The 140,195-nt window shown below is 40.8% G+C and overlaps 1 protein-coding gene across 1 annotated transcript; it reads left to right on the plus strand.

Annotated features, from left to right (window-relative positions):
- Window positions 1–882: 882 nt before the first annotated feature.
- CUL3 (cullin 3) lies at window positions 883–108,397 on the plus strand. The gene is made up of 16 exons (XM_038416330.2): window positions 883–1,349; window positions 22,966–23,163; window positions 36,757–36,870; window positions 51,890–52,050; window positions 53,433–53,547; window positions 56,000–56,228; window positions 59,045–59,190; window positions 63,668–63,844; window positions 65,684–65,854; window positions 67,016–67,123; window positions 74,567–74,691; window positions 74,992–75,088; window positions 86,743–86,877; window positions 95,775–95,961; window positions 106,891–107,036; window positions 107,985–108,397. Exons 1-16 carry the CDS (start codon window positions 1,284–1,286, stop codon window positions 108,114–108,116), a joined length of 2,307 nt encoding a protein of 768 aa, XP_038272258.1. The 5' UTR covers window positions 883–1,283; the 3' UTR covers window positions 108,117–108,397.
- Window positions 108,398–140,195: the final 31,798 nt, after the last annotated feature.

Genomic DNA, 140,195 nt, shown 5'->3' on the forward strand with positions numbered 1-140,195 from the left:
AGCTTATGCTCAAATAAATTTGTTAGTCTCTAAGGTGCCACAAGTACTCCTTTTCTTTTTGCGAATACAGACTAACACGGCTGCTACTATGAAAGGTAGAAGTAGTCATGGCACATGAACTGAACCCCTATTACTGAAAGTTATTTCCCAAAAACTAGTTACTACTTTCTTTATTGTAGGAATATTTGAAGATGTATACATAATATAGCTAGCATTGACCAAGATGGCCATTAGGGCTACTAGCAGTCCATAAGTCAATCTTGCTATTCTTCACCCACCCCATCTCCCCTCTGATTGACACCACTGGTACTTAAGAGCAATTCCAGTGGTCTCTTTTAAAAAGAAAAGGAGTACTTGTGGCACCTTAGAGACTAATTTGTTAGTCTCTAAAGGTGCCACAAGTACTCCGTTTCTTTTTGCGAATACAGACTAACACGGCTGCTACTCTGAAAAGTGGTCTCTTGTGTGAGCACAAGACCTTACATTTAGCAAAACTGCTTTATTTCTACTCCAGATGGGAGCAGAAATGAGAAGCGTTGCACAGGGGGATTCTGCACACCTGTTTGTCGCAGAGAGGAGTAAGCAGTGAGTTTCATCGAAGACCCTCTGCGCCGCAAACCTGCATGTGGAGAACCTCAGCCTGTGGTGTCTATGGGCCCGGAGAGACTCCTGACAGGCTCTTTACAGCAGCTGGGGCTGCTCAGGAACCCGTCCCCCGAATCCCTCCACTGCTTCCTCCCCACCCTCTCTAGGCCAGCCCGGAGACCCTCTCTGCGTTCGACCCCCCCCCGCCCCCACGCGCCGCTCTCGCCCAATCAGCGGTCACCTTTGCCCCAGCGCGCTTTCTCTTCCTGCCTTTCCCTCTCCCCCCCCCCCGCCCCTTTGCAGCCAGTGACAGCTCGGAGCGAAGTCTCGCGAGAGCTAGGCAGCAGAGCCCCCACCCCCTCGCCCGCCCTCCCCGCCGTGCTCCTCCCTACGCCCCTCCTGCCGCCGCGGCCGGATCTGTCTCAGGGGTGGGGGGGCGCTTGGCCCTGCGCACTGAGCGATGTTTGTCCGCCATCGCGGCGGGCGAGGGTGAAGGAAACGCCGCCGCCGCCGCCGCCTCTGAAGACAGGGGCCTGCGCCGCCGCCTCCCAGAACCCCCCGTAGCCGCCTCCCTCCTCCCCGCCCCGCAGCCCCCGGGGGCCGCCGCCCGGAGTGAAGGTCGCCAGGGGCTCCTGCCCGGGGTCTCTCCGCAGCCCCCCCCCGCCGCGCAGGAGGCTCCGCTCGAGCCGGGTCCGAAGATGTCGAACCTGAGCAAGGGGACGGGCAGCCGGAAGGACACCAAGATGCGGATCCGAGCTTTCCCCGTGAGTACCCGGCCACCGGTTCCGCGCCAGGCCCCGGCCTCCGCTCGGCCGCAGGCCCCGCAGCCGCCCGGTGTGTCACCCTGCTCCCCGCGGGGAGCGGGCTGGGGGCGAGGGGCGAAACTCCGGGGACCGGGGGGAGGGCAGGGGAAAGGAGTTGGAGGGCTGGGGAGCCGGGGGGAGGAGGATGACACGCTCTGTGCCCCCATCTGTTATCAGCACAATGAAACCTGTCACCGCGGCCAGGCGGGGGAGGAAGGACCCGGACTGGGGGGGCGGCGGCACTGGGGGGGGGGCGGCGGCGGCTCGGGCATTCTTTGGGGACTGGGACCGGCGCGGGGCGCTGGGGTGGGGGCAGTGGTGGCATTGGTACGGCGACCGGCACTGGGGGGGGGGGCACAGGCACTCACTGGGGACTGGGACCGGGACTGAGGAGTGGGCGGCGAGGTGGCAGCATGGGCATTTACTGGGGGGGGGGGGAGAGGGGAGGCGGCATGAGCACTTATTGAGGAGTGTGGAGGGCCAGCACAGGCACTGAGGACTGGGACTTGGACTGGTGGAAGGAGGGTGGTATGGGCACTTACTGGGGACTGGCACCAGGACGGGGGTAGCTGCATGGGCATTGACTGGGGTTGTGGGTGGTGGTACTGGTGCTCAGTGGGCTGGTGGTAGCACAGGCACTTACTGGGGGAGGGGGGGCAGCGCAGGCACCCACTGGAGCTTGGGGGGGGGCACGCATGTTACAGAAACTGGGGATTGAGAATTGGGGGACAGCCGCACAGGCATTAACAGGGGATTGGGATTGGAGAAGTGGATATTATAGACGGTTGGGGGGGACCCATCCCATCCCATCACAGCAAGAAGCATGCAGAGGAACTGGCACCTGTGGCGGTTTTTCCCTTTCATAACCTATGCAAATATGTTATGAAAATATATTTAATGCAGTTTCCAATGAAAGACTCTCAGACAAGGAATTGGAAGTTATAGATGTACTTAAAAAAATAAGGAGTTTTATAAATCCATCTCTGGGCTAGTTTTCCTGCATACGGGCTAGTTTTCCTGCAACTTCATGTTGCAGGGATTTAGGTCAGATGGTAAAATGTCAGGTGACATGAAGAGTTGGTAGCAACATAGCCTCTGTGTAACTTACATAGGATTGTTTCGTATATCCAGCTGTGAGATTGCCAGCCACATTAGTTACTCAGTGAATGGGCCTAGATATTACCTTGTACTGCCATAAATCTGTGCTGGTGCTTCCACAGTTTTTTCAGTTGAAGGTTAGAGAAAATGAATGTGAAGACTGCTGTTAATGGTTTCTAGCATTAAGAAATATGAAAACTTCAGTCATCCTTCATGATTTCCTGCAAGTGTGTGTGTGTGTGTGTGTGTACACACACACGTTAAAAAGGAGACGCTCTGTTGAGTCACTGGCTTTTAGTGTTTATCGTAACTTTTTAATGTTACACCTGATGCAGGTAGCCAGTTTATATGTTGCCTTCACATATAAACGGCACATAGCTGTTCACATCAGTTTACTAGCATGTAATATGGCAGAGGACTTGCTTAGCCAAAATTCTTGCCAATGAAGTTGAGGATTTTAGGACTTCTTTAAATTGCTGGAAGTTATCTTTAGGACTCTGATTCAACTGGACAGCTTCCCCCTTAAACTCTACTTCTAATCAGCAATAATTATTTATGTTGAACAGTGCATGTCAAAGAAAGAAGCACTGTATACTGTGTATTAAAAAACTAGAATGTTTTAAGTGATTTATGGCTAGTGATCTTCAAAGAAATTATTTATTTTTAATACATTCTTATTCAATGCGTAAACCTCATGTTAGAACTTTTGGAGTAATAGAAAAATAATAATTGATTGGCTGAAACAGCCTTGGACAACTTCTATATCATAGAGGGACTATCATAAAAATTAAGAATGACAAAAATTGTGCATCTATTTTACAGCAAACTACTCTTGTACAATAAAAGTTTTCTGGCAATCTTTTAAATTTGGCTAATAGGATCCATGCATAAAATCTCTTTATGTATGTAGATGAGGGTATACTAACCAGGGTAAATTCAATTATTAGAATAAACACTATTTTGCATTTTATTTTTTGACAGTTCTTATAACCAAGCATATGAAATGCTGTTTGTGGGTGAAAAATGTTCACCCGGAGCCCTGCTCTCATAAATGCTGAGAATGCTTGATATTTTTTTACCCATCACACTGCTTCTTGTTAGCATTGTTTTAATTTTTCCTTTTGAGTTGTTTAAAGAATGGATTACAATTATTTCAGAAAAGTTACCTAATTATCTTCCTTAAAAATTAACACATTTTTTAAGTATATATTGACATCAAGGCCTTCAAACTCCGAAGTAGAAGCTCATATCTGGATAGTATTTTTCGAGTTTTGCTATTTAAAATACATTTCCTTTTTTGCAACCAAACCCAGTCAAAAGTTCACAAAGGATTTCCAACTGAAAAAAGAACATGGAAGTGAATGACAGCTTTTAAGAATTTTCTATCATGTGAGTAATTTATAAGAGAGAAGTTATCTCACATTCCAAAAACTATGACACCAGTTCTCTAAAGATGTAGGCACGTGTGTAATTTGCTCAGTTGACTTCAGTGGACTCGTCATGTAAATGAAGTTACATGTGTTTGCAAGACTGGGACCTGTGTTTAGTATTTACATTCATATCTGGTTACTGTTCGTTCTTTTCACCTCCGATTCCGATGCATCATTCTTAGTTTTGAATTGTTAATGTTGCCAGTGTTACGCCATTTCTGTGTTCTCTGGTTGTTTGTCGTATATCTTCAGCAGTATTACATCTCCATTTCCTTCTTTTTGTTTCAGTTTTTCATGTGGGAATAAATATTTACTATTGCATTATCTGGAAAAGGTAACCTTGTTGGACAAGTAAGGTTCCTGAAATCTAGCAACGTCATGGTTATTCCCTAATGATGGCAATGGCCCTTCATATTCTGTACTTACCTATAACATTTTTAGCATTTCTTTCCTATAATAAACATGGGTGAATAATAATGGAAAGGTGTACAATAATTTTCTTTTCAAATTTTTATGCTTTTGCTCTTTGTTCATGTATGAATTAAAAATAGCATAAGTTTAAACTCAGTGTTAAAAACTGTTGCTCAATCCGAAATGCTCTATCTAAGAATCGTTATTTTATTGCAAAATTATTTTCTTCCCAGTTTTTTTAGTTTCTGGTAATTAAGGAGTTTAAAAACCACACCTTGGTGGCAAATGCCCCTCCATAGAAATTCCTTCAGTATTAACCTGCTGCTGGTATACAGAATGTCACTGACTCTGCTCTTCCTTCCCTCAAGGGCAGTGACAGAGGGCATGTTTTTGCAATTAAAAACTTGCAACCAGCCTATGCCAGCTCACTAGTGCTCATGGGACTTGGGCTAAGGGGCTGTTTAATTGTGAGTAAACTGTCGGGCTTGGCCGGAGCTGGGCTTTAGAACCCTGTGAAGCAGGAGGGTCCCAGAGCCCAGCCTGCAACGTCTACACCACAGTTAAACAATCCCTATGTTTGCACTGCAGTTAGACACTCATAGATTCATAGATACTAAGGTCAGAAGGGACCATTCTGATCATCTAGTCCAACCTCCTGCACGGCGCAACTGACCTGTGCCAGCTGACAGCTCCCAAGGCTTGGCTAAAGGGCTGTTTAATTGTGGTGTAGATAGGCTCAGGCTGCAGCCTGAGCTCTGGGACCCTCCCACCTCACAGGATCCTAGCTCTCCAGCCCAAGACCAAAGTCTACACCCCAGTTAAAAAGCCCCTGAACCCCGCGATCCTGAGTCAGCTGGCACAGGCCAGCCGGGGTGTCTAATTGCAGGATAGATAGAGGCTTAGAGTACTTAGGAATCTAGATACTGAAGTGGGCTGTTCAGTAGTCAGAAGCAGTCAATGACTAGAATTCACTGAGCAGTAAACCACTCCTCCTATTTGCAATAGAAAGAAATAAGTTTGTGTGACCAGTTTATCTCTAACATATTAAAACAGGTGTTTATGCAACATTGTCATGTTAAATGCACATTAAAGCATATGGGTATTTGAGTGTGGCTAGATTGTGGGATTAGGCTATCAAACAAACACAAAAAACAGATGGTATAGGGTTTTTTTTTTAATTTTACCTCTTGAAATTATTTAAATTTTAGAAAGAGTAATGGAAATAACTTTTTAACCTCTTGTTACTAAAGTTCTGTGTATTTGCATTAAGCATACAATGGTTATTTTAAGGCTGTGCAATAAAATAATCTTGTGTATGAACTTTCAGGAGTACAGAGCCTGTACAATAATGCCATTTTCAAAAATATAACAGGATAGTCTTAACACTTAAAATATGTACTCATACACACACCTTTGTCAGCGTCAATAATTCAGCTATAAAAACCTGTAGATGAAACTTGGCATAGGGTTGAAACTGCAAGTTTTTTCAACAAATCTCTCTTTAATTGGTTGGCTATCTGTTACACAGAAGCCAGAAAAACTTAGTGTGCAATGGATGCTCAAGTCAATTTGATTTGACATGTTAAATGTGGCAAGTGATTAATTCATAATTATTATATTGTATATTGATAATAAAGAATGTCTGTACATTAGCTATATTTTGTAAACATTGTTCACGTTTGAGGGACTAAAACAGTGCCTTTGCAGAGTACTAAGTCTGCTGCACAAAACATATACTGAAGTTCTAGTTATTTTCCCAAAATATGGGGAAGGAGTTACAATTTTTTGCTCTCTTTTATCCTCTTGTTAAAGTACTCTAGCATTCTTATGTTCCTTTTCTCTGCTGAAGTCACAATGGGCCTGTAGTTGCTGGTTAAAGGACTACTTAAAAAGCTCTCAAACAACATTATAACAAATATAATTTTTAACATGATTTAGTTGACCTGTGTGGATGGAGCAAAAGCATGATAGTTCTGTCTTTAAAACTTTGTTAGAGATGAGTCAGTGCAGGCCTGACTTTACTGCAGCTGCATTTGAACTGTTTTATTATGACTTTTGACCAGTGAAGATAAAGGCCATGAGTGCATACTGAAGTGTCAGAGTATAGTGGAAGACTATAAGACAAAATAGCCTTAATATATATAATTCTACACGTTTCTTGTGAAAATACATCCTACGTGAGAATTGGGCTAACAACAAGAAGTGTTTTATAAATTTACACAAATAGCATTACTTTAAGAGCTCTTAGATGGACTCTCACCAAGGATTCTTATTACTTTTATCACAAGAAATTAACTGTTGTCTACAAGAAATTGGTTGGTTAGATCAGACTGACTTGAAGTGAGTTATTGATTTGTTTATGCATCATACTTTAATGCTTTTGACCATCTTAATTTCCTGTAGAGCTCTCTTTCGTATTTTTGGATAATCCTACAAAATATTTTTCTGCCAGCCTCTGGAACATAACCAACTATTCCTGTCTGCTGCTGTTGCAACAATAGATACTTAATTGGGCTTAACAATAGGGCTACTTAAAGATTTTTAGAGAGGGTTAGAGAGATCCCATACATGTGTGTTACGTAAAATGAGTCTGTTTAAATATACCCCAAACCGTAAACTGATCCATTTTATATGGAATGGATAGGATAGTTATGCTCCACTTTGCCCAGCCTTCTTTTGCATAAGTGTAGCTTGGATGCTTGTTTCTTTCAACCCCAGTGATCAGCTTACATTAGTTTTAAGTTTTTTCCAAGCTATTGATTCAGAGCAAAGAGATAGTGGCTTAATTTTTGTATTTAAAAAATAAAGAAGGCTGATAGTCTCATTGACACGCCTACATTCTCCAGATCAGAGTGGCTGGTACCTGTGGCCTTTGCATGGCTGAAAGAAAACTCTGCTTCTGGGAACATTAGCTTCTTTTATGGCTTGTTTTGACCGGGGGGAGGTGGGATGGGGGGGGGACATGGTGTACCTTGAAGTGAAATTAAAATTTACATTAGATATCCGTAATGCATGGATCTGTCCAAGCATTAAAGAAGTTGCTTTAACATCTGTAGATTCACATGGATGAGTATGAGCTGAGATTTCAGAAAGAACCTGGATAATTTGTTGATGTAGACTAAAACTGTGAGTATTCAGGTGGCAGAAGTTGTTACATTTAGGGCATTCTACACATGCACTGCTGCAGCGCATCTCCCATCGGCATAATAAAACCACCTCCACGAGCAGCAGTAGCTATGTCAGTGGGAGAAGCTCTCCCGCTGACATAGTACTGTCCACGCTGGTGCTTATGTTGGTGTAATTTACATAGCTCAGAGGGGTGGTTTATTCATATCCCAGAGCGACATAAATTATGTCGACATAAGCTGTAGTGTAGACGTAGCCTTAGGCCTGGTTTACGCTTGGGGGCCGGGGGGGAATGGATATGCTACTTCAGCTATGAGAATAGCATAGCTGAAGTTGACGTGTCTTAGATCGACTTAGAATCACTTACTTCACGTCCTCGCAGCACGAGGCCGCTGCTCCCCCGTCGACTCCGCCTCTCGCCGTGGTGGAGTTCCAGAATCGACAGCAGAGCGATCGGGGATCGATTTATCGTGTCTACACTAGATGCGATAAATCGATCCCTGATGGATCGATCACTACCCGCCGATCCAGCGGGTAGTGTAGTCATGGCCTTAGACTCCTAGTACGTGTTCTCTGTGGTTGCGTTTTGGGATGGGGTGTGGGGCAAAAGGGAAGATGGTTTGTCACACGTTTGTTCAGCTCCAAATGAATTAATATAAACATAATGACTGATACTATTCACTTCAGACCATATAGTTAAATAAACATATCACATCAATCCCTTTGTGAGCGTATGCTATATTTCACATGCACAAGCCATATTTTTATAAAAGCAAATTAGCTTCTAGCCCGTAATAAAATATGTAATAATAAGTTGGATATTCATTAGTTAAGTTTCACTATAACCCATTTAGGGCTTTGAAATAAAAAAGACAAAGCTGCAAAATTATTTACCTTGTTGAAAGGAAATGGGCATTGTTTTGGAAAATTCCCATTTAACAGTGGTATACATTCTTTAATGTGAAAATGCTCTTAAATTTTACCTAATCGTGAACACTGAAAGAGCATCACTGGATTTAGTTAACATTTCAGATTAAATGGTGGCATGAGTTGAAGAGGTTGGACTCAGAAAGCTAGCCATCTGTTCATTTTCACCGTTTTTTAGGTGTTTGAGTTGATAAAGGTATGCTAATACTAATTTTAGGAGAAGTTTTACAAGAAATTTGTATTTTTTTTTTCCTAATTCTATGACGATACTATGTCTAGCTATGCTGTCATCAGATGTTTCAAGATAGGCAGGGACAAGTCTATTCAGCCCTTACATGGAAGAGTTTCAAGGCAATTCCCAAGTCGTCTTGGTGTTGGTGATTTAGCAGCACTTCTCTCTGTGGTCCTGGTCTTGATAGGTATTGGGTACCCCTGATTCCAGCTAAGTTGGTACTGAAGTAAGTACCTCAGCATGGTGTTGGTAGTAATCTCCAGGAGCAAGGTGCTTTCCATCTTTTAAATGAGATGGAAAAACAAAAGATCTTGGCCATTTGTGATTGGTAAAAATTCTTTGGAAGCCTTTGCAAGAGAAGGAGACAACAGTAGTAGTCAGGCCAAATTCTAATTTAGGTGATTAAATTCTTCCTGCTTTTTCCAGTGGATTTGGTGGTATGTTTTCTGCTAAACTGTTGTGTAGTTTAACTGCTGTTAAGCATTGACCCCCTTTTGTCCTAGGTGTATCTGCATCAATGGTGGGGTGAATGAGTTAAATGAGAATTGCTTTACAACTTAGGCAGGATGGAAGATGCTTTTTATTGTAAGGTCTTTTAGATGAAGGTTGCATAAATTATTGGGTTCTCTGGAAAAAATACTATTTCATTTTTGTGTTGTTTCATTTGTTAATTGCTTCCTTCATATGATGCAGCCTGGAACATTTGTAATAATGTTCTATAGGAGTGTGAGTGCAGGTTCCTAATTTAAATGTAAAATAAAATTTTTGCAGTTTTCTAATTAGTGGACTTGTCCATCTATTCTCCCTCAAAAGAAAGCAGGTGGTTTTTAGTAGTTTAAGGTTCTGTTTTGATTGTGAGACGTACATTTTTAAATTAAGCTACAAGTAGTAGAGTTAGGACTGTCTTTACTTTTTTTGAGTTTTCAGGATACAGAAAATGAAGAGCTCCTTAAAATTGTAGTTTGGGCCTCACTTCCATGTGTTAGCAGATTGTTAGTGACAGTCTTGTCTTCCCGATCTTTGTTTTTGGAAAAACGTGAAAAGGATCTACAAATAGATGCAACTTTTGCAGCAATTTGAAAATGTCTGGAGGAGGACCAAAACCTGAGCTCTATATATAACTACTAAGGACAACTATTGCAAAACTATATCAATAGTACCTCACTGTATATAAGTTAAAAAGGAGTCATAAATGCTGGAGGGAATTTGGAGAAATAGAGACCTTCTGCACATGTGGCAGGGATGCTCTAAGATAATAGATTTTTGGAGGAAAACAACAAATAGAATTTTCAAAATAACTGAAGTTAGCCAATCCACCTAACCCATAATGGTTCTGTTTTAGGTTACAGACCAAAGAGGGTTATTGATTTGGGGATTGCTCTCATGGTTATGGGATATTGACTCACTGACTGCTGTCAGTGAAGTGTGTTAGCTTCTTTTTGGAAATGGACTGATCCTCCCAGAATTAGTGGAATGTGAAGAAACAAGGTATGGGAAAGCATTGCAATAGAAAAAAATGACAGCTTTATGTGAGGATGAAGTAGATTTTATAATTTATAATTATTCTTTTTGGAGTTTAATCAAAATAAGTATTCAGGTAAAGATATGAAGATGTACATTCTGGAGAATAAGCAGAAGTGGATTGGGGCAGATTTTTGTATATGGTAGTTAGTTATGACTTATAAGATTTATGAGGTGAGGAGAAATAAAGAAGCAAAAAAATTCCAGGGGACTGTGTGATGCCATAAGATGGAATCACTTTTTTTTATTAGGACAATGTGTGCTGCAAAATTGATTAGACTCTTTAAATTGGTATTCATGTTGTTGCTGATTACAGGCCTGAAGCCTTTTTGATACTTTGAGGGTAAAATAAGATGGAATTAGGAGAGGTGAGAGATTTATTATACTTGTGTGGAAATATGGATTTATTAGGTTAATTTTAATAACAATAAACGTCTGCATAATTTAAATATATTAGCAATTCATGTGTTTGTTTATATACTTTAATTACGTGAACTTCAGCTCTCTCTAAAAAAGACCCCCAACAACTATGGAATGAATCTTTACTATTTGTACTCTTAGTTTAAGATATGTGCAATACAAAACTGACAGCCTGTCTTACGTTTCACATTAGTGTGAACCTAAAAGGGGTTTTGTTTAAGTAGTCCATTGCAGCTCTTCACATTCACTCTTCCAATCTAGAGTATTGAAGTGTTAGTGTTCTCCCCTCCACCCCCACCCTCTCTTTTTGGCTGATTTTTTTTTTTTTTTTTACTTGTGGTGGGGAGGTATGGGAGAAACTTCGATGCTTGTGAATTTGGAAGAAAATTGGAACTAAGATTAGTGAGCAAGATGCCCTTCAAACTTTCTCTTACAACTCTTAATTTGTTGCTTTCTTCCTATGTTGTACCAGTGCTAGGGTTTTCCAGGCAATGCTTTCTTGTGTGCCAAAAATTATGGTAAATATGTTAAATATATGAGAGAAAAAAGAAAAAATGTTACCATAATGCACCAATATAGATTACCCACAAAATTCTAAATATATTACAACTCTCTTCAAACAAAGTGGAAAAGTAGGGCTTTTTTGTCCCTTTTAGGCCGCTCTCATAAAACTCCTTGCAGTGTTGTGGGGTTATCACAAGAAAAAAAGTTGTCTTCAAGCCCAGAAGGAGACTAAAGCATTTCTTTTCCCTTTATGTTTCTTCTTTTGGAATGCATTCTGGAAATGGTGTTATAATCTTTGTAAGTTTCCTGCACACATTGTTGTGTGGTTGGAACACTTCCTTTTGATCTTGATATGTTCTGTTTAACATCTATATAACAATTTCAAAATATTAAACATTTAACCTATTTGTAGATTCACTTTTTTTTAATCATATGGGTTTGTTTCTAGTGGGGTTTAGATCAAAATTAGTATTGTGGCTCAAGGAAACTTTGAATAAGAGCTGAAAGGCTAATGAACTAACCAATTAAGTTGGTAAGATGGTACCTCTGAGTAGACTTGGTGCCTTCCCATGCCCCAGTTTCTCTGGAAGTAATATTTTCCCTTCTCCTACTAGTTCCCAACTAAGACCTGGCAATATAGTATCTGCATCATGCTCTGAAGTGAGTATCTTTTTTTAATGTTGGAGTTTTTGTAGTAATCAATAGACATGAGCTGGCAAAAAGGAGAAATTAATTATCTCTGCTTACTGTGTGTAAAATCATTTAAATCTTTTTTTTTTCTTAGTGGGTATTACCTTAAAAACATCTATTTAAAGAAAATTTGTCAGAACAGATCTTGAAATATACATAATCATTTTATTCTAAGTCAAGATTCTTCGGATAGATTTGGGAAGCCCTACACCAGTGGCTCTCAACCTTTCCAGACTACTGTACCCCTTTCAGGACTCAGATTTATCTTCCATACCCCCTTAAAAAGTACTTGCTTACAAAATTGGACATAAAAATACAAAAGTGTCACAGCACACTATTACTGAAAAATTGCTTACTTTCTCTTTTTTACCATATAATTGTAAAATAAATCAATTGGAATGTAAATATAATGTATAGAACAGTATAAACAAGTTGTCTGTATGAAAGTTTAGTTTGTACTGACTTCGCTAGTGCTGTTGCAAAACTAGGCAAATATCTAGATGAGTTGCTGTACCCCCTGGAAAACCTCTGTGTGCCCTCAGGGGTATGTGTACCCCTGGTTGAGAACCACTGCCCTGCATAACCCTTTTGTATCTGCTAATCTCCCATGATTTCATTACAAGTATTTATTATAAACATTGATTCTAGAGCAGTTCTCCAGCAATGGCTCTCAGACTGACTTAGTATACCATATCTACAACTCAGAAGTACTTTGTGTACCACCGACATAACTTTAATCCGTGTAATTATAAGAGATTCCTATACTAATATTATATTCAAGCTGTGATATGTGAGGAGAGAGAGAACTGCTGCTCTATATATTTCTCATTAAATGATACTAGAAATATTTATCAAAGCTAAGATGGGGAGACACAAGTTCAGGTCCCTGCCCTGCCTGATTCAGAGCATTCTCCCCCTTGCTTCCATCCCCCAACTCCCATTGCTCTGAAGGCTGAAATATAGTGCCACTTATTTGAACAGGCACACTTTATCTGTTATAGTAATTACAGGGCAAACTGTTGTATGGAATATCATCTGAAACACTTTGAATCCTACACAAGGATTTTCAGAGGAGCCTAGGGGAGTTAGGTACTCAGATCCCATTAAGATTGGTGGATAAGTAGTTCCAATAAGTAGTTATTTTAGGTAAATGATTCTTTACGGTTAGATTCTGATACTTATACAGTAACTTACTCCATGAGTAGTTCCAGTGACTTCAGCACTGCATAAGGTAGTATTGAGTGTGAATAAGGGTATCAGAATCTGATCCTTACTAGATATAATGAGTAAAAGGAATTAATCAATATAAGTAGAAAAAGGAATCTTCAAAGCAGTTGATAAAATACTGCACCTGTCACTGTTTCATAATCTCTTCAGTGCATGTGGTTGATGCTGTTATAATAGTGGTGCTGATGTAATAACTGCACAATAAAGTTTAATTTGGAGTTAGGGTTGCTGAAGTGACGTTTCCATCAGACAGAAGCCTCAATCAGATTAAAAAACAGCGAAGCACTTACAAACCATATTGCAAGGACATACTCTTATGGGCTTAACTAATCCTGTTCCTATTGACTTCAGTGGCGCAGGATGCATGTAAATGTATTTCAACATGCAGATGAACATATACAGGAAGCCCAATTTGTGATTGCAAATAAGATGAAATTAATCCTCTTTCCTATTAGAACATATTGGAGATGAGTTCAATATTGTAAGGTGTATATATTAAAAACATTTAATGGTTGTTTAGAAATTTAAGATCAATGTAATAGATTTTTAAATTTAAACAACTTAAGGTCCAGCAACTTTGAAATTCACGTTTCTTATGCTTTCTAGTAGGAAAACTTTTTTTTTTTTCAAGTTCTTGGTATCTCTGAATGATCAATGTGGTGGTTTCCTAACCACCTAGTGTTTTATTACATTTAAGACAGTATTTTAATGACTTACTTTTCTTTGTAATTAGAAACAATGTTTATCTTCTAGTTCTCTTTTAAAGAAACTCTTTTTGGAACTGTTGATGTTTGTGGCATGTGACAAAAAGACTTCCTTGCCTGCTTTGTGGCAAGTCTGAACTAGATTCCTCTTTCATAGATCAGTATACTGCAGTTTTTATTGTTTCATGATACCATTTTGTTCTATTTTGGGTGGAGGATGAGTAAAAGGAGTTAGATATCACAGTTTGCATTTGTTCTCAGAGTTCATTCAGGATGTATTAATTTTTCTTTTACTATGTAATTCTGAGCTCCTGGTAAACTATTTCCTGTAATTTTTAACAGATCACAAGCAAGGCAATTTACTTGAATTGAAGAGGCCAAGACAGTGAGATGTGGCCTCCTATGTTAGCTATATCACATTTGTATTGGAGATTGTGAGTTGGACCAGACAAAACATACAGTGCGCCTTCCTAGATACAAAACACTTAATTCATCTAATACAACTCTTGCTAAGTAAGAATCCAAGGATAGTTTCTGATTGTTCACTCTTCCCAAACCAAATTGCCATGCATACTGATGCACTAGGCTGACTGGATCTGTCTGCATTGGAGAAGTTTTCTAACCTGTTTTCGAACCAGTTTTATAAAATTGCTCAGGCTATTTTAAACTCCTGAATCTAGGTCTCTACTTTGGCTTTAACCAAGTTTTACAATTAGGTTAGGTTGAGCTAGCCTTAAAATCAATTAGAAAAATTCCACAGTATAGCCAGCTCTCTCTCTCCCCCCCCAAACTGTTAGGTTCAGATATTTTTGAAAATGAGCACTTTCATTATGGCCATTCTATAATACATGCTAAACTTTTTCTGACTTGAGACACTATGGAAATGACCACCATGGAAATGTCTCTAAATATTTGCTGTAATCCTTGGTTAATATTATAGGCAATGTCTCTATTTTAGGGTGTGTAAGCATTTCCATTTCAAAGGGCCATTTGCAGTTTGATATAACTTTCTCCAATTTATGACTTTTGAGCTGAAACCTTCCCTGTTTGATTTCTGATCGAGATTCACTTAATTTGAAAGTTTGAGCAAACCAGTTAAGCCCATTAAAAACAAGTTACCAAAATATTGCAACTCTTTTGAACAGCTCTAGCACCTCAGTGTGAGATGAGAGGAGCTTGAAACTTAGCAGGGAGATGGTGCCTAGTTTACAGATATATCTTTTGGTGGTCTGTTGAAGAGCCATTTATATTTGCCAGAGTTATGACTTTATGTAGCACATGCACTGACTTTGTGCAGAAATGAGAGATCGGTTGAAAAACATTTCTGTTGGGATTGCAGCAAGGGAAGATAAGTGTAGTTTCTCATTTTAATTAATATGATACTTCAGGATTTATGTGGAATCTTTGTTTTTTAAAGCGTGCTGGTCTCAGTTTTTCTGTACTAAGCTAGAGATTTTTCAGCTTATGGTGGTATTTCTGTTGGTCACAAATATTTGGAACCCAGGCCCCTGAGGAGCACCGCCTCATTCAATGCAATTTGTAAAAGTGGAAACGAAACAGGGCTGCGTCATTCAGAGTACACTGTCCAACTTCATCAGTTCGAGTATGGTGTCCTTCAGAACATTGCCTAATTCACCAACTGACCTGTACGTGTTCTGGGGAAAATAAATAGTAAGATCCAGATTAGAACAAAGCCTACACACAAGGGGCAGAATTAAGGTTGTTTTAAGGAAACTACGATATTCGCTGACTTCAAGTGCTTCATGTTGCAACCTTGTGTGGTGGGTTTTTTTAGAATCATAGTTCATAGGCATGAATATTAGAACTGAAATTGGTGACTTGGTTTTGATTTATGCATTGAATTTCTAATTGGTGGTAGGCAGTATTTTATGTTTTTATCTGTAACAAAAGGAGTAAATTGTCTACAATAGATTTTGTAACTTTGCACCACAAATAATTTCATAGCAAAATTGTTACATTATCACAACAGAAGTATTAGTGATGTACGTACCTTTTTAAAATTAACCGTTTAAATGATTAAAAAATATTTTGTTTAAATGATTAATTGATTAAAGGGCCAGCCTGCCAGAGCGGCTGGGGCTGATCCGGCTGGCATGGCTGGGGCTGAGGCCACTCTGGCCGGGCTGAGTGGCTGGCTCGAGGTTAACAGTTAAGGCAACAGAATTCTGATTCCAAATAGGAATAATACAGTAACTCCCCACTTAACGTCCTCTCTCTTAATGTTGTTTCGATCTTGCATCCCTGCTCCACTACAGAACATGCTCATTCAAAGTTGTGGAATGCTCCGCTATAACATCATTTGGCTGCCTGCTTTGTCCATGGCTGACAGCCCCCTCTATACCCTCCCCGCCCGCTGGTGGGACCGCGCAGATCAGCATCTTCCCCCTGTTTCCCCACCAGTCAGCTGGTTTGCTGCATTCAGGAGGGACGGGGGAGAGAAGCAAGGACGCAGCGCGTAGGCTTCCTGAATGCCGCAAATCAGCTGATTGCCGCGGGCAGGAGGCAGGGGAGGGAGAGGTGAGGAGTGAGGACTTGGCGTGCAGAGTAAAGGGGAAGGAGATGGGGGGGGAAGAAGAGGTGGGTTAAGGGTGGAGGTTTGGGGGAAGGGGTGGAGTGACCAGGCCAAAGGTTGAGCCCCCAGCAAAGTTGGTGCCTGTGCTTGCACAGTAGGGGAAGCGGCCGCTTCTCCTAGCCTATGGCACCTTCAGCCTCCTTGCTGCCTCATTGTCTGCAGTGCCAGTGGGCTTTACCTGTGTGGGGTAAGGCGGGGGCACCTCCCAACTATAGTACTGTACTGTATGTAAAACTGTTTAAAACTTATACCTGTATTAAATTGCTTGTTTAAAATGTATATAATGCCTTTTGTCTGGCAAAAAAAAATTTCTCTGGAACCTAACCCCCCCTATTTAAGTGAATCCAATTTCCCCATAAGAATTCATGTAGCTTAAAGTCGCATTTTTCAGAAACATAACTACAGCGTTAAGTGAGGAGTTACTGTACTGTCATACGTAACCCTTAAGTGATTTAATTTCTGACCCTGTGATGTGTGTAATCCACCACATTTTAGAGACATTGAAAAACTTATCCTTTCACAGTTGATATCCTGTGAAATGCAATCTTTGTTTTTTAAAGCGTGGTGGTCTCAGTTTTTCTGTACTTGGCTAGAGATTTTTTAGTTTACGGTGGTATTTCTGTTGGTCACAAATATTTTATTTTAAATGTAATTTTAGTGATGAAAAAAGGTGCTAGATTAACAGATGTGGAGGGAAGTCTTCTTTATTCACAGAATCAGGACAGCATGGACAATAGCATTCCATGACTAGCTATTATTTTTTCAGTGTCTAAAGGCCAGCCAAGCATGGGATCCCACAATGCTACAGTATAGAGTAGAAGACAGTCCCTGCCCTGAAGACTTTACAATTTAAATAGACAAGACAGGTGCAGGGTGGGGGGAAGGGGTAGAACACACAAGCAGTGAACAACAGTGTGATGGCAGCAGTGACTAGGAATTCTGGATATCAGTTTAAATATCAAGTTGTAAATTTTCTAGAATAAGTTTTCAACTATAAAGAGCTTTTGAGTATATTAACTCTATTTCTTTGATTGCTTCAGAACTGGTGGCTGCTGTAATTTACAGTCAGAATTCAAACAACCTATAAAAACAATTACTTTCCTAGGAATTTACAAGATATTACAATTGTGGGGAAAAAATACAGAATGTCATAAAAATAGAACCTGAAATCCAAACTCATTAGTCAAGCAATGAAGGAAATTAATGTGTGTCAATCTCATTCTGTTGGGGCCATTTCTAGAAGAGGAAGGATAGTTAAATTTCTGTTCATTAGTTTAAATTCTCAGTCTCCTAAATTTGTCAAAAACGCTGCCAGATCCGGATAAGGATATAGTTTAAAGTCTATTTTATATGGGGCACTGAATACTGTTAGTCTCTAAGGTGCCACAAGTACTCCTTTTCTTTTTGTTAGATGATGAAACTCCAACCAGGTCTGCATGTTAGCAGATTTCTTTCTGACTCTGTCTATATCTTGTTTCTGTGGCCCTTAATTTAATCTTTTAAATTGGAAAGAACTGTCCCCTCTCCATTAAGTCTTTGGAAAATGCTGTTGCAACTCACCATACTGTTTAATTTAAAAGAACCCACCTCCTTTCTCTCTTCCATCCTCAAATTGTCTGAGAAATGGGCTCTGAAAAGCCCTCACAAGCAGCAATGATTTAATTTTTAGTTTTCATTTGAAAGCTAATATAGTGCATGAATTGAACTCTACAACTGAACAGCAATTCATTATTTTAAAACATTTATGTCAACAGTTCAAGTAACTCTATCGATGCAAGGCAGGGAATGAGCAAGGAAGAACATTAGGGGGCTGATTCTTCATTCAGAATTGCTAGTGTGGATCTGTGAGCACCCTTTTGTTGTGAGGGGTCTGCTCTAGTGGATCAAATTGCGGAATTTCTATTAATACATATATGCCTGCTCTTATCCCAGGATCTCAATCTAGATCTCAGAAGTACATAAATGTTCTTATGACATCACAAACTAATTTTATGTCTCTTAACTACCATATTGGAACTTTCAGTATGTTTGTTTTTTATGGAGACAGTTTTTGTTACAGCTGTCTTTAGAAAAATATTTTCATTTTATTTAAAAATTTTCATTTGTGACAGCCTCACAAGCTAAACAGCCCAGAGGTAATGGTTCATTGACTTTCTTATTTAGTTTTGAAGAAGCAAATATTGGCCAGTGTAAGGTCCTACATACTTTGTGCAAAAGTTTAAACAGAGCTTTTTAACAGAGGGGAAAACCGTAAGACTCTTCTTGCTAAAACTTACATACATAACTTATTCACTGCTGCAATACATAGTCATTTAAATTCTTAGAAAGCTTTGATTTGCCAGAAAACCATTGTTGCAAAGCAAGTCAATTATTTTTGATGTCTAAGTAGGGGATAATATTCTCTTAATTTGTCATGATAAAACTTAAGCAAACCCATTTCCTAAAATTTGTTCAAGTGCTGCTGCTACTTGAAGGAGAGAGATAATTAATTGAAGGAGAATATGAAGCTACACCAAAAGATGGAATATTTAATATCAAATATTAAAAGGTAATATATTTCAAATATTCTTTCTGATAGCTTTGTAAAGTTGTCTTCTATAGCTTGAAATTTCCTGGAATTTCCCTTCTGCAGTTCTCTGAAGTGGCCCTAGTATGTGATTAGAACAGTAGGTTATGATTAGAGCAGCAGGTTGTTTACATTTATATTTGGGGCAGATAAGGATAAAATAGCAAATTCTAATTTTAATCCCAGTCCCACAAAAGAACAGAAAATTAAAGTTTACAGAATTTATTATTCCTATTACAGGGAAGGGCTTTTACTCAAGGTAATTCCTCAGTCCCAAAAAGAATGGAAAGGGGGTGAAGACCTGTTCAAGACCTCAGATATTGAATATCTTTATACAGCATTGAACGTTCAGAATGAGCACCTTGGCCCCTGTCTACCCTCCCTCAGCTCGGGTGACTGGTTTACAGGCTTCAGTTTGAAGGATGCTTCTTTTCGTTTGGAAATTCATCCTGCTCACAAAAGGTTCCTGCAGGTCACAGTGGGCCAGGAGCACTTTGAATACAGAGTGGTCCCTTTCAGTCTCTCCATGGCCTCAGGTTATTTATGAAAGGTGTTGTGGTGATGGTTGCATACCTCTGTAGATAGGGGAGACGGATATAGCCTTACCTGGACAATTGGCTGCTCACTGGTTGGTCATACCAGGAGGTACAAGAAACAGTCACTACCACAATTCAACTCTTTGATTCCCTAAGACTTCAGACATTTTGGACAAGTCCATATTAACACCTGCACAAATCATACAATTAATCGGATGGACCTGAACTTAGACACAGCAGGGTCCTGCTTATCTCTGGACCAATTCCTTGCCATGAAGAATCTCCTCAGCCAGCTTCGTCTCAGCCCTCAGACTACAGTCCAATCCTGCCTGGTTCTGGCCACCTGGGGGCATGCTCTTATGTCACCCCATTGACATGATTGCATCTACAATGTCTCCAGATCTGCATGTTCCAGGGCCTACTGTCCCAAAATGAGGGCAGTGTAAAGCACCCCAGTCCAGCATCCCTACATCTGGCAGCATAGCTTTAGGATAGACAAAAAGTGTAGAACAAACCTGCTTTCAAGACATTTGAGTCATCCTCCAGAACAGTAGGAGACCCACTATGGGAAAACGCTACTGCTCTCTTTCTTGCCAGCAGCATCACTTCCTATTGAGGTGTCAGGTATCACTCCAGTAGGGGAGGATCTTCTTTTGCTAAAGACACCTGGTTTGTCGATCAGCTGCCTGTGAGTACATTTGGCAGCTGTTAGCTCTTTCCAGTCCCTGGTGGAGGCTGCCCTGTTTTTACTCATTCCTCTATCACAAAGTTCCTGAATGGCGTCATAAGGACATTTTCTCTAGCTTTGCAACCAGTTCCTGCCTGGGATCTGAACTTCATTCTTTGTGCTGTCCTTTTGAACCTTTAGCCCCTTTTCCCCTTCCGCACCTTTCTTTGAAGATCACCCTCTGATAGCTGTTATCTCTGCTAGAAGGGTAGGGAAACTTGGAGCTCTTATGGTAGACCCACATTACACAGTTTTTCACAAGGGCAAAGTTTCTTTAGGTCTACATCCTAAGTTCATACCTAAGGTGCTTTTTGAGTTTCATCTTAAGCAGGCTATACACCTACCAGTGTTTTATGCTAAACCTCCCTGAAGCATGGAGAAGGCAAGACTCCATTCCCTAGACATACAGGGCTCTTGCCTTCTCTCTGCAAAGAACAACTCCTTTTCAGAAATCACCAGGGTTGTTCATTGCTGTCACTGCGAAAATGGAAAGGAAAGCTATTTCTTCCCAAAGACTGTCTAAGTGGATAGCCTCTTGCATTTCTCTCTGCTATGATGATATGAAAGCCCCTCCTCCTCAAACTGTCAGGGCCCATTCTGTGATTGCTCAAGTGGTACCAGTAGCTTCCTTACAGGGAATTCCCCTCTCTGAGATTTGCAGAGCAGCCACCTGGGGCTCCTTACACGTTTTCACCAGGTATTCCAAGCTTTGGCTACAGATACCTCCTTTGGCTCAGCAATCCTCCACTCTGTGTTACAGCAGTACTTCCTCACACCTCCTTTTCAGTGACCACTGCTTGGGAGTCACTCATAGTAAATATTCCTAGGGACCACCACTCTTAAGAAAAAAGGAATGTTACTTACTTTATGGTAACTGGAGTTCTTGAAGATGTGTGGTCCCTATGGGTATTCCATGACCTCTCTCCTTACCTTCTGCTTGAGTCAACCTGATTCACAGTAGAGTCCAAACTGGGGGCTGGTCCATTTGATCCATCCTTTATGCCCTTGGATGGAAGCATGAGGTGGCACATTTATGAACTAATGGACCCTGCTGACGAAGAATTTCTGGTTCAAATCATATGCGCACCACAGTGAATCCCCATAGGGACCACATATCTCTACTCCTTTCTCTACTGTATGTTAACATAGTACTGTTTGAAACGGGACTACGTTAATGTACATTTGGTAATTTTTAGTGCACATCAGCAGGGTCTGCACAGGCCAGTTAGTGCGCAGCACACAAGTGTACACTAGATTTACACCCCTCTGGTGCAGACTAATGTGCTGTGTATACAAGCCTTTAGTTCCAAACTAAGTGCATGCCTACACTGACCTGCAGTTTATACTAAGAGGGTGTGAATTGCAGCATGCACCAAAGTGCTGTACTGTAATTCCCTGTATGGACACTGTGGGCACAAACTGGAAAGTCCTTAGTTTGCACTAATGAAGTCCTCTAAAACAGGACTTCATTAGCGCCAACTAAGCTTCAGAAGAGAGTCAGTATCAGACATGTAAATTTTAAAGATAAACAAGACAATATTAAAAATAGGATTACTTAGTAATACATATTAACATTTTGAAGATGGGAGGGGAAATTCTTTGCAATTAATCTTTTAAGAGGCCAGAGTGGTATACAGTAACTCCTCACTTAACATTGTAGTTATGTTCCTGAAAAACGCAACTTTAAGTGAAATGATGTTAAGCGAATCTGGTTTCCCCATAAGAATTAATGTAAATAGTGGGGGTTGGGTTCCAGGGAAAAATTTTTTTTTGCCAGACAAGACACACACAGAGACACACACACAGTATAAGTTTTAAACGAACAATTTAATACTGTACACAGCGATGATGATTGTGAAGTTTGGTTGAGGTGGTGAAGTCAGAGGGTAGGATATTTTCCAGGGAATGCCGTAATGCTAAATGATGAACTAGGAATTGGCTGAGCCCTCCTGGGTTAACTCGTTGTTGTTAATGTAGCCTGACACTCTACAAGACAGCATGAATGGAGGGAGGGGAGACAGAATGGCAGACAGAGACACAAACTTTGTGTGTGAGTGAAAGAGATGCACATTTCCCCTTTAAGTATGCTGACTCCACTTTTAAGTACACTGCCTTGTTAAGTTAATCAGCAAGCTGAGACCACAGCTTCTGCAAGGAAGCTCCCTCCATCCTAAGCCCTTTGGTGTGTGTCCCCTACTCTATGGAAGATGGGGTAAATTGGGTGCAGGAGTGAGGGGAGGGGGACACCCTGACATTAGCCCCCCTGTGGCCCCCTCCCCTGCCCAGCAAGCAGGATGCTTGGGGAGCAGCTTCAAGGCAGAGGACAGGAGCAGCACATGGCAGTGGGGGGAAGGACAGCTGAACTGCCCAATAGATAGCCTGCTGGGTGGCTGCCGCACAGGGAACTTAGGGGAGCGGGGAGCTGAAAGGGGGGCTGCCGGTCCATCCTTGTTCCGAACCCCTACCAGCTAGCTGCAACGGGCTCTTCCTGCAAGCGGTGGACAAAGCTGGCGGCTGCCAAACGACGTTATAAGGGAGCATTGCACAACTTTAAACGAGCATGTTCCTTAATTGATCAGTAATGTAACAACGAAACAACGTTAACCGGGACGACTTTAAGTGAGGAGTTACTGTTCTTGGAAAAATCATAGCAAAGGCTGTCTTTGACTCAATGGAGTTAATCCCTACCAATCTTGTCAGCTCTCGTTGATCTAAAGTTCTGATAAATGTCATAAATTTTGAATCAGAGAAACTTGACAGAAGCCATTACTGCTGCTTTCAAATTACAGTGGTTTCCAGCTAATTTTCTGGTAGCCACAGTTCTTAATTCTGGAAAATACTAATTTCTTTTCTTCAATATTGCAGATGACCATGGATGAGAAATATGTAAACAGCATTTGGGATCTCCTGAAAAATGCGATCCAAGAAATCCAGCGTAAGAACAACAGTGGTCTCAGCTTTGAGGAACTGTATAGGAATGCATATACTATGGTGTTACATAAACATGGAGAAAAATTGTACACTGGACTACGAGAAGTCGTCACTGAGCATCTCATAAACAAGGTATCTAACTAAGCTAAATTTTAAATCAGTGGTTTTCTTGCTGATATGTAAGATGAACACTATATAATTGTGGTTTGTGACAAAAATCCAAATTTTGATACTTTATTTTTAAAACAATGTTTTTACTCATATATAATACCAGTTTAGGACTAATGTCAAGCATAAGATGATCTCATGTTAGAGGTACCATTTATGTTTACACTACTAATATACGTGCAAATGAATAATGAAATGTGCAAATTTAAATGTTTATGAACATGTGAATCAAGAAATCACTTTTAGTTGAATCATTATTGCATGATTGCATAGGTATGTCTGCTAACCTGTTCATTTTTTATTTTTTTTTTTTTAAAGTTGTGGCTTTTTGATAGAATTGAGTGGCTTTCTTGGGTGAGCTCTGTTTCACTTGCTAGTAATAATAACCCCATTTTTCAGTCTGAGAACTAACTACATCCCAGAATAAGAACTTGCTTATAATGGGCTTTGTTCATGATCTAATGCAATAGTTGTGCTGGGATTACATTATATAGAGAAAGTAGAGAGGCATCATTCCATGAATAAAATCAACTTGACAAAAAACATCCTGAACAGTCTTGAGTCCTTAAATTTCAGTCTTTTCAAAACATACATTTAATTTAGCCTAAATTTTTAAATAAACAATCCTTTTGATTCTGAATATATAAGATATGAAGATCTTCCATCTCGCCTCAAGCCACAGATTGGACCTCTGTGGCTTTGTGTTGGTGAAGAAAAGCAGTCCTGTTTAGATCTGGCGTAGCTAGCTCATGTTAGCTAGACCCAGCCTTGACTTGACCTTTTTCCGAGTTGAAACAAGGCTGAAAACTTATTGCTGTAAAGAGGTCCAGCACTTGTGGCAGAATCAAAGATGCAGCCTGGAGAACAGCCGCTTTTCCACTGTGCCCACTGTATGTACTGACCAAGGCGCACTGGTAGAATCACAGCCTATCATGCCCTTACTGCAGAGTTTAGTGAGTTGAAGTAATCAGTGGACTGCTTCCCATTTTTGGTGGTTCTTTCAGGTGAAGATGTGTTAAACACTTCGCTACAGACCACTTCAATCTAAAATATGCTTTAAATATATATATTTTGTATACTGTGTGAATGCAAGGACAGGTTGAGTATAAAGTGACTAAAGGATTTTGCAGGTAGATGTCCTTTTATTGTAATATATTAGTGCCTCAGAGATATTAATGAATTTGTCTAGACTAGTCATGTAACATGGTAAATGTCTGAGACTTTTTAGAAATCTATGCCTGTAAACATCTCTGCATTATCGTGGGCTTAGTGGTGTTTACAACCTACCCTAGGTAACACACATTGGCACAGTAATTTTTCACTTGGTTAGACATGAGGTCAAAATTAGTTTCTTGTGGTGCTCTAATCTCTTCTGCTCCTCATTTATTTATTATTTATTTGTGTGTTTTTAAAAAAGAAACAAAAAGCCTACACATGTAGAAAGACCAGTTGTGACAACTGCCAGTGGCTCTAAATAAACAAAAGTTGAGTAGGACAGAAGTATGGTAGTGCAGCTGTGAATGGGACTTTTATTCAGCTTTTAACTGGAAATGTTTTTTTTCATGCAATTAGAGGTTTTTTTTAATCTGATACTTATGAGAGCTTAACTAATACAAATTCACCAATGTCTGGTAAACTCATATTTCAAATGAGTAATGAAAGGGCCTCTATGCACATGCTTGTGCTCCCAGAAGAGTACGAGTGTGTTTCAGACATCAAAAATTTGAGTCAGTATTTACAATTGAAATAACTTCTTCATGAAAAGAAAGCTAATTGCTGAATTTTACTCTTTAAATTAGTTGGTTTTAAAATGACTAAACACAGAAAATGTCCATATTATATACAAACTAGTTTCCCCAAACATGTAACCATTCACATGGAAAGGTGACTTCCCGGTAAAAGTGCAGAAAAATAAAACTTGAATGCAGAGGGTTTTTGGTTTTTTTTTTTTTTTTTTTTTTTTTTTTTTTTAAAGTCTTCAATTTCAAAACCAATTCCTGTCATCTTTTATCTCTGAGTTCCAGCTTCAGGATGTGACATTAAAGTATGGTTATGTCCAGAAAATTGGTTGCATAAAATGGTGCCATTTTAATAACAGAAATAAAAAATAGCATTTCAGGAGCATATACACAGTTGGTAGAAGTTGGTTCGGTTCTGAAATTAGACGTCTCTTCAGTTTTCTTGTAGTACTTATTGCAAGGCAGATGAAACAACTAATTACAGTTCAATCTATTTAATTTAGCATTTTACTTAACTGAAAGTTTAGTGGAAAAATTGTTACATCTTTGATAGCTCTTTCCAACACTACTTCTTACGTCAGTATTTGAAACATTAAGTATCTAATTAAATTACTGGAATGCATTCTAGTCACAGGTGTTCACTTATCTATACCTTCAAAGAACAAATGGTGGATACTAGGGCTGGTTGGGAAAACTCTGACAAAACATTTTTCGCTAATTTGTCAAAACAAAACATTTAGTGGGGACAGCTTGATTTGATGAAGTTCCAATAGAATACAGGCATGTTTAGAAAACTGCCTGGTTTCCTGTCAGCTCACCTGGCAGACTGCATTGGACAGGGGGACTGCAGGGTCTGTGGTTCCAAGGCAGCTCACTGGGTAGACAGCACTGGAGCTGGGGCTTCATTCTTTGTGCATACCCTTGTGAGAACAGGTTACGTTCTCGTAATTAAGTATACCAGATATGGTGCTTGCGCTGTGCATGTAATACAGAGGTTTATCTGTGGTTAATAGATACCAGAGATTAGCGAGCTGCTACTCATCGATTTGAAAGCATTTTTCATGGTCAGTGGTGTTCAGGTTTGGAACACAAATGTGTATTTTTCTTGTGTGGGTAGGAACTCTTACTCTGCTATCTTTAATTGCTTGTTGAAAGTTGTGTTCAGCCAGACTTTGCTTAGGAAGAGACCAGACCAGAGGTAGGCAAACTTTTTAGCTTGAGGGTCACATCTGGGTATAGAAATTGTATGGTGGGCCATGAATGCTCACAAAAAATGGGGGTTGGGGTGCAGGAGGTGGTGACGACTCCAGTTGGGAGTGCGGACTCTGGGATGGGAGGTTGAGGGCTCCAGCTGGGGATGCAGGCTCTGGGGTGAGGCTGGGGTGCAGGACAGTGCTCCGCACTGGGACCAAGGGGTTCGGAGGGTGGGAGAGTATCAAGGCTGGCACAGATGGTTGGGGTGCGGGAGAGTTGAGAGCTCTGGTTGGGGGTGCAGGCTCTGGGGTGGGGCTGGGGATGAGGGGGCTGGGGGTGCAGGTGGGTGCTCTGGGCTGGGACTGAGGGGGTTGGAGGGAAGGAGGGGGATTGGGGCATGGGAGGGCTCAGGAGTGCAGGTGCCAGGTGGTGCTTACTGGAAGCAGTGGCATGTCCCCCCTCCGGCTCCTAAGCAGAGGTGCGGTGCTGGGTGGCACGCAGGCACCACCCCGACAGCTCCCATTGGCCACAGTTCCCGGCGGAGTGCGAAGTTGCATAGTTGCTGGAGGGGGGACATGCTGCTACTTCCGGGAGCTGCACAGAAAGCTCCCCACCCCGCTCCCCAGCTGGAGTGCGAAGCGGGGCAAGCCCCTGACCCCACTCCCTGGCGGTAGCTCGAGGGCCAGGTTTAAAGGTCCAACAGGCTGGATGTGGCCCATGGGCTGTAGTTTGCTCACCCCTGGACCAGACCTTTTGAGGAAAAAAGTTATGTAACTTTAAAAAACAAAAAGCCACTAGCTGATATGTTTTTTGCAATATATTTAGTTGTAATTAAAATCATTAATGTTTTTCCCTGCCAAGTCCTTGTGAGCACTGGCACTAAAATTAAAATGTGACAAGTATAAAATTTAAGAAGGAAAAAATTAAAAAAAACTCTGTATATTAACTTTAGCTATATAACAGTATTAAACGACCTTCACAGTGGTTCAAGTATGAAATAGGTCTGAATTGTTGTAGGTAGTGGGACACCTAACTTTTACATTTGCAGTTTCTTCTGTGTACTGTGTAGTTAATGAGCTTAAAAATAGCTTTTTTTAGTTACTTGAATTATAGTTACACCTTCAGGTGCTAACCAAGATTGTGGCTTCTTTGAGCTAGGTTTTTGCATAAACACAAAGCAAGAAATCATTTTTGCCCCCAACAGTTTACATTCTAAATAGATAAGACAGGTAAAGAATGGAAAAGGAAATGGAACAAGTGATGTTCTGTGTCCAAGATGACATGGCAGTTCAGTGGTAGAGATTAGAATAGAAACCAGGTGTCCTAACACCTAGTCCAGTGCCATATCTACTGAACCATGGTAAATTTAAGTAGTGGGAGATCATACTGTCTATCAAATCTAAATTGATTGATAGATAACTTTAGTCAAGTGATTGCACATATGTATTCGCTCCACTTACCGTTGCTGGATTTTTTTCCTCAGTGGTAACTATCTGGGTGGCTTGAGTGCCTTCTCCTGCTGCATACCACTGTATCTAATATTATAAATGGCCAGCTGACTATGAGCCCACTCAGTTCCTTCTTATTGCCCATGATGGTTGCTGGAACTGTTTTTCTTGCTCTTCATAGACCTCGAGAAGTCATCTAGTCCAGTCCCCCTGCACTCATGGCAGGACTAAGTATTATCTAGACCATGTACTCTCAGTGGACTCTGTTCTCTTGCATTTTATTGTAAATAGTTTAGTGTTTGCTTTGTTAGGTTTTTACTCCATCTGATGATTTTGGTTGATTCCTGGTGCTGAGGGACATCTCAGTCACCAGGCTTCAAGGCCTGCATTTCCTGCCATAGGGCTATGCCCTTGAGCGACCCACACTCAAGTTGCTTGAAGTGCCTTGGGGAAGATCACATTGGGGAGCATTACCAAATTTGCAGGGACTTTAAGCGTTGCATGAATAAAGATGATGAAGCCAGGCTAAACTTTTTACTCCTGGAGACCTCCATCTGAGCCAGGTTGGTAAAACTTGGCACCGAGTGCCTCAACATCGGTAAGGAGTGCGCCTTTTACTGTGCCTGAGTGCCAACAACCGCTTTGCCATCCCCAGTGCCTAAGAGATATTAGAAGCAGTCTGCTGAAAGGGGGAGCACTGAAGTCTGCTTGGCATGGGGATAAGTGGAGTGCAGTCTGAGTATAAGTACTCTTCTGCTTCAGAACCACAGAAGATGGCACTGTTGATTACAGCAGCTTAGGTAGGTTTTTTTAAGCCCAGAGCTAGAGAAAGCACCTTCCAGATCTGTAGCACTGCATTGTATAAAGTTTATCTTTGAATCGATCATACTCGACGCATTTGCGGCTGCCAGAGACCTCCTGACTCTCCGTGCCAGTATTGCTGGCAGTACAAGAGTTGATGCTATCAGTTCTGGCGAACACAGGAGAACCAGCAGGACTGCTACAGCAGTTGGTATCATGCCAACCTCATGTACCCCTGATGGCTTGTCCTTCTGTACCATCAAAGGGAAAACCCACAATGTTTGCTTTACTGCAGGCTTCTCAATGTTGGCACCGATTGCCGGCACCGATTGTCTGGAATGGCGCCTGCATGGTCGGTGGAAGGAGAGTTGTTGTCTTCTGAATTGGAGGTCATATGCAATGTTTCCCAGCCTCGGAGCCTCCAGATGTTTCCATCCTTTCATGTATCCTGTCACAGGAATACCATAGAGTGGGTGGCCAGGAGATCACTGGGGGCCCTATGCCTGTCCAATGTCTTTTTTTTTTTTTTTTTTTTTTGAATCTGTGGGTCTTTCCCTTGTTTCCAGATCGAATTCCGGGCACTTCTATTTGGTGGCATTGGAAAGGCCCACGGCACCTCCTCACTGGGAAGCACCCATTCTTGACTCTGGTACAGAGTCCAGTGCCAGACAGCAAGAACCAGCTCCAGGGCAGATTGGCAGAGATTTCCACTTCATCGGATGTGAGCTGTAGCTCACGAAAGCTTATGCTCAAATAAATTTGTTAGTCTCTAAGGTGCCACAAGTACTCCTTTTCTTTTTGCGAATACAGACTAACACGGCTGCTACTCTGAAACCAGTCTCGCTTCAGTTGCACCCAGATTTGATCTCTCAGGACCACAATCAGCTGCTCCACCTGAACTGGCCTGGAAGCTCCAGGGTTAAATCCCAAAGAGGAAGCTGGCTTGGAACAAGTTTGTCAGGTCTTACTAAGTAGCAGAAAGCTCTCCGCCAAGGCCACCGACCTGTCAAAATGGAAGCAGTTCTCTATCTGGGACTGTCAAACCAGAGTCTCACCAATACATATGTCCATCCAACATATACTCAACTTTTTGCTGTACTTGAAACAGCAAGGTTTAGCAATTTTCCTCTATCAAGGTTCACCTGGCAGCAGTATCAGCTTTCCACTCTTGCATGGATAAGTTATGTTTTTTCTAATGACATGACAATTTGATTCTTTAAAAACCCGGAAAGATTGTGCCCTCAATTAAGGGAGCCTGTTCTCCTCTTCGGACTTTAACTTGGTTTTGTCTAAACTTAGGAGACCATCGTTTGAGCCTTTGGCAAAATGCTGTTTACTGTACCTTTCGTGGAAGATGGTTTTCCTAATTCCTATCAGTTCTGCCAGAAGAGCCTCTGAACTGTGTACCCTTGCATCCGATCCACTTTACAGCCATCTTTAAAGATAAGGCGCAGTTATGTCCTCATCTGAGTTTTCTCTCTAAGGTAGTTGCAGATTTTCACATCAATCCATGTAATTACCTGTATTTTACCCCAAACCGCATGCAAATAGGGATGAGCAACGGCTTACACATTGGATGTTAGATGAGCACTGGCATTCTACATAGACAGGACCAACCGTTTTGTGGCTATAGGGACAGAAAGAAAAGTCTTTCAGGGTCCTAACAGAGAATTTCATCTTGTATCTGTGCTTGTTATGATCTAGTAAGCATTTGACCACCATGAAGCTGGTTGTTCACTCTACAAGATCTGAGGCATTCCTAGCACAGATTCCCTATCCTGGACATGTGTAAAGCAGCAACTTGGTCACCAGTGCATACTTTCTCTTCCCATTATGCCATCATCTAGTACTCTAGAGACAATACCAAATTTGGTCGAGCTGTACTATAGCCTGTGTGTATGTGAACTCCGATCCCTGTGCTTGGGAGTCACCAAGAGTCAAATGCGCATGTGCAATCATTTGAAGAAGAAAAAACAGTTACTAAACTTTTGTAACTGTTCTTTGAGATGTGTTGCATGTGTCCATTCCATGACCCACTCTCCTACCTCTCTACATCGGAGCTTCCAGAAAGAAGGACCTGAGGGGGCTCAGGGTCGACTGGGCCATTTAACCTTGTGCCAGTGGTGTGCAGCGGCAGAGGGTGATCAAGCTGCCCCCAAGAGGTCCTCCTGAGGGAAAAATTTCCAGCATCTATGTGTAGGGTGCGCACATACCAAGAGTGGAATGGACATGTGCAACATTTGTCAAGGATCAACAGTTACGAAAGGCAAGTAACCATTTTTTGGTGACGTCACTGCTGGTCCTATGCCATCTGTATCTGGCACCTTGCACTTCATTTGTATCTGTTTTCTTGCCCTGGGCTTATCTCCTAGCTTCACCTTCATCTCCTAGCTTCACCTTCCATGGTTTGGTCCCACACATTCTGGATAGTGTTGTCCCTTTGCTCCCTTTATGACACAGCTATGCCTGGACAAAAATCTCACCCTAAATATAACAAAAGCCAGCAGGCCTAGAGCCCCAGAACCTTTTGCTGATGGCTAGAAAAAAGGAAAAACTACAGTTAAAAATAATAAAAAGTTAAAATGTTAGAGGAGAGAGTTGTGTGGTGGGTTATTGGGGGTTTTTTTTGTTTTTTTTTTTTTTTTAAACCTGGTAGATAATCCAAACTGACACTAAAATACCATACCACAGAGTATTTTCCTTCATGGGTAATTGGCATATTGTGTGTGTGTGTTTAAGATATTTACATTTTACAGTAATCTGTTGTGTATATTTAAAAAAATGTAAACTTTTTTACAAGAAAGAAAATGTGATTCAGTATCATGTTTTTATTCTTTCCTCTAGAAAAGGGGCAAAGGGTGGGGAGCAAATACTCCTCGTGGAAAATATAAAATTACACTGTAATACCTTATTTTAAAGCTACATGTGAATACAGAGTATCTTATGTCACAAATGTATAAACTCTTTTACTTCAATAATATCATATTATAATGAATGGAAAACTTCTGCAATAAAAGCTTTTAACTTGAATTTTAGCTAAAAAGCAGATTTAGGCCCCAGTTCAGGAGGTACTTAAACATACTTAAGTACCTTCCTGAAATGGGAGTCATATTTTTATCATTTTTTTTCCCCTCCCTACAGAAGATGGATATGGCTAGCTGGGCCCAGTGGTGTAGTTTAGGGAATTACATGGCTGAACTGTTTGTGCTCTGCCAGATCTCAAAATTGCAAAAGGAAAAATGTTATACCATAAATCTACTGCACAGCCTATTTAACACTAAGTTAGTTAAAAGTAAAGCTATGCTAGGAGAAAATTTTAAGAAGAAAAACAGTTTAAAAAAAAAAAGAAAAAGCTAAATTTCTTTAAAAGCCAAGATCTCCCTAAATTAGGGCTGTCAAGCGATTTAAAAAAAGTTAATCGTGATTAATCGAGCTGTTAATAATAGAATACCATTTATTTAAATATTTTGATGTATTCTATATATTCAAATATATTTATTTCACTTACAACAGAATACAAAGTATAGAGTGCTCACTTGATATTTATTTTTATTACAAATATTTGTACTGTGAAAAACAAAAGAAATAGTATTTTTCAGTTCAGTACAAGTACTGTAGTGCAATCTCTTTATCATGAAAGTTGAACTTACAAATGTAGAATTATGTACAAAAAAAAACTGCACTCGAAAACAAAACAATGTAAAACTTTAGAGCCTACAAGTCCACTCAGTCCTACTTGTTCAGCCAATCGCTCAAACAAACAAGTTTGGTTACAATTTGCAGGAAATAATGGTGTCCGCTTCTTGTTTACAATATCACCTGAAAGTGAGAACAGGCATTTGCCTGGCACTGTTGTAGCCATCATTGTAAGATACTTACATGCCAGATGCACTAAAGATTCATATGTCCTTTCATGCTTCAGCCAACATTCCAGAGGACATTCATCCATGCTGTCGACGGGTTCTGCTCGATAACGATCCAAAGCAGAGTGGACCGATGTATGTTCATTTTCATCATCTGAGTCAGATGCTACCAGTAGAAGGTTGATTTTCATTTTTGGTGGTTCGGGTTTTGTAGTTTCCTCATCTGAGTGTGGCTCTTTTGAGACTTCTGAAAGCATGCTCCATACCTTGTCCTTTTCAGATTTTGGCTGGCACTTCAGATTCTTAAACCTTGAATCGAGTGCTGTAGCTGTTTTTAGAAATCTCAGATTGATCCCTTCTTTGCATTTTGTCAAATCTGCTGTGAAAATGTTCTTAAAACGAACATGTGCTAGGTCATCATCCAAAACTGCTATAACATGAAATATATGGCAGAATGCAGGTAAAACACAAAGCAGGAGATATACAATTCTCCCCCAAGGTGTTCAGTCACAAATTTAATTAATGCATTGTTTTTTAACGAGCATCATCAGCATGAAATCATGTCCTCTGGAATGGTGGTACCAAAGCATATCTGGCACTTAATACCTTGCAATGCCGCTACAAAAGTGCCATGTGAACTCCTGTTTTCGCTTTCAGGTGACATTGTAAATAAGAAGGCGGCAGCAGTATCTGCCATAAATGTAAACAAACTTGTTTGTTTGTCTTAGCGATTGGCTGAAAAAGAAGTAGGACTGAGTGGACCTGTAGGCTTTAAAGTTTTACATCATTTTGTTTTTGAGTGCAGTTATGTAACCAAAAAAATCTACATTTGAAAGTTACACTTTCACGATAGAGATTGGCCTGTAGTACTTGTATGAGGTGAATAGAAAAATACTATTTCTCTTGTTTCATTTTTACAGGGCAAATATTTGTAATCAAAAATAATAATATAAAGTGAGCACTGTACACTTTGTATTCTGTGTTGCATCCGATGAAGTGAGCTGTAGCTCACAAAAGCTTATGCTCAGATAAATTTGTTAGTCTCTAAGGTGCCACAAGTACTCCTTTTCTTTTTGCGAATACAGACTAACACGACTGCTACTCTGAAACCTGTGTTGTAATAGAAATCAATATATTTGAAAATGTAGAAAAACATCCAAAAATATTTAATAAATTTCAATTGGTATTCTATTGTTTAACAGTGCGATTAATCGCAATTAATTTTTTTTGAGTTAATCGTGTGAGTTAACTGCGATTAATCAACAGCCCTAGTCTAAATGAAATCTTGTGCAAGCTTTCTTTCACCTTTGTGAATATAGGAGGCTATCTAACTTATTTTTAAATACATACACTGAATCAATTAAACACGTGTGTATTTTCTGTATAGTTCTAGAGATAACTCGCATAGAAAACCTTCAGATAGTTCTTTGCTAGTTTGTTCAGTTTGTCTCAAAGTCTGAAGACAAGTTCAGTGACAGAGCTGTGTCACTGATTGCAAGGCTTCAGTTACCCTTTAACACAGTTACTACTTATAAACTAATTTGCATAAAATATAACTCCAAAGAGTTAATTATGCTGTGAAATGTGAGCAAGGCTAGGTAGGGTATGTTGTATTATCAGAGTTAGCCCAGGCTAGTCTTGCATGAGCCAGCCACACTGCAAAGCCTTAACCAAGTCAGAGCTATGTGACTGTGTGTACAATGGTACTATACTAGCCCCTATACTGGGTTGGATTTCTAGCAAGATATCCCTGGTTCTTAATGATGCATTAAAGTGGGCCACTCTTTGAATTCATCCTTACTGTACGGGTCTTACTGATGTCACACCACGGATTTACCAAATGGCTGGTGTCAGCTTCTGGCCAACTAGCAGCCTGTGAGCAGGATTTCTTGGGCAGCATCTCCTTTCAAATACTGTGGAATGCAGCTCAGGTGGAGCTGGGGAATGTGGGGGTTAAACACTGAGCCAGTGGCTTCCAGTGCAGAAGAATGGAGGAATTAAGTTGACAAAGTAGAGCCCAGGTGGAATTATGGGATATGTTTTTGAAGGGCTAACAGCACCCAAGCTTGATTAGCTGACATTCTCACCACAAAGTAGATGGGCTGCTAACCTGGGCTGAAGCGAAACCGTGATTTTGAGCCTGTACTCAGTTGTGCCTGCAAGCTTAGGCTTGAAGCACCCTCATCGCTCTGGTTAGAGGTTTTTCTTGGAAGATGGAATGGGGTAAGGGGCAATGATTGGGCTGTAGCCCTCAGTAACTGCAGTGAAGACACCCATAGTGACCACAGATCCTTCTTTTTATACAGACTGTGGTAAACTTATTATGTGTCTTAGATGAGGAAATGACATTGAAATATTTGTGGGAAAGTGAGTGCAAAGAAGCAGGCATCCGAAGTGTTTCTATGTGTTTTAAAAACACTCAGCATAACATCTCAGCATCTTTGAAAACATTCCAAACACAGGTTAAAGTAAATTCTGGTATCTGAGAAATATAGAGGGCTGCATATGTCTGTTTCTTATATCTGCTAACTTACTGTCACCTGCAAACAGCTAACTTTTGGGTGATATTGGTTAATTACAATTTATTCTGTAAGAAACAACATATAATGTGTAACTATTCCATATTGTTATGGTGCCAAGTGCGAATGGTTTGCATGTTGAGGGTCACTGATGTATGTACATCCAAGATGAAACTCAACTTAGCCACGCAGTAACTCCTGTCTCAGTTGTAAAAGATATTTTATGGATTAAAGCACTCTACTTTGTCTACTCAGCTAGACGAGGAGCTGACAGGTACCTTGGGGCTTCTAGATGACAGAGAATGTTAAAACAGTCCCATATGGAGATAAATGTAATGGGACTGTAAAAGTGAGAAAAAACAAAGCCATCTAATGCTGTTTTGTTCCAGTAACTTCACTTACAGGATAAGGGATGATAAATTCAGGGGAATCCTGCTGTACAGTGACTGGCAGCACATTCTGTATCTATCTAATGACTGCTAAAAGCAAGAGATTGATAATTTGGAAAAAGCTTTAAATGAGACTATGCCAAAACTAGAGTACCAGAGCCTTCAAACTGTCCCTTTAATAAGGTACCAAGCTCAAAATAACCTCTGTTAGAAACAATATGAAATTTTCAACAAGTGAATCATTCACACTGCCCTTGCAAATACAGAGACCGGAAACCAAACAGAATTCATCCCCCCTAGATGGTGGGGGGGAGAATTCTGACTGACCATAAGCATGAGGTAAAGGGCAAAAAGTATACGGCAAGACCTGGAAGAGGAGAAAGGAGGGTTATGGCACAACATACTGTCCCCTCCTTCCCCCAAATGTTTTACAAAATTTTATAAATAAACTCAGTTATTAGAACATTCAAATAATTAATTATGATTTAAACACCCAAACATTGCAACACGGTGGTAGCTTATGAGAATTGGAACTAGTTCGGTTTCATTGGGTAAACTAGTGCAACAGTAGACAAACAGCATTAATGGTTAAAAATAAATGAATATCATAGGTTTGGAATTTGTTCATAAAATGTCATTTTTAACCTCCTTACTATCAATTACTGCTTGCCAGCTCCCTCGTCCTTTCTCTCTGCTGGAGTTCTGTTGTTAGTGACTGCACTGCTACACTCTGGAGGAGTCTCTTACTAGATGAATACTCCTTTTAAAAACTCTTCTTTGCTGCCAATTCTTCATACCATCCCTTACTTTTTAAACTTTGCCATGTCCAATGGCCCACCTAAACTCACTTCTGATTGTAACACTTTACAGTGATATTCATTGTTTTGAGTTGCTGTGCAGTGGGAGTCATAATATTCAGTTCTGTCATAAAATCTTATTTTTATTTTGATTTGCCCCTTACTTACAAAGGGACTGTACCAGCTATATGCAGCTAATACTCTTGGAGAACAAATATAGAATGTTGTATACTAGCTAGTAACAATCCTTGTCTTTGTATCTGTGGTAAGTAAACCTTCCTTTTCCAAGCTGTTTGTTTAATATTTGTATGATTGGTCCAAAATGTAAGTATGTGTATGCTTTTTGTTTGTCTTAAAGATGAATCTTTTTCATAAATGAAACCATGGTTTAACTTTAAAGTACATGCAGTGGATGTCATCAGGACAAAATGACTTTAAATGTCTAAGCATATTCACTTAGTTTTGACACTGCCTATTAGGCAAGCTAAATAGCAATACTAATATGTGTAAAGGTTATATGCGTTATTCATATTTTGATAATTCAGGCATCACATTCAAAGCAGATAATGGTGAGTAAGCTTTGGCCTTTTCTTCCCCACCCCCGAGATGTTGAGCACCTGCAATTTCCATTGAATTTGAATAGGAGCTGTTGGTGGGCAGCACTTAGGACATTACCCTAGTAGCTGGCATTCTTGAGATAGTAGCACAGCAAATACATATGGAGTAGCAGTCTGCAGATTTGAAGCAGAACTTTCAAGTGTCAAGACTAATTTGGTAATGTGTCATTATCTTCCTGTTTCGCTACAGGTGCGAGAAGATGTGTTAAATTCATTGAATAACAACTTTCTTCAAACACTAAACCAAGCGTGGAATGATCATCAGACAGCAATGGTGATGATTAGAGACATTCTCATGTACATGGTGGGTAATAGTGGTATTCCACTTTTCATCATTTACAGTCTGGTCCACAGAAATGTAAGCTGCTTTCCTTTTAGACCACTGTGGCAGGAGGAGGAGCAGTAAGGTATGCACAGTAATCTGCTTTCCAAGAGAAGTAATTTATCTCAAAGATAAACTACTAAAAAGCCTATATGAACAAGAAAATGGTAAACTGATCGTTTTATTTCATCATCACGTTATTTGGTAGACAGAGCAGAGCTTATTGAAAGTGTTGTTCAATTCTTTGTTTCTTTCTGTCACTCGTGCTTCGGGGATGGAAAAGGCTTTCAAAAGCCAAGCAAAAAGGTAAGGGTAATTGATTCAGAATGCATGGTTTACTTTGTTTTTATTTGGGTAGTGGTTCTGAATTGTTCCTCTCTTCCAATTAAAGGAGCTTTCACTTTTCTCAGACTGGTGCCAGTCTAATATAGTAGTCTTAAACTGCCTCATGATATTTACGTTTACATGTTCAACGTAGTCTGCTATTTATCCCTTAATGAGTGAGAACTCAATTTACAGATTGCCAGGTTTCTGAGAGGTGTAAAATTGCAATGAGGTTCCACTCTACAGTCCTAGATTAGGACACCTCTATTATCGCCTCTAAATACGGCTTGGAGACTTCCAAACATACTCAGTATAAATGCTCAGCAAATCTTGAAGATAGTATAATCAGGGTGCTGTAGAATTACAGGAAGACAAAAAATTACTCTGATTTGAATTTCTCTTTTTGTCTAATTTTTTTTTGTTATCCTGAAACTGAAAACCAGATGGTGACTCTTCCATCAAACTTGCAGTGTAGTGGAATCTCCTTGAAACTTTGTGCTAGCTGTGTTTGAGGAAAATAGACATTAAGCAAAATTTATTTACGCGTCTTGTTCTTGATTTAAGTGGCTCCAAATTATTATTTTTGCTATTGACTTAGTGAGAGCAGAATCATTCATGATGCATGTGTGAACATGTTGCCCTCAATTGGATGGTTGTAATTCAAAAAGAACAGAAAGATCCTTCAGTGCCTGATAGCTAATAGAGGTCTTCTTTCAACTTGGACGATGGAGTCCTTAGTTTTTGGATCTGTAGCGCTAGGGTTCTATTGTAGTTTAAGTTAGCCGCTATGGAGTTTGAGGTCGGAAGGGAATTTAGTCTCTGGTGAGGAGGTGGTAGAATGGACTCTTGTATGCTCTTAAACCACAATTCATATTCCAGAACCAAAAAACTTGTTTGCAAAAACCAGTTAAGATTGCAAAATGACAGTATTATATCTAACTACCACATTACTTAGGAAAATAAAAGGATGTGGTAGTGTTCACTGTCAGGAGACAGTACTGGACTAGATGGACCTCTGATTGGTATGGCAATTGTTTTGTTCCATAGTAGGTACTACTTTTTAATTTAGATGACTAAAAATAGGACTTAAGTTAAAGGAGGGGAACAATCAAGTTTTTAAAATAAATCTTTCATTGAATTCTCTCACTTCACCTTCTTCCCCTGTAGGTAGTTTTTTATTAATCTTTAAGCTTGTCAGTGCAGGAAATCTGACCTTCTATAAGTCTCAAGTGCCAACATTAATATTTCCTTTCTAAATACCTGTTTTCAGCCTTTTTACAGCTTCTGTAAAAAAAAAAATTATCTGTGCAAAAGCTTGGTGCACACAAGATTTTTTTTTTTGAGGTATTTTTGAACTTGAATTGAGAAAAATATACAAGATATGGCTATGGGTACTTCCTGTGGACCACATCTTGCAGTCTTTACAGTTAATTCATTAAGTTCTCTCTGTGTTTATTGGGCATTTTCCTTGAGGTAGATTTTTTTTATTCTAAGAGTTTCTAATTAATACTCGTATGATTTGGTGATCTTTTGGCAACTAAGTCTGTGTAACAATGCATACATCCAAAATGGCAGAAAGGCTTGCATTTTGTGTTACCTACATTCAGATATTTCAAGGCAAAACAGGAAACATAGTTAAGAGTAGTATTTTTTCTGAAGTTTGCTTTTAAACATTTTAACAACATGCTTTTTACAACAAACATAACTGCTAAAGGATAATTAGGAAAAAAGTTATCTTTTTTTAAAATTTGTGGTAACACTGCACATTAATGTTTCAATGGAGAGTGCCAGCAGGCTAGATCAAGATCTGGTATCTAGAATTAGTGAGTGATACTGAGGATGATTACAGATACTTCTGCAAGTGAACACAAGTTGTTAGTAGGTGTGTACACCAATCAGTCGCTGTAAGTCAGTCAGATCATATTCAACATATGAAGCCTTAGGCCTTTCCTATATTACAAAGGGTTTGCTGGCATAGCTATACTGGCAAAAGTGTCCTGGTGTAGACACTATTTATAGCAGCAAGAGTTCTTTTGCTGACAAAGCTTATACCTGTTCCCCAAATGAAATAAGGTATACAACAAAATTACTTTTTTGTTGGTGTAACTGCATTTGCAATAAGGCATTTGCTGGCATAGCCATATTAGTTATGGGTGTGATTTTTTTCACACTACTAACTGAGATAGCTGTGACGACAAAACTTTTAAGTGTAGCCCAGTCCTTTAATTCTATAGTTAAAACTTCAAACAGTCTATGGGTGAAAAACACAAGCGTTAAAAGACTAAATCAACCCCTTGTTTCTCCAGAGAATGTAATTTAAATACTTAGCATTTTGGAAATAAAGTACTATATAAACATTAACTGATCCCCAAGACATCTTCAAATTAGTTAAGAAAGAATGATACTCTTACACACTAGGCAGTGAGACAGAAGTTGTGATTTACGGACTCTCGAGTTTGAGGCTCAGATCCAGCACATTCTGCTAGACCATGCTGTAATCTAACAGGGAAAGAACCATGTACCACATCCTCTAAGCCAGAGCCCAAGTATGCAGATAAAGAAATAAACATTTCATTTTAACTATAAAGTAACATGAATTTTAGACATATTTATTAATGTAAATCTATGGGTCTAAACACAATAAGTAGATGGATATACAGATAAATTGGAACAGAAGTGACCAAAAAGATTCTGTTTTGAGATACTCTAATTCGTCAAGGCTAGTAACTAGACAGGAAAGCAAAAAGGATTGGTCTACATCTATTAAGTGTAACTTATAATAAACAATAAGACCAATATCTTGAGAAAATATAGAGATGTATTGAGTTGTGTGCCATCTGTATATAAGAATCAATTAATGCAGCTTTTGTTATAAAGGAATGTAGAACTTAAATAAATCCTGTGAAACACTTAGTAGTAAGGCATAAGAAGTTGGATTAATACCCCAGTTTACCAAAAGTCAGGTGCTCAGAAAGGTGATTAAGCAAGAAAGTGCTCTGCGGCTTGGTTACCAAATTTAGACTGAGATGATATCTTGTGCTGCAGCATGTCAAGAGTGCCAATGGATCCAGTAAAATAAAGATGGAGGATCATAGTTTGTTTGAATTAGCTAGAACAAAGTCTTAATTGGTCAATACGCTACTAAAAGTTGAACAACTTTGTGCTATGGGACTCTGTTCAGAAGTGCTACACTCCACGAGTCTCCAAGTTATGGTGAGCTGAAATATTAAGATTGTATAGAAACTCTGCTCCCTTTTTGGTTTTATATTATAAAATTTGAGTGAAATTTGGTGTTTGTAAAGGTGCAGTACTAACTGTCCTGGAGACTGAAGTCCTTTACCTACAGAACTTGTGTAGTCCCAGGAAGATCCAGTTTCCTGATACAGACTTGTCAGTATACTTTAATTGCTGTGTGAAGGAACCACCAGGGAAAAATATAGTGGTTCAGTCTTCATGCAGAGTAAGTATTCCTCTGTGTGCGCCAATCAGGATACCAGTGAGTGCCATTTATGATTGAGTTTGAGTGTGCACTTATCCTCTAACCCAGTGGTTCTCCCAACTTTGAAATTGTATGGTGTTTCTTAAAGTAGGATTCCCTTGTAGGATCTTTTTGTGGCAACTAGAGTATTTGGTTAAGTGAAAAGCAATAGATAAGAGGCAAGATGAATGAGTCTGGTTTAATATGATGGATGTGGCTTTATTTCCTCCTAACACCTAATATGTATATGTACTTTTTTAATATGGACACTTTCTGGTTGAGCCCACTATGTCAAACCTTCAGGGTCACTTGTCTGTCTGTCTGTCTGTGTGTGCGCACACCTCTTATTTTGGTGTTATCAACAAAGTGTGGTATTGGTTTAATTTGCATGTGACAGGCATGAATTATTCTGCAGTTACAAGTCCTAGCCATGCAGGGATCTCTGCCTTAAGATTGATGAATACACAATTGAAATTTTCTGGGTTGTTGGGAGGCAGTCTTTTGTATCAATGTCACATGTTTTAGTGTGGTGCTGGAAGCCATTGCATGGATCATGTTGTATTAATCCATAATATTTGGTTGTAATCACTAACATAAATTTGGACATAATCACCTCCATTTAAAAATTGCTCCTATATGTTCCTACTCTCAGGATTAACCCACCTGATGCATGAACTTGTAGTCTTCTCTAGTGTATGTCTACACAGCAGTCGGGAGGTACAATTACAATTTGTGCAGGCATACCCAAGCTAGCTTTGATTTATGTACTTGGGGTTCCAGGTGGGATTGTATCTGGGTGGCTAGCTGAGCCTGTGCTGCTGCAGGTTTCAGAGTAGCAGCCGTATTAGTCTGTATTCGCAAATAGAAAAGGAGTACTTATGGCACCTTAGAGACTAACAAATTTATTTGAGCATAAGCTTTTGTGAGCTACAGCTCACTTCATCGGATGCATTCAGAGCTGTAGCTCATGAAAGCTTATGCTCTAATAAATTTGTTAGTCTCTAAGGTGCCACAAGTACTCCTTTTCTTTGTGCTGCTGCAGCTACAGTTATTTTTAGCAAGCTAGCTCAATCAAAGCTAGAGCAGGTATGCTCATACACACTGTCCCAACAACAGTGTAGCTATTTCCCTAGAAAAAAAGCAGTGTCTGCTGAGGCCATTCACTCCTCTTCCTTCTCCCAGGGCTTAATGGATAAAAATGGTAGTGGGCCCACCAGCCTTTCAGTGTTTTTACTATTGAAAGTACAGTGAAGGGAGAAGCTAGGGGTCAGCCAGGGTCTGCATAAGGGAGGCTCTCCAGCTCCCTAACTATTCTTCCCTCCGCCCTTCCAAAAACCCCAGTTCCATGCTTCTCCCATCCACACCCAACAAACCTCCAGGTTCATTCCCAGGCTCCTTCCCTTTTCCTTAGCTCCTCCATTACCCCTGACTCCCCCAACTGCACTAGTTCAAAGGAGTCATAAAGTACATTTCTTTCTTGTAGTTTAAATGAATTACTCAGTGTTCTGTATTAATATGCCTACTAAAGAAGCTGTCAAAAAACAAATTCTTGAATCTTTTGTTTTTGTCTGGTTTTCTTACAGACACACTTGCAGACAAGTATTTTGAAATAAATTGCCACAGTAATTCAAACTGGTGTGATTATACTGTATTATTTTGACAAATAAAATATGCAGAATTTTGCAGAATTAAAAAATATTGTGAGCAGATTTTTTTTATTATAATTTTTGGGGGGGGTGCAAAATTCCCCCAGGAGAAAATACAAATGATAACTAGGTACATGTTCAGTCTTCTTTTTCTTCTCCATCTGAACTTGGTAGGGCTGCCTCAGATTCCTATATATGATTGAGGCTGGGCTGGGCTATTTATTTAGTGTGTATATATATTATTATTACTTGGGGCATTCTGCACTAAAAAATTTGCACCAAAAAATTAAAAATTCTGTGCACAATATTTTTAAATTCTGCAAATTTGATTTGTCAAAATAACACTACATAGTCATGCCAGTTTCAATTACTTTGGTCATTTATTTCAAAATACCTGTCAGCAAGTATGTCTGTAACAGTTCAGACCTGCACAAAAATTCCCCGAGGAGTAGAGAGTTAAAGAAAACCCTATGACAACACAGTTCCTGTTTTCTCTGCCTCCTTTAGCCCTCCCTCCCCCAAGACCAGCCAGGGTGCCGGGCCCCCTTGCCAAGATATCTTCACCCCCCCAACCCAGGCATCCATCTACCTCCTCCTCCAGAGCCCAGGGATCCATAGGGAGAAACAGTCTGATGCTCAGTCCCAGGATTGCATGGATTTTCCTGTGTGCAGCTCTCTTCTTCCTTCAGGGCATTCTGGGAACTGAAGCTGGCTGCTTCTTCCCCCCAGCAGTGTCGTCTTTGTGCAAGCTGGGCTCTGCTGGGTCCAGTAGCCCCTAGTGATGGCTAGTAGCACTGCAGCCCATTTCTGTGGGGGAAAGGAAATTCTGCCTGCACAACATTAAGTTCTGAAAAATTCTGCATTGCGCAGTGGTGCAGAATTCCCCCAGAAGTAATATATGAGACATTGTGTAGAGCCAAAGAAGTAAAATTGACCATCTGTGTTTAAATCCACTTACTAACCTTCCTTAGAAGTAACCAGTACTAGGTTACTTTATGGAAACCTTCAGTACAGTATTTACAGTGCAGCTCTTAATACATCAGAGTAGTCGACTGTTCTCTTGAGGCTTCCATTTGATTAATTAGCTGCCTCTCTCAGCAGGCTTTTTTTTTCCTTACACCAAAGTGAGAACCTAATAGAGAAAAATGAATTACATAAAAAGAAATGTTATCAGAAGAAAATAGCTCTGCCTACAGCAACAGAAATACTGAAACTTGAACTACATATTTGTCATTTTTATTTCACTGAATTATAAACTTTTACAATGATAGACTTTAAGAAACTATTGAACAAAAACAATGTTTCTTATCTATTAACATGTTGTAAAAAGAATTGGTCTAATAAAACTTTCAAAAGTCATAGAGCTTTATTTAAAGCCTGTTTCTAAGTAGACTTACCATTTCAGATAGTCTTCTGTTATTAAAAGGCCAGTCTATATCTTTCATTTTAAAATTTAATTTTACCTCCTCTATCTTTTTTTTTCCAGATAGCCCTATCTGGTAGGAAACTAGCGTGTTGGGCAGGGTGCTTTTCTTTCCTATGGATTTGGAGGGCTTGCTATAGATTGAAGGGCTCTGCCGTTGGAAATGAGTGTTATGATCCAACAGAATGCTTAAGTGTTGGCTTAAAAATTTAGCACTCCCGTATCTTTGCAGTTTTACACTTCTTCTGTTTGTTTCATTTGAATGGACCCTTGATACAACGTATGCTATTGGTTTAAAATAGGACTGGGAGGAAGGTATGTCTGAGTTTTAATCACAATTGTACGACTTGATCAAGTAACCAGTAGCATCTCCCAGTAATGTTGAGACTTAATTGCTTAGCTCTTTGAAGATACGTAAAGTACTGCGTAATGCTAGGTATTATTATTTGCTCTTATTTTATCCTCTAAAATGAGTCAGAACCAAAAGCAGTAAATATGACTGGCATCTGTCATTACACTGCGATGCTCATTATGTCAAAACTTATTATATGTCCCCACATATAAGCACAAGTAAAGTCATAAACAATATCTAAATGGAGCTAAATTTTTGTACCTTTGTTTATCTGCAGGTACTGTCAGCGGAGATGCTTTTGTTCAGTAAGGAAAAGGAGAATATTTTGTACATACTAAATGAGGGACATCCCCTATACCATGTCCTCAGGCTTACTCTACTTATTTACCCACTTGTTGGATAATTAGTAAACATTCCAGGATGGCCAAAGTACCAATTGTTGGCATTCTTATTGTTGATGCTTCAGTGAATGCATTGCACTTATTAATATCCATTTTATGTGTGTGAGTTTTCATCCATCACACATGTATAGTTCACCAGTACCTAACAATGTGGGTCCCAAGTTCAGCTGCTTCCATTTGGCGTTTCTGATGTTCATGAACTCTCGGTTTTGAAGAATAGGTTCATTATTTGCTGAATTCAGATTCCCATGGTTGATCAGCAGAAAGGCATTTGAACTGCTAGTGAATTAATATCAAGGCGCAAACTTAACATATGATAAATTCCTTTGGTTTAAAATGTCCCTTTGAATGGTCAGATGGACAGGGCTACAAACTGAGAATCCTTTCTATCTCAAAAAAACAGGTATGCTCAATACCATGCCACCAGTCTGCTTTCAAGCCTCAGGTCTACCCACATTTTTCAAACCATATTAGCACCTTAAAAACAATTTTTTTAAAAAAGGGTGTTTTTATTCGAGTGTGCGTTGGTGTAGATCCCATTGTAGGTGCTCTTGGGCTCCATGAGTGCAAGATCAGTGCCAGGTATTTGCCCTGTGCCTCAAAGGACATAATAGTTGTGATTCTCCCTCATTTTCCCACTTAGCACCCATAGCAGTGAAATGGAATCTGATAAGTGTCCAACTTGTTAATTAATAGCTATTAAAATTAATGTATAGCTAAAGCTCTGAAAACTCTTCAAAAATCTTCAGAACTCCTGTAATCTACAGATATGCAACTAATATGCATGCAACCTGGCTGAACTGAATGCCAATAAACAGTCCTTCTTTTATAGCCTCCTCCCCAGTACAGGGCTCCTCAGCATGGTGGATTTACTCACAAAGAACAGTTCATTCTTGCTTGGATGGTGCTAAAAATGTTTGAAAACCATATATACGTAGCTTTGTTACAGAATGACTTACAAAAAATCTATCTAGTTTACTGCATTGCTTAATTGTTTTTTAATGGGTTGAATCTTTTAGAATCTTTCTACCAAGTAAGTTTAACGTCTTCCTAGAGTTGTTTTAATGTGAGCTGAAAGCTAAATATATAGGGCTGAAAGTAGTTGGGTCGATCAGTCTCATCTGTTAGTCACCTAAGTGAAGAAAATAAACAAGGATGCCAACTATATGATGGTTTCAGAGTAGCAGCTGTGTTAGTCTGTATTCGCAAAAAGAAAGGGAGTACTTGTGGCACCTTAGAGACTAACAAATTTATTTATCTGTAGCTCACGAAAGCTTATGCTCAAATAAATGTTAGTCTCTAAACTATATGATGGTGGTTTTTATCAAACGTACACAGTTCCACTAAAAACTGGAGTGAAGATACCAATTTATTTCATAAAAGCCATTGAAATAGCACTGGCTGTTGGTAATTGTTTTACTACCAATTTTTTTTTAAATATGCCTATGGAAATTATAGATCATTTATTATATTGTAGATATTAGAGATCATATTATTATATTATATTGTAACTACTTGAGCTGCCCTTGGAGAATGGCTAGTGTTTATAAATACTTATACTTAACTGCATAGGTCACATCTTTCTGAAACACTGCATCCAAAGCAATGATGATCAGGAAAAGGTGGAATTAACTAATGTGCAGGTTTGTTTTTTGCAAACTGCAAAAATAATTTGTAATACAAAAACCTAAAATAAAATATGAAAGTTTCAAACTTACACACAAGTTGAGAAGAGGAAGTTATATGTGTGTAATGTTGGTAAGCTAATATTGCACCTTTCTTTCCTCTTTTTTGTTTAATTTTACCTTTTTAATGTTAAAGTACCATTTTCAGTTAGGTTAGTAATGTGTATATACATACAGTTGTATGCATTTTTATACTAATAATCATACCTGGGCCAAGATGTTTGTTGTAGTGAGTCACAGTTGCCTGTTATTATTTTTCTGATATTAAAAACCTTCTGTAAATTATAGGACTTTGCTAGTTTTGAGTTACAGCTTATTTAAAGCAGAAGTGTATTACGTTACTGTTTTTTCTTTAGTTCTGTCTTCCTTGAATGTTTCCTGGCATCAATCTGAGTTTCATGTAGGTCCATTTATGTAATAGTGCATGGTTCTGTGACCTGTAATTGTGTTTTAAAGGCAGTATTAGCTCACTTGACATATTTCAGTTTCATAATTGAATTTCAGTTGTTTAGCTATACCATATGTTGCAACGTATGTAGACAAGCTCTACTTCTTTTGATTTACACTTAGTCTACCACAGCCAGTGCCAAATTGCATATAAGCAAAGATTCTTTGTAAATCTGAATGGACAGGCAGATTTAAACAATTAAGGATAGCTTGTGACATGAAGCTACAGCTGAGCCCTACATTGGGTGGTGTGGAATGTACTGCCTTAGTGGAGCTCTAGCAAGTAGATCATAATGCCATCCAGGACTTTCTAGGAATGCATATTCTGTGCTACCTTTAAAGAACATTCTGTGTGTATTACTTCCATGCTGACTGGGGCACAGAACAAGAGCCTGTGGCCCTCCACATTTCCTTGGTTTAGGTCAGCACTGATGGATAGGCCTGAGAGTTCTGCCCTCTAAATACAAGGGGACTCCCATTGTGCATGGCTCATGTGTGGGGGCAGGGAGAAGAGGCTCGTTACTATTTATTTTTTATTATGGTAGCACGGAGGAAGCTCAGTCTAGGATGGGTGTGTGCGCCTACTCTGCATTTAAAAACCCCTTGGCAGCAAGTCTCAAGGGCTTATCTTCACTACAGACTAAATCAGTGCTGCTGCGATCAATGCAGCGGGCATCAATTTTAGCGGGTCTGATAAGGATGCGATAAGTTGATGGGAGAGTGTCTCCCGTCGACCGAGCGCAATGTAGATGCTGCTGTAAGTTACGTTCACTTAAGTTAACTTAAATCGACTTGCATGGTTAGTATGGACACAGCCTCAGAGCCGCAGTCTACAGACACAAGCTTGCATTGCTCATGCTACGAAAACAGCTATGTAGATGTTCGGGCTTAGGCTGGAGCTTGGGATTTGAAACCTGGTGAGGGAGGTGGGTTTTGAGCCCATTTTGCAGCCCAAGCCCAAACATTTTTACAACTGTTTCTAGCGTCATAGCAGAGTCAAAGTCTGTAGAGCCATGCTCTGGTACTCACTGCCTTGAGTTTTAAAATGCTGCGTAGACATGCTCATTGTGCTAGGCACTATACAAAAAAAGTGACCGAAGACAGTTCCTGCCCCAGAGAATTCATCTTTACTTTCCTTCTTTGTATACCCATGGAGAGATTGAGAAAGTAGTTGATTTTAGAGTAGGTAACTTGTTTTAGGTTGCGTCCATAATCACTTCAGCAACATTCTAGCTTGTGAATCATTGCCAACCCCTGGCTCCTGGGAGTTCATCCTTTCAAGCACTTGCTGCTGCTGCTTTTCCTGGGAAGTAAATGCTGCTCCTTGGTCTACCACCTTTGTGTACTAAACCTAGGCCACATGGGCTTTGTCCCACAGTTTTTGAAAGCATCAAATAAAAAAAAAAAAGTAACTTGACCCCAGTGGGAAGCAGATCTGCAGCTTCAGGAGCAACAGTAGTGCTGTTCTAACTCTATAGCATCACAGGTTTCAGAGTAGCAACCGCGTTAGTCTGTATTCGCAAAAAGAAAAGAAGTACTTGTGGCACCTTAGAGACTAACCAATTTATTTGAACATAAGCTTTCGTGAGCTACAGCTCACTTCATCGAAAGCTTATGCTCAAATAAATTGGTTAGTCACTAAGGTGCCACAAGTACTCCTTTTCTTATAGCATCACAGATTCACTGGAGCTTGAGGTGCTACTGTTGTAATAGCATCATTAATACTGATGCCGTGGATACTATACAGATCAGTCACTTTCCTGGTTTTAATCTCATCAGTTGATACCCTAGTATTTAAACTCTGTTCATAAATTTTCTTTGGAGCTAGTATGCCCTTTTTTTCCTCAAAGTTGCCTAGAATATTAAGTTATTTTTTAATTGCCTCAACTTTGATCTTTTTACAAAAGTACACTTTGTCTTGGTTTTATTCGAGAATCACAAGACAAAGACTATAATGTTCCTGCGTGCAAGTCTGTAAATAAGGCAGTGAAATGAATAGCAATGTCTCAAGTTATCAGGAAAATCTGGTTAATGGTGATATCCTCTCACGACCATCTTCGTTATGTGACATGAGGAGGGTGAATTTGTTAGGCCAGTTAGTAAAAGTCATTGCTTTGAGGCAAAATTGTTAAATGATTCATATAAGTGCCGTAGAGTGTGTGTTTCTCACCTGTTCACGTTTTACTGTTTCATTTCTCTTTGTATAGTATCTGTTATAGCAGCGGTTCCCAAACTTGTTCCGCTGCTTGTGCAGGGAAAGCCCCTGGCAGGCCATGCTGGTTTGTTTACTTGCCGCATCTGCAGGTTTGGTTGATCGAGGCTCCCGGGGCCGTGGTTCGCTGCTCCAGGCCAATGGGAGCTGCTGGAAGTGGCGGCCAGTACGTCCCTTGGCCCACACCGCAGCAGCTCCCATTGGCCTGGAGCAGCGAACCACGGCCACTGGGAGCCGCGATCAGCCGAACCTGCAGACACAGCAGGTAAACAAACTGGCGTGGCCCACCAGGGGCTTTCCCGGCACAAGCGGCGGAACAAGTTTGGGAACCGCTGTGTTAGAGCTTCCTCCATGTTGAATGTGAATTTCCTGAAAAACATTTTATTCTCTCTGAATTGTGGAGTGTAAAATGCTTTTATTGTTCAGCTGTCATGTAGAGGAAAGTTGGAGTAAAGTGACTTACTTTGAGTAATGTTCAAAATGTCTACTAAGAATGTCAAAATTATTCTTCTGAGAGTATGGAACTCTTTCCTCCTCAATTTTTTCTAGTCACCTTTTACTTGTGGGGGGAAAAGTGTGTAATGAAATCACAATTTTAATCAGTTGTTTCCATAGAATGAAGCATACATTTATCAATGATCTGATTTCCGAGGTATTCATGATACAAGAATTCTGCACTTTAACTCTATGTAAAGTGTTTACAATGATTTTAACAGAATGTCTAATATGAACACAATTAAGTGTTTATATCTCCAGTGATATATTGGAGTGGATAATCTCCAGTGTAGATATTTTCTACAGTGAATTTGTATGCACTCTGACATGTGTAGCTATAAAAACTCCATATTTTTTTTTATATTGTACAAGCTGGTAGGAATGAACTAGCACATTTTGAAACTAATGTGTATTAAAATTAATGAATATCCTGAGACCTTAAAAATGTTGTTGTAAGAATGTTTTCAGTGAGTAACTGATTTACTATTTTGGTGTCATGGAGCATGCACTTAAAAATAAAAGCAAACATTTTATCATCTCACAACAATACTAGTACAAACCACAAGAACTTCCTCCTCTTGATGGTCTCTTAGTGATGTCAATGCATGGTTTCATTCAGCACTATACTATTAAATGCCAGATAACAATTGTAGTCCCTACCTGATTTATTCACCTCATCCTGTTTACTTTTGGAGAGATGAATAGAGATAAAAGAGAGACATACAAATGAATGGGGAAGGAAAGTTTATCAGGCACTCTCTTATTTACCATTTCTCTTAATACAAATGTTAGAACATTCAACAAAAAGTGGGATCGCTGATTTTCTTTTGGTCTGTGTGTCTAGAGAGTAGGAGCCACTATCCAGTAATGGGCAGGTGGGTTCTAGAGGAATGGTCTTTAGGCCATATGTAATAGGTGGAATACTGTTCTATGAGGATTTGTGGCCCATATTTGAAATGTATATTAAATAGTGTTGTATATATGAGTTTCTTGGCCAATGCTTCAGGTTGAGGCTAAGCAGAGAGATGGAGGTGGAATAGTTTTTGTGATGACGTTAAAGAAAAATGTCCGTCTGTCTTAACAATTGTGTGCACTGTTGTTGTAGCCATGTTGGGCTCTGGATATGAGAGAAACAAGGTAGGGGATGTGATATCTTTTATTAGACCATCTTCTGTTGGTGGAAGGGACAAGCTTTTGAGCTTCCAGAGCTCTCTTGTAGGTTGCTCACTAGCAGCCCTTGTCCTCAAAGGAAATCTTCACAACATCTTCAACAGTTGATTTATTCGTGGGCATGCGACGGAGGACTTCTGAGAACTCGGCCAGAGTGAGAGGCAGCTCTAGCTGGTCCTGGTTGCCCACACTGACCGTCGGGAGTCCGTCCCAGAGCACTCTGCAAGCGTTGGGATCGCTCAGATCCAGGAAGAAAAGGCTCCTGTAGAAGGCCCTGGCCCTCCCACACATCTTCTCTGGATCCCTGAGGGAGGGTGCCGTCCTCTTCCAGAAGGCAGGTGATGTGCTTCTTAGCCCCCTTCTTTTTCTCCAGGGCATAGAAAAAGCAGGAGCCCCGAGAAGGATGTGGATGTGGAATCGAACAAAGGCACTCCAGGCCCGATGGGAACTTAAATGCATAATTCTATGGGGTACTAAAAATTGTGGTCTCAACAGAGACGCTGATTTTATGACTCATTACAGCAATTTGTAACTACCAACCTTCCCTTGTCCTCTGCCTGTAGAGGTGTTAATTGCCCACTTCATCTTACCTGGTTTGTTGTAACATGTATTAAGTTAACTCCTCATGCTTAACAAACTGTCTGACCTTGTATTTAGATGTGACACTCTGGTTATGTTTTCCAGATCTGAAGATGAACTCTGTGAAGCTCCAAAGTTTGTCTCTTCCACCAGCAGCAGTTGGTCCAATAAAAGATATTACCTCACCTACCTTGTCTCTTTCTTAAAAAGCAATTTGAAAATTTCATTTCCAGCAGTGTCGTGAATCAATAGATATTTGTTATGGAATTAAAGTTTAAAATAAGGGGTTTTTTTATTGGAAACTAAGGTTCAGATTTGGAATGTGCAAATTTGTGCAGTACTAAGCTTTTTTTTCACTTAGGGGAAACGTAACTAAATTGGTTTGTTCCCTTTAAAAATAAAAAAGGTGGGGGGAGTTACTTCAGATTATACATGGGCATTTCCACATAGTATGGCGATTTTCTCCTATAAACAGCTGAACAGCATAAAGGATACAGATTTGTCTTTGACATGTTTTTCTTCATATAATGTCTCCACTAACAATGTCAGCATTGTTTTAATTGGTCTAGCTTTTTTTTTAACCTGTGTAAATAAAGACTTCAAAAGCTAAATACTGAGTTTATAAAGGATAGCAGTCTGGGTGTGGGAGTGTGAGGGGGGGAATGTAATTCAATTATTCAGCTGTTTCCATGCAGTTTAAACCGTGAACGATCTCTTGAACACATTTTGAATTATACAGGTGTATGGGATATAAACTTATATTTACATTTATGTATTTTTTCCTTATAGGACCGTGTATATGTACAACAAAATAATGTGGAGAATGTCTACAACTTGGGGTTAATAATTTTTCGAGATCAAGTTGTACGTTATGGCTGTATAAGAGATCACCTACGACAGACTCTGTTGGATATGATCGCAAGAGAGCGGAAAGGAGAAGTTGTAGATAGGTATGATGGCTCTGACTGATTACTGTTCTATTTAATCTTTAATCATAGAGTGGTAAGTAGTATTTACAGCATAAAATATGTATAGCTTGCTTGCTTTGCAAACCACCAGTTAGTCTGTAATTCTGATCACAGGTATGTTGGAGAGTTGTTCTTTAAAAGGCTGGGGGGAAAAAAAAGATTTTTGAGCGCTTGTCTCCTGTAAACGTTGAATGCATATGTCTGGATAACTTAAAAAGCGTACTGCTAAGAAAACTGTTAAATAAATTATTTAGTTTAACTACAAAAGTTCAGTGATCTGTCTATTAATATTCTTTCATATTTACTCCCTGCTTTTATGTTTTGTTTTTGTTTCAAGTCTTTCCCATTACTTTGCTTTCCAGGTTGCTCTAAAGTTTGCAGTTGGGGCAATTCCTTGTTCATTCCTTCTCCTTGTTTCCTCTTTTGCTTGGGCACTCCTTGTTTGACTTTTTTGGGGTGGGGGAAGGTTTGTGTTTTTCTCTCCATTTTACTTTTCTAGAGTTTTAACCTGCCTTTCTCTGTTAATTTGTTCCTTTCTAAATACATTTCTTATTCTGTTTTACAATTTCATCAGATGCCGATTGCCATTCCACTTGCCTCAAGCTACACCTGAAGTAACTTGCAATTTGCAAGTTTTTTGTGCCTCTCCAATTTCAGAGAAGCTGTTGGGTGTGGAGGCATGTAAACTGCATGCTGCTTTAGTTGCAGTAGTGTCATTGGGATTGCCCAACAGGCATTTTATGAAGAGAATAATATTGTCTGTCAGCAGCTATATATTGTCCCCAAGTGCCACACAGTGGGATTTTTCCCAGGCTGACTAATCCTTTGCACTCTTACATTATCTTTATTGACATGTACTTAACCATGTTTTGACTTGCTGACTATCTCTTTTGTCAGTAATAAAAAATACTGTATACTTTCTAGACTAGACCAGTGCTACAACTTTAATTGTGGGATTGTTCTGGGTGAAATAAATTGCTCAGTTCACTCCACGTTGGCAGCTTTCAACTTAGCTTCATTTAAAGCAAAAATCCTTTTGGTTGTCCATTGTAGGTGGAATTTACTGTCAATATAAACTGAAATGGATTTCAAAACTGTTTACTGCTCTTGTCAGACTAGTTCCTTTGAAAGATTTTTTTTTTTAATAATTTAATTAAATAGAAAGTGTAAGACTGCTTTTTTTTTTTTTAAATTGCTTATAGTGGACTTGATTCCCCCCCTCTCCCACCAAATTAGCAGTTTGGGATATTAATGAGAGAAACCATCTTAGCAGTGTTCTGTACCATTTTATTAACTTTTATTCTTCTTTTTGCTCTATCTTAAAAGCATGTATGAATTTCTAAATTGTTAACATCTTTTGGCAGAGGCGCAATAAGAAATGCTTGCCAGATGTTAATGATTCTAGGTCTTGAAGGAAGATCAGTCTATGAAGAAGACTTTGAGGCTCCATTTTTGGAGATGTCTGCAGAATTCTTTCAGGTACAGCAATGTTGCCACTTAAATTTGTATTTTAATTATATATGGAGTAGAGCTAGTACATTTATAATTATGGATATGATTTTGTCATGGTAAAGTTAAACAAAATTCACGCAACAGTTATGGGGGAAAATGTATAAAAATCAAGATATGGTCACAGCGAAGCCGAAGCCAGAATTCGGCCGCCTGGGGATGACAGCTGCAGCCCCGCTGCCTGGTACTGAAGCTGAAGCCAAAGAATTCACGGAGATCTGCTAAAGTTATAGCATCCGTGACCAAATCATATCCTTATTTATAATTTCCTGAATAGTGTGACAATTGATAAGAATCAAAGCACAGCGTTTAATAATTTTAACTTGATAAATAGGGAGGGTGTCTGTGTTTTTGTGTGTGACTGTATAACAAAAATTTCCAATTAATCTTAAATTAGGGTCCTTTATAATGTCAGTAGAAAAGTGAAATTATTTGGGAAACTGCCTTATGAGAGTGATTAAGCGTATTGGAGAATTTTTAATTTCACAGGCTGTAATTGCATAAAATAAAGGAAGAATAATGAAATCTTCCTAAATAGCCTTTTGAGGGTGGACCTGAATAATGGATTAAGAAAGTTTAACAAATTTCATAGCTAAAAATTGAGTTGGGGAAAAAATGCCACTTGTTAAAAATGGTTGCGATTCAGTCCTGCCCTCATATTCATGGGAATGAGTTCCTGTATCCTGCAAAATTACTTGAAATCAGCAAGCATTTGGAGCATGATTTTTAAAGTTACACAGCAGTACGTACCTGTGTGTGATTAGTATTTAGGTGTCCAAAACAGTCCAGAAAAATTCCCATACCTGAGTTTCCCTAATCTAAGGGAACTAGATGAGTTGCTAACAAATGTCAGAATCAAAAATGTTACTTCATTTGTGAACTGCAGCATTTTTAAAAAGTCAGATTACCAAAAATAATTCTGGAAAGGAGACTGGAGAGCCTTAGTTCAATATTAGGTAATTTCTTAAAGAAAAATGATCAATGCAGAATTTCTGATTTATCTATCTTAACTCTTTATTGGAGGAAAAAAGAGAGAGAGAGAGAGAGAGAGAGAGAGACAGGAAGGAAGAAAAAGTTGGAGATGGACAATTTTCAAAACAGAGAAACTGTTCATCTCTAACTTGTAAGAATTATTTATTTGAAAAATTTGACAAGCAATAGATTTAAAAAGTGAAGAATTTTCTTTTAAAAGGGTTTGGGTAAAATTTTTTACTAGAGGCTATTAAAGAAATTTCTCAGCTGTGAAAGAGAAAGTTGTATCTTAATTTTAAAATCTTGTTGATACAGAAAGTGGGGGAGGAATAAATATCTAATTCTCAATGTGTCTTGAGTTGAATAAGGCGTGCTTAAGTCAGTGGTTCTCAGCCTATTTACTATTGTGGTAAATATGCAGCTCTCTGTGTGTTATGTGGGCTGCATCCACACGATATATATACTACCTATATGGCCCTGAGGATGTCCTCTGAGCCACAGCTGTGCACTGATTGGGCCATGAATTAAGAACCTCTGGCTAGGGCTAGCGTTGTTCACTGTATTAACTATCTGGGAGTGTGAAAACCAGATAGCAAACTTTGCTGACAGCAATTTAGGTTAGTCAATTCCAAATAATTGAACTCCAAAAAAGACCTATATTAATAAAACTAAGCAATTTCAGCATCATGGCAGACAAAATTTACCATAGGTTCAAGGTAAAGTACACTGGAAGACTAAATTGAAATAATCCAGTGGAACAATTTGATTCCAATTCTTGTTTTCCGTATGGGTTCTAAATACCTGAGAGTAACTGTGAACACTGATTGAAGATGTTTTTTCATGTGCATTTGTGGTTATAGTGATTTAAAGATGTTGGGCTGCATAATAAGAGAAACAAAAGTATAATATTGATCAATAGGGATTAAAAACAATTTGATATGAAATAGTATACTCTTCAATTAAATTAGCTGGAATAATAAAGGCTGTGAATCCTCACATCTCAAATTTATTTTTGAGATAATAATAAACGGGCACTAAAGAGAAACTTCCATCTTTCCTTTCTTTCCTCTTTTCCCCCATAGTATAGTACTATACAGCTCGGTACACTGTACAGGGGTTTTATGCCTTTCTCTGGATCATATGACCATGGCTACTATTGGAAATTGGACACGGGATTTGCCATGCCAAGAGAAACCGCTGTTCTTATTGTGCTCACAGAGGCATGAGCTTAATCCTGGGTATGTGAGTAGGCCCTTTGAGCTCACATACTTTGAGTTAAGTACATTCATAAATCTTTGTAGGATCATAGGTATAGTGATTTCACATTTTTGTCATTTTTGTATTTGGTATGGGCCTATTTATAAATGATGTGATTAATACAGAATAAATTTCATAGTACTTTCCCACTTTAAAAGTATTTCAGGTATTAATTTGGTTTTTTTAATCACAGATGGAAAGTCAGAAATTTTTAGCTGAAAATAGTGCTTCAGTATATATAAAGAAAGTAGAAGCTAGAATTAATGAAGAAATAGAACGAGTTATGCACTGCCTTGATAAATCAACAGAAGAGCCAATTGTGAAAGTTGTTGAAAGGGAGCTTATATCCAAACACATGAAGACTATCGTGGAAATGGAGAACTCTGGGCTTGTTCATATGCTGAAAAATGGAAAGACAGAAGGTAAGACTAGATTGTACTGGAAGCAAAAGTGCCTGGAATGCTGCTGTGATTCTTGTGACACTTGTAACCTTGCTTTTAAGTCTCAATATGGGTTCTCTTTACACCTTAATATTGATGTTCATATGGAAGCTTAAAACCCCCACTAGTTCTAAGTTAAACATATCTTGGAAAGTTGCTACAACTTTGAATGCATCTTAAGTAAATTAGGTCACAGTCACCTCAGGGCAGGGACTGTACCATCCATGTCACATATTTTTGCTTAATGCCAAACGTTCTGCTTCTCAGTGAAATATAAAAGAGTCATTGGCAAAGAATGAATGTATTATTCTGTCATATGTCTCCTACCTTCTGTGAACCACTGTAATGCCAACCTGCCACTCTTCCAATGCATTGTTCTCAAAATGCATCTTTCTATAGAGTATCAGAAAGGTTCCATGGATTAATTTTGGCCAACAAGCCATAGTTTGAGAACTGCTAGAATAAGCCATTCACTTAACAGTAGACTTGCATGATGAATGCATTGAGGGAAGAGACTAAAAACTGCATTGCAGAGAATTGTCTCAATTCTGTTAATAATTTAAAAAAAAAAAAGCACACAATTTTTCCTCTCCTCAAGATAGCAATTTGAGGTGAACATGAGACATGGAATGATTGGTTATAATTTCCTGCAGCAAGAGGCCTTGAGCCTTCAGGACAGCAAAAAGGTGAGTGTAGTGTGAGTGGCTCTAGTAGTATTCAGTACATATTCACGCATCCTCAATCTTCAAAGTAGTAGTACATCCAGAAATACATTTCAAAAGAGTGTGAGGTAACTAAAACTCTTATGACTTCAGAATTGTAACTTAAAAGGAGAGACAGTAAAAGAAACATACAATGGAAACAGAACTTCAGTCATGTGGCTAAAGCACCATTTTAAGGTAGAGAAACTTGTAAGAATAAGGGGAGTGAAGAAAAAATGAAAAGAGTGTCAAGAAAGTCAAATGCAGAGGCTCATATTAAGGAAGAATATTAGTCAACAAGCTCTGTATCAATTTCCTCATCTGTTTAAAAATATCTCCTTTTATAACTCAATGGGGTTTTGAGTTTACATTATTATAGGGCTTTTCAGAGGAGAAATGGCACAGAAGTGCTAAGTAATGTATCAGTATTTCTGTGCAATAAATTGTACAACAGTGTTCATATCACAACAGCAGGAACAGGAAGGTAACTGAGCTGTCTCTTATGCAAATAGTCCCTTGTTCCCAAAGCAACTTTAGAAACACGAAGTCAGATAGAAGGTAACACTAGTCAGTGACAGAGAACCAACGTGTGAGTGGACAAAGGTATTAGCTGTGTGGAAAGAGAGAATTTTTATCTTCTTTAAAGAGGAGGTGACAGGACTATGTTTAACTGGGTATTGGTGTATAAAGTAAAGTGACTCTGAGGTTTCCAGCTGGTGAGACGAGTGGTTGAATGGTCAATGTATGGAAAGTTATCTTCAGCTTTGGAAGCATATCTAGTCTGAGTTAACTAGGGATTCAAAACTGTCTGAGAGAGAGCTCAAAGTAAGACTGGATAGAAGGGAAATATTTGTGGATGAAGTATTATGTTAGAAAATCTACATAACAATAGTGACTGAACTTAGGGGAACATGATGTCAAGAGTGTATGGAGGGAGGAATCAGATACCAAAAACATGACACCAACAGAGAGGAGGAGAAAGGAATGTAAGGAGATACTGAAGGAGCAGTTGGTTGGTAAGGGGAGAGCCAAAAGAAAGCTAAAGATGGAAGATTAATCAGCAGCATCAAAGGCAGGAGGCAAAGAAGAAAGGGATAGAGAATCCCCATTAATTTAATAGGAGGAGTTCCAGGGCTAGAGAATAGGAAGTCAAAAGAAGTTTAAGTAAATGGCAAATACTAAGATTTTTGAGGCTAAGATGAGGAGGAAAAGGAGTTGGTAGTGAGTGTAGTAGGAAGAGAGTGAGAAAGGCAACTGGAATAAGTAAAGATTTTTTTCAAGATAAGAGCATGCTTGAATGCAGAAGATGCTAAAAGTGGGAGAGCCTTTAAAGATAAGTGGGGTGGATAGGAACAAAATAGGGAGCTGGTGGTGGCAGAACAGGCACAAATTCAATGGGGTAGGCATGGGTTAGAGGCAAGTAGTAGAAAAGACCTCTGACACAGTTACAAAGGATGATGATGGTTCTAGAGGACAGTGTGTGTGTGGGGGGGGAGGTGAAGTATTATATAAATTAACTCCCCCTTTCCCCCCACACACAAACCCCTGGACCAAAGAAGGGCAGGGTTAAAGGGGCTCAACACAGGAATGGACGCAAGAGCTGAAAATTGTTACTGCAAATAAGATTAAGATTTTTACGTTATTGACAAACAGATATAAAATGATGAATTTGGGTCTGTTTTAGCTAAAAACTCATTTTTGTTTTGGGAATTTAACAAATTTTAGCAATTTTAAGTGAAAACTAGAAACTGTCATTTAACTAGCCCCTTTCTATTTTAATTTTTTTAAATATTCTCTCATATCCTCCAATAAGGTGTTTGATCTTTGGGATGGTGAATTTGAAGACTACATTGCTGAACAAAATTTACAGCACATCCTCACTAATAAATGTCTCAATATCTAGAGAATTGTGATGCTGTCTTGTTTTGTTCTGTTAGCAGATGTTGGCTTTTTTTATTGGAGAGGCTGTTCTGTGTGAATTTTCTGAGACAGAACTTGTCCTATTCATACCTATTTTGCTTGTCTAATGAATGAGATGCATGCAGATATGGTACATGTTGGCTGTAGTGCACAATATTTCACTGTTTTTGTTTTCAGACCTTGCTTGCATGTACAAGTTATTTAGCCGTGTGCCGAATGGCCTGAAGACAATGTGTGAGTGTATGAGTTCGTACCTGAGGGAGCAAGGTAAAGCTCTAGTATCTGAAGAGGGAGAAGGAAAGAACCCAGTTGACTATATTCAGGTAGATAAAACTTCATTGTTGTCTTCTCAATTTTTCTATTTGTCTCACAGGGTAGCAAAGATGTTTGAGCAATGCCTTATTTGGGAGTTAAACCTCCAAACTGGTGCACAAATGGTAATAAAACTATACCTTACAGTTTTAGGTTGTTACAAACCTGTCTGTGGTGAACTTTGGGAAATATTTTCAATTATTTTCATACGCATGGTGCTTGGAGAATAATAGTTCGTATATTTGTTTTTATTTGCTTATTTTATTAAATTAAATATATTCAGGCTAATTAAAGAAATTCCTAGGAAATCTCTGCTTTTCTCCCAATAAGTGACAGGCTCTAAAAGTTTCTAGGAGAATACTTCCTCTTGACCAGAAATCTGTACTTAGCAATTCCAGGTGTAATGATTAGAAGTTGTAGGCAAATGAACAACACACCACATGAATGAATGTACACTTTTTTAGGCCACAACTTTATTAATTTTAACACTGGGGAGAGGGATAGTATGCACCCATGCCCTGCTCCCACATACTAGGAGTGTAAAGTTCCCACCATAAAACCAGTACCTCGGGGTAGACCCCTTGTAGGCCTACTCCTAGGACTTGTGCCTGAATCCTCTTTGCCTCCCCCCACATTAATGGGGAAGAGATGGCCAACGGGGTGACCTTAGTACACAGACTTCAGATCTCCTTTTCTTGTATAGATGCAGAGTCCATCAGCTAAATCTCAGGTCTCCTTTATCTCAGGAGCTAGTAGGCTTCCCCTTATCCTTGCTGGACACCGGCCATAAATTGCAACAACCTAAACAGTCTTACCTTTCCTAATATTAAACATTCATGTTCTATTTCGTACAGTTCAACTGTGTCACTGTTGGTATGATTATGTTGCAATTGGGAAGTGTGATTGCAACATGTGTAGGCTTACCTAAACTAGATCAAAGCTAAGTTGAGTAACAATAGCAGTGAAACTATGGCAGCAGGGGCAACTGAACAGGCCGGCCCCACCCACCCAGGATGCTGGCTATATGCTAGGGCAGCTGCTGCATGAGTATTAAAGCTCAGAGTTACGAACACCTCAGGAGTGGAAGTGGTCCATAACTCTGAAATGTTCATAACTCTGAACAAAACATTATGGTTGTGTTCTTTCAAAAAGTTTACAACTGAACATTGACTTAATACAGCTATGAAACTTTATTGTGCAGAAGAAAAATGCTGCTTTTAACTATGTTAATTTAAAGAAAACAAGTGTTTCCTTACCTTGTCAAATCTTTTTTTAAATTTTCCCTTTATATTTTTTTTTAGTAGTTTACACTGAACACAGTACTATAATTGCCTTTTCTTTTTTTTTGGTTGGTCTCTGCGACTGCCCAATTGCGTACTTCTGGTTCCAAATGAGGTGTGTGGTTGATCTGTCAGTTCATAATGCTGCCATGGCTTAATTGCTATTGTTACTCCAGTTTTGATCTAGTTAGATGGAATCTAGCTCAACTATGTCTACACGTGTTGCACTCACGCCTCCCGATTGCAGAATAGACATGCCCTATGATGATGTGAGGTAGGTGGAAAAACCTACCAGACCTCTGCCAGTTTGGTCCTGTGGGGAAAAATTCCTTCCTGGTCTCAAAACACATGATTGGTCTGATTGCAGCATCCTAAAAACACAACTCCTAAAGCAACATCCTAGAAATTCAGCTGAGACTAGGGGAAGGGTGGGAGGACAGGCAGGCGGGAAGAAGAGGTTTTGGGAAGTAATTATAAATATCTCCTAGCCAGTGGGAAGGTGGCAGATCTGAATGGGGACGTGGACAGTCCCTCACTCTTGCCATGCATGCTCTCTCACTTCCACCCAAAATACCTCTTCCAAGCAGTGTTGCATGCCCTGTTGAGTGTGGAGGCAGAGGGAGGCAATTGCAGAGGCTCTGAAATGCAGCTTTGTAACTTGTTTTACTTTAATACTCTACAGTTGTATGGGATGTTTGAAAGAGGGACCTGAATATTAGTAATAGTAATTTTTATCTTGTTTAGAGTTTTTGGTGGTAGTTTTCAAGTGTGTATTACGGGTGAAGCTACTGTTGAATGCAACAACCTGCCAATGGGTGTCTTCTCAAAAAGCAGGAGGTATCCTCTTTAAGGAATGAGATACTTCCCCCCCCCCCCCCCCCAGCTCTCGAGGAAAGTGATGTGTAGCACCTGGTTTATCAAGGTCACACAAGCTGAGCCAGGAGCCTACTGTCATCCTTTCCTTTCTCTGTCCTCTCTCTTCATAGAGGAAAAAAACCTTAGTTTTAAACCCACGCAAAGATGTCTGGAAATGTTCATATTAAAATTGATTTCTTTTCTTTAAGTACTCATTTATCTTTTTAAGGAAAACCTGTAGTTGTGGCAATATTGATTTACTTCTTACCCACGTTTTCTCTTAATGTGAAAACTGTTGTTTCTTCCTTTAAACTCTTAAATTTGTGGGTGTATGGGGGAGGATGGTCATTTGCAAATATCTTGTACTGTATCTAAATGCAAACATTTAGTGTAATTTCCGAATTATCACTATATTAAGAGTATGGTGTTTTATCTATCAACATGGAATCAAATTACCTTATTACTTGTTACTAGTAAAAGAAGCCATTTGAGTATAAAAATATTGATATTAATTGTGGAATTAATTAGTTATGTGGCAATGCTTAAGCAACTTCTTTATCAGACTCAGACAAGAACCACTGCTCAAAGGATTAAGAAAAAAAGCCTTCTTTGATGACTAGATGAGTTTTAAAACTCTAAGAATAATTTTAAGTTAAAAAGCATAACAAAACATCTATTTTAAAAAGGTGAAAGACTTTAATATAGAAAATAGGAGTTTTCAGACTGTTTTGAAACAGAATTTCAACTGTTAAAACCTGATGGAACTGTAAAGGGATAGTTCAGAAAATGAACTGAATAAAAAGAGTTAAGACTGATTTTAATGATATGCTGAGAATTTCTTGCGACAAAGACAAAAGCAATATAACCATAAAGTTGTAGATTTGCAACCCAGTTACATATGCATTAGCAGATAGCATCTTCAGCTCATGAACATGAAACCAAAACCATCCCACAAAGATGTTGAGCCAATAAAAGTGTTACAACATTTCATATTTGCTTTCTACCATGCCCCTGAAAGTGGTGCTGCTTCCGCCTTAAGTGACATTATGGAAGGTGAAGAGTATCTAAATTAAGATACCAATTCAACACTCACCTCAACACTCTAATCTTGCTTTAGTCTAGTCACCTCGTATCTTTCAAGCAAGCAAGCAGCAACAAGACAAAGAATCCACAATACCACATCAAGAAGCAGCAACCTTCCAGTCCAGCATTGCTTCTGCAACATGACACATTGCTAAGACTTCAGCATCATTGGTGAGATGATGATTGCAAAAGCAATGCCAAATGATAAGACTTAAACTGTTCTTGTAGTAATGGTAATGGGATACTGAAATGCTGTTGTAATTTAAGGTACTGACAACTTCTCCTCTTAATACCAGTTGTGTATTCCTGGAAAGGAGACATAAGTGAACCTGTGTAGAAAGAGAAATTGTATGATTTACTTTGAATTCAAGACTATTCATAGTCATTAACTTGCCTGTCTCAAGACCATTCTTTAAATTAAATTGATGGATTTATAAGAAACATGCTATTTCATTTAACTCTTGAATGGCTTCTTTTAAGTAACTTAGTTAAATACTTTCTTCAGTTTCATAGGAATTAATTTATGATGGGCAGAGGTAAGTTACAGAAGAGATTGTAGCTGAAATTGCTTTTTGTTTTTGTTTTCCTGTCTTTTGCTTTATTAATACGTATTCTTAATTAATAGTGAGTAGCTTGTTTGTCTTTGATTGTAGTGTCTCCTATGGCATGGGAACAACATCGTGTAACTAAAATAGTGGGTGTCACATCCCTTGTTGGCATTAAGAGAAACAATTAAGATTTGTCTTACCATTTCTTTCTGTAGATTATATACTTTCTTGGTAATTTTGAGGATAAAATTACTTAGTGCTTCATACTTTTTAACACCCTTTCCTGCGAACATTACTGTTCTAAAGTGCTCCACTTCAAAGAATGAACCACAAGCAGTAGTATTGAAAAGGCATATTCCCCAAAAATAATAAAATAAAAAAGCAGTTCAATTTTAAAGAAAGATAGATTAAAACATGTAGTAATATTTCTTTCATAAATAGCCTATTATGATGATCACACCACCATTGATGCAGCTGTTTTAGTCCATTTATTTGCCAGGGTTTCAGTTTAGTCTGACCATAAATTTGAATTACAGCAACTAGAAACATAACTTTAAATCGAAGTAAAGATTCTGAATAATACTGCAAAATATGTAGATAAATGCTAAATTAGCAGAATCTCGTTTAACTATGATCTCCTGAAATGCAATATTGGAATGTAATTTTCTTACTAGCCGTATTATATCTGTAAAAATACAATGTTATGCTCTATTTTTCTTAAGGGTTTACTGGATTTGAAGAGTAGGTTTGATCGGTTTCTTCAAGAATCTTTCAATAATGACCGGCTCTTCAAACAGACTATTGCGGGTGACTTTGAGTATTTCCTCAACCTCAACTCTAGGTCTCCAGAGTACCTCTCATTATTTATTGATGATAAGCTGAAAAAAGGAGTCAAGGGAGTAAGTACAAGTTCAGTTACGAGACTATACTGTATCTATGGAAAACAGTAGCAGGTTAAACTAAGCTAGTTGTCTTTTTATACTTTTATAAAGCATTATGTGAATGTGTGTGTAATACTTTTAAAAAATGCACTATTATATAGTGCATTTGTGTGCGTAATGCTTTAGGCATGTAAAAAAAAGTTGCCGATCACAAAAGCCTTATAAGCTAAACAGTTAACATACAGACAAAGGATGAGGAGGATAAAATAAGACTCAAGCATGGTAAACAATTGCTCAGTTTTTATTTTTTTTGTCTTAAATTGCACTTAAGCATGCAAAAAGAAAAGGAGTACTTGTGGCACCTTAGAGACTAACAAATTTATTTGAGCATAAGCTTTCGTGAGCTACAGCTCACTTCATCGGATGCATTTGGTGGAAAATAGAGACTGGGAATGGAAAGTTACAGTTACACTTAGGCATGAAAGTGGGGGGCCAGAGATGGTTAGTGGAGAAAGTCTAGTCAAAAGAATTAACTTTTAAGAGTAAGGGTTTTTTTTTTTTTTTTTGCTGGATTGTGATCAGTATTATTTGAATATAAAATATTACACAATAAAAATGTATAATAAGCCAAGAGATTTTCCTTTAGAAAAGATGTTACAGCTGACTCAAAAAGGCACTGACTAGTTTTTCTGTTTTATTGGCTCTTTCTAATTTGCAAGAAAATAAAGCGGGATAGTTTGAAAGATCAGTCAAAATGAAAGAAGCACAGACCATTTTTAATTAGAGCTGCATATGCTGAGTGTTGCTGATGGCCTTGGTCAGAATTGCTTGCTTTTTATTTTGTAATTTGTTTCCTTTAACATGTTCATATTGCAAGAAAATCTCTGAGATCCTTATAGCTTATATTTGTTCTAATGCTTCAGAAATTAAATTATTTTATCCTATGAAATCTGAAAATTCAGGTTTCAGTCTGAAACTGTCTTTTAATCCACTTTCTGTATAACAGTCAAACTCAGTAAAATGAGTTGTGAACGGGCTTTCAGTCTTAATTTAAAATGACATGTCATTTTAGCAGCACGTCTGTTCTCTTTGTTTGCAGCCTTCGAATAAAATGCTGTTTTTTCCTATTGTATATCACAGTTTTTCCCCTTCTCATTGTCTCTTTTCCATTTTCATATTACTGAGTTTTCTTCTTTGCATGATATGACTGCTCTGCCCTTTGGCCATTTTGCTACCACAATGGTTCCACTCCTGCCAATCTGCAATCATACTTCCCACAGGCAGAATGGGATTCTAATTAAGGGAAGCAAATTGCGTTAATGGTATGAAGCATTAAAAGAGAGTCTTTAATTTGCCATAGTGGTGGTGAGGAAATGTTTAAGGATGCAGGAGTTAAATCCAATTAAATCAGACATTTTAGCATTAGAACTTCCATGCTTTGTCATGGGTACAAACTGTTCTAATGGCTTGTCTATACTTAAAACCTTAGTGTGGACCCTTCGTATGTCAGTGGGTGGGGTTGTCCCTTTGGTATAGGTAATCCACCTCCCTGAGAGGTGGAATAATTCTTCCATTAATCTAGCGCTGTCTACACAGGGTCTTGGGTCAGCTTGATTACACCGCTTGGGTGTGCATTTTTTATATCACTGACTGATGTAGTTAAACCGACCTCATTTTGTAGTGTAGAGCAGGCCTAACTTTGTCCTGGGTATGTAACTGGATTGTTTCACAGTGAAATGTACTCTAGTATTGATTAGTTTTGTGTGCTGGCTGTAGATTACTTTTCCATTACTTTTGGTTGTATAAGAAACTTATACTCGGAGAGTAAAAATAACAAATTGTTTCTTTATTTTATAGCTAACGGAGCAAGAAGTAGAGACTATATTGGATAAGGCAATGGTTCTATTTAGGTTTATGCAAGAGAAAGATGTTTTTGAACGTTACTATAAACAGCACTTGGCAAGAAGGCTTCTTACAAACAAGAGCGTTTCAGATGACTCTGAGAAAAATATGATATCTAAATTAAAGGTAAGATGGCTACCTGCACACAACTTATTTCCTTCAAACTGTTCTTAAATTGAGTTTTATTCCTTTATTTCTTTTCCTTTTAATAAATATTTAGTTGGCATAAAACTGATTACAATATACTCATTTAAATATCAAATTAAAGTTTTTAATAAATACAGAAAACACTAATCAGCTTTATTTCCATATATTAAAGGTTATCTGTCAGAAAAAAGAAATACTACTACAAAATTAGGGTTGAATGTCCCACGTTGGGTAGGAGGGCATTTTAGAATATTGAACTCTTTGGGGGAGGAGGATGGCTCTAAGAACAATCTTTCAGCAGGAAAGTGACTCCAATGAGGCAGTGTGATCTAGTGGTTTCAGACCAGGAGTTTCATCTTGATCTTATTTCTAATTTTTCCCCTGACATACTGTGCAGCTTTGCAAAAGATGCTTACCATTTCTGTATCAAAATATCCTCATCTTTTAAATGCCAATAATACTTAACCATCTAAACACTTTGAGGTCCTTTGGTGAAAGGTTCTCTGATAAGTACCAAGTATTATTTCTTCTGTATGAATCCTCCTTTCACCCATATGCATTGTAATAGTGATACCATACAATCTCTGAAAACAAACTTACCTTATAGTTTCCTTCACTTCTCTTGTACTCAGTACCATGCGGTTTCTAAAATTTTCAGTAATCTCACTTCATAACCTATAGCATCCTTAAAAAAAATCTACTTGTCTAGACCAAATGAACTTTTTGGATGGATGAATAAACTATTATGATTTTGTTTATCAGTGTCATGGTAAATGACAGGTGAATGTTTATGCCTATCCTGGTGAATTTTCATGACAGTTTTGCATAATTGTCCTGTATGATAAGAGATAAGGATGTTCAAAAGAAGTATTTAGAAAAAATGCAGTAGTGTAAGGAGAGATGAGAGAAAACAGATTTTACCATATTTATTTGGGTAGGCTTTAGTCCTCACATGCAAAAGAGAACTGCTCTTCCAAGACCTGAAACTGGGCTAGGGGTAGAATTAAGTTAAAGAAAAGTATAGAGAATGTCCTCTCCATGTTTGTCTGAGACATTCAGTGACTAACTCCAACATTTCAGGATTTAAGTGTTTGTAGATCCATTTTATAATTACAATACAGCAAATAATTTTTTTTGTAGACTGAATGTGGATGTCAGTTCACATCTAAACTGGAAGGAATGTTCAGGGATATGAGCATCTCAAACACAACAATGGATGAATTCAGGCAACATCTACAGGCTACAGGGGTAAGAATCATTCAGATCTTTTCTTGTGCTTCTATTTTTACATATAAACACAAATCTGCACTGGACAGATTCTGCATTACTCTTCATTCCCTCACTTCTCTCAACAAAATAAGAACTTTTTTTAACTTAAATTTTTAACCTTGCAACTTTTTTCTTACTCGCTCTGAAAATATTTGGATCTTGAGATTTGTTTGAAGCCTGACTTATTACTTTGAGTGACACTAGTATTCTTTAAGTCCTGTTGAGTCTTTTACTGTGTCAGTGTTCTTCTTCTAAATCAGTGGTGGGCAACCTGTGGCCCGCGGGCCGCATGTGACCAGTCACGGTAATCCACTGGCGAGCTGTGAGACAGTTTTTTTACACTGACTGTCCGTAGGCACAGCCGCCCGCAGCTCCCAGTGGCCGCGGTTTGTTGTTCCCAACCACTGGGAGCTGTGGGAAATGGTGCGGGTTGCAGGGATATGCTGCCCGCCACTTCCAGCAGCTCCTGTTGGCTGGGAACGGTGAACCGCGGCCACTGGGAGCTGCGGGTGGACGTGCCTGCGGATAGTCAATGTAAACAAACTGTCTCGCAGCACGCCAGCAGATTACCCTGACAGGCCGCAGTTTGCCCACTGCTGTTCTAAATAGTTGTATGGACTGTCTTCTATAAATGAGTCACACAATTGCAAAACTCTAATTTATGCCAAAACATAATGTAATAAGTTAAATAAAAGTTAATTCATGAAGTAAAAGTTATACAGTGTATTTGAATGGACTTAGTGCTCAGTAAAAGTAGGAATAATTACAGTGGACATAGTCTTGTCAATACACCAGTACATGACAAGATTTGAAAAGCTTCGTAGCTAAACTTATGAACTGTTAAACTGCTTTACCAGCAGGTGGCGTACACTTACTTGTTGTTGAGGCAAATAGATGGTAAATGTTTAATCATCAGTTAGTATTTGAACTCATGAGCTCCACTTTAAAGTTGCAGTTTTGTATGTCACTTTTTAAAGAAATGTTTGTGCAACTCTTTGTATTGTCCGTCAGTTCTGTTTTTATTTTTTATCAAGGATTTTTTTCCCATGTTTTTTTATCAAGGGGCCTTTCTTTTTATCTCATTTTAGTCAAGTTTTTTTTTTTTTAGACATCCTAGTTTTTCTTTGTGTTTGGATCTTAATAGGTATGAAATACCTTGAAGTGTTTAAAGGCTACAGAATTGAGTGTCTGCCCTTTTGGGAGTCAAAGTTTTGTATGAGATCCATCTACTTTGGTACACATTCAACAGAATTAGTTCTATGGCAGCACTTTGACAAACATGTTTCCAATTCTTATGGGGAAATTTTGATAGTACTAACTCTGTTGGAAGTCACAGCACTATTACAGGTGGTCTTGCTAGTTCTGTTGATCTGAATGTATACGAGTTAGATCTTGGATAGTTATTGTCACCTATGATGCACTTTTTAGACATTGGCCATACGACCAGCAAAATTTGTTTCCTTCCTGATTCTTTAAAAATAATTAGAGGTGCAGTTTCTGCCTGTATGTTACATCAGTGCAAGTAAACAAAGCATTTTATGGTGTTTGAAACATTAGAACAGTGCATCAGTTTATGTCCGTATTCTCTGTGACTGCAGTGACTTGAAGGTTAGTTTAATCCTTCCACAAAACACACAGCAAGACTTTACTACTTCATTCACTTTTGCTCATTATTAGTACATGGGTCAGTTTCTGGAGACTGTTATTCCTGATACTGGGCGGAACGAGGATGTGCCTTGTGGTGAACTACCTATAGAATGTGTTCATTTTTGTTTCATAGGTTTCATTTGTTTTATGGTATTACAAGCTCCATGTTTTTATTTCTGTTTATAGCAGTCCAAAGTGCTTTGTGCTCAATGTTTTTTTTTTTTAAAAATAACTTAAAATTCACGGTCATTGAAATACAGAAGAGAATAATGCTAACAGGCTTCCAAATACTACCAGCTCACAAATACGCAAAGACTCCTGTTCACCAAGCAAACCTGGAAATTCTCTGTGCCAAGCCATTTTAGAAATCTGAATACTGTGAATGAATTTTTTGCCTTATGGGAGCACCTCGGTTGCGCAATGCACTCTGAAATTTTCACCACCTTGAAGCAGGCAACTTAAAATCCTTATGCTGATTACTAGGAGGTGAGGCTGTCCCACAGGTGATTTGAAAATGGATTACACAGACATGTTTTATTTAGAGAAGTCAAAGAAGTCCACCTAAATCTTTTTACAGTTTCTCAGGTATCCGAGAACCACAACAGAAAACTCCTCCCAGAGACTTAGCTATATTGATTTCATGAGTAGGATTGCTACAACCTTTCCATTTTTTGTAAGCAGCACTTGAAACTCTGTGCAGACAGGATTCTTTGAGCTTAAAGGCTCTTGTTTATTGTGCAAGTGTGTATCCACAAGGTTTTGTGCTGTGTGAGTTAATGTCATATGGCTGCATCCTCATTTCTATATTACTGTAGCTGAACAGGTGAACTTGAATATCTTGTGCCAAAGAATGACAACAGCAGTTAATTTCAACTTTCACCTCCCCAAGAAGCATAAATTTCCCATGACTACTACACAAGATGTTGGTGTAGTGTGAGATAAGTTTACTGTATCTTGCCTCAATAGGTCTTGGGGGTCCTTGCGTTCCAAATAGCCTTTTACTTATCTCAAGCACATGTGTCATACACAGCCCTTGTAGCGCTCCCCCTGACTGAACACTCACCAGACTGCTGTGTTGAGCCCCAGCACACGGGACCTAAGCTTCCTTGGGTCCAAGTATGCTGGACCCTCTTTTCTCTTGACCCCTCTCGCATGTTTCCCAGAAACAGACTTTGTCTGTTATCCCTTCTTGGAAATGGGGCCTCGCAGCCCAACTTCCCTAGACCCCCAGGGTCAGTAATGACTCCTCAGATTCCCCAGTAGCCTAAGCACATCCTTTCTCAGAGTTCCATCTTATGGATACTCTGGGTTTATAGGTTTCAGAGTAGCAGCCGTGTTAGTCTGTATTCACAAAAAGAAAAGGAGTACTTGTGGCACCTTAGAGACTAACAAATTTATTAGAGCATAAGCTTTCGTGAGCTACAGCTCACTTCATCGGATGCATTCATCCGATGAAGTGAGCTGTAGCTCACGAAAGCTTATGCTCTAATAAATTTGTTAGTCTCTAAGGTGCCACAAGTACTCCTTTTCTTTCTGGGTTTATAGTTCACCTCTTCAGGGATACGAAGAGTGAAAAGCAAACAGACACAAGACTTTGTAAGGATTTCTTAAATACTCTTCACTTAGGCCATGTCTACCCCAGCATGTACGTTGGCAAACTTTTATCACTCAGAGTATGAAAAAAACGGACCCCAAGCGACATAAGTTTTGCCAGCATAAGCGCTCGTGTTCACAATGCTATGTCAGGAAGAGAACTCTCCCACTGACATAGTTACTGCCGTTTGTTGAACTGGTTTTATTATGTTGTCAGAAGAGCTCTCTCCTGTCAGCATAACGCAAGCGTTCTTATAGCAGCACAACTGTACTGATACAGCTCTGCCGCTGTAAGCTTGTGAGTGTAGACATGGCCTTTGATAGCAAAGAAATATACAGACCCAGGCAAAACAATAAAACATCTGTGCACCATTCCGCTCGTTCTAGCTCATCCTTCTTTTGGCAGTGTGTCTTTATTCAGCAATTCCTTCCTCTCCCCCTCCCCCCCCCCTCCGCCGCCTCATGCTCCTGTACAGGCTTGCACTGTGCTTCAAATTGAGTGTCTTTCCTGTCACTTTGTGTCCTTCTTTCTTGGCTGGTCCCAGTTAAACAGGACCCTCTGCTATGGGAGCAGGCTCCTCTCTTCCTCTAGATCTGAGAGTTCCTTAAGTTTATAAGTCCTATCAACTCCCGGTTCACTTGCTGCAGTGTCTAAGATTTTTCCATTTTCTTAACCCAAGCCCCCTGCAGAGAACTGGGGAAAACTGGTGTTACCCTAGAATGCTCTCTTGTTCTCTTCAAGAGATCTATTCAGGTGCTGAAAGTCTTTAATGATTGGGTTATTCAGAGATAAAGATGGTAGTGCCAACCCCTGTCTCCTTATCACAAGGAACCCAAGGCAGTAAAAAGTAAGATAATCATAAGACAAGGGATCAGAGAGTTGAAAAAATCAAATTGGAATTCATAAGTTATATATAGACAGGTTCCTCAAATTCTCACATCATGGTTTATAAGTTTCAGGGCAATGAAAATACAGTAACTTAAATTCCTTACATGATGTCAAGTATCAGGGGGTAGCCGTGTTAGTCTGTATCCACAAAAACAGAGTCCAGTGGCACCTTAGAGACTTACAGATTTATTTGAGCATAAGCTTTCGTGGGTGAAAAGCCCACTTCTTCAGAAGCATGGAGTGAAAGTTACAGATGCAGACATAAATATACTGACACATAAAGAGAAGGGAAGCGGCGCAGGCTGAGGGATGTGCTGGCGGCCCTTCCTGCAGCCCCCACATTGGCCTGGAGTGGCAAACCATGGCCAGTGGGAGCTGCGATAAGCCGAACCTGCGGACGCGGCAGGTAAACAAACTGGCCTGGCCCACCAGAGGCTTTCCCTGAACAAGCGGCGGCCCTAGTTTGAGAACCACTGGCTTAGAGTACATACAGAGAATGGGAATGCATGTGTTTCTCTAGCACAATGGTTCTTGGCCTGTGGGCCGCATGCCACCCAATTAGCACAAAGCTGGGCTGTGCGGCGAGGGTACGGGGATGCTGGCTGGCCGGCCCTGCAAGGTTGGCAGGGGGGCTGCATCCCTGCCCTATGCAGCCAGGTCCAGGGTCGAGGCTGCCACTTGGCCCCACACAGTGGGGTCCGGGGGTCTCTGCAACTCAGCCCCCCGCCCAGGGCTCTGCTCCTGGCCCCACTCTCCTGGAGGAGTCTTTGGGCAGGAGGCATTGGGCATAGGGGTCTGTAGGGGAGATCCAGGTGGGGCACGCTGTGGTTCTCAACCTGTGGCCCAGGTAACACATTGTGGGCCGCATATGCAGCCCAGAATGATAAATAGGTTGAGAACAATTCTGTAATAAAAGATGGCGCTGGGAAAGGAATCACAAGTCTTTCTTCGTATTACCATTCTGGTGCAAGAGGTTCTAGAGTTTCTATTAAACAAATAGTCCCAGCGTGTTCTTTTTTGAAACAACTGTGGTGCAATGCATGCATATGATCCTTCCTAGACAAGAATCACAAGCCAGCTTCCCCATTCAGAAGCCAGAAACCTCATAGATATAAAACTGAGTTAGCAGGTATTGGGAAGGATGATGCAGCTGATGATCGACTTTGTACATGCAGCAGTACTTTCTTTCACTGAGAAGCTGAAGTAGGAGAAGTCAAAAGATTATAGGACTTTAGGCATTTTCCGGATTGATGAACCTGAAACCTTGGGTTTTGGTGCTCTTGCAGCACAATTCTACACTTGAAAGACTCTCTCCCTCTATTGGGCCATGCTACACACATGCTGGTGATAAAAGGAGTCGTATGAGACTTGGCGTTCCTAAAACTTATTCCAAATCAAATATCTGACCCATTATATTTAGCACTGCATCTGTGAGAATCTGAACGAGCTCAGGCTCTTGTCTATGACTAACATGTTTCAAAGATTCAGTGGGTAAGAAAGCATACTCTTCTTTCCAGATATGATGTTGCAGTTCCACTATATTCAGTAAACGTATTTTCCATACCGTCGTGCCCATGCTGATACCACAGTTCACGAGCTAGGCATTATCTGGAACAAACAAAAATACTTTGATTCAGTGCACCTTTTTGTTGATTGTATGCATTGGCTTAATGTTCAAGGGTATGTCTGCACTGTGATAATAGACCTCTGGCACAGCTGTGGCTGGCCCAGGTCAAGTGACTTGTGCTCATGAGGTGCAAGCTATGGGGATATAAAATTGCAGTGTAGACATTTGGGCTCCAGCTCGAGCCTGAACATCCATGCTGTGATTTCACAGCCCCTCAAGCCTGTCAAATGACCTGGCTCTGAGATTTGGTGCTGTGGTTTTTTTAATCTCAGTGTAGATGTACCCCAACTCTAGATGGATGATTGACTGCATTTCTCTGAACATCAGTGTCATGTTAAGGCTCATGAAATCAGAAGCATGTCAGTGACATTGGATGGCCTTTGGTTTACTCTGGAGAAACCTCAATTCAGTTCTTTATGTATATTTGTAAAATATTGTTTTAGACTGTTTATCTTGAATCCAGTCTCCATTAAAATCTGTTTCTGAATTATGTGCCCAGCTGACTTTTTTTTTTTTTTTCCCCCCTAAAAGGTCTTTAGATGTTAGTTCTAATGTATTTATTAGGTGCATTTTATTCTTCTAATATAAAAATAGCATTCTTAATACTTCTCAGGGATGCCGTGTCGCTATTTAACTTGGGAGGCCTCTACTTTTTTTCCCAATGATATTTCTGACTTTTTTGTCTTTAATCTGATCTACTCTATTGCTGTATATTAGTTTTTGTAGTCTGTAAGAACCTGTATCTGTTTATAATTATACTTTTTCTTTTTAAGATAAGAAAATTACTTACCTATAAACGTGTGAGGTATTAATCATAAGCTGTCATTAACCCACCTCATTTCCCTGTGGAAGCTGGAGATACACTCAGTTATAAGTTTGGCATTATGGAATTTAGTTGAGACACTTTTTGACAATTGTACTTTGATTTCAAATAGATGTGTGCCACCTGCTGATGAGACTATTGAATAGCTTAGAACATCAGCTGTAGAGTGTTCCAAGTTTGTGTGACCACCTACGTTAATAACTACTTTCAGAGAACAAGTATTAAAGCCACATAATTTTTTCAGGTTGAGCAAGACACCAGTCCTTTACATAAAACAATGGGAAAATATATGCAGAGGATTTCTGCTTTAAAACTCGAGAGGGGGAATGGCAGGAAAAACTCCCTATTGCTTAGTGTTGAATGTCAAACTGTTGCTTATACTTTTTTGCCAAAGGGCAAGTACAAAAACTGTTACTTTGCAATTCGTATTGTTAGCAACACAGCACATACTTTTTTTTTTTCTATCCAGTCAGTCGTATTGGAAACAGAATAAAAGCAGAAGGCAAAATATGTCACGTATTACCCTGTAATGCATCTGGCCATGTAAAGCTCTGAATTTCAGAATTACTGTTTATTATCATGAATACTGAACAGTTGCATAGTATTTTTTACATTGTCATATTCTGTATAGTCTTAAATTGCCATATGGGAACAATGTGAGCTTTTTGGCTCCTGTTCCAGCAAGGCTGAATTTTAATTTGTGCAGCTCGGAAAGAATGGCAACTACAGTTTCTCCTTAGCCTGTGGAAAGTACAAAAATGAAAGTCTAATTATAACATAGGAGAAGTAGCGAACACTGTCCTGTTTTAAAACAGTGGATGTCTTCTTCCATTGTTGCTGTAGGTCTCATTAGGGGGTGTTGATCTCACGGTGCGGGTTCTCACAACAGGCTACTGGCCTACTCAGTCAGCCACACCGAAGTGCAACATTCCTCCAGCCCCCAGACATGCTTTTGAAGTATTTAGAAGGTATGTATGAAATCAGGTTTTGTACTTTTAAATCAGTGGGTACAGTAAATATACTTTTGTGAGTATTAAAGGCATATTAGAGAGCTGCTTTGTTCTTTTTTGGGAAAACTAGAAAACCAACTACTTACTACTTGGTTTTTTGTTTCAGATGAGACCTTCACCTCAATTTAAGAGTAATAGTTATATATTACACTTAGTACATTCCATCCTGAAGAATTCAAAATTATCTACTTATGTAAAGTGATTTTGGATCATCTGCATATGTGCCATATAAATATGTAAATTTTCATTGTCTCATAGATTTTATTTAGCCAAACACAGTGGTCGACAGCTGACACTCCAGCATCACATGGGTTCAGCAGATCTCAATGCCACTTTCTATGGACCTGTTAAAAAGGTAAATGTCTGTATTTGAAAGTGTTATGATTTAGTCTCAAAAATTTTGTAAATGTAAAGATAAATTTGTAATCAGTTTTGGATTTTTTTTAGCTATAAATTAAACTGCCAGTATAGGACATAAGTACAAGTTTAAAAAAGTACATCTTTTTTTTAATTCAACTCTTACCTCGGCAGCAGTTTGGAATATACTTACAAGCATATAGTCTGTAAACCTAAATCAAATTTGAAACTCTCCAGCCTGTTGGTTTAATTAAATCATAGGATGATAATGGACTTTAAGGTCAGAAGGGATCATCATGATCATCTAGTCTGACCTCCTTCACATTGCAGGTCATGGAACGTCACCCACCAACTCCTGTAATAGATCCGTAACCTCTGGCTGAGTTAATGAAGTCCTCAAATCATGAATTAGAGTTCAAGTTACAGAAAATCAACCATTTATACTAGTTTAAACCTGCAAACGACCCATGCCCTGTAGTGCAGAAGAAGGTGAAAACCCCCCCATCTCTGCCAATCTGACCTATTTTAAAATTCCTTCCTGACCTCAAATATGGCCATCAGTTAGACCCTGAGCATGTGGGCAAGACCTGTGGGCAAGACACCTGGGAAAGAATTTGCTGTAGTAACTCAGAGCCCTCCCCATCTAATGTCTCATTATCAGCCATTGGAGATATTTGCTGCTAGCAGTCGCAGATCAGCTACATGTTGTTGTGGGTAGTTTCGTCGTACCATCCTCTCCATAAACTTATCAAGCTTAGTCTTTAAGTCAGTTAGGTTTTTTGCTCCCACTACTCCCCTTGGAAATCTGTTCCAGAACTTTACTCCTCTGGTGGTTAGAAACCTTCGTCTAATTTCAAGCCTAAACTTGTTGATGGACACTTTATATCCATTTATTCTTGTGTCCACATTGGTGCTTAACATAAATAACTTCTCACCCTCCCTGGTATTTATCCCTCTGATGTATTTATAGAGAGCAATCGTATCTCCCCCCGAGCCTTTGTTTGGTTAGGCTAAATAAGCCAAGCTCTTTGAGTCTCCTCTCATAAGGTAGGTTTTCCATTCCTCAAATCATCCTAATAGCGCTTCTCTGCACCTATTCGTGTTTGAATTCATCTTTCCCTAAACATGGGAGACCAAAATTTCACACACTATTCCAGATGAGTCTCACCAGTGCCTTGTATAATGGTACTAACAGTTCCCTGTCTCTATTGGAAATACCTAGCCTATTGCACCCTAGGACTTTGTTAGCCTTTTTCACAACTGCATCACATTGGCAGCTCATAGTCATCTTGTGATCAACCAATATATGCTCTGGTCTTTGTCCTCCTCTATCACTTCTAACTGATACACTCCCAGCTTATAGCAGAAATTTTTGTTAGTCCCTAAATGTATGACCTTGCAATTTGTGCTACTAATTTCATCCCATTTCTATTACTCCAGTTTACAAGGTCATCCAGATCATTTTGTGTGATAGTTCAGTCCTCCTCTGTATTGGAAATACCTTCCAACTTTGTTTCATCTGCAATTTTATTAGCACGCACACACTTTTTCTGCCCAGGTCAGTAATAAAAATGTTAAATAAGATAGTCCCAAGGAGGATCCCTGAGGAGTTCCTTTGTAACCTCCCTCTAGTCTGGCATTCACTTTCACTATGACCGTTGTAGTATCTCCTTTAACCAGTTCCTTATCCACCTGTTGATTCTCATATTAATCCCCATCCTCTCCAATATAATTATTTCCCATTTGGAACCGTATCAAATGCCTTACTGAAATCCAGGTAGATTAAATCTACTGCATTTCCTTTGTCTAAAAAATCAGCTATCTTCTCAAAGGAGGAGATCAGTTTGGTCTGGCATGATCTATCTGTTGTAAAATCATGTTGTATTGTATCCCAATTACCGGTCACCTCTGTCCTTAACCACTTTCTCTTTCAAAATTTGTTCCAAGACCTTGCATACAATTGAGATCAAACAAAGAGGCCTGTCATTTCCCGGATCACCTTTTTCCCATTCTTAAAAATAGGAACTGTATTAGCAATTCTCCAGTCATAGGGTATGACCCCTGAATTTAAAGATTCATTAAAAATACTTGCTATTGGGCTTGCAATTTCATATGCTAGTTCCTTTAATATTTTTGGATGGAGATTATCTGGGCCCCCCAAATTAGTCCCATTAAACTGTTGTACCTCAGATGTGGTAATTTCTACCTCCATATTCTCGTCTCCCATTCGCCACTCTGCCATTATTTCTAAGCTCTTCATTATCCTTATAAAAACTGAGCAAATATTTGTTTGTGTTGGGCTATGCCTAGATTACCTTTAATCTCCATCCCAGCCTCAGTGTTTAGCAGTCCCACTTCTTTCCTTGTTTTCTTTTTTATTTATATGGCTATAGACCCTTTTCCTATTGTTTTTAATTCCCTTTGCAAGGTCCACCTCTGCTTGGCTTTTGGCAGTTCTCACTTTATCCATACACTTTCTGACCTCCAAGAGGTAGCTTTACTTACTAATCCATCCCATCTTCATTACTTGTAGGCTTTCTGCTTTCTCTTAATTACTGGTTTGAGATGCTTGGTCTGTGATCCTTCCCTATGAATTCCCCCCTGCCCCCCCCTTCTTGGGATGCAGGCTTCAGATAAATTTGCAGAAACTGACTTAAAGTAAATCCAAGCCTTCTCCACATTCAGATCCTTGAGTTCTTCAGTCCAGTCCACTTCCCTAATTAATTCCCCCCCCCTTTTTTTAAGTTAGTTCTTTTGAAATAAAGGATCCTAGCTGCAGATCTATTTTTGTTTATCCTTCCATTTAGTTTCAACTGAATTAGCTCATGATTAAGCAAGGTTTTTCCCCCACAACCAGTTCTTCTATGAAGTCCTCACTTCTCACTAGTACCAAATCTAAAATGGCATCACCACTTGTTGGTTCAGCATCTGTTCAGTGAAGAAATCTTACCTCTATCACATCCAGGAAAATCTGGGCCCTACTATTATTGGTAGCACTTGTCCTCCAATCTATATCTGGGAAGTTAGTCTCCCATAATCATACAATTCCCCGTAGTATTTATTTCCTTAAAAAATTAAAGAGGTCTCTATCCATATCCATATTGGATCTTGGGGGTCTGTAGCATATCCCAAGCATTAGCCCAGTGTTTCTCAAACTGGGGGTCCTGACCCAAAAGTGGATTGCAAGCCTGTTGTAGGAGGGGTCGTGGTATTGCTGCCCTTTACTTCTTTGCTGCCTTCAGGGCTGGTATTGCCAGCCACCCAGCTCTGAAGGCAGTGCTGTTGCCAGCAGCGGCACAGAAGTAAGGGTGGTATGGTATTGCCACCCTTAGTTCTGTGCTTGTGTCATCAGCACTGTCTTCAGAGCTGGGTGCCTGGCCAGAAGATGCTGCTTTCCAACTGCCCAGCTCTGAAAGCAGAGCAGAGACTGGTGGCTGCTGGACATGTCCCCACATCTGAAGGCAGCACTTCTGACAGCAGCAGTGCAGAAATAAGTATGGTATGGGAGGGGTGTTGTCATGGGGGGGGAGGGGTATCACAACCTGAAATATTTTCAGAGGGGGTCCCAGTTGTTTTGTTTGTTTATTTATTTATTTATTTTAAGTTGAGAACCCTTGCACTAGCCCAAGGGAACCTCTAGTAGTTTTCTTCCCCAAAGTGATTTTGGCCCAAACAGACTGTCTTATCCGTTGCATCATTTCTAATTTCTTTACAGTCTATTTCATCATTAATATACAGTGCTACTCCACCATCTTTGCCTTTATTTCTGTCTTTTCTGAACAGCACATAGCCTTCAATACCTGTACTCCAGTCATGACTGCTATTCCACCAGGTTCTTGTTATCTCTATAATATCTGATTCCACTTCCTGCACCAGTAGTTCTAGTTCCTCCATTTTGTTACCCAAGCTCCTTGCATTGGTGTACAAACATCCTAATTGTTGCTGCTTGGCTTCACCCACATTTCTCGCCCAATTAGGTACAGTCATTCTACTCTCAGTATCGCCTATCTGACTGTTAGCTTCATTGGTATTGGCACTATATTTCCTCTTAATGTCCATTCTTCTACCCACTGCTTTCCTTTCTCCATTGCTGTATCCTTTCTTACTTGATTTTCCTCCCTCTCAATATTATTCAGGTGTGGAGATTACATAAGAATCACCCAACCATCTCTCCCAAGTTAATCAGTTGTGCCAATCTCTATCCCAGAAGTCTACTTCTCTCCCTATTCAGGTGGAGTCCATCCCTTGAGAACAGTACTCTGTCCATGAATGCCTCCCAGTGGTCAAACAGAGAATCATAGGACTGGAAGGGACCTTGAATGGCAAGCTAGTCCATTCCCCTGTGTTCATGGCAGGGCTAAGGTTCTGCCGATTACGGCTCCAGGCCAATGTGGGCTGCGGGAAGCAGCGCGGGCCAAGGGATGTGCTGGCTGCCCTTCCTGCAGCTCCCGTTGGCCTGGAGCAGCAAACCACAGCCAGTGGGAGCCGCAATCAGCTGAACCTGCGGACGCGGCAGGTAAACAAACTGGCCCGGCCCACCAGGAGCTTTTCCTGAACAAGCGGTGGCCCTAGTTTGAGAACCACTGATCTAGACCATTCCTGACGGGTGTTTGTCTAACGTGCTCTTAAAAATCACCAATGGTGGAGATTCTACAACCTCCCTCGGCAATTTATTTCAGTGCTTAACCACCTTGACAGTTAGGAAGTTTTCTTAATGTCCAACCTAAACCTCCTTTGCTGAAATTTAAGCCTATTGCTTCTTGTCCTATCCTCAGAGGTTAAGAAGAACAGTTTTGCTCCCTCCTCCTTGTAACAACCTCTTGTATAGATTCATAGATACTAAGGTCAGAAGGGACCATTCTGATCATCTAGTCTGACCTCCTGCACAGCGCAGGCCACAGAATCTCACCCACCCGCTCCTATGAAAAACCTCACCCATGTCTGAGCTATTGAAGTCCTTAAATCATGGTTTAAAGACTTCAAGGAGCAGAGAAGCCTCCCTCAAGTCAACCATGCCCCATGCTACAGAGGAAGGCCTCTCCAATCTGCCCTGGAGGAAAATTCCTTCCCGACCCCAAATATGGCAGTCAGCTAAACCCTGAGCATATGGGCAAGATTCACCAGCCAGATACTACAGAAAATTCTTTCCTGGGTAACTCAGATCCCATCCATCTAATATCCCATCTCAGGGGAGTAGGCCTATTTACCCTGAATATTTAAAGATTACTTACCAAAATCCCATTATCCCATCATACCATGCCTCCATAAACTTATCAAGTAGAATCTTAAAACCAGATAGATCTTTTGCCCCCACTGCTTCCCTTGGAAGGCTATTCCAAAACTTCACTCCTCTGATGGTTAGAAACCTTCGTCTAATTTCAAGTCTAAACTTCCTGGTGGCCAGTTTATACCCATTTGTTCTTGTGTCCACATTGGTGCTGAGCTGAAATAATTCCTCTCCCTCTCATGTATTTATCCCTCTGATATATTTATAGAGAGCAATCATATCTCCCCTCAACCTTCTTTTAGTTAGGCTAAACAAGCCAAGCTCCTTAAGTCTCCTTTCATAAGACAAGTTTTCCATTCCTCAGATCATCCTAGTAGCCCTTCTCTGAACCTGCTCCAGCTTGAATTCATCCTTTTTAAACATGGGAGACCAGAACTGCACACAGTATTCTAGGTGAGGTCTCACCAGTACCTTGTATAATGGTACTAAAACCTCCTTATCCCTACTGGAAATGCCTCTCCTGATGCATCCCAAAACCGCATTAGCTTTTTTCACAGCCATATCACATTGGCAGCTCATAGTCATCCTATGATCAACCAATACTCCAAGGTCCTTCTCCTCTTCTGTTACTTCTAATTGATGCGTCCCCAATTTATAACTAAAATTCTTGTTATTAATCCCTAAATGCATAACCTTACACTTCTCACTATTAAATTTCATCCTATTACTATTACTCCAGTTTACAAGGTCATCCAGATCCTCCTGTATAATATCCCGATCCTTCTCCGAATTGGCAATACCTCCCAGCTTTGTATCATCTGCAAATTTTATTAGCACACTCCCACTTTTTGTGCCAAGGTCAGTAATAAAAAGATTAAATAAGATTGGTCCCAAAACCGATCCCTGAGGAACTCCACTGGTAACCTTCCTCCAACCTGACAGTTCGCCTTTCAGTAGGACCCGTTGCAGTCTCCCCTTTAACCAATTCCTTATCCACATTTTGATGTTCATATTGATCCCCATCTTCTCCAATTTAACTAATTCCCCATGTGGCACGGTATCAAATGCCTTACTGAAATCTAGGTAAATTAGATCCACTGCATTTCCTTTATCTAAAAAATCTGTTACTTTTTCAAAAAAGGAGATTAGGTTGGTTTGGCACGATCTACCTTTTGTAAAACCATGTTGTATTTTGTCCCATTTACCATTGACTTCAATGTCCTTAACTAATTTCTCCTTCAAAATTTTTTCCAGGACCTTGCATGCTACAGATGTCTAACTAACTGGCCTGTAGTTACCCGGATCACTTTTTTTTCTTTCTTAAAAATAGGAACTATATTAGCAATTCTCCAATCATTCGGTACAACTCCTGAGTTTACAGATTCATTAAAAATTCTTGCTAATGGGCTTGCAATTTCAGGCGCCAATTCCTTTAATATTCTTGGATGAAGATTATCTGGGCCCCCCGATTTAGTCCCATTAAGCTGTTTCAGTTTTGCTTCTACCTCAGATATGGTAATATCTACCTCTATATCCTCCTTCCCATTTGTCATGCTACCATTATCCCTAAGATCCTCTTTAGCCTTATTAAAGACTGAGGCAAAGTATTTTAGATATTGGGCCATGCCTAGATTATCTTTAACCTCCACTCCATCCTTAGTGTTAAGCGGCCCTACTTCTTCTTTCTTAGTTTTCTTCTTATTTATATGGCTATAGAACCTTTTACTATTGGTTTTAATTCCCTTTGCAAGGTCCAACTCTACTTGACTTTTAGCCCGTCTCACTTTATCCCTACATGTTCTGACCTCAATTAGGTAGCTTTCCTTGCTGATCCCTCCCATCTTCCACTCCCTGTATGCTTTCTGCTTCTTCTTAATCACCTCTCTAAGATGCTTGCTCATCCAGCTTGGTCTACAACTCCTTCCTATGAATTTTTTCCCCTTTCTTGGGATACAGGCTTCCGATAGCTTCTGCAGCTTTGATTTAAAGTAATCCCAGGCCTCCTCTACCTTTAGATCCATAAATTCTTCAGTCCAATCCACTTCCCTAACTAATTTCCTTAATTTTTGAAAGTCAGCCCTTTTGAAATCAAAAACCTTAGTTGCAGATTTATTTTTGTTCATCCTTCCATTTAGTTTGAACTGAATTAGCTCATGATCACTTGAGCCAAGATTGTCACCTACAACCATTTCTTCTATGAGGTCCTTGCTACTCACCAAAATTAAATCTAAAATGGCATCCCCTCTAGTCGGTTCAGCAACTACTTGATGAAGAAATCCATCAGCTATCGCATCTAGAAAAATCTGAGCCCTATTATTATTACTAGCACTGGTCCTCCAGTCTATATCTGGGAAGTTAAAGTCTCCCATGATCACGCAGTTTCCATTAGTATTTACTTTATTAAAGACATTAAAAAGGGCTCTATCCATATCCAAATTAGATCCCGGAGGTCTATAGCACACCCCAAGCACTATCGTAAGAGAGGCTTTACTAGTTTTCTTCCCCAATGTAATTTTTGCCCACACGGACTCTGTCTTATCCATTGCATCGCTTCTTATTTCTTTACATTCTACCTCATCATTGATATACAATGCTACTCCACCAACTTTACCTTTGTTTCTGTCTTTCCTAAACAGCACATACCCTTCAATACCTGTAGTCCACTCATGACTACTATTCCACCATGTTTCTGTTATCCCTATAATATCTGGTTTCGCTTCCTGCACCAGTAGCTCTAGTTCCTCCATTTTGTTACCTAGGCTCCTCGCATTGGTGTATAAACAGCTTAATTTTTGCTGTTTGGCCTCGCTCACATTTTGTACCCTATTAGGCACAGTCAGTCTACAGCCAGTATAACCTATTAGACTAGTATCCACACCGCCCTCGCTCCTTATATACATTCTCCTACCCACAGCTGTATCCTTTCTTACTTCGTCTTCTTCCTTCTCAATGCTAAAACCTGGCATGGAGATTTCCTGGACGTCTCCCATCCATCTCCCCCTAATTCCTAGTTTAAAGCTCTCTTTATCAGTTGTGCCAGCCTCGATCCTAGAAGTCTATTTCCTTCCCTACTCAGATGAAGTCCATCCCGAGAGAACTGTCCTCTGTCCATGAATGCCTCCCAGTGGCCATACATCCCAAAGCCCTCCTTATAGCACCACTGCCTAAGCCATCTGTTGACAGTCATAATCTTCTCACACCTTTGTTGCCCTTCTCTAGGAACAGGCAGGATCCTGCTAAAGATCACCTGAGCCTCTATTTCCTTAAGCGTCTTCCCCAGCCTAGCATAGTCTCCCTTAATACTTTCCAGCGAGAATCTAGCTGTATCATTTGTTCCCACATGAAGGATAATTAGGGGATTCTTTCCCGCTCCCTTTAGGATCCTTTTCAACCTCAGGTCTACATCCCGTATCTTAGCACCCGGAAGACAGCACACCCTTCTGTTCTCTGGATCAGCTCTAGTTACAGGCCTGTCTATTCTTCTCAATAAAGAGTCCCCGATCACATAGACCTGCCTTTTCCTGGTGACTGTGCTATTCTCCAGTCTCTCCCCTGTTCCCTCTGGCTGCAAGTTCTTTCCATTCCTATTTTCCCTTATAATCTTCTTCAACCCATCCTGTATCCTCCTGGGGCTCATATTTTGTGTAGTCTCCCTTGACTCTTCCACTTTTCTTATAGGACTAGCCTCTCTTCTCTTCTTCCTTACCCTTCCACCTTCAGCAACTACCTGCTGAGCCCCTTCTTCATTTTCCAACTCTGCAAACCTGTTCCTAAGCTCTGTTTCTCCTTCACTAGCCCGTCTTTTCCTCTGCCTGGTTCTTTGAGTCACATGTTTCCACTGACCACTTTCCTCACCCAGTCTCCCCTCAAAATTCCCCAGCCCTGCTTTCATCCGTGAGTCTGAGCTTTTCCTTTCAGATACCTCATATCTTTGCTCCATCATCTGCTCAAACCCCTTCCTAAACTCAACCAGACTTTCCACCTGCATCTCCAAACCTCAGATCTTTTCCTCCATCAGCTCTATCAGATGACATTTCATGCAGAAAAAACTCTTACCGGTTCCCCCCTCCAGGATCATGTACATACCACAGCTTCCACATCCAGTCATCCTCAGTGTGTCTTCCACTACAGGAGTCACTCCCACAGCTGCCTCCATATCTGTCATCACCTTCCCACCTAAATCCTGTTAATCTGGGAAACACAAGGCACACCAAAAAGACCACTTTTATGTACTTGAAAGCTGTTATGTCCCCTTTCAATCTTCTCCTCTCCAGACCAAGCAACCCAATTGTTTTCAATCTTCCCTTATAGGTCATGTTTTCTAGACCTTTAATTATTTTTGTTGCTCTTCTCTGTACTTTCTCCAATTTGTCCACATCTTTCCTGAAACGTGGTGCCCAGAACTGACCTAATCAGCATGGAGTAGAGCGGAAGAATTACTTCTTGTGTCTTGCTTACAACACTGCTGCTAATACATCCCAGAATGATGTTTTCTTTTTTTGCAATAGTGTTACGCTGTTGACTCATATTTAGCTTATGGCCCACTATGATCCCCTCATCCCTTTCCCCAGTACTCTTTCCTAGGCAGTCATTTCCCATTTTGTATGTGTGCAACTGATTGTTCCTTCCTAAATGGCGTACTGTGCATTTGTCCGTATTGAATTTCATCTTATTTACTTCATATCATTTCTCCAGTTCGTCCAGATCATTTTGAATTTTAATCCTGTCCTCTAAAGCACTTGCAACCCCTCACAGCTTGGTATCATCTGCAAACTTTATAAGTGTACTCTCTTATACCCCTATCTAAATCATTGATGAAGGTATTAAACAGAGCCAGACCCAGAACTGATACCTGCGGGACCCACTCATGCCCTTCCAGCATGACTGTGAACCACTGATAACTACTCTCTGGGAATGGTTTTCCAACCAGCTTTGCACCCACCTTATAGTAGCTTCACCTAGGTTGCATTTCTGTAGTTTGTTTATGAGAAGGTCATGTGAGATAGTATCAAAAGCTTTACTAAAGTCTAGATATACCACGTCTACCGCTTCCCCCCCATCCACAAGGCTTGTTACCCTGTCAAAGAAAGCTAGCAGGTTGGTTTGATAGGATTTGTTCTTGACAAATCCATGCTGACTGTTACTTATCTTCTAGATATTTGCAAATTGATTGCTTAATTATTTGCTCCATTATCTTTCATGCCATTATCTTCCATTATCTAACATGCCAAAGCCTATAACATGCTATAGCACTACTTCCTAAGCCATCTGTTGACAGTCATAATCTTATCTCACCTTCATTCTCCTCCTCTAGGGACAGGTAGAATCCCTGAGCCTCCATTTCCTTAAGCATTTTCCCCAGCCTACCATTGTCTCCCTTGATATATTCCAGCGAGAATCTTGCTGTATCATTTGTTCCCACATGAAGGACAATCACTGGATTCTTTCCTGCTCCCTTTAGGATCCATTTCAGCCTCAGAGCCATATCCTGTATCTTAGCTCCTGGCAGGCAGCACACCCTTCTATTCTCCAGATCAGCTCTGGTGACATGCCTGTTTGTTCTTCTTCTTAGTAGGGATTCCTCAATCAGATAGACCTGTCTTTTCCTGGGGATGGTGTGATTCTCCGGCCTTTCTCCTGTTCTTTCTGGCTGCAAGTCCTCTTGTCTTTTATTCTCCCTTACAATCTTCTCTGAGTCAACCAGTATCCTCCTGCAGCTCTGAACTCTGGGTATCTCCATCGATTCTTCCCCTCTTCTTATAGGACTAGCTGTTCTTCCTTGCCCTCCCACCTTATTTTGGGCTGTGACTCAGACCAAAGTGAAATTTCTCCGCAGTTGTTACATTGGAATTAAGGTTTAAAAAAAAATTTCAAGGCAAACCTATTGTAGTTTCATAATGCCACTATTGTCGATTACACTTTTCAAAGATATAGAAAGCTTAAAGTTCAAATTAGACAAACAAAACAAGTACATTTCATTTGTGAGAAATGGGGAGAAGTAAGCGCTGGAGAGATCAGCATTGGAAAGCTAAGCAAAGGTTAGAAGGAAGGGAGAGATTGTATAGTGCATGGGGACAGAGAAGGTAATCGAAGCGTAACTGCAACATAAACATAAAAGTAAGATTAGGACACACCCACAATATGGATTATAAAAAGTTTTGGAACTAGTCTGATTGGAGCAAAGGGACAAAGATTTTCGCTGCAACTATTTTGATAAATTGGGAAGCTGGAAGACCTGAAGAGTATATTACAGTAGTTAAGCAAAATTAGAACGGAGCATATACTACTCTGGAATTTATGGATTTAAAATCTCAAACTTAATATTGCTTAAGCATAGTTCTCTATTGGTTACATAAAAAGCTTAATTGGGAGATGGAAAAAATGTTCCTAAAAATGATTTCATGACTTCTTTTAAATTCAAACAGGAAGATGGCTCAGAGGTTGGTGTGGGAGGTGCCCAAGTAACTGGCTCTAATACAAGGAAGCACATATTGCAAGTCTCCACTTTCCAGATGACTATACTAATGCTCTTTAACAACAGAGAAAAATACACATTTGAGGTATGATTTGTGGCTTTCTAAGCTGACTTTAAAAAACTGTTAAAATCTATTCTGCAGATAGATGCAGAGCATATGTAGATCTACGGTATTATATATCCACCTTTACTCTTTCAGAAGTTTGTGTAGGAAATCTTGACTTATGTACTCAGACCTTTTGATGCCAAGGGAATATACCTCATTCGTCCTTAACCCCCCCCCGCCTTTTTTTTTACTTGATAATGAGAGTTCAGAGTCCATAATAATTTACTTTTATGGTTAAAGAGATTGTTTTTAGTTCCATAATCTTGTTTGACATATTGTTAATCCCTTAACATATGGAATGTGCATTTCTTAGAGAAGTTTCCAGTGGGATTGTATGCTGTGAAACCCATATTAAAGGTACGGGCTGTGTGTAGCTGCAAGCCCCTCTTCCTTGGAACACTTATACAAAGGGGCCAGAGCCCTTAACCGTTTGTTTCCTTTAAAGGTGTTGAAAATTGGCTGATAGCCTTAGTCATTCTCTGTTCCAGAAACTCAGGTTTAGGCGTATATACCTTTAGACCCCAGCTGCGTTTAGGGAAATGATATTCTTCACAGCAGTATAAAATACTATTTTAAGACTGCTTCAAGTTAAAAGGTTTTAATTCAGTATAGCCAGCCAGTGAAGATGGGGCCCAGATTGTTTTAGGTCCCTTTATTTAAATATTCTTTCATGAATATGAGGATCCACTTGTACCTAAAGCATTAAAAAGACTGATTTCATTTTGTTTAGTCTTTTTTTCCTTGAAGAAATCTTTATTCTTGATACATTTCATATTCTGAGTTATCAAACGTTGGAATAGGAAGAATCTGCCTTTATTTGATTGCTGAATAGTAGTTAAAGTATTCAGTACCAGTAAAATAGTGATGCTTTGTTCTGTTGACCTCATGATGTCCTATGATAGCATGACTTCGCAGATAGTCAGTGCATGCATTCACAAAAGCATAAGTTTGCCAGAACATAGAAGTATCACTGATGTGTAAGTGCTTGTGCAAAACATAGAGGATGATAGACTGACTTTATTTTTCAGTTGCCTTTGCAACTGCACAAGGTTTGCTGTTCTTTTTCTATTTCACACAAGTATACTCCTGAGGGCATTCCGTGCCAAAAAATTTAGAAATTCTGCACCAAAAAATTAGAAATTCTGCAAGTTTTATTTGTCAATAAATAAATGCAGAGACTCCAGCATTGCAGTGGGGAGCACAAGCCACTGGCTGCATGAAGGTGGGAGATCACTCTGCAGCCCTCCAGTTTCTACCCCCGGGATACGGACTCAGTGGTGAGGCTGCATCCGACCTTTACACAGCACAAGGCCTGGGGCCCTGTCCCTCTGTGCCAGGTGCACCAGGTGTGGGACAGGCAGGCCCAACCAGGAAGGATCCAAGTGTGGAGGGGCTCAGTGCGGGGGAACCAGGTGTGGGGTGAGAAGATTGTGTATGGGACAGTCTGGGTGCAAGCAACTCAGTGGGGGGTCTGGATGCACAGAGGCTCATAGCTCCTGCTTTGAGCAGGGGGTTGGACTAGATGATCTCCTGAGGTCCCTTCCAACCCTGATATTCTATGGTTCTATGATTCATGCTGGGTGGGGGTTCCAGGTGCAGGGGCAATGGGACTCTCCAGGGGCTTCCAGGTGAAGGTGGTTGGGGCTCAGCAGAGGGGTCTGGCTGTGGGGGTCTCAGCAGCAGGTCTGGGTGCTGGGGGAGTGAGGCTTGGTGGGATGGGGGTCTGGGTGCAGCTAGTTGGGAGTCAGTGGTATGGGGATCTGGATGTGGGGGGTCGGGCATCGGTGGGGGTTTGAGTGCATGGAGCTCTGAAGGGTAGTCTAGGTACATGGGTGGGGGTCCAGAGGCAGGGGGTCTGTGTGCAGGGGGACTCCAGATGCAGGGGTTGAGGTTCAGTGGGGTGGGGTTTGGGTATGGAGGGCTTAGGGGAGTTCTGGATGTACCGCGTGGGGCTTGGCACAGCTGTCTGGGTATGGGAGGTCCAGATGCACAGGGATTGGGTGGATGGGGGAGCAGCTCCCCATACAGTGACTCTCCCCCGCCCCCACACAGCTGAGGACCGATGGAGGCAGGAAACAGGGGAGAATACTGAGCTTTCTACATCTGCGGGAGGTTTCTGGGGGTGGGTCTGACACAGTCACAGCCCCAGCAACTCCTCTTCTGCCTGGAGCCCAGCTGGGACTAGCAGCTGATTCCAGCTCATGGTAGGAGCCACTTGCTGGGGTGTCCCCAGCCCAGCAGTGATTTACCTTTCTGCCAGCTGCTCTGGGTACCTGAAACAATGTACCTGCGCTGCTAGGGAGCAGTACGTGACAGCTCTTGAAGCTTCCCTTGCTTTCCCTGTTGGAAAGTAATTTTTCTGCAGGGGACACACATTCTGCGCACATGCAGTGGCACAGAATTCCCTCAGGAGTAACAAGTACTGATTGGAGGTTGGGCAGGTAGAGATCATCACAGCAGCCAAAATGGACAGTGAGTTCTAGTTTTTAGATTTTCTTCTATAGTCAAACCCAGGCATCAACTAAATCCAGGGGACAACAAATTAAAAAATAGGACCAGGAGTGCAGGTCACAGGGATCCAGGGGGAGACACCGAGCAGAGAATCCCAGACAGCGCCTCTTGCCCTTCAAGGCATTCAGGGAGGCAGTAGACATCATCCAGAGGAACTCTGCTCAGAGACATGACTTAAAGAGCGATCAGAAGTAGGCCCCACAGTCACAGAGCACCCTGCTGTCCAGCTTCCTTTTCTGATGTGATGGATGGCCATTTTGGCCAGTGTCAGGAAAAGGTGGACGAGGAGGTCTCGTCACTTTGTGAGGTCACGGTCTATTGCTAGCCAGAGCCCTAGAGGGATAGAGGCCACTGAAGTCTCCCACTTAGATTGACTTGAAGTGATTTCTTCTATCCTTTTGATGGGGGTCAGGAGATTTTTGCCCTGTTCCAAAATAGCCATGACATTGCGTGGCATGTGTGAAAATCTCATTGTGGTAGGCCAGGGCTTCTCCCCAGCTTCCAATCGAATGCTGCCACGCTGTCTCCTTTAAGAAGGCTTATTGTCCAAACATAAGTGAATAAAGGAAACAGAAATAGTCCCTTAGCTCAGCCTTGTCCTAGGGTTTCATGGTATCCCCTCCTACAGTCTCTGGTGATCCTGCTTCTTGCAGCTTCCCAGTTCCAGCCAGCTCTGCTCCCTTTCCGGAACACCAGCACCAGGGATAACTTCCTGGGTACCTGGCCCTTTGCTCCAGGGACTCTCCAATGGAATTGGCTTCACTTCTCAGACCCAGCCTGTCCCAGTAACTTATCCCCTTCCTGCCCTCTGATAGGTCTATATAGACCCAAGTTTCAGAGTAGCAGCCGTGTTAGTCTGTATTCGCAAAAAGAAAAGGAGTACCCGTGGCACCTTAGAGACTAACAAATTTATTAGAGCATAAGCTTTCGTGAGCTACAGCTCACTTCATCGGATGCATTTGGTGGAAAAAGCAGAGGAGAGATTTATACACACACACACACACACACACACACACACAGAGAACATGAAACAATGGGTTTATCATACACACTGTAAGGAGAGTGATCACTTAAGATAAGCCATCACCAGCAGCAGGGGGGGAAAGGAGGAAAACCTTTCATGGTGACAAGCAAGGTAGGCTAATTCCAGCAGTTAACAAGAATATCAGAGGAACAGTGGGGGGTGGAGTGGGGGGGGAGAAATAACATGGGGAAATAGTTTTACTTTGTGTAATGACTCATCCATTCCCAGTCTCTATTCAAGCCTAAATTAATTGTATCCAGTTTGCAAATTAATTCCAATTCAGCAGTCTCTCGTTGGAGTCTGTTTTTGAAGCTTTTTTGTTGAAGTATAGCCACTCTTAGGTCTGTGATCGAGTGACCAGAGAGATTGAAGTGTTCTCCAACTGGTTTTTGAATGTTATAATTCTTGACGTCTGATTTGTGTCCATTCATTCTTTTACGTAGAGACTGTCCAGTTTGGCCAATGTACATGGCAGAGGGGCATTGCTGGCACATGATGGCATATATCACATTGGTAGATGCGCAGGTGAACGAGCCTCTGATAGTGTGGCTGATGTGATTAGGCCCTATGATGGTATCCCCTGAATAGATATGTGGACAGAGTTGGCAACGGGCTTTGTTGCAAGGATAGGTTCCTGGGTTCGTGGTTCTGTTGTGTGGTGTGTGGTTGCTGGTGAGTATTTGCTTCAGATTGGGGGGCTGTCTGTAAGCAAGGACTGGTCTGTCTCCCAAGATCTGTGAGAGTGATGGGTCGTCCTTCAGGATAGGTTGTAGATCCTTGATGATGCGTTGGAGAGGTTTTAGTTGGGGGCTGAAGGTGATGGCTAGTGGCGTTCTGTTATTTTCTTTGTTGGGCCTGTCCTGTAGTAGGTGACTTCTGGGTACTCTTCTGGCTCTGTCAATCTGTTTCTTCACTTCAGCAAGTGGGTATTGTAGTTGTAGGAATGCATGATAGAGATCTTGTAGGTGTTTGTCTCTGACTGAGGGGTTGGAGCAAGTGCGGTTATATCGTAGCGCTTGGCTGTAGACAATGGATCGAGTGGTATGATCTGGATGAAAGCTAGAGGCATGTAGGTAGGAATAGCGGTCAGTAGGTTTCCGATATAGGGTGGTGTTTATGTGACCATCGCTTATTAGCACCGTAGTGTCCAGGAAGTGGATCTCTTGTGTGGACTGGTCCAGGCTGAGGTTGATGGTGGGATGGAAATTGTTGAAATCATGGTGGAATTCCTCAAGAGCTTCTTTTCCATGGGTCCAGATGATGAAGATGTCATCAATGTAGCGCAAGTAGAGTAGGGGCATTAGGGGACGAGAGCTGAGGGAGTGTTGTTCTAAGTCAGCCATAAAAATGTTGGCATACTGTGGGGCCATGCGGGTACCCATCGCAGTGCCGCTGATTTGAAGGTATACATTGTCACCAAATGTGAAATAGTTATGGGTCAGGACAAAGTCACAAAGTTCAGCCAGCAGGTTAGCCGTGACAGTATCGGGGATACTGTTCCTGACGGCTTGTAGTCCATCTTTGTGTGGAATGTTGGTGTAGAGGGCTTCTACATCCATAGTGGCTAGGATGGTGTTTTTAGGAAGATCACCAATGGACTGTAGTTTCCTCAGGAAGTCAGTGGTGTCTCGAAGATAGCTGGGAGTGCTGGTAACGAAGGGCCTGAGGAGGGAGTCTACATAGCCAGACAATCCTGCTGTCAGGGTGCCAATGCCTGAGATGATGGGGTGTCCAGGATTTCCAGGTTTATGGATCTTGGGTAGCAGATAGAATACCCCGGTCGGGGCTCCAGGGGTGTGTCTGTGCGGATTTGTTCTTGTGCTTTTTCAGGGAGTTTCTTGAGCAAATGCTGTAGTTTCTTTTGGTAACTCTCAGTGGGATCAGAGGGTAATGGCTTGTAGAAAGTGGTGTTGGAGAGCTGCCTAGTAGCCTCTTGTTCATACTCCGACCTATTCATGATGACGACAGCACCTCCTTTGTCAGCCTTTTTGATTATGATGTCAGAGTTGTTTCTGAGGCTGTGGATGGCACTGTGTTCTGCATGGCTGAGGTTATGGGGTAAGCGATGCTGCTTTTCCACAATTTCAGCTCGTGCACGTCGGTGGAAGTAGTAATAGACCCAAGTAATAGACCCAAGTGTAATCCTGCTTCCTTTAATTGGCTCATTTGGGTTCACCTGCTCTGATATATGCAAGCTGGTTCTGGTCTACTCACAGGGACCAGCTACGATGTGACACTCTATAGACCTTTGAGTGACCTAGCTCCCATTTTCAGCATTCTGCTTTCAGCACTCTATAAAGTCAGTACTGTAAAGGACACAATAGTACAGCATAATGCCGAAGAAGTTCAAGTACCCTCTATGACGATAAGCAGAGGCACCAATAAAAAATTATGCCTTTGCAAAAGAGGAAGGAGTTTTGCCTAATCAGGCTTCTGTTCCCAGCTCTGCCACTGGTACACCAACTCTTAAATTTCCCTAAGTTCTTAGCCCCATTTTGGATAAGTGGTAACTAAGGCAAATACTTTGCTGACACTTAATAGTTGATGAAGCACAGAGTATTACTAAGACTTTGAGGAAAGAGTTTTGCTTTTTAATTGTTGGAGGTTCATAGGTTAGAGCTTTATGTAACTAGTTGGATCTTTTTGTGGAGAAAAAATGGGCTTATTTTAATGGTGCTTCCACATGAGGGAGGTTTTTCTGAATAGCTTAAGCTTTTGCATTCGTTTGCATTTTGCATTAACTTATCCCATTCTTTCCAAGTGGGCTACTCCTTATGTTCAAAACTTATGTTGTTGCTCATTTCAGTGTCTGGTGAAGAATGCATAAATATTTTGAAGTATATAGCATCAAAAGCTTGATTTGTTCACAAATTGAATATAAACTGAAGATTTGTCCCTAACCATGTCCAGTGTGAATTTCAAAATTTGATATGTATGAAATTGTTACATCATTCAGCAAAACTAGTTCATTAAAAGTTTAGACTGACTTCTTAATTCATGCTGTTCCTTTTTTCCCCTTTTCCATATTGGGAGAGCTTTAAAGGTTGGTGAAGCCTAAGAATTTAACACTCTTTGGCTCTGTGGATTTTTCAACCATGTTAATGTTGAAACAATTATTTAATTCCTTGCTCTAAGAAAAAAACTTAAGATGTCTGGAATTTAACTCTTTTTGTTAGTTATTGCAGTCTATTGTGTAGTTTTCCAGACGCAGCTCCTTTAGATCTGTTTTAGATATGTTCAGCTGCATAATATGTTGTAATTATAGCTTTCCTCCCCAAAATGAAATGTGTATAACATACCAGATAACTGAGAGTAGAGGGAAAAACACTTTAAAAATATCTATTTTTAATCTTAAAAAGATATTAAGTGTCTTTATAAAAAGATGTGCATTTCTAAAAATAACATGCTGATGACTTAAACTTTGTTAGGACGCAGTAACTCCTGTTGTTCATGTTAATAGAAAAATTGTAATTCTTCTACCCTTCTTCTAGAAATCTTTCTGTGCTACAAATTGCTTAGTACTCTCCACCCCCACCGAAGTCAATTAGTGAATGGTGCTCGTCGTATCACAGCATCAGACTGTTTCTGTGATGCTTATTTAAAGGCAATTTGTGCATTTCTGAAAGACCAGTCTTAATGCAAGTGTCAGTTTAAGGATGAACTGTAATGTTGATAATTAAAATACGCACAGTGTGTAGTGAATGCCCCACGCTGCCTGGTTAATAAGGGTGTACAGCATAAAAACTGGTTCTTAATTTTTATTTTAGTTCTGTATTTCACTTTCAATGGCAGTAGTCAGAATACTTTATTAAGGTGAAAAGTACAGCAGTGATTACCGATGGATTGATTTTAGTCCTTTGGTATTCGAAATCAGGGTGTTAGACTGAAATCTCATTGCAGCGGTAGGTTGTGCTGGAATTGCTGGCCTTGAGGCATTACATTTAAATAAATAATTAAAAAGCTTACTTACTCATCGTTGTAAACAGTTAATTTATATGGTCAAGATCCACTTCCTTCTGGGTTTACTGAAGTGATCCTGATTATGCCATTGCAATAAGGGTCATTTTTCAACACAAAAATGACTGTAATTTAGTCTTTAAAAATGCACTTTAGCTGAAACTTGATAAACAAATATAGGATAGAACCAAATTGGTGGTTTTATTTAAATGAAACTAGAAATGAGCAAATATCAGCTCTTTATGTCACCCTAGAGGTGGGCTTTTTGGGTATTGGCAGGTGTAATGTGAACGTGTTCCGCTAACACATTCCGAAAGCACATTGCAGTAGGTCAAAACTTCAGCATCTATGAGAAAGTGGAAAATGAGGATTGATGCCTCATCTTCTAAATGGCTCTCAGTAGAGCTCTCAGGAACACATTTTTATGAGGAAGACAGCAAAACATGCCATAGTTTATATTTCTCCCAACAAGTGACTGAGAGGCACTAAAACTACAGAAGCACTTGGTGGAAGTTTCAGAGAGACTTGACAGATAAGCTGATAACTCTGCTTTAGAAGACTGTATGCAAAGCACTGCTGGGGTATATTTCTGTAGGAATTTTGTGCTTTGTATGGTTCTAACAGTGTTTTAGTAGTCATCTTCCAAATGTCATCTCTTGATCTTTGAGCTGAGGTGAACCAGACACTCAGTTTTGTTCTCTGCTGAGCGTAAGGTGGAAACAAAACTAATCTTAAGCAGTTCTATACTTTATTAGGCGTGTACTGTGCAGAAGGGTGAGAAAACATGTTTTTGTGAAAAAGCTGGTGCCAGGATGAGACTCTTATTTGATATTTCTTGTAAGGCTGTCGGCTTTTCATGTTAACGAACTGCCTTACCTGGCTTGATAAGGTACTTTTGATAGCTTTCTGTCAGAAATGTCCTTGATCGCTATGTATACTTTTTTCAATGAACTGATGATGAAAGTAACATTGGAACTCAGGTTTCATTCCATAAAGCAACATTGGAGAGAATGGAAATAAACCCTTTTGGCTTTTTCAGGAGATAAATGGATTAATAGTTAATTATTAATTTTGTTCCTTTCATCACACTGGCAGCTGTTCACTTTAAATAATAATTGAAGAAATCCACTTTCTCTAAATCAACCCATGTTCATCATAAACCTTTTTGCATAGTGCTTATTAGATTATCAATAAATGAATTCTAACTTTTCAAGCATCTAAAGAATCTAAATATCAGAAATTAGTTTTGAGACAAGGATTATCTTTTTGAGCAGTCGTGGTTCTCTCTCCCCCAACTCCCCCCCCCATAATTAAATAAATAAAGCAACCTAACATGTTCTGACATTAATTATAAGCTATTGATGATGTTGTGATTTTCCTTCAGGAAATTCAACAAGAAACTGATATCCCTGAAAGAGAGCTTGTTAGAGCCCTACAGTCCCTTGCATGTGGCAAACCAACACAACGAGTTCTCACAAAAGAGCCTAAATCAAAAGAAATAGAAAATGGTCATATATTTACAGTGAATGACCAGTTCACGTCCAAATTGCACAGAGTCAAGATTCAAACTGGTAAGTTTGTTTTTATATTCAGCTCTCTGGTACTCCAAAAATATCTTAAGTTGTAAAATGTTGGCATCTACCTTGAAGGTAAATGCATCATACTAGCAAAAGGAAAATATTAATCTGTAAAACTTGTTGTCATTGACTAGTAGCCTGAAAGCGAAAATTTCAATGCCGAGGAAATCCAAAGCACTTACAGAAAGTAATAGTTGAGTTAAGTGGGGATGTTTTTTAAAGAAGTATGTAGTCCTCTCCAACTAGGAGAAGAAGGTGGAAGGACTGTAGCTTTTAAATTAAATTACTATGTTTTAAAATTTACCAGGATGTGTTCTGATTTACTTGGCGAGAGAGACCTCTATCAGCGGTTCTCGAACTGTGGATTGGGACCCCAAAGTGGATCACGACCCTGTTTTAATGGGATTGCCAGGGCTGGCTTTAGACTTGCTGGGGGCCAGGGCCAAAGCTGAAGCCCGAGCCCCATTGCCTGGGGCCAAAGCCGAAGCCCAAGGGCTTCAGCTCTGGGCAGTGGGGCTCAAGTTACAGGCTCCCTGCTTGGGGCTGAAACCCTTGGGATTTGGCTTCCCACCCCCCACTTGGGGCAGTAGGGCTCAGGCGAGCTCAGGTTTTGATTCCCCCCTCCTGGGGTCGTGTAGTAATTTTTGTTGTCAGAAGGGGGTTGTGGTGCAATGAAGTTCGAGAACCGCTGGTCTATCTCATAGATGTATAATTTGCTCTACTGCTATGAAATTACTGATTTGATGTTTTCTTCAGTGAACACTGGGTGCTGTTCCTGGCAGTGCTAGATGTTCATTGTGTCCTTGTTCAGTCATTATGATTTAATCTGAGATTCGTTTTCCTCACTTGTGGAGTCAGGATGATACTGCTACTAGTTGGAGTGGCTGCAAACATGTATTCCACTCAGGTGTACATGTGCCCAGCATACTGAAGCCAGATTTATGCAGCAGTGCCCATCAGGTTGATGCATGCACCCTGCACATCCTTGTGGCCCCTCCTGAGGCTACAAAAGAGCACTGACACCTCTGCCCCCTCAGTTCTCTTCCACGGATTGAGTTGGAGCTTGCTGTGCAGTTTTCTTCACATTTTTTTCTTATGCATAGATAGCTAGTTTAGTTTTCTGATCTCCAAGTAGTTTAGCAGTTAACATTTGTTAATTTATTTTTATTTTAAAGTTTTCTTTTTAGCCATTGTTAGTTTCAATGCCAGGCACCATTGAAATGCAGGGTTTGTTGGGCTTTATGCACTGCCTGTCATGTAGGTGTATATCCTGAATAGTTACCCTGCTTAAGTGCTGCCTTTTCTTCTCTGCAAGAGGCACATTAAGGAGAGATGCAGTATTTGTTGCTCTTTCAAGAAAAGGATGCAGATTTTGAGAGACCTTGACCTCATGGAGCAGGTTTTCAGGCTTGTCTTGACGCCGTTTCCTGAACTCAGACAGATCCCTGGACCTGAACTCTTCTCCACAGTGAAAGAGTGGGCAGTCGTCTTTTCCAGTGCCTCCCCATGAAATGACACACAAAACAGACTGAAGTCACTCAAAGTGTAAGAACTTTGTCTTCTCTGAAAAAGGATTCAGAGCATCCTTGGGGCTCATCAGGTATCCAGGATAGAGCTGAGCCATTTACCTATTACTTCCCCAGTATTGCATGGGAAGAACTTGGCACTGTGCCATCACCTCCATAACTGACTGCAGGACAGCTGTTGAGTCTGGTACCAGTGGGACCTGCAAGCTTACAAGGCAGCAAAGTATTTGTATTTCCTCTCTGTTCCAGACTCTCCTGTAGTTTAGGAGTCCATTGCTTTGAGGGCAACTCTTGGGGTACTGGGTCTTTCTCCTCAGTTCTGGTACAGAGACTGTAGTGGTACCAACATGAGTACCAGTTAAGGAGCATGGCCAGAGTTCAGCTTCTTCTCTGGTACCATCTTTGGTGCGCGGTGCACACTATGTCAGCATCAGTACGGTCTCCATCCTCTCTTTTTGTCTGTCTCTGTCCTGGCACAGTCAGCCTTGGTATTGAGTGAGAATTAGCTTGGATACTTTACTACAGTTTGTACCACAGCACCAACTATGAGATATTTCCTGGCACCCTCTCGTGATGCTGTACCATTGATGTCTCATGAAGCCTTTAGGGTACAGACCGCCATATCTATTTCATTATGGCCAATATCGTCGTCTTTGTGATGTGCTGGAGATCATAGAATCATAGAATCATAGAATATCAGGGTTGGAAGGGACCCCAGAAGGTCATCTAGTCCAACCCCCTGCTCAAAGCAGGACCAAGTCCCAGTCAAATCATCCCAGCCAGGGCTTTGTCAAGCCTGACCTTAAAAACCTCTAAGGAAGGAGATTCTACCACCTCCCCAGGTAACGCATTCCAGTGTTTCACCACCCTCTTAGTGAAAAAGATCAACCAAGTCACCTCCTGGCCCCATCTGATTTTGTACCCCAAATGCCTAATGACTATTCAAATGGTTCCCTGCAGTGTGGTTTGGAGTCCTTCAGTAGTTTGCTGTTCCCTCCTCAGTGCAAAAGATCTAGCAAATCTTTCAGACTGCCTCCAGAAGGAGAGCATTGGTCCCAAGCCAGGTCATCAGCAGGGGATAGTTGACTGGCCTAGTTCTTACTGGTCTCCCATGCCTTATACTTTACCTCAGTGGCCATTTTGGATTCCCTGGGGTGTTTCCCATTCCCCTAGGTCTCCAACATCTGCACAATTTAGGAGAAGGTCACCAGAGCGTACGATGACGGCGTTTCCAGAGCTGCCTTGCAAGTATGATCAAACACTGGTACCCCAGATCAGCTAATGCTGCAGGAGAAACCATTGCACAAGGAACTGATTTTTATCACAGGAGGATCCATTCGCTCCTGTTAACCTTTTTTCCTCCTCACATGTTGACTCCATGATTCTGGATACTTCTTCTCCAATTCCAGATTATTTGAAGTTTCATCAAGAGCTTCTGAGAAGAATGGCTGTGGCTTTGGGCATACAAGTTCAGTTTGAACAAGAAGACACAATCTTTTTGACATTCTCCAGGCTTGTGCTCCAGGCAAGGTAGCCCTCCCTATTAATGAGGCTTTTCTAGGGCCGTCAAAAACCTTAAGGCATTCACCAGCTGCTTTAGCTCTAACAGCCAACTGCATGGACAAACACTATCATGTCCCTTTGCAAATTGGGATGCAATGTGTAAATTTACTGAGAAACTGGTTACCAGAGGACACACAGGAAGAATTTAAGGTTTTCCTCGCAGAAGGTTGTAAGGTAGCCAAGACATCAGTCCAGTCTATGCTTGATGCAGCTGCTCGGGTGATGGCCTGTGCAATAACAATGAGGAGAGCTTCCTGGTTATGGAACTTGGGAATAGCTACAGACATGCAAAACTTGGTATGCAGGGCTTGTTGGGCTTTCATTTTATGGTCGGTAGTGCTTTTTGGATAAAACCGATGAGACCTTACATTCTTTTGACTCTCAAGCTACGCTTCACTCATTAGAGATCTGTTCCAGTCCCTAACAGGTAACAATACAGACCTCAACAACCCCAATACCAACAGCAATATTACAGGCAGTCTTTCAATAAATCAAGGCAACCAAATTCTTCAAAAAGAAACATGAATCACTGACTCCCAGCACCTCACAAGCAGCTCATGCTCAATCAGTTGTAGGGAAAAGCCCGAAGCCTGAGCAGCTACTGGTGGGCCGCGGTGCAGCCACTGGTCTCCCTATGGGCAGCACTCAAGCTCCCAGTGGGGAGCTGGTAGCTTTGTGGGCGCAGCCCGGTTTGGAGTGGGGAGCCCAGGGGATAGCCGGCTCAATACAGTTATTAGCATTCTTCCTTCCATTTTCTCAGTGCTTAGGAATCTGTAATGACAAACACGAAAGCTTATGCCCAGATAAATTTGTTCGTCTCTAAGTTGCCAAAAGGACTCCTCGTTGTTTTTGCTGATGCAAACTAACACAGCTATCGCTCAGTAATCAGTTCTAAGCACTGTAAGAACGAATATCCTTTTCAGTTTCTGCCCATCTCTTTTCAGGGACCCATCTCACAAATCAATACTCCTTATGAAGTTCAGATTCTGCTTACACTAGGGGCCACAGAATAAGTTCCCCTTCAACCTCAGAGAAAGGGATTTTGTACACAATTCTTTCTGATTTCCAAGTCCAAGAGGGTTTGAGACTCATTCTAGATCTTTGAAATCTCAGTAAATATGTGAGATTTTGCAAGATCTCCCTAGTATCAGTTATTCCTTCCCTAGATTGCAATGACTGGTTTGCTTTCCTCATTGTGCAGGATGCTTACTTCCATGTGGTGGTCACGCCAAATCACAGGAAGTTTCTAAGACTTGTGAGAGTGGGACAGCATTATCGGTACACAGTACTTCCCTTCAGCCTATCATTAGCCCTGCCACTATTCACAAGTGCATGGCCATTTTGGCAGCCTGTCTGGAGGAAAGGGATTCATGTTTTCCCTTATCTGGACAAATGGTTCATTCAGGGCAGATCTGAACATCAGGTTCTCCACCACATCAGGTTTATCCTTTGTCTTTTCAACTGTCTAGAAATGTACATTTTTCCCAACACACAATCAAGTTCTTTAGAAGTCCTATGATTCTGACTGCTTTTCTCCCTCAGAAGAGATTTCAGACAATTCACTAGTTTGCGTGTCTCTCAAGTCACTCTACCACCACAGTCTGAGCCTGACTGAGGTTACTAGGCCAAATGGCCTCACGCACTTGTGACCCAACTTGTCAGGCTGTGCGTGCACATCTTCCACAGATGACTAAAGTCAGTCTACTGAACAAACAGACATCCCTTAGACAAGTTCTTCCTTCTGTCTGATATGTACTTCCTTCTGTCCTAGTGTCTTTAGAATGCTGGATGGATTTAAAAAAATGTATGCGGGGGGAGGTACTATTTTCTTGTCCTCTTCCATCCAAGTCTCTCGTTATCAATATGTCTGATAGGATGGGGTGCTTACATAGGTTTGCTAGCCAAGTATTATGGACAGAAGACAAATCGACCCCTCATATGTAATATCCTCAAATTTTGGCCAGTTCTCAAGGCTTGCTGTGCTGTTCTCTCTCATGTCAAGATATTGTAGGTCCAGATTATGATGGGTTGCCCCCCTTTGGATGCCACCTGATGTGCTGAGATACCACTGAGCCTGCCCGTTATGCCAACCTGGGCACCCTTTTTACCTGTCTTGACGAGCCAAGCTATTAAGCTTCCTCCAGCACACACACAGGCAAGGCCACACCAAACTGCAGAACAAAACAGACATTGAAATTAGTTCTAGGAAGGCTCATTTTAAGGGATTTGCCACAGTACTCGGGTGTCCACCTCCCTTGGAGTGCAGACCCAAAGATATATTTTGAAATCTGCCTCCTCCCTCAATGGGGAGGAAGGTATGCACAATTATGAATTGTACACACGGGGTTATGTTATAAACAAGAAATAAGTTTATTAACTACAAAAGTGAATTTTAAGTGAATATAAGAGACAACAGATCAGAAAAAAGCAGATTACCGAGCAAATAAACCTAAGTACGCAGGCTAAGCTCAATATACTTAAGAAACAGGTTACAAAATGTAATTTCTTACCCTAAATGGTGTTTTAGGCAGGTTGAAAATTTCTGTGGTTCAGCATTCCAGTTGTATTTCTTTTCAGACTGTACCCCCGTCTCAGTCTGGACTCTCTCTCTCTCTCTCTCTCTCCTCCCCTCCCCCTCCCCCCCCCCGGCCTTCCCTTCAGGTGGCTTTAACAGTCTTTCTTCTTGGGCAGACAGGCCATGGAGCAGAGTCGTCCCATTTGCCTTCCTCCCCACTCTTAAAGAGGATTTACATAAGGTGGGAATCCTTTGTTTCCCAAACTTGATCGCCCTTCCTTTACCTGGGATGTCTTGTAACTTTACACTATAATGTTTAGTATCAGGTGGCAAGACCACCTGACCTAGTAGTGTCACAGTTACATCCCCAGACACCTCCAAGGAGGGGGAGAGATTAGTATCTTCATGGTTTTGTTGTTCCTTCCTGATGGCTAATCAAATTTGATGGCCTGTCTGGTGGGTGTCTTCCCAATACACACCCAGTTGTAATGGTTACATAGTCCATATTCCTAAGTTTAGATACAGAAATAATAAATGCATACAAATTGGATAATCACTTTCAGAAAATTGTAACCTTTTCAACGATATCTTACAAGATCCATCTTGCATAAAATACATCTCAAATGTCATATCCATATCATAAGCATATTTCCTTAAGGAATATGGAGTGCAATGTCCCACAGATACTGATTGATAATACAACCATTATGTACTACCCAAACAGATGAGGAGGTGCATGGTCGAATAAATTTGGTCAAGAAGTAGTGAAACTCCGGGAGCTAGCATCAAGAAGGGTATTACTACTTTTACTTCCAGTTTACTGCCAAGCTCTCAATACCTTTTGGCCAGTCATCTCAGGATTTTCTCAAAATCTCAACTGGTCTCTGAAAATCTTTCAATTTTGGAGTATTCCATCAGTCAGCCAATTTCAACAAAAGAAATGCCATCAATTCTGTTCTTCGTGGGGGCAGAGTCTTGTGTGCATTTCTCTCCTTTCATCACACATGTGAGGCTCAAATTGCAGCAAGACCATGGCAAGATAATTCTTCTAGCCCCAGCATGGTCGAGACAATGTTAATTCTTGGATCTTCAAGCCAGGGCTCTTAACTCCATATGCAGCTCCCTGCTGAGAGCCTGGCTTCCCCCACCTAGCTGGGCTGCCCACCCAAAGTCCGGGCAGCTCCTGGTTGGGCTGCGGTGCAGCTGCCGGGCTCCCTGTGGGCAGTACCCAGGCTCCCAGTGTGGAGCTGGTAGCTAGGTGGGCGCAGCCCGGCTCGGAGCGGAGAGCCCAAGGGTAGCGGGGCTGTAGGGCTACCTGTAGCGGGGCTGTCATCCTCCCCAGGATGACAGCCAACAACCGATATAAGTAATGCAAGGACGCTGCATCGCCCTAACTACACCGACATAAGCCCTACACCTGTCATGGAGATGAAGTTATGATGTCTGTGCAGTAGGGCACTTGCATCAGCGGGAGCAAGGTTGCAGTGTGTACACTGACATAATTAGGTTGACATACACTGCTATATGTCAGCCTAACTCTGTAGTGTAGACCATGCCTAAGTAATACTTAACTAGGTCTTTCCCTATTTTAGCCTCAGATTTTCCCGATTTACATTGGTGGTCACTGCAAGAGTTGTGCAATCACTGTTAACCTATTCTGATGAAAACTGAAACAAAAAGGCATGTAACACTTCGGTCATTGCTGCATTTTCTGTTACTCTTTCCCTCCTCATTGAGCAATGGGCCAACCCTGTCATTGGTCTTGATCTTCTTGTTTCTGATGTATTTTTAAAATGTTTTCTTGTTAGCCTCTATATTGCAAGGTAGTTTAATCTTTTTTTGTGCTTTGACCTTTCTAAGTTTGTCCCTACATGCTTGTGGTGGTGGTTGGTTTTTTTATATTCATTCTTCATAATTTGACCTAGTTTCCACTTTTTGTATGACTCGTTTTTGAGTTTCAGGTCGTTGAAAATCTCAGGGTAAGCCAGGGTGGTCTCTTACCATGCTTCCTATCTTTTCTATACACTGGGATAGTTTGCTCTGGTGCCCTTAATCATGTCTCTTTAATAAAACTGCCAACTCTCCTGAACTTTTTTTTTTGCCTTAGACTTGCTTCTCATAGCATCTTACCTACCAATTCTCTAAGTTTGCTAAAGTCTGCCTGCTTGAAGTCCATTGTCTTTATTGTGCTGTTTTCCCTTCTGCCATTCCTTAGAATCATGAGCTCATCATTTCATGATGACTTACACCCAAACTGCCTCCCACCATCAAATTCTCAACCACTTCCTCCCTATTTGTCCGAATCAGTCTAGAACAGCCTCTCCCCTAGTTGCTTTGTTCACCTTCTGAAATAAAAAGTTGTTTCCAGTGGATTCCAAGAACTTGTTCAGTTTGTCCTCCAGTTCAGGGAAGATCTGTTTTGGGTTTTGTTTTGTTTTTTTTTTGTTTTTTTTAACCTGATGGTTTCTAGACTTTTAAAAGAGATTGTGTAATTCTTTTCCTGGGTAAAGGATGCATTGCCACCTTGGAATCTTAATATTGTATTGGCCGCTTTAATGGACCTTTCATTTGAACCTATAGGCTACCTGGTCTATGTGTCGCCTGTGTCAAAAGACATCTTTTCTTATAGTCATTGTTATCCAGAAGAGTGGGTGAATTTCAGGCTGTCATGGCAGGACTCCCTTATATACTATGTTTTCAAAGATAGTGTAGCTTTGTGGCCACAGCTGAAGTTCCTGACTGAACTGGTATCTGCCTTTCATCTGAGCCAGACAATATACTGACTGATTTTTTTTCCTTCAAAACCACACTTACACAAAGATGATGAACATATACGTACTTTGGAAGTAAGGTGAGCATTAATCTTTTAACTGGACAGGACTAAATCTTTCAGGTTGTCTCCTTGACTGTATTTCTTATGTTGATAGAATGAAAGGTCACATCACAGACAATTTCTAGATGGACTATTTCCTGTATTGTAGTTTATGGGTAGCGAACACACCACCTCCACAGAAACCGTCTGCTCATTCAATCAAAACATAAGCTACTTCAGTGGCTTTTCTGAAGGACAAGATGTTGGATGTTTGTAGAGCTGCCAGTTGGCCCTCAGTGCATACCTTCACTCATCATTACACCATCGTGACTGCTTTGAGATCTGATGCAAATTTTTGGAACGCTGTGTTGTGGTCACTATGAGCCCTACCTCCTAACAGTACTGCTTTATGAGTTACCTCTGTGTAATACACATGTGCAGCCACTTGAAGAAAAAAAAACTATTACTTACCTGTTTTGTAACTTTTTCAAGATGATGATGCATGTGTGTATTCCACTAAACCGTTCCTTCCCTGTGCATTGGAGTCCTGTTTCATCATATTTCTGGCGTGAAGTAACTAAGGGGGATGGGGGCAGCACTGCCCTTTTATAGACTCAGGAGAAGCCATGAGTATGTGCAGGGGGCATGCAATGCCGTGACGGGTACTTCTGCAAAAAAAAAAAAAAAACACCTCTTTGGCTCCAGCATGCTGGATGTGCTGGGAGTGCAATACCTGTGTGCAACAACATCTTGAAGAATAACAGTACAGATAAGTAACCATTTTTGCCTAGCTCACTAAAGTTTTGAAGTTAAATTGTTTGTGAAATATGTTGACACTTGTATATGTATATGCATATGTGAGTGCAGTGTGTTAGTACTTATTATTTATATACTTCATGTATGAACTAAGATCTATCTAACAATACTTAGTGGTAGCATTTAAAAAGCATCTTAAAATATTCTGTAATTTTGAGAGAGTGTAATAGAACATATCACTGGAACTGGTAGTCTCTCAGGTACATTTTAACTACAATCACTGTACTTCTCTCATGCCAGACATTGTAAATATTAGACATTCTAACCCTTTCCTAACAGTGGATGTGGACAAGGCTGCAAACATCTTAAACACAGCAGTATGCTCTTATGATTACACTATATATGTTGTTGCATAAACTACAGTGGACTTGGGTGTCTGCAGATGCAAGCAAAATGTCAAGGTATCCATGATTTAACATGTCTACCTTGGATGGAGTATTCTTAAGGTGGCAGAGACACAATAGCAGGTTACAGATATTTTAGAGTACCTTAACTAGGGCCTCACATACTCCGTGGCACAAGGGGACCAAGTTCTGTGGCAACACCTAAATTCCAATGGGATACTAAATTATTCTCTTACTGTGCAGTCCTCTTATTCCCATCACCCTTTGCACTACATAAACAAGTACAATATGGCTCTTAATTGAAAATACTCATTGATGCAAAGTTCATACAGTTATTTTCATCAGAGGTTATATTTGAGTTTTGGCTTCTTGTTTTCTCTGCTAGCAGCACAGCAGAACCAATTCTTGACTCCATGAGAGGATGTATCTTTAAGCATTCTCTAGTGAACAACTGAAAAAGAAAGTTCTTTCTATCCTTAGCCAGAGGGAAGGCTGCCATGATGTTCGGGTTTTTGAGTGGAGAGAGTAAAATGAGAAAAGAGGATACCTAGAAACTAGAAGAATCGTATTCAAAAGCAAGAAACATCGAATTTGTGTATGAGAGAAGAGGTGCCCAGAAATAATAGCTGTAGGGGGAGAAAGACTGGAAGCAAGGACAGAAATAAGAAATTGGCGATGGTGGAAAATGCACAAAATCCAAAAGGGGCAGAGAACAAAGTGAATAGGTTGATTAGTATTTTTCTTTTGCCTAATTATCTTCAGCAGTTTAACTGGTTTGGAAAGTAAACTTGTAAATAAAATTCTGTCCCTTTCCTTACTATGTTGCATTTCCCACTGTAATTGAAACATTGCCTTAATTGAAACAGTCTCCTGACAAGCAAAGGAAATAAAACCCAGCTACACTGTCAGAATTTTTTTCTTTGACACAAACTCTAAATTATGTGCAATTTAATAAGAAAACACCATATATAACCATAGCTCCAAAGTTAATTTGGCAAAATCGGAGTAATTTTAAAGAGAAGAATCTTCAATCTGACAGTAGCCAAAAAAAGTTTTCCAAACAAAGTTCAGTACTGTTTGAAAAGCAGAGAAGTTTACTACATTAAATTTTAAACAGTAAATAGCAACTGACAACATAGTAACACGTACATAGCAGTCAATGCATGAGTAAGTACTTTCTTACATGTCTGTCTTCTTGAGACCACGTTTCATTAAAAACCACACTTGAAAATGTCACAAACCAAGAAACTTAATTCCACTGTGGGTGAAATTAAATTTTGTGCATGTTAATGTTATTGAAATTAATAATTTTGACTTTTGCTTAAGGTATTTCATCTTCTCTTTTAGTTGCTGCCAAACAAGGGGAATCAGACCCAGAAAGAAAAGAAACAAGGCAGAAAGTAGATGACGACAGAAAACATGAGATAGAAGCTGCTATAGTGCGGATAATGAAATCTAGAAAGAAGATGCAGCACAATGTGCTAGTAGCAGAGGTAACATCACATATAGTATTGAGGTGGTTGAGGTTAGGAAGAGGGCACATCTTACATTTCTCTGTCAGTTGTTACTCTTCTGTTGTTGTAGCAAAGTTACAAGGACTTGTCAGCTGTTAAATTTTTAAAATGATTCTAGAGAGACTTTATATTTTTTTCTCATACCTCTGGAAGCATAGATGTATTTAATTCCTTTAGTTTTTATTATGTCAACCAGTTACTTATAGTACAGTGGTTTATAACAAAAAACAGTAAGTTGACTGCAAAAGATTGATATCTTGTATTGAACCTGTAAATTGCTAAACACAGGGTCTTATGAGCTGCCAAGGGGAGTGAGTTTCAAAGAGTGAACCTTTTGTAGGGAGAGTCCTGACATTCATAGTTACTAAATTTGAAGGCTGTACAGACAACAAATGTCTTCCAGCCAGTTCTATCTGCCATGATGGGTGTAGGTTGAGAGGGTTCACAATGAACACTCAGTTGCACCAAGAAGTGAGAAAGCTGACAATGAGGAAACTTCAGCACAGAGTTCATGCCAACCATTCTTCTTGACATAAATTGATTGGCTGCTGGTGTGAGGAAGGATGTTTTTCCCCATGTGTATAACTGCTTAATTGCCTGCCCTGGTGCATTATTAGGTTTTTGTCTTTCTCTGAAATATCAGCTATTGACAAGAAAGGCGGTCCAATGTTGGATGTGATGGACCACTGGTACAGAAATAAAAAACAAATTAATTTTTATATGGATTAATCTAATTTCTATTACAAACTCAACATTTTTCACTTGATTAGTATCTGAAGTGTGGAGCTGGCCATGTAAACTTTAAAGGTTACACACAACCTGTTTTAACATGTTTATGATTTATTTTTAGTGTGCATTTGTATTGTGCAGCCTAACGCATTATCATCTGCAATTTAGCATTAATTGTTCTTGGTTTTTATGTCCTAGGTAACTCAGCAGCTGAAAGCCCGATTCTTACCAAGTCCAGTTGTTATTAAAAAACGTATTGAAGGACTTATTGAGAGAGAATATTTGGCACGAACACCTGAGGATCGCAAAGTATACACTTACGTAGCATAAAATGCGTTCAGCAAATTTGATTTATTCTTGGACTATACTCTTCGCATGAACTGGGAAGTTCTTTTAAATCATTAATATTAAAGACGACCATCTCTTCTATTAAATTACGATACATGTTCTAGACCATGCAGATCAAGCCTTTACTCCTTTTGAGAGTTTTCAACATCAATTGATTGAGCTTCAGGCTTTTCAACGTTATCCCTGTAGAGATCATTCTTATAATTCCTCGGGAAAATGTGAACGTGCTGCGTTTGTTTTCAAAACTGTATGAAAACAGAAAATAAAAACAAATTTAGAAAATACAGCTCATTAAAAATAAAATTGTTGGAATTTCATTTCCCCAAATCTTCAGTGTTGATGTAAATGTGTTTCTGTAGTGTTGCTTAGCACTTTGCGCATTGTATAAGTTGGGTTTAAAAACAACACAACTGGTAAGACAGAATTCCCGGTTATATTGCTCTGCTTCAGACATTTCTTTAACTAGCCATGTTTAATTTAAATATTTGGTAAATTTATAAAGACCCAAGAATACAATTTTAGCATGCTTCACTCTTCCAGCTGCACTCATTATTGTTCTGGCAATATGATCAGGAACCTTTTTGGGCTCAGTAAAGACCGTAATAATTTTGGCTTTCCCTTCTGTAATTTGAGTTCTTCCAAATTAAATTCTATATTGATTAGGTTTGTTCTGGTTTCTTTATAGGAAAAAGGAAAAGGTTTTAGTGTGTATAAACTGTATAATAATTTTTGCTGTTGTACTCACTGCTGATAGTGGATTGTACAGGGCAATGTTTTTATTTCACTTAATGTAGACACAATAAATTTAAAATAAACGGATTTACTGTACACAGACCACTAATTCAGTTGTTTTAGAGCACAGGGAGTACAATTTGTTGAATTAAATACTGCCCCTTGAAGAAACACACCAAGACTACACCTTGTTTATTAATGTCATGACTGACCAGAAGGTTTTCCACGTTAAGTACGTATTTCAGGAGATTAAAGTGAAGCCATTGTGCACTATTAATTGTTTTAAAATGCAATCTGAAAATGCAATAAATATTCTTACTTTAATCTTAATGAAATCTTCAGTTCTTACAGCAAAACTTCTTTCAAATATTGTCAATGTGGTTCAAACTGTGGATTTCAAAATTGTGATTCATGGACATCGTTTTTCTTTAAGTCCGCTTCACTGCCTGCGGATGTGTATTGTACTAAAGATTCTTTTGATTTAAGATATAGTTTTGACCTTACAAACAATGTACTCTATTCAGCTTCTCTTCCATAACTATGGTTTTCTCCATTTTTCATCAAACTCCTGTACTTTTATTCTCAGTTCTTCTTAATTGTGCTTTCACAAGAGATTTAAAAATGTAATTGGGAAAGGCTGCTTATAATATAGACACCAATTTGGAGTAAAAAACACCTGGTTGATGATCATGAAGCATTAAGGTACTGCTGGTGCATTTGTTAACTGTATCTGACAAAGGTTTCTGTTCAAATATATGTAAAGTATATCAACGTAATTCAGTATGGATAAAGATGCAACATAGCTGTTTCCATGGCATTTTGGGCAATGTTTTTATTCTGGTCTGCATATGTGTAGATTGATTTTACTTTTGTTTCATTGTCCGCATTTGCAGCTAAGAAAATATATTTCTATCTCAAACATTTTATTTTGAATATTTTGTAATTTATGGAACATGCTTCAAAGTTCAAATAAGAGCGTCTTTCATTTTATCCCCAAAAGTTCCAAACATTTTGACTAGACCAGTTCTGAGTGATCAGAGTTAAAGAAAACTCCCGGGCTTCAACATTTTCTTTGTGGTTCACTAACTTCTCTTTCAACATTGATATTTGGCAAGCAGTCAGGCTGGAAGGTCTCTGTGATGTCAGTTATTAAATATCCCTGTGTGTATATATGAATAATATATTTTAAGTGACAAAGGTATTTATTTTCAATAAAGTTATGGATAGGTAGCAACCTTCCATGATTGTTTTCTAAGTACAGTACACATACTAAATGAGATAAGAGAATTATTTCAGAGTGCCTCTATGGAATATTGTGTCCTAAGACATTTAAAATTTTCCCCAAATATGTGCTTTGTGTCATGTTTTCTGATGCGTACCTTTTACAAATTTTCATAAAGGGGTTTCTTTTCAGATACCGGGAAAAAATGGTTTATTTTGTTAAAAGGCATTGATGTGGTAAAGTATCAAAAACCTAGACATTCAAATTTAACACTATATATTCTGTGTTTTTTAAAAGAAGGGGGGATGGAAAAGTGAAATTCTAATGCCATTGAAGTCAATGGGAGTTTTATGATTTTATTTCAATGGGGATAAATGTTAATGTTGCATGGTGTTCTAGCTCTTGGCTTTCTCACATTTAATGTTATGTGTAAAAATTGTATGTAGTTGTGTAGCTAATGTTTTTTTAACCTACATAAGCATAGTATGTGAAAGGATAAGCAGGGTAATTTAAACCTCCTTAAGTAACAAGGAATGGAATTTTTTTTACAGTTTAAAATGACTAGAATTTTAAAGAGACAACATGGGTGGGATAATACTTTTTATTGGACCAACCTGTGTTGGTGACAGAGACAAGCTTTCAAGCTACATGGAACTCTTCAGATCTGGGCAGCTCTGTGTAGCTCGAAAGCTTGTCTCTGTCAGCAACACAAGTTGGTTCAATAAAAGACGTCGCCCATCTTGTCTCTCTAATATCCTGGGAGAAATATGTCTACAACAATACTGGAAACAATAGAATTTTAAAGACATTAATTATTTTAAAATTCGCTTGTGTGATCCTTCGAAAAATCTTACCCATAAACATTAAATGTGAGGTAATGAAGCAGAAGATATCTTTATTTATCAAGATGAGGATATTTAAACTGAAGTCAGACTTAGAGAACAGCACAAAATTGCTACAGCTCCTTTTAAGGTGAGTTTGGTACTGTGTTTTTAGAATGTATACATGTGAATTTAAAATGTCTTGTGCAAACTGTGGAAATGTCCTGCTGTTCCTTACCTGATTTCACTTCTGATCTTCTTTTCTTAATGAGTTATCAGGCTCTTCCTACTGAAATTTATTAAAATGGCATATATAGAGTTTACACAGCTGTTTGTATTGATGGAGAATATGAACAGTAGCAAGCATTTTTAAATACTGCTATGTGTAATTCCTTTATTAAATTATTTTTTATATTCATCTAAGACAGTGAAGTGAAAAATTAAAAAAAAAAAATATCCTGCAGTTTTTCTTGTAAGATCTCAGGGCAGAATTTCAAACCAGTGGTGCCTAAAATTACTCCTAAATCTATATTTGCTAATGGTGCCTAAAATTATACTTCTAAATCCATTTTTAGGTCTCTAAACACATAGACTTTAAGATGTGTGCTGAGCATTCCCATGCAAACTGTAAAGTAATAGTTAAGGCTGCATGACTGCAGCTTCAACAACATGTGATAAAAAGTCATTGCATCAATAACCACCCCATCTACACTTATCGCTTTCACTTCTCAACCTCAACTACCTCCCTTCCCCATCCACATTGCCACTCTGAGTTTTCTTTTATGAGCTTCCTTGTAAATTCAAAGTTTATACCATAGTGTTAGCAGCAGCATGGCTTAGTGCAGTGGTCCCCAAACTTTTTATCGCATGCCCCCCTTTATTTCTGTCTGTTCCCTCCCCCTCCCCCCTGGGCTGGGAGCGGGGCTGCACCTCCAGGGAGGAGCACAGGGGTAAGGGGGCCACAGCTGGAGTTGGGAGCAGAACCAAGGCCAGGAGCGGAGCTGGGTGGTGCGCCCTCCTCATCCCGTGTGGACTGGCCTGGGCCCCAGCCGCCGCCCCCCCCCAATGTTCCTTTGCACCTCTTAGGGGAGGCATGCCCTACACTTTGTAGACCTCTGGCTCAGTGGTTACAGTACAGGATTGGGAGTTAGGAGGCTTTGGTTTATGACCAGCTATGATTCCCATTTGCTGTGTGCCTCAGATAATCCAATCTATAAAATTCTCCCATGCCTACAAAAGTATGTGAGGAGGTTAAGCCTAATATTTATAAAGCAGATTTAGAGTCTTGGATGGGTAAGTGTGTAAGTTACTTTTTTTCCCTAGACCTTTTGCAGTCACACGAGTCATTACAGGAATCTTGAACTTTCCTTTTCCTTTGTAAAAGTGAATTCAGTGCTGGGGAAAACCTGCTCAGACAGCCCCAAAGCCTTTCACATAAATCCCTCTCCCACTCAGTTCTAGTGTATACTGGGATGTTATAATATTATCAGGAAATCAGCAACTGCAAGATACCTGTTGTGGACCTGCAGAACAAAAAGGATAAGCTAAGTGCACCCATTGACTGAAATGCCCTTTATCTATGGATTGAATCAGCTATTATTGTAGTTTTCTGATACCCTATATAAAATATCATATTTTTTTACCATTGCATTGTTCATGTTGTCTCCTTAAGTGGAGTGTTCCTTAATTGTTCAGGAGGAACTTGAGTTATTCTGCAGCCTTTATTGAGGAAGGCTTGCACAAAGAGAGGAGTCCAAAGTAGCCCCAACTTGGACTTTTCTGTGATCTCCAGTTGTGCATGGCACACATGAGGACCTGCCACCATAAGTGACTGGTTCCTGATAAATTCATCCTGGGCTCAAGCAACTGTAATGTTTCTGATAAATCAGGTTACAGGAGAGGTTGCCTGTATTTTGGAAGCATGCAGAGTGGGGTTAGGAGGGGAGATGGACCACAGGAGGATCTCTCCTCGTACAGTGTAGAATGAAAGATTTGGGGGGGCCATTGACTTGCAACTTCTGTCCTTCAGTATATTGAACAACTTGATGGACCTAATGCACAAAATGTATTTAGTGTTTTGAATCTCTGCAAAGCAAATTCACTTCTGCCTTGGCCATGTATCTACTGTGATAGAAATGAAAGTTAGAGAAAACTGGATTATGTAGTTTTAGACGAGAATAGCTAGTGGACGCGTAACTAACACTGAACTCAGCACTGGAACAATTGACTGTGAGAAAACAGCGACATGATGTCAATTCATGGTAAGTGGAGCATACGGTAGCTGACACATAGCAACATCCATATAGCTGATGTAACCAGTCCATTTATGTTTGGTAGGTACACTTAGTTTCTTTAGGAGTCGCAAGTTTGATGAGCCATGTCTCTGTAACCTGTCTTAGATTTTTGGTCTAATCTATTTACGTGACAGAACTTGCTACTGCTAAATGACATTGCTGTGTTGACAGCAATGTGAGCCAAGCTTACAAAGCAACTTCATTTCTTCCCAGGCCTCTGTTACTGGAGTAAGAATTCAGACCAGTGTTGATCCCTTGAAGCTAGTAACATTTAATGCCACTAGTGAGATAAAAGTTTGCAGGTCCATTTCTGGTAACAAAGTAGTACCATATACCCAAACTTGCTGCAGTGGTATTTTTGTTGTTGATGCTTTATTACATATTGGATAATTTACATTCATCGCAACCATCTACCATGCAAAAAGCTCTTTTTATTACAAACACAGCAAATGTTGAGACACTCTTCAATCACATTACTCTTTCCATTCAAAGCATACTCCTCCCCCCAAACAATTAATTACCTGGTTTAATTCACCTACGCATTAATTTACACTCTAGTGTGAAGAGTCCTTAAAAGAAGGTAGCAAAGGGCATTTCTAAAGTTGAAAAAATGAAATTAAAACAACCAATAAACTTTGGTCCAGCTAGCTGTCTTGCAGTAAGCTGTATACACTCATATTAGATTGTAGGTATGTGGCATTTAAGTGGTATTTACAAGTGACACCATTTTTGCAATGGAGTACTAGAATAATCATTGTATCGACTGCCCATGGAGAATCCTACGGCAGGGTCAGTAGAAAAGTGCATTTTGGAATACCAAGTAAAACAACAACCAGTACACAACTCTGTGGTTTAACACAGCATTGATTATCCTCTGTGCTTGGTGTTGCTGTACCATCATGTGCAAATGGTTTTATTTAGGGCTCTCTTCCCTTGACAAGTTGATTTACCACTTTCGTAGAAAATTTGGAGATGCCTATGTTGGCATCAAGAGGTTTTGACTCTGCTCTAGAACTGAGTTACCAAAAAGTTCATATCTAGTAATCCTTAGGCAGATGGTCTCATTATCTATCCTGCTCTCTGCTTTTTCCTGCTGCTCCCTATCCCCTTCCTATTTTGTTACTTCTGAACTTCACACTTTTCCAAGGGCTACTATATTAAAGCCCATTAAAGACTTCATAGTGGTGCACTATCCATTTCTCAACCCCAGTTCACCACTTGCCACATTTGTCACTTCCCCTTCTTTCATCTGTTCCCCACTTCTTTTGACTTTTGTCTCCTGAGCTACATGCACAGAAGGGGAATGTAGTAGTAGAAGGGATACTGCTTTGTATGCTCCCAGTCCAATATGGATATAACATCTGGAGTGATGTAGATTAGACATAGACTTTCTCTCGTATTTTTGAGATGAAGAGGTATACTTAATCCACTGGCTTTTAGCTTGAGTCCTGAATTCCTGTCCTTACAGTTTCTACTCTTGTGTAATTTACTCCGCTGACTTTCATTTTGTTTCATCAATATTTGGGGTACCACTCTTTCTGCAGTCCTTCTTTGTGTCACAACATGGATTAGTTCGTAGTCAATAGCTCCTCCCTTTCCCCTATCTTTTATTTCTATTACTGGTTCTTCTTGCTTTAAGATAAGGCATATGATTGTATCACATTTTTCTTAGTTTCTTGCTCTGATCCAGACCCTTATTCAGACCTCATTTTCTAGATGCCTTTTAAAGACTTTAAGAAAGTGCTGATCAGCTGCCCTCTGAAGATCATGCTCTTAAGGTGTCTCAAATTGTGCACTCAAAATCACTAGTCACTTGAAAACCTTGGCAAATTGTATATATTTCTTGTCTGTTTCCCCATATGAACTTGGTAAATTGATTCCCTTCATGACTGCTTTTAATTAAATGGATTTGACATCTGCTTCACAAGTACAAATAATTGCTCAAAAACAGATTTTATTTTGAAGCCTTAGTGATGACCATTAAAATATCTTCTAATCAACTAAGGTAAGTATTAAGTATAAATATGGAATAACCTTTGGCTTAATTTTTATTCCTTTTTTAGGAAAGATACTATTTCTAAACAGCGGGCACAATTTATAATAGCAGGTTCTTAAAAGGCCTGATTCTTTGATACTTAACCTCATATATATTAATCCCACTGATGACAGGACCAACAGCTGCAGGATTGATCCTTTAAGAAAATGATCACTAGCAGCTCCTCCTGTCTATTCTGTTTAACTCTCAACTCTTTGTGGTTGACAGGAGGCAATATGGGTATGAAAACATGTAATCCCTCCAGAGAAAAATTGTTGGTATTTTAAAACACTTGCTTCTCCATTTTCAAAGCCTTGCATGGGCTTTCAGGCCTCTCCTGTTCCAAGTCAAGGTGAGCAACGGAGCTAGAGTCCAGAAACTGGTGTTTTCTCTGGCCAACGGGAATTCAATTAGAAGCTCATTGCAGTGCCATCCCCTGAATTTTAAAAATTTTTGCCCATTCTACTTGAGAGCTCAGTGTAGAGGCCAAATGTTATAGTGCAGACCAAGCAGTGCTGCCAAGGCCAAGAGCTCAAGCTGTAAGAAATTCCCACTAGAATCAAGGGATTAATAAATGCCAGGAGATTTTTCTTTTAAAAAAAGTCAGTGCAGCACAACCCCCTCCCAATTTTTAAAAACATGTAGGAGGAATCCCTTTAACTTTCCTATCCTACCCTAACTCCACAGCACTTGTGTGATCACTGCAAGATTGACAGTAAGTTTAAATGAACACACAACCCAATGTATAAAACACTTATGTACACATACAATGCAGGGCCTGCCTGGGAGGAAGGAGAAAGCCGTTCACCTTCCAACCTGAGGGAGTTGGGGAAGGAGCTGGCGTTCTTTACTGCTTTATAGTACCTTTTCCTCCTTCCAGTCTTGCATTTACCAGCCTCTTTCACTCTTCTGTCCCCTAGCCTCCTGTTGTCTTTCCCCTCTCCCTGCCCCACAACTGCCTCTTCATTGCGGCTGGCCAGGAATTTTCCAATGAAACATTTTTTGTCTGAAAATGCCAATTTGTTTAAATGAAAACTATTGATGGGAAAGGGTCAGTTTGAATTAATCTCCTAATTTTGGGGGGGGGGAGGACTGAAAAGTACTTTGTCTGAATGAGAGAAAAGAGCTGTTAGCTCTACATTTACCCTCTCTTTGCTTCACTGAAGAGCTCCCTACAACAAGGATGCCATGTCATGCATCTCATGCAACAGTGAGCATTTGGCCACCCTATCACATGCTCTTGCCTCTCAGTGGAGATATTGTGCATGTGGCTGCAGACATTTGCCTGCAGTCCTGCCTTTGCATTTCTAGAAGCTGTTGTGGTACCTGGCAAGCAGCCAGCCTGGTGTGTTCACTGTTCTCCCAGCTGGTTCAGGGCAGAGAACAACCAGCCGGGAGTCAGGGCAGCAGCCGGAAGCAAGGCTGGTTCTAGGGTGTCATATGACTGTACCACTTGGTTTTTTTGGTCCTGCTGATTGACTAGCCTCCTCCACCCCGCCCCCCAACCCCCTGCTGCTTGGGAGCAATGCTGAAAACATTTTGCACCCTAGCTGCCACAATGGGTAGGGCCACTCCGGGCTGGAGGAGAGAAGGTGGAAGCAGAAACAGAACAAGGTGAGGGATGTGATACCTGCACCATGCTCCTCCAGGAGTACTAGTACTCCTACATTCCCCCCAGGGCTCCCCTGCACTCACTGGCCACCCCTTCCTTGCCCACTCCTACTCCTCCTCCTCCTCCTGCCCCAATACCATCAAGCACCTGTCCTCGCTAGAGCTGCCAAGTTTTGTACAGCTCCTTGCCCTACCCTTGCCATTGCTTGTGGCTGCGTGTTATATATAGATGCATATATGTAAACATCTGTAACCCCTCCCCAGAGGCGTGACTCAAGCCTCCACCGTGGTGCTTGCTAATCTGAGGGGTTTCTCCCCCATCCTTGCTTGGGTTGGCTCCTGGGTTCTTTGTTGCAACATCTGGTGCCTCCAGGCAGGGTGACGCCTCTTTGGCTGGAACACAAGGGGTGCTGTCCCTTGTAAAAATGACTCATACTGCTACTCTTAGCCCAGTACACCAGAAACAAAATACACACCCCAACAAATGAAGTGCCACCACCCAAAAATGCCAATGTAACAAAGGGACCCTTTACTGGGGACAGAAAACAGAGGGTCTAGGGAAGGAAAGAGTCACTGTTAACTAATAAACGATAAAACATTAATAGTGGAACATATTCCCCACCTCCTAACACTTCACAACTGTACCACCAGCCCCAGGACCCTCCTGGCTCCTTCCCAAGCAGAGGAAACACGTAGGGTCAGGCCTGAGATGGGTGTAGCAGTGCTGCAAATGTTGGCAAGCTTAAAGAGAACAAAAAGGGTTGTGGTTACATTGTTTTCGCCTACAAGTGGGTCCGTTCCTGGCTGCCTGGGTTGGAGTCCTGTGAAGGTCTCAGCTGGCTCCATTCTCTGCCTCGGTTGATGTTGCTGTCTGCTGGGCTGGAACTGTCTAATCACACACTGGATCCTGCAGCAATTCAAAGTCCCCCTTTGTGGGGACTGGGAGCTAAGCAGAAACTTTTGCTGCTTTCTCAGTTCCAAAATCAAAAGCTCCAAGAGTGAAACTAAAACTAATTTGTCTTTGAGTCAGGCTCTCTCCCCACCCCCACTGCCTCCAGTAGCCCTGGTTCATCACAGATCCAGCAAACTGCTTGTCCATATCTCCGCAGGCAGAAGCTGTCCAGTCTAGTCTGTCCCTGTCCCCAGACACTTTGCAGGCTGTGAAATGGTGTCAGGAGGCCTTGGAGCCATTGTCTGTTGTTGTCCATAAGTTAAGTCCCTACTTGTATGTCTACACAACAATTAAACACCTGCAGCTGGCCTGGATCAGCTGACTTGGACTCACTGGGCTTGGGCTGCAGGGCTGTAAAATTGCTGTGTAGACATTCAGGCTCAGGTTGGAGCTGAGGCTCTGGGATCCTGTGAAGTGGGAGAGTCCCAGAGGCAGAACTTCTACACAGCAATTTTTAGACCTGCAGCTCAAGCCATAGTCACTGACCCAGGCCGGCCGTGGCTGTGCTGTGGGTCTTTTGTTCCAGTGCAAACGTACCCTTAACTAGGCTCAGGCCAGGGTTCCAGGAGGTGACAAACTCCAAAGGGGGTTCATATGCAGATTAGTACACTAAATAATTGGCATAAAATGTCACACAAGTAGCAGAACAAAATTTGGCAGCTGGGCTACAAAATTCCTTACCACCCTCCTTCCTGGCGTCAGGCTACAACATTAGACACAATACACACCATCTTGGGATGTAACCATCTCCGATGAGGGCAACCTGCCTTCATACCCTTAGGAAACAATAGCCACTTTTAGAGAGAACAAGATGTCACATGATGCCTGAAATTGCTCCTGTGATCCTGTCAAGCTTAAATAATCCAGAGGCACAAACTGCAGAGGTTGTGATAGAATTGTGAGGGTCAAACAGGAGCAGACATAGGTCAGGGCTTGGAGGGAGTCATAGGATGAGAGGTTTACAAACTAAGGCCCAGATCTTCAATGGCATTAAAGGCCTACCTCCCATTTGATTTCAATGGGAGACAGATGTCTAAATACCTTTTGAGGATCTCATCCTTAGTGACTCATTTCAGATGCCCAGCGTCCCTACAGCTCCAAGTGAAGTGAATGGGAGCTATGGGGGCTGAGCAACTCTGAAAACCAGACCCTATGTATGCATTGTTTTGCAGACTGCCCAGTTGAGATGCTGAATCAACACTTGTGGGCTGATCCTGCCATTTCTGTGGCTATGCCAGCTGATCCCTGACAGAGAGGGAGTTACAAACAGACTTAGGACAGAGTGGGGCCCACAGCCTGGATCATTAATCAGCTGAGTATGTTAATTCTCCCCCTTTATAGCATGGTATATAATACATACCTGTGAGCAGTGAAGAAATGGAAGGATCAGAGAAGGTCCTGATCTCAGCCTATCCAAGGTGTGTAGATATTGCCTGATGAGAGCACAACCTACTGTCTTGCTTGAGCTGTGCTAAGTGTATGGCTGTTTTCATATTTGCTGTGCTTTTACAAAAAGGCAGTCTGAGTCATACACATCTTTTTTGCACTGACGTCTGCAAAAACTCCCTTTTTATTTTTGTAGTGCATTTCTGGAACTTCCACAAACAGCACAACAGGCTGCAAATTTTGTCATCTCAAATGTAATTATAAAATGATACACTGCTAATACTGTGCAATGCCAGTTATGAATTATATTCCTTTGTGCTTTAAACACATTTGTATCATTCCCTCCTTTCATTTCCATTTTTATGTACCGGAATGTACTGCTTTTAGTTTCCTATCCAAATCTCAGTGGAGTTCCTTGATGAAATTAATGTACAACAGCAATTTGTTGATAGTGATTGATGTATTCTGTATTGAGAAGGGCTGTTTTTATGGCAACAGACTGCAGTTTTTCTTTAATGCTATTTGCACCATTAGAGACACTGTAAATGACAACACGCACGTCTGTCTCATCACAGTGTTATGATCACGTTGACTGATGATGATGGATGTTGATTTCCATGTGACTCATTCAGAAATGAATCTATTGAGACACCTAAGAGCACTCTGAAAAGGAGAATGTATAACAATCAATAGGGTAATATTAAAACTCTGCACTAAGTTTGGGGAACAGAAACTTGTAGATTGAATTATTCAGAGGATATTTTTAATTCATAGATACATATGATCATGTTTCTGTTTCCCTCTAAAGCAAAACTTTTGTGTTTGCTTAATGCATATGTTCAAATCAAGACTGGATGCCTTTCTGGAAGACCTTGAGAGAGGGAGAATCCTCCACTTGCCTTGGTAGTTTGCTCTAGTGTTTAATCACCCTCACTATAAGAACATAAGAACGGTCATACTGGTCAGACCAAAGGTCCATCCAGCCCAGTGTCCTGTCTACCGACAGTGGCCAATGCCAGGTGCCCCAGAGGGAGTGAACTTAACAGGTAATGATCTAGTGATCTCTCTCCTGCTATCCATCTCCACCCTCTGACAAACAGACGGTAGGGACACCGGTAGGTAGAAGTTATTTCTAACTTCAATTAGTCTGGCTTCAGCTTCCAGTCATTGGGTCTTGATATGCCTTTCATTAGTGGTTCTTAATTCCTTTTAAAAACATCCACCACAATGGATCCATTTCTGTATTTTCACAGAGTTCGCAGGTAACAGCAATTCATGCAAACTCTTTGCGTAAAATTTTCAGAAACTGAAACTTTCAATGCACCTTTGGCTACTAAGTGTCTTAGTCACTTTCAAAAATAGGCTTTAGGTGCTTTTTTTAAACTTTTATTCTTTGTGATTTTTTTTCAAGAAGCAGCCAGTTAGGGACAGTTTTACAATAAATGCATAATAGAGTACTTAAATGCTGGTGCACAGCTTGTCTAACTGATTTTAATGTCTATTACTTGAATAAATCTTGTTCCTGGAGCTAGAACATGCAGAGATAACGTTTACCAAGGAATAGAATGGAACATTTATTCATGAAAAGATCTTTGAAATGGGTGCATAGTGAGAATTACCGAATAGTTGATATGTTTAGGGCAAAGGATAAATTAGACTTCTCCTGTACTGCCTTTCCATTGACTTCAGTAAGCATTGGCTCTGGTTCTTAGGCAAACACCCAGATCCTGAAAGGTATTTTGGCTCCTAACTTCCTTTGAAATCAGTGGGCTATGGAGGTGAGGTTACCCTTAGAAATATTCTGTGATATGTGTAACTCAGAAACTTGGCATGGTCAGACAGTGTTAGATTAAATGAAGGTCTAGTTAATATTTATATTATTAACCTTTACTTTTATGATTTTTTCTCTTTCAGCCATTGTCAATGTGTTTCTACTTCATTTGAGATAATCAGAATGGAGCGTGGCTGAAGAAGCTGCTAGAGGTAGCCCCGGTAGAGTATTGAACAGGACTGAACTAGACCCTGACGCTTCCCCAGCCAGTGTTCCCATCTCCCCTTGTCTCAGGGAAAGAGAGTTAACAGCCTGGTACCTGTCTCTAGTATTACCCTTCCTCATGGGGCAGGGAAGTTCTTGCTGCAGAACTCCCATTGCTTCTCATCACAAGAGCTCCGTGAGAAGGTGAGAAATTCCCTGCTGGCACCGCATGCCAGAGAGCAGAAAGAAAGATGATGGGAAATCTAAACCAGGATATAAAGTAGAGAGGGAAAGTAGAAACAGAAGGAAGACCAAAGACCAGAGAGATGTAAAAGGTTACATTCCATTATAGAATTGTTACATAGATGCTGAAATCCCAGCTCTGCTTGGTCACTGCCACCAAGATTGCTGAGCTTCCCTTTCCTCTGACTGTACTTGTCAAAGGCATTCTGAAACTTGTAGTGCTGTCTCTCTTTTTTTCCTTTATCCAGATCATTAGCATTTTGGCTCAGGCCCATCTGTACAGGAAGCCAGCTCTAACCTGGAGCTTCTGCCTGTACTGTCTGCCCTCTGCTTCCTTAGACACAATACACAGAGTGAATGCAGAGCTATGATCAAGCATGCTTTTTTTATACACTCATGGAGATGAGGAGAAGAGAACTCCTGTAGTTAGAAAATTGCAGCATGGCGGCAGGATTCTAGAGAAAAGGGTGAGTTGTCTAATCAATCCTTGAAGTAGGAATTAAAAGATGGAGAGTTAGTTTTAATGCTGAGAGAGTTGAGAGAGTAAGTGCAGGGATTTCAAGCAATGGAGTAATGTGACCACAAAGTGGCTATGCCAGCACTGAAACTTTTTTAGATGATCTTTCTGGATTTCTTTCATAGTTTAGCAATGTTTTGCATTCGTCCTTTTTATACCCATTTCTCTGGACATTTATTTTTCTTAAAGCTTGCTCTTTAAAGCTCTGCACAATAAATGAATACTCAGCTGCGCTGTTCGATACATAAGTGCTTCTTGCTTCACTTGCTGTGAGTTTCAACTCATTTTCACTTCTCAATATAATTTGAAACAGATGTTTGTTTCAGTAACCACTGAATTGTTGAACAGGGTTTCCCAACCTGGCCAATACTGAGGTAAATGGAATGCACTGTATGAGTGGGAAAGAGCAGAGTCACTTCAGAAGTGCAAAAATGCTTAGCGTATAGAATCATCAGACATGACTTACCTTGTGTAATAATAAAACTGAATTTGCTCCTCCTGCTATCTTTGCTGAATTATTTCACACTTCATATGTTTTACATCTTCCAAGCATTGTACTAATGCTCATCTTCCCAACTTCCTTGTGTGGTGGGTACAGGCAATGTGGTATGTTGCAAACTGTGTTGAAACTATAAGTGCTCACTTTAAGTTGTAAGGGGTTAACCTTGCCTGCAAGTTGGACCAGAGGCTCTGTGGGGAAGCTTGTGGGCTGGGTCTTCAGCAGTCAGTCTGCAAGAGCCAGTCTGGAGCAAGGTGGGTAGAGTTGTGCTTCTCGGCCTTAGACAGTAGTCTGTTATCTCTCTCTCTCTCTGTAATTGGTGGTTGTATTTTAGATTTCTGGGTTCTAAGGAATAAAGTAGTAGTGTGCTGCACCCTTTCAGGAAGAGTGTACATTTTCCTTTTTTTCTAACTTTCCGCGTATGCCATGAATAGAACAGGTACGTGGTATTACTTTCATTTTTCAAATGAAAAAACAGAGGCATACCTTAAGCCCCATCCCCAGCACAACACAGTAAGCTAGTGACAGAGGCAGACTTAGAATTAATCAGTCCATAGCTGCTGGTCCTGTGTTCAGTCCACATTTGTTTCCTTGTCAGCGAAGTGCCCACTTTGGATAATCAGGAATAGATTAAAGGAGAATCCTTGGATCGAGGACTTGTGCCCAGAGGGGATCGGAATGCAGCAGTGAGTTGGAGGGAAAGCGGCAGGTGCAAATGCCTGTTACTTCTAGTTCACTGTCAGCTGGGCTTGCTTCATTGCCTTGACTGGATAGGGAACAAGGACTCAAGTGGAAGGAATACAACTATCTCCCCAAGGAAGTGCTGGGAGGAAGAGTCTGCAGGAGGGACAGGCTGGGCTGGGAGGAAATGTTTTGTGTGTTCTGAAGATGTGGGTTAACTTCGAAAGTGATGGGTTCTCTTTAGCCTTAATCCTCCCTAAATCTGTGTGAATTTCTAAAGATCAGAAATGTCTCTTGGGCAGTGATCATGGGCAAGTTGTAATATTAGTGGTAGTTAGCTGAGTGCAAGTGGCACTCAGTGCTTTGCATAACAGCACAGGACCAGATTCTGATCTGCAGTAAATCCAGAATAAAGCCACCAGCTTTACTGAAGTTACCCTGGTGTAACTCTGCTCCAAATCTGGCACTTCAGTCATGGCCAAGAAGAATTTACAACAAGTCAAATTATCAAAATTCCAGGTATAAATGTTGCTGGCCTCACATGGTACTTTAGCTAGGATTTTTACATTGGAGCAGGGGGTCTGAAACATTTTCATAGTGTGGGCTACCTCTTAAGGTAGTATAACCTAGTAGATAGGGCTCTGATCTGGGACTCAGGATGTGGGTCCAATTTCTGGTTCAGCCGCTGGCCTGCTGGGTGATCTTGGGCAAATGATTACACTGCTGTGCCTCAGTTTCCCCATCAATTAAAAAAGGGGATAATGATATTGACCTCCTTGGAAAAGGACATTGAGATCTGAAGATAAAAGTGCTGAATTAGCTGTGTGTGTGTGTGTGTGTGTGTGTGTGTTGTTAATCGAGTGTCCCATAAACCAACTTCCCTTCTCACATACTGTTGGATAACAGCCCTGTAGCAACCACAGCAATTGCATTAGTAGTAGAGCTGATCAAAAACCCAAAAGTTTTCCCATGAGAAATTGCAGCTGAAAAAATCTACATGTTTGAAATTTTTCAGTTGCAAAATATGGGTTTCCTGTGGGAAGCTTTGAACTGGTTTGAAACCATCAGTTATTTAATTTGTCTTAAAATGTCATTTTGTTTGGTTCTTCAGTTAATCCCTTCCCTTCCCTTCCCCTCCCCCCCCATCCTACCCCACCCCAGATTTTTGTTTTAAACCAACATTTTGACTTAAAATGTTTCAATTTTATTTTATTTTTAAACCAAAACATCCAAACAACATGACATTTTAAGTGTAAAGGAAATAACATTTTGGTTTGGAAGTTTCCTGTGAGAGAACCAACTTTTTAGTCTGAACTGATACTGTCCAGGGGAAAACTTTGGTTTCCACACAACTGTTTTTTGCCATGGGAAAACTTTCCACATGAAATACTAGAGAAATAAGGTGGGTGAGGTGATGTGTTTTATATCAGACCAGCTTCTGTTAGTGAGAGAGACAACTGTCGAGCTTACACAGAGACCTAAGGAAGAGCTGTGTGTGGATTGAAAGTTGGTCTTTCTCACCAACAGAAGTTGGTCCAATAAAAGGTATGACATCACCCACCTTGTCTCTCTAGTATCCTGGGACTGACACAGATGCATCAGGACGAAGAATGTCGACCGGTTTTATTTAATATTAGGAAAGATTAAGTGTGTGGGTAGCTGTCTTTAATACAGTGTGATAGCTGGAAAGGAAGAGAAGCTAGCACCACTCAGCCAGGCAGCTCTGTAGGTGCTCTGTGGCTCACTGGTGGTCCATATGCCACAGTTAGGGAGTCTCTGGTTTGGAGCCAGGGACAAGATAGTTTAAGGGGAGAGTGCTGGCCTGGTGGATTTCCCTGGCTGCCTCTCTTCCTCCCTCTTCTTCTTTTCCCCAAATCTCCCCTTCCTATAGCTTATAAATTGACTAAAAAATGTCCTTGATTTGGTTGCAATATTTTATTTCCCAAGTAGCTCCCTTGCCTCTTCCCCATCGGTAAGTCATACAAACACCCTCCCGCCTTTCCTGTTCTCTCCCTGCAGGTATCTGCAGCTGCTGTCCCAGACTTGGATTTATACTTCTCTGGGATGACCTCTGGACCAGGCTTCTAGCTAGCAGCTGCTGGCTAGGGCAGGGGAGGAGCAAGTGGAGAGGAGTAGGCGTGTGGTGCAGCAGGCTGAAGTGTGACTGGGAAGTCCAGGCGGGGGTAGTGAGGTTCTTGCTGGCTCAGAGCACTGCACCGAGAGCTGCTCTCTAGAGGTCATGCTGCTGTGAAAGAACATCCTCGTGCTGCAGCATGAGTGCCCGGGCTCCAGGGCAGATACTGCAGGGTAGGTGGGGGCTGCTGCTCTTGTGTCTGGTGAGGCTGTGGGATGTAAGCTGGTTACTAATGGGTTTGTTGTTTGGTATCTAGGTGGCAGAGCTCAGACAGTCCTTTCTCTCTGACATTCACTCCTGCTGCTGGCGCAGCTGTACATAACGTAAAAATGGCCATCTAGCCCAGTATTCTGCCTTCTGACAGTGGCTGGTGCCAAGTGCTTCAGTGGGACTGTACAGAACAGGGCAATTATCTAGTGATCCATCCCCTGTGGTCCAGTCCCAGCTTCTGGCAGGCAGAGGTTTGGAAGTGGGCAGAGATGTGTGTTGTGTACACAGTATTGTAGAACAAGGATTTCATGCCAGTGTGAGTTTAACTCTCTCTGTACTTGAATTTCTTTCTTTGCAGAGGGGTGGGTCTAGTGGGTCCTCGGTAGAACTAGGGAAGGGGAAATGGAGGACTGGCTGTGGAGTGGAGTCCCTGAGTAGTGGAGCTGTCTTCCTAAAGCTTTCCCAGCCTCTTTTATCCCTTTGCTACTAGACTGACAGACCTGGGAGCGGGTGGGGGGAATGGAGGCTCTGAGTCAGACAGTAAATTCTTCAGGACCCAACTTTTGCCTTGTTCTGTAAAGTGCCACGTTCACTTCTGGCACTCTGTAAACAATGGTTATCAGGGGTTGGATCAATAAAACAGTTCTATTACTAAAACTGACAAGTATCTGGTGACTGAAGCCGGCTCTGAACTGGTCACAAAATATTCACAGACCATGTCCTAGCCCAGTCCATAAATCTTGTGCGGTGGGGACTTGGAAAGCAAAGAATTTAAAATGTCAGACCCAATGCAGCAGGCATGCTATTGTATTCCTCCCAGGAAGGGGGCATTCAAATGGCTAGGTAGATTTCCTATGGGGATCGTGTTTCCTCTTTGCCACTCAGTAAGTTTATTTTAGTGTGTGTCTGTGCGTCTGTCTGTCTCCTATTGCAACCCCATTGGAACTACCTGGATGTAATCCCACTGTTGAGAGACATCTGAGCACACATAAGATCTTTCCCAGCTTCTTCAGGTTTTACTTTTTAATCAGTGAGAAATAATTGTCTTTATTTAAAAACACCTACTTTTTCTGTTTCACTCCCTTCTCTAATACTTCAAAATGCAAGGACATTTTTGTTGTTGGGGAAACTTTGTTCATGTGGGATCAACTAACTGGCTAAGAACATAAAAGGTTACCATGGTAACAAGCTTATTCATTTCCTTTCTGGGGTATTTGAGAAATGTGCCCTTTTGACTTCCCCTACTCTTGTGCTTCTCTTCTCTCAGCCCTGCCCTGCAATCTGAGGGTAAATGTAAAAACAAGTGATAGGGCTCTTCACTGATTGTTTTGGCATTGCTCTTGATTGTGAGAATGAGATACATGTTGGAAGCCAGTGAAACCAATTAGTTCACCCGTTGCTGCTCTTGTTGATGTCAAACGCTTAGTGTGGTTTTGATGAATCCAATAGAAAAACAGTCTATGCTGCTTGAAAGAGAAGTGAGCTTAAACAACAGAACCAGCATGTGGGGAGAGGATTTTATTAACCATGTGTTTAAATTAACAAATTGTAAAGCACAGTTTGCAACGTAAGCATGTAGCTGATGCTATATGTACAATATATCATTGCAAAACTAGTGGAATACTTAATTGCTATGCAGTTGTAGAATGGGCTATTTATGGGGCTAACCCCTGTCATGATCTATAGAATCTCAGACCTTCTTATACAGGAGGAGTTTATTAAAAAAAGCAGCTAAAACTAAAGACCCAAACAGACTTCCACAAAGCTTGAGTTCCCACTTTGTTTACCAATCACCACACTTTGGAACTCTGTCCAGCACACAGACATCTAGTGGCTGAATAATAGACATTACATTTCAAGCCCTCTGCTCCATGAGTACAGGATGCCCTGTATGAAGTAGAATCCCTGCTGAGGGAGAGGAAGTATTTCAGGATCTTGTGCAGTGACTGCAGAACCCAGCTCCCAGGGGCTATCACCGAGGCTGACCATAGCTCCTCAGGGACAAGGCCAGTGTATCCAGTCCTCAGGCTGGAGTAGTGGCTACAGAGACGTTCCCATTCTGTTCGTGCTCTGAGGACTGTTGAGAAGATCTCTAGGCCAGGTGTTTGGACTGGTGTCTGGAAACAAGATTTGCCCCTAAAATAAATTAATTAAAAAAAATGCCATCCGCCACTCCTACACCCACCTGTGCACATGGACTTAGTGTTGCTCAGAGCAATATGGACTCAGCTGTGAGTCTCAGCCACTTACAGAGTAGGACCCTGACCATCCTAAGGGTGGTGCCCATAAAATGTGCTGAGGGAGCCAAGGACACATTTGTTTAACGGATTCTAGAGGAAGCAAGTAATTACTTCAGAGCTACATGTTAACTCTGCAATAATGGGCTCTTCCTCTGAGGAAGGCATTTGACTATGAAGGATGTATACTTTTGTGGGGTTATTTCTCAGTGACGGGAAATGTTTTCCAATGGGCTTTTATTAAAATGCTTGTATTTCAGCTCATTTCCCCCTCACATAGACCCTGTGTCCTAAGACAAGGATGTCAAGACAAGGTGAACAGGATGACCACATGGGTGGCTCTCTTCAGTGGAAAAAATGTTGCTAGTGCTGTGGACCTTGTATATGTTATGCTGACTTGTTTCCTTCCTGTAAAGAAAAGGTGCATCTTCTTGTTGGGAGCATATGATCAGCCTTCGTTTCCTCCTATCCGTGCAAGTTTAACATGTTTTTCTTCTTGCTAAAACCCATTGTAATGTCCAATTGTATCCACTGTGAATACGTCAGACACTTTTTGAGGGGCTCAATGTACTTCACCTAAGTTATGATGATGATGACAATTTTTCATTATTTGTATTACAGTGCCTAAAGGGCCCAATCAGGGACCAAGGCCCCATTGTGCTAGGCACAATCCACACATGTAATAACAGGAGGATCCTGGCCCCATAGAGCTTATAATCTTAGCATATGATAAGGCACAAAGAGGCTACAACTAAATGGGGGTAAGGACAAGCTAACAGTGAAATGTTCATACTTAATATAACTAGCAGCACTTGGAGCACACCACCAGCAGGCTCAGATTCACCTGCTCTGATTTACAGGACAAGTGTGCTGGCCTCTGAGCTACTTTACATGTGCTTACCGATAGAATTCAAGAGTGAAACTGAGTTGCTCACATGAATCAGTTGGTTTTTTCATTAGTTCATGTTGTTTTTCTTGAGCCTGTCAATCAGGACAGTGAGTAATCAGACACGTGCCCTTCAGTAATAATTATTTTAAAAGAATTGGCAAGTCACCAAGCTGCATTCTCTGTGTTTATATCAGGCTTATTAATCACATCAGCTGAAGCATTTGGTTCCTGCCTACTGACGTTCCATGACTTTTCGCAATGCTTCCAGAGTTTCTGTGCTGTCCTGTAATTTGTTGCGAGGTGCCGAGGCCAGTTGTGCCTTCAGATACGTGAGCACAACTCTCGTTAACTCCAGCGGAAGCAGTGCCCAGGTAGCTTAAGTATGTGAGTCTGAGATGTTAGAATGGGCTTCTCCAAAGAAATTGCCCACGTACCTGCCTGAGAATTCTCTTGTGTGAAGGGAAACATATTTCAAAGGATCAGTCTGATGACTAGATTAAGGCTAGGCCTCCCCTATGTGTTAGAACTTTTAAGAAGAATGTGTTAGAACTTTTAAGAAGGTAGAAAAGCTACCGAAGGGGTTTCTTTGTTGGGGGACTGGGCATGCACCAAGCTCTGCAAATACATCCCTATCCCTCAGTTCAAAGGAGTCCACCACTATCACATCTGAGCATTGTTCTTCCCTGCCAACTGTGGGGCCATTGCTGTCTACAGTGCCCTAGCAACATGACTCCAATGGAGTCGTGCTTTCAGGGTTTCTTTCGTTTACAGTAGCCCATGGTCCCATCCATTTGGAAACATTCCAATGGGAGGGGACGGTGGTTGCCAAAAGTTAACACAGCTTGTGGATGAAGGATGGTCTTGTGTTTAAGGCATTCAACTGAGTTTGGGAATCCATTCCCATTTCTGCCACAGATTTCCTGTGTGACCTTATGCAAGCCACTTAATTCTTTTCAGCTTGCTATCTGTAAACAGGGTTAGTTATACTTCCATAGCTCCAAGGGGTGTTTAATGTTTGTGAGGTGCTCAGCTCACTGTGGGGGCAGAATAAGTACTTTGATGGAATATTTTGCAGTGGAGTTCCTACTGGGTGCCATGCTGTGGTCAAGGGAGGGAGGTGCCACTGAGATATCTGTCTGCCTCTCTCCTTATTCTTAAATCCATACATGGAGGAATGGTTCTAGGAGAATGATCTCCCAGTAACAGTTCTGTGGAAGTGCTTTGCATTAACTGCCAGTCTAAGGTAGTGTCCTTTCTCTGCTTTCAATCATAAGTTGTGAGAGAGAGCCTCATGAATGTTGGTGAGGAGAAATGTAGGTGGATATTTTGTGTATCGCCACAAAAACTGTAAAATGTGCATTCCCAAGTGCCATCCCCTGGGAATCTGTTTTACTGATCCCATTTGTTTAATATTAAAGATTTTAGTATTAGGAAATGAGTAGTATGAAGGGTCAAGTTACTTAAACTTAAAATGTCAGAGCAAGTTGGTGGTAGATTGGAAATAGAACCCAGGAGTCCTAAATCTCAGTCCCACGCTCTCATTACAGGACATGCTACCCTGATTAATTATTATGATATTGTATTCATTCACTGACCTTATTTCTTACCCTTTCATAGTTGGTAATGGGTGAGAAATTTTGAAACTCCATTAAAAGTGTTTACATTAATTGATTTAATTGGTAAAGATTTTTTTTGCACCTGCTGTGAACTTCTTCCCTTGACGAAATTGCCGGGGCTTGGTAACCTTTCTGAGGCAAAGTACATAGCTGTATTGGCAGAAAACGCTATTTCCAAGGTGCATAATGAACTTGGACCAGGATTAGGGAAGTGAAAGCAAGAAGTGATAACAGACATTGAAAATGGAGTCAGACCAAAAACAAAGTGTTTCGAGCTCAGTGCATTCCAACAGTTCCTCTGAAGCTGTGTGACGTGGCTGCAGTTGGGAAGCTTTCCACTGTAGAAGGCTTCAGAAGGGAGCATTTGACACTGAGGGCAGATTTTACTTTCCAAAACTGAATAATGCATGAAAAATTGAAAGCAAGCAAAAATAGTGGTATCTCAAGAGTGTATAATGTAAGTGATCAATTTTAATAGTGAAGATAGCTTTTGACTCATGCAGCTATAATTCATAGTTTGTAGAAGCTTTTAATTTCAAACACAGTTTTGGGCAAAATAGCATTGACACTGAATTTTGTTTTCACAGATCTCACTGCAGTGGAGTGGATCAACCAGCAGTAAGTAACTTTCCCCCTCTAGATAATGCACTTGTTTATTACATAAATGTAAAAACAGTGGGGAGCAGGCAAGGAGGATAGTGCTAATTCAGTTCTTCCAAGATGAACTTTCTAAGAACCTTGCTGTATTTACTTGGGCTTTTTCCCTGCTCAGAACTGCACCTTACCAAAAGTAATACCATTAAAGTCTTCTGATGTGCTTCAATTTATGGGTCCAATCCTCAGCAATCCCTGTGCTTCTGTCTGCATTTGGAGCCCTCTTTCAAGGGTTTGTGTACTGCGCAGTCTGCTTCTTTGGGCTGTAGGAATGGATCCTGAATTGTTGACCAATATGCTACTCGCTCTGACCAACACGTCACGAGTAGCAGTGTAGTTATTCCTTTAACTACAAAGGCAAGAGGAGTGCAACATTGATCTTGCCACACGTACTAGCTGCGACACGCGATTGCTTGTGGCATTCACGGAGGTGCTGACCACAGTGGAATGTCGCTTTTGCACTTGGAAAACAAGAACTGAGTGGTGGGATCACATTGTGATGCATGTCTCGGATGACGAGCAGTGGCTGCAGAACTTTTGGATGAGGAAAGCAACATTTATGGGACTGTGTGAGCTCACCCCAGCCCTGCGGCACGAGAATGAGAGGTGCCCTGCTGTTGGAGAAACATGTGACAATTGCACTGTGGAAGCTGGCTACTCCAGACTGCTACCAATCAATCGCTAATCAGTTTGTAGTGGGAAAGTCGACCGTTGGAGTTGTGTGGACGGAAGTCTGCAGGGCCATTAATCGCATTCTGCTCTGAAAGATGGTGACTCTGGGCCATTGTGGATGGCTTTGCACAAATGGGCTTTTCTAACTGCGTAGGGATGATGGATGGCACGCATATTCCAATTCTGGCACCAGACCATCTAGCCATCGAGTACATTAATCGCCAGGGGTATTTCTCAATGGTTCTCCAGGCGCTTATGGATCACCATGGGCATTTCACAGAAATTAACACAAGCTGGTCCAGAAAGATGCATGACGCACACATCTTTCGGAACACTGGCTTGTTCCGGAAGCTGCAAGCAGGGACTTTCGTCCCAGACCAGAAGATCACCGTAGGAGAAGTTGAAATGCCCATTGTGATCCTGGGAGACCCGGCCTACTCCTTAATGCCGTGGCTTATGAAGCCATACATGGGGCAACTTGACAGCAGCAAGGAGCTGTTCAACAACGGGCTGAGCAAGTGCAGAATGACTGTTGAGTGTGCTTTTTGCTTTTTAAAAACCCGCTGGTGCTGCCTCAGTGGGAAGCTGGACCTGGCTGATTACAATATTCCTATGCTTATAGCCGCGTGCTGTACGCTCCATGATATTTGTGAAGGGAAGGGTGAAAGCTTCGCTCAGGGCTGGACCGCAGAGGCTCAGCGCCTGGAGGCTGAGTTTGAACAGCCAGAGACCAGGGCTATTAGAGGGGTGCAGCATGGGGCCATAAGGATCAGGGATGCCTTGAGGCAGCAATTTGAAGCTGAAAGCCACTAATATTCGTTATGATGTTTGGGAGTGCAGTGCTTGTAATGCTAGGAGGTGATTGCTGCAGACGATGCACTATCTGGATTTAACATAATTGTTGCTTTGCAGGGCTCTTTTTGCTTTCAATTAATAGAAAAAAGATTGCTTTTAAACCAACACAATTCTTTCATTAAAAGGCAACAACCAGAGGAGAGAGTCAAACCAAAAAAAGATCTGCACTGAGGAGGAAGGGAAGGTCCCAGGAGGAGGAGGGGTCCTGGGATGGCTAAAGATTTGTGTATGTCTGGGGATCATATCCAAGCTCCTTTGGAGTACAATTGCAGCGGGTACTGTACTTCAGCAGGGCCAAACTGCACAGCGATGGGTGTTGAGTGCAGTGGGTACCGGGAGTCCGCAGTGCTGGACTGTGAGGGGGGAAGAGTGGAATGCAGCAGGTATAGACTGGAACCAGGAGGTTGATAAGAGTGTGTAGGCGGTCTCTGCAGGGCGCATGGGAAAGTGTTTTGTGACAGCAGCTGTAGGGGAAGGCAGGTGCAGAGCTTCTCAGTTTGAAGAGCTAGTTTTGCCTGGAGCATGTCTGCTTGGTGCTCCATAACCTTTAAGAGCCGCTCCGTGGTTTCGTTCTGGTGTGCCGTGTTCTCCTTTTGGTCCCTCTTCTCACTGTCCCACAGCTCCTTCAATTCCTGTTTCTGCATCATAACATCACACAGAAAGTCCTCCTTAGTTCTTCTTGGCTGTTTTCTAATTCTGCGCAGCCGTTCAGTCACCAATAACAAAGAACGAGCCTGGGCTCCCAGGGTCATCTCTGTGAAGTTTAAATGCAACATTTTACAGAAGCAGTATTGTTTGCAACACAGAGAACACTGAGTCACTGATTTAAATCACAGCCAGTACTCTCACACCTGTCACTAACTGGCTGTCCCCAGGCAAGCACACATGAGCCACAAGACCCGAAAAATGGTAAGTAGCCACAGGGTCAGGGTAAATCACTCTTCCGTACACTGGAAACATGGCTCTTGGGGAGTGCCAGCACTGTAGTCGGGGGCTGATAATCATTCCTGTCCCCATACTTGCCACAGGCTGTGATCATTATGGAAGATATCTCGCTGCTGAGGGTCAGCAGGGAATCAAGGGAGGACCTTCTCCAAGCCTGCAGCTTCCACCCCGGCCCCTATGCAGCTCGCCTGTGTGCAGCAATGGCCCCCCCCGTCCCCCGTGACATCACAGTGGCGCGGGAAAGTTACTGTTAATGGGGCAAGAAACAAAGCAGCTCTGCCAAAGAACCTGCAGCAGTGGGTTGCCCAGCATCTCCATGAGAGTTTCCTGGAGATCTGAGGAAGATTCCCGTGAAGCGAGGGAGTCAATCAACAGCCTGTTTTGCTGCTGAGACTAGGCATACGGTGGGAGACAAGCCTGCTTTCTGCAACCCTCCTGCCCCCCAACAACTCACTTCAGCGATTCCCGAAGTCAAATCCACTTGCCAGGGGCCTCCTCTCCTGTTTGCACTTCACCACTCTCCGACAGCTGTGACTGGCTACCCTCCTCTGGGTTAGAAAAGAGCTTCTGGCTGCGTGCCTCTCTGGCCTCCGAGTCATGCTCTGCCTCTGGGTCCCCCTCCCCCTCCACATTCTCATCCAAGATTTCCTCCTCCTGGCTCAGTCCACTTTCGACTGGCACTTGAGCCACTGAAATATCCACAGTGGAGGTGGGGTCACCACCGAGTATCGCGTCCGGCTCTTTGTGGAACTAGCAGCTTGCGGGCGCAGCACCAGAGTGGCGGTTTGCCTTCTGTGCCTTGTAGTAGGTGTTCCTCAGCACCTTCGCTTTGACCCTTCGCTGCAATGAGTTCCGGTCACGGCCCCTTTCTGTCATGCATTGTGAAATCTCTCTGTAGGTATCATAATTCCTAGAGCTGGAGCACAGCTGGGACTGCACAGATTCCTCTCCCCAAATGCTGATGAGGTCCAGCAGCTCAGCATTGCTCCGGGTGCCTGGAGCAGGCATGGCCACCTGGCTAGATGCACTGAGACCACTGCACACATCACCAAGCAAACAGGAAGGGGATTTTCAAAATGTTCAAGGAATTTATGGGGTGGGGATGACAGTTGGTTATCTGAGCGCAGGGCAGTAGAATTCAAACCGATGAGCAGAGAGGTGAGAACAGGCATTGTGGGACCTCCTGGAGTCCAATCACAGCGCTGTAATCCACCAGGGTGTCTACACTGGCACCGCAGCGCTATAGCCCTGGCGCAGAAAGCTCTATGCCTCCCATTGGGGTGGGGTTTTTTTACAGCGCTGCAACTGCGGAGTTTCTGTGCACTAAGTGGCTTTGCAGTGTGTACACCTCAGGAGTTACAGCTCAGAAAAACGTAGACTGGACCTTAGTGTGCTGCTGTGCTTTGAGCATTCAGCTCATGATCTGTAACAGGAATTGTGCAGAACTCAGCCTATACCCCAGGAATGGTAATGCCTTCTCTTTGCCATTATCTTCACTATAGTAGTTTCTTCCTCTTTTTAATCATAATGATATAATATTCACAGTACAGTAGCAGCCAAAGGCCCCATCCATGACCCCATGGTGTTATATGCTGTATGAAGAGAGAGGTAGCCATGATTCCTGCTCGGAGCAGTTTACTGCCTGCTATTGTGTTGGCCATCCAATGTGAATTTCTTTGGTTTTACGGCATTTGACATTAGGCCAACTCTTAAAGGGTCAGCAAACCACTAAAGCATCAGGAAATAGAGAGACAGAGGGAATAATACAGTGCCAGCTGTGTTGTAAATTATCTATTGGACAGGCTGCAAGATCCTCCTTGCCACTTGGACAAAAAGTGGATTTAGTTATGCACAGTCACAAGTACAGCATAAAAAAAATCTGGCTGCTTTTCACATACGTTTTTTAGTGCACGGAGTGCCTAAAGCTTGCACAGGGCTCCCAGGATTAGGCCAATCATCCTGTGTCATGAGCCCAATTGCTAAAAATGGCTATTTTTCACATGGTCTGTTGGCAGAGGTGGTGAACTACAGGCTTCTGAGTTTGGAACTTCTACCTAGTGTGGAACAAGTCACCCCAAACATTTTACACAGTAGTATAATATATTGTACCAGTTCCACCATCTAAATCAGATCCCTGTCCCTGTTTTTATGTAATTCTGACCTCTGCCCAAACCTTTTTGTAATGTCATACACTAAAGAATCCCGGGGTTTTGCTGTGTCTGCTGCAGAAGCCATTGTAGGACCCTGCAAGTCACTCCCCCAGATGCTAATTTTCAGTGTTTCTTGTATTTTCTGGTTAGAAGCTGTCCCTTTTAAAATTCCCCTAGAAGGGGTTAATAATCTCTGCAGCTTCTTTATCATGATGTTGGCTTCAAGTTAATCAGTGACAAGATCTTAAACTTCCACATAATGTAGAATTCATGCCTGTTTTTTTAAATTAGAATTATAGGTGTATTATTCCCGGTCTGGAGGAGTTGCCCTGAGGAAGGGAAGTAATCTGGAGTCTCACACAGCATGGATCTCAATTGTTCCTTAAAGTGAAGGCTAGATTGACTGCGAGCATGCCGTATCCTGGTGACTAGCTCTTATTAACACTTTTTAGGGTGCTGCTTATTTCAGCATCAGTTTATTGGCCTCTTTCAGACCTAAGGGAAAACTCTGTGTGGCTCAAAAGCTGGTCCCTTCCACCCATAGAAATTGGGCCAATAAAAGATATTACCTTATCCACCTTTTCTTTCTCGCTGGCTTTTTAAGCATTTCTCTGTAAATCGCCTTCAATGTAATTAAATTTAGAGTTTGTTTTTTCCCTACTGATTCTGATTTACTTTGTTTACATTTAGCTATTGAATATAAGAGAATTTTCACTTTAGTTTGGAATCTTTTTTCCCTGCCAGGTCCCTGTGGATTAGCCCAGTCTGCATACCTCAAAGGAACATTGATTTGTTTGTTAAAAAAAAACAAAAAACAAAACTAAAAACCAAAAAAAAAAAAAACCAAACCAAAACCACAAAACTGTTTCCACTAGAATTTGGAGAAGTTCCTGGAGCCATTTCTGTTGGCCTCAGGGTCTGGAGAAGCTCGTTTTAGGGCAGACTGGCCTTTACATTTGTCTTCTAGGTGGCCGTTCATTCAATGCTGCTTGTCAGGACTCTCTTAACATCCCTCGCTATCCAGCCCCTCCTGCTTTCATAAAATCCCAAATGGCAGGCCAGAGTATGGCCTGCCCCTGCATGGGTGCTCCAGGGAATAGGGCACAGGGAGCACGTGTCATGGTGTCAACTGCTGTCGCGCTCCTGGCAAGTTCTAGTCCCTCCAACATGGATGTGGCAGAGTTGATGGCTTTGCCCCCATCTCTGCACCAGCCAGCAAAGTTAGCAAACCCTGGTGCATTCCTGTTAGGGTATAGCAGCAGCTGCACTGTCCCTGCTCACCAGGAAGATACAGGGATATTTTCAATTTTTTCCTTTGACCTGACATCTTAGTTTTTCATTGATGTAAAGATATTTTTCTAATGGTACCATTTTATTTTTTTTTTAATTAATTTTTCTCCTCTTAGGAACAAAAATCTTTAGTCCCCAAGTCAATGAGCAGGAGCTAGACACAAAGTCCTCCTCCATCCTATTACCCCCCTGCAATATTAAATATGGAACTGATATGGTAGTTCCCTTACAGATGTCCTCCATTTGTACTAAAGATACATTATAATTATAATGTATAATACCCAGCTATGACATAGCACTTTTCATGTGTAGATCTCAAAGCACATTACAAAGAAGGTTACTACCATTTTACAGATGGGAAATTGAGGCACAGAGAATGGACACGATAGGCCCACGGTCACTCAGCAGGTCAGTGGCAGAACTGGGAATAGAATCCTGGTTTCTCAAATCACCATCAGTTGCTCTACTTGCTACACCACTCTGCCTCCTATATTATTTCACAAGTAGAAGTAGAAAAGGTTGACATTTTTTGAACAAGAAGATTTTCACTGAAGAATGTGGAGTCTTATTTAAACAAAATGTTGTGGAAAACTGTTGACTTTTTTGAGGTGTTTCTTTTTTGTGATTTTAGTGAAAAATATTGATTAAAAGTTGTGAATATTTTAATAAAAAGGAAAAAAGGACCTAGCTGGAACCTTGTAAAATCGGAAAAACCTGAAATTTCAAATTTTTTGGAGGGTTTTTTTTTTAATTCAACCAGCTCTAGATAGAAGGTTTTTCCCCCAGAGTTTTACTGAGCTTCCACAAGGCTGATTTGTACATTATAGGTTTTAGGTACTTAACCTTTCATAAAAAAACAGTTAAGAAGAAATCTTGGAGCTGGTTTAAGACTATCTTTCGGAAATGCCATCCATCTTGCTGAGGTAATATAAACCAGAATTCTTTGGAGTTGGTATATGAAAAGGGAGGGAAAACTGCCTTGATCAGTCTTCTAACCATTTGCCTACTTTCAGGTATAATCAAGTTAGCACGTACTGTAGTTACCCCTGTTTTATGTTACTCATCAGAGGTTAAAATGGCATAGAGTATGACCACTCAGAGCTGAGAATTGGGATTTTGAGCTGCCAGAAGCTGGGGCACACAACCGTTAGCATTTAGTCAGGAAATCCTAACTTGCTGGTGCTTGAGAGTGCAGGATTTTCTGCAGAGTGCTCTGTGCATCTTTGGTTACAGCAGTTCCCTTGATGGCTCTCCACCATTCTTGTCTCTGGATTGTTTGGAAAGCGCACATCAGGAAAGTAGTTCATTTGAAGGACTACAGAGATTTCCTTCTTTACTTGATCCTTTCATGAAGGTTTCACTTGGATATAGTTGTGGTTGACTTCTGCTGTGTAATCTGAGAGGGGCAAGTTTATGGCTGTGGCATCTGTAAAACCACACACCACGTCCCTGCCAAGGCTGTCTGAAAATGTCTAATAGTGGGGAGACTGATTTATTCACTGAGTTCTTTGTTCCTTTACCCCTCTTCGATCTAGCTACTGCGTTTCATGCATTTAATAATAATAGGAGCTGGCAGGGGTGGGAGGGCATAGCAGCCTAGTTTATCAAAATTGCAGAAGCTCACAAATCCAGTCCTCCAGAGTGTAGGTTTGAGGCCAACATCCTTCATGCCTCTCTTCAATGACCCACTCCTTTATTTGTGTAGAATTAGGGTTCGTTCTTGATGGGCCTGATGCAATGATGTCAACAGAAAGACTCCCACTGACTAGAGTGGGCTTTGGATCAGGCCCCAAAAGATCATTGTGAAATCTGAACCTACCAAGCCCTCAGTCTGGAAAGTGGGTTCTCCTTTTCTTGTACTGATCACCCATACAGAACCCATCCAGGCCATACATGTGGAAATATTGGTCTCCCTGAGGTCAATGGAAATTTTGCTTATAGAGTTTTTATGTCAACGCATAGTCTCATTCCAGTCTCTTTTCTGCCTTTTCAATTGTCTTTGTTGCTTGTGGTCTTTGTCCATTTTGGTGTTATACAGTGTGATTGGATGGGAGAGGAAATACCCTGACTATTCTGCAGGTTTTATAGTCTGAGAGACCAGAATCTGTATGTGCAGCTCCCATTGACTTCCAGGGATATGCCCGCACTTTGTGGAGAACTGGGAAACTCTTTTATGACTCAATTTCTCCTCTCCTTGCATGATTACCTGCCAGGTGTGAAGGGTTTTTTCTTGAAATAAGACAAGGCATGCAGTCTCTAGGGGGAAATCACTATCCGTAAATGAACCATCAAGAATTAAAATCATTGGGTGATGGTAATTAATGCAAATCCTTAGACATGGAAACGTGTCCCCAGAAGTACCACCCCTGGGGGAAATTCCATATCTTGGGTTTGCCCAGGTTCAAGAGGCCCAGCAAACAAAGAACTGCGAATTGTATAAAGTGATAAACCTAGCCAAGGGGTCATTCACCTGATGAAAGAACTGAAATGACAGCATGGCCAAGAGATTCGAGATCCCGCTGAAGGGGTTTGAAGGACTTTGAAACTCACCAGGAACTCCATGTAGAAGGTGGGTGATGCCTGGTAAAACAGGATGCACATAAGCTGTTCATGGTTTTCAAGATGTTTTTTCTGGTGGTGTTCTGAAAAAATATTTTTTATTTATGAAGGCTGGCTGGTCACTGGCTAACCCTGTCGTCGTCCCTGGGAGTGAACAGGATGGCAGGTACTAAAATGAAGTCAGACTTGCTAAGGTGATCACAGTGAGTTGCAGGAGGAAATAGCAGCCTTAAATCCCTGATCTGGAGGAAGAGGAATGCAGGATCTGACCCCAAGAAAGGTGATAGTTAGAGGCCAGAGACCTGAATGGGGTGCCTTCAAGGAGCTCATGAAGGGATCGGAGCTGCAGCTACCTCAGGAGCTGTGACATTCTTAATAGAGAGCAGTAATCAGTAGCCCTCTGATGATCACTCCTCAAATCTGAAGGAGCCAGAAGCAGGAGATGTGAATGATGCCTCTTTAATTTTAAATATATGTATTACATTTAGTCCAACAGCATGAAATGTATGGCAAGCTCCATGTCCTCCCAGTGCATAAATAACTTTCAGGACCACGTTGTATTATCCTTTCCAACAGTTTTTCAGTCTGAGAATGGTTCCTCCTGGCCTTGTCCTGACACCAAAATACTTAAGGATTGTGCTAGGCTAGAGTAAAACAAACAAAAAAGAAAGTCCTTTTCCGCTGCCGCCCTGACCACATGGGAATCTGTGCTATCCTGGTCAATGAAAGGATAAAGGCATTCAAAATCCTTTAATTTCAGAAAAGCTGACTTGAAGTACCTTCCGCCAATTTAAACTCCCCCTAGGCTCAGATTCACCCCCCGTATTTTGATTATAGTTAATCTGATTCATTTTCTTCTAAAATATATACATTAGGCTCATT

The sequence above is a fragment of the Dermochelys coriacea genome, chromosome 9, assembly GCF_009764565.3.
Source record: "Dermochelys coriacea isolate rDerCor1 chromosome 9, rDerCor1.pri.v4, whole genome shotgun sequence".
Taxonomy (NCBI): Eukaryota; Metazoa; Chordata; order Testudines; family Dermochelyidae; genus Dermochelys; species Dermochelys coriacea.

What these genes read in the sequence shown, in the direction of transcription:
- CUL3 (XM_038416330.2), top strand. Translation starts at nt 1,284, where the DNA reads ATGTCGAACCTGAGCAAGGGGACGGGCAGCCGGAAGGACACCAAGATG. An exon ending in AAAGGAGAAGTTGTAGATAG is followed by an intron (nt 52,051 to 53,432) that starts GTATGATGGCTC and finishes ATCTTTTGGCAG; the next exon opens with AGGCGCAATAAGAAATGCTT. An exon ending in ACAATGTGCTAGTAGCAGAG is followed by an intron (nt 107,037 to 107,984) that starts GTAACATCACAT and finishes TTTATGTCCTAG; the next exon opens with GTAACTCAGCAGCTGAAAGC.